The 121,896-nt window shown below is 38.3% G+C and overlaps 2 protein-coding genes, 1 long non-coding RNA gene and 2 pseudogenes across 17 annotated transcripts; all 5 read right to left on the bottom strand.

Annotated features, from left to right (window-relative positions):
* Nucleotides 1-2,058: 2,058 nt before the first annotated feature.
* On the bottom strand, nt 2,059-52,621 carry LOC113053609 (abl interactor 2-like). 15 transcript variants are annotated; one of them, XM_026218759.1, is made up of 12 exons: nt 52,427-52,621; nt 23,784-23,951; nt 20,732-20,908; nt 20,548-20,565; nt 19,927-20,024; nt 13,249-13,398; nt 11,371-11,489; nt 9,635-9,868; nt 8,285-8,443; nt 7,749-7,835; nt 4,058-4,240; nt 2,059-3,188 (listed from the first exon to the last, which is right to left on the bottom strand). In XM_026218759.1, exons 1-12 carry the CDS (start codon nt 52,541-52,543, stop codon nt 3,013-3,015), a joined length of 1,686 nt encoding a protein of 561 aa, XP_026074544.1. In that variant the 5' UTR covers nt 52,544-52,621; the 3' UTR covers nt 2,059-3,012. The 15 variants fall into 15 exon arrangements, with proteins under 15 accessions (XP_026074544.1, XP_026074543.1, XP_026074548.1 ...); XM_026218758.1 differs by having other exon boundaries at nt 11,371-11,492; nt 52,427-52,620; XM_026218763.1 differs by having other exon boundaries at nt 9,635-9,712; nt 11,371-11,492; nt 52,427-52,619.
* Nucleotides 52,622-54,523: 1,902 nt separating this feature from the next.
* Nucleotides 54,524-61,478, bottom strand: LOC113052860 (transmembrane protein 237A-like; annotated as a pseudogene).
* Nucleotides 61,479-62,399: 921 nt separating this feature from the next.
* On the bottom strand, nt 62,400-70,551 carry LOC113052859 (transmembrane protein 237A-like; annotated as a pseudogene).
* Nucleotides 70,552-72,526: 1,975 nt separating this feature from the next.
* LOC113053786 (uncharacterized) lies at nt 72,527-73,274 on the bottom strand. The gene is made up of 3 exons (XR_003277313.1): nt 73,190-73,274; nt 72,840-72,963; nt 72,527-72,626 (listed from the first exon to the last, which is right to left on the bottom strand). It is a non-coding gene; the product is annotated as an uncharacterized LOC113053786 (long non-coding RNA).
* Nucleotides 73,275-89,608: 16,334 nt separating this feature from the next.
* LOC113053608 (alsin-like) lies at nt 89,609-107,260 on the bottom strand. The gene is made up of 33 exons (XM_026218757.1): nt 106,901-107,260; nt 106,587-106,714; nt 103,988-105,349; nt 102,883-103,057; nt 102,679-102,775; nt 102,108-102,185; nt 101,815-102,003; nt 100,802-100,973; nt 100,503-100,692; nt 100,351-100,416; nt 100,096-100,258; nt 99,876-100,007; nt 98,708-98,836; nt 98,568-98,591; nt 96,673-96,743; nt 96,147-96,213; nt 95,865-96,064; nt 95,592-95,657; nt 94,955-95,053; nt 94,653-94,820; nt 94,462-94,573; nt 94,251-94,328; nt 94,003-94,130; nt 93,758-93,922; nt 93,422-93,539; nt 92,353-92,510; nt 92,085-92,201; nt 91,351-91,527; nt 90,820-90,865; nt 90,665-90,726; nt 90,430-90,579; nt 90,213-90,309; nt 89,609-89,888 (listed from the first exon to the last, which is right to left on the bottom strand). Exons 1-33 carry the CDS (start codon nt 106,921-106,923, stop codon nt 89,850-89,852), a joined length of 5,046 nt encoding a protein of 1,681 aa, XP_026074542.1. The 5' UTR covers nt 106,924-107,260; the 3' UTR covers nt 89,609-89,849.
* Nucleotides 107,261-121,896: the final 14,636 nt, after the last annotated feature.

Here is a 121,896-nt window from a genome sequence, read left to right as displayed (position 1 = left end):
AAGCTCACGTGCGTCTCGAGCCATCTGGACCCTGTTCACTGCCAAGTTACGTAAGTCTGGAAAAAAAAGAAAAGAAAGAAAGAAATATGGGCTCTGCACTATAACAACAACATCTGATATGACAATTCACTGTAAACTCCGCTAAACACAGAATGGAAAGAAGTCAAAAACATAAAACTGATCATACCCTTACGAAAAATAACCATGGTTTTATTATAGTAAAACTGTAGTAACCCATGGTTTTTTGGCATGTTGACTACCATTTGTATAACCACAGATTTACTACAAATAGCATGGTTAAACTATGGTTAATTTAGCAAAACCATGGTTAATTTGTGATTACCATGGTTAACTATAGTAACCATGGTTTTTTGGTTTTATTTGTAGTAAAACCATGGTTAATTTTCATAAGGGATATACACAATTGAATCTGTAGCCTACGTTATGTCTAACATAGAAAGGTAAAACATTAAAGTCCCCCTATTATAGGAAATAAAAGGTTCATATTTTGGTATTGGGGGTCCTCAACAACAAGTTAACATGCATGCAGGGTCAAAAACACTTTCATCGAGTTATAATATGAATTTATTTTTTACCTTACTTGCTCAACGACTCCCAAACGAGTCGCTCAACGATTCACTTTTCCAAACAGCTCCTTTGAATGATGCTAATCTGCGGTGATTGGTCCGATTGGTCTCATTTTCATTTCATAATAAAAATTCTGATAAAGCAGCATTTGTGTACACAGTGCTGCTTTATGTACTGCGTTCCACGGAAACCGATATTTTACTGCTACAAAAGCGGCACCTAGTGGCAAAAAAGTAATTCGCATTTTCATTCAGACCAACACGAGAAGACCGAAAAGTGGGCGGGCAATATGCTAATGTTCCATGCCGACATTGGCTTAAGACTCGTTTCAGTGATTCAGAGTCAACACTCTTTTGAGAGACAGTAACTTTATACTCGGTGTACTTTCATATTGAAAACTTTGCAGAATGTTTTAATTCACTTAGAGCTGTTACACATTGCATGAAAGGTCATTTTCAAAAAATCCCTACTGGGGCACTTTAAGAAAGCAGCAAGTGCCGTTTTTAAAGAGCGTTCAGACCATTTACATGAAAAGTAGCCTACAAGTAGTGAGGAGAAAAAAAAAAAACTTACATTTAAGGATTTTGCACATTAGTTTAATTCTCTCACACATGGAAATACTTATTTTATTCCGTTATATATATACATAACATTTGCATTCAAGAATACGGAGTAACTGGACTTATTTTTAATGTTAAAATGTTGTCCATTTTCTGGTGTTTGGATTGATACGCTTTCATACGGGTAAATTAAACCTCTAAACATCACATTTTGCCAAGTAATATTGCAGGACAGGGCGAGAGATACAATAACCTGACTCTACCCTGTTTTTAAGAGCCTCCATCTGTTCTTTAATAAATAAGATTCAAATTACATTTCACAATGGAGATGGAGACACACTTAAGTCTTGCTAATTTTAGGACCTGCAAAATGGAAAACTCTTTTAGTAGCTGGTGTGAAACAGATCAGTGATGGTCAACTAGTATCTTATACACATTTCAATAATACTACAAAATGGCACAATATATCGAGCATAAACACTTAAAGAGCACCCAGATAAATACGGCAATGTTTGGACTTACTGTCCAATGGCTTAAACGGAGTAAAAGAGGTTATCAAAACCGTGATGAGGAACTAATTAAATATAACACTTATAAAAATAACACTTTTTAACCTGTCTATTTAGTTGACTTTTTTTGTGACCTTACACAGTACTTGGATGATTTTTTCTGGTACTAACAAATGAATGAACAGAATTAACTATATTATTGTGTAAATGTCTCAAAATGTCCCACAACCAGAATGATGTTTAATGCAGGCATGTCTGTTTTTTTTTTTCCTGATTAAAATGTAAGAACAACTGTAGGAAATGTTAGTCATTATGATAACTTTTTAACATTTCCATATATTTCAGGTTTTCCGTGATTGTGGGAACCCTATAAATGAAATACAAAACGGGGGAGAAAAAAATGAAAATAAGGATTGTTTTTATTAAGCATGCAGTCTATGAAGCATTACATATACTTATCAAATATTTACCAATTGGTTAGCATCACAACACAATATTTAAATGTAAATCAAAAATGTAAAGTTCATGAGGTCTAGTAATGCATGTGGGTCGAAGATGGTGTTTCTCATTAAAAAAAAAGAAAAAAAAAGAAGTTCATATACATACAAAACATATTTAATGATGTAAAAAGTAAAATCAAGGTGTAAATAAGTCTGACCCTGTGCAAAAACCATCAATTATGCATGTTTGTGCAAATATTTCCAATCCGGCTGAAACAGATTTTAATTAGATGGGACAGAATAACTCCTACAATTACTCAAACAATCAAAACACTTTACAGAGACACAAATGAAAAAACTCTCGCATGTAATAAATAGAAAGCTTCTTCTCTATATTCAATCTTTCTGTTCAGTTCCATACTTTCCTTGTCCTCAAAATACAATATGCTTGTAGTGAATTCCCTTTTTGAATGTGACCTCACTGTAAAACCCACCCTGAACCCACCTCAGGCCGTTCAGAAAATAAATCTATTTCAGAGACATCAGTCAGCCCCCGTGCTGCCTTCCAAAACACTGTGGAATAAGCAAAAATTATGAAATATGGAAAAATGAAAACAAATGTTCCCACTCTAAATCTAGCTTATGCATATCCTGTACTTCAAACTCTCTGTCCTTCAGTTAAGGTAACAGTAAACATATTATTGGCTTTTATTAATATAATTTTATTTCTCTAAGTGTTTTCTCGGTCCTTGGTGCAAAAGTCTGGTCTGCAACATCTGGAAGTTCAGCTTCATATTGCTTCCTCATGACTCACGCCCTGTCATTAGCATGGTTTGTATGCACACATGCACTCTTCTACAGTCTAAGATTAGCACTGGTGGGCGTTGAGCGTTGGGGGAGAGACAGAAGACACTCTCACTCCGTGTAGTGCATGATGGACTCCACATAGTTTCCAGGGAAGAGTCCTGCAGTGGCACTCATCACACCTTCATACCAGCCATCATCATTCTTTTTAATGACATAGATGATGGCCCCCTCCTGGAAAGACAATTCATCTTCCTTGTCTCGCGTGTAGTCATAGATTGCCACCACTGAAAGCAGGAAAAACAAGACGACAGCCAAGTTACTAATGACTAGGCCTGTGTGGAAATTTGAGCACCAATCATTCTCAGTTGCTTACATTCTGGTGCTAATTTGATGATTCTATCAGCTTTGAACGAAGCACTATTTGGACCGTATTTGTTTCACATCTGTAACATCTGTAACAATAAATCTGTATTGCACCTCGGTCATAAAAATGAGCAGGATCAAGTTGATGCAAACTTTAATTTACACAAGGTGAACATTCGAACCAACTACTTGTTGGACTAGTAAAATGATTAAGTTGTGCAATCACTGATTTATATAAATGTACATAATAAATGTATTGGATACCATAAAAATGGTCCATTTAAAAATATTTGTATATTTGTATTTTTATTTCTCCCACTGACTTTAGTGGAGCACAGTCATTCTTTTAAACGGTTTCCAAAATTATATAAATATATTTTTTTAATGTGTGCAGGGAAGTGCAGCAGTTATCACATGGTATTGGCAATGGTCAAATAGGATATACAAGCCAAGTTTTGGATTGACGCCTTCTTGAAAACTCAGAGACGTTCTGGATTGGGACAGCAGAAAAATCACAGACTAGCTCCTGTAACTGTAGAAAACACCTTATGTCCCCAAGAAAAACAATTACTGTCTGAAAAGTGCTTGTAATTCTAGTAGTGTCAGTGTAATTTAACATCCACCTCAAGCTGCAAAAACAGGCCATTCACAAACCATCGTGGTACCAACCTCACAATGAGCGCTGATGTACATCAGTGTGAACTATGTTGGTATGCCATGACTAGCCAACCTCAATAACAATCTGTACAATTTAACAATCTAACAGGCGTCTTCAAAATGTTCAATGTACCTTTCTCCAGGTAAGTTTGCGGAGCCCAGGGTGGGTCTTCTTCAGCGTAAGGGTCACTGTACTCCACCACAGAAGACGACTCTTCCTCATAGTCTTCTGGAGGTGGAACCGGGTTCTGGATCTCCTCAAACACCGGCTCTTCTGAAGGGGGAGGTGGAGGAAGTGCAGGAGGTTCATCTGAAACTGAGAGCAGAGAAATGAACAGGAGGCACATAGACCAGGACTCCTTTAGACGGGAAGGCCATGCAAGCTCATGGATCCATGCAGAAAGCACAGGGTAAATTATGATATGGATGTTTGAATGGTTTACTGTGAGAAAGAAACAGTGATGGATTTTTCACTCCTAATATTTTCAGATAGACAGACTCATACACACATAGGAATGCACCTGTATAAGAAAATGACAATGCAATCAGTCTGCCTTTAACAAAACTTGACTGTTTCGCAAACTGAAGAGTATGTTAGGGGTGTAACAATACACTCACGTCAAGTTCATGTCATGTATACAATACTGATCTCTGTGATTCAATACCAAAATGGTTTAAAAAGTATGTTTTCAGAAATTATTACTTTCAAAACATGGAAAACAAGAAGTACTGTTAAGTAAAATACTAAATTTGGTATTATATCAGCAGTGGATTATTATATTGGGCTTGGTCCTTTTCCCCATGCACTGATTAAATATATTTAAGTTTAATTTTTTTTTTTTTTTTTTAAATAATGTATTTTATTTTTAATTTATTAATAATAATAATACATGGAAGCTCATATATGTTAAATATATTGTTATACCCCTACTGCATATGTAAGATTCTTTTTAAAAAGGAGGGCTGCCAATTTAACATACATTCAGAGTGGACTTTTCAGAAAACCATGTTTAACCATACAACATAATCTTAAAAACGGTGCTATATGCAGAAGATGCTAAAAAAAACAATGAGGTGCATCACATGGCCTGTGGACACAAACATTTAAAAATCTCTCTGACAGAAAAGCAGTGTCTGTGTCAATCATAAAGTATTAATCTTTCAGTGAAATTTGTCTATGCAACCGTCTAAAATCTGCAGACTTGCTTTGACTTCTGACATTAAGCGTCAACTCATTCAGACCACAAATTGACTAAAAATCTATGGAAATGTTGTGTAATTCAATCCTTAAAGTGCCCCTATTATGCGATTTTAAATGTTTATATATATTTTTTTTTTCCCACATGTATGCAAGGTGAAAAAAACACTTTCATTTTCATATAATATGCATTTAATTGTACTTTATTTCTCAACGACTCTCAGATGATTCGTTAAAAAATTCATGTTTCCACACCCATCCTTTGCATAATGTTACTCTGCTTTGATTGGTCCGATGACCCAGTCTGTTGTGATTGGTCTACTGCGTACAGCACGTCAAAAAAGGAACGCTTATCACCAGCGCTGGGATGTGGCTTATCAATCATACATCCTATTAAAATAATACTAGTGCTCCACTCTGTCCTAAAAGTCACAGAGGGAAAAAGATTGCTTCGCATTTGGTAGTGAAGACCCAAACAATAATGGTATGTTCGCTAGCCGAAAACAGAGAAACAGTACTGATAATAGTACTGATTTCGCTGGTCTGGATGTCCACGCAGAGCGTAGGTGGGCATTATGCAAATATAAGAATTTGAAACAAAATTACGACTAATTTCAGCAATTCAGATTCAAATCTTGCTTTTGAGAGACATTAACTTTTTAATGCACTTTCAGCTTTACAACTTCTCAGACTGTTAATATTCACATACAGCAGGCATTACACACTTCATGAAACGTAATTTTCAAAAATCCATAATGGGGCACTTTAAGTCTGCCTTAAAATAGTCACTGATACAACTATCCATTTGCCACAATGTTATCATGTGATTATATTCACTTGGAGGCTTTTTTTTCCACGAAATATTGATATATAATTTTAATATATATATATATATATATATATATATATATATATATATATATATATATATATATATATATATATATTAGTGCTGTCAAAATTAGCGCGTTAACGCATTCGATTAATTTGAAATATTTAACGCGTTAAAAAAAAATAACGCAATTAACGCGGTTGCAGTTTTTTTTTATTTCCAGTTGTGGCCTATGTGTGTTCAACGTGCAAAGAAATATGGATAAGACCAAGGAAGGACTTTTAGACGGAAAGTTTCAGTATAAAACTCTGCCGGATTACTCTTCAGTCTGCCACAAGAAACAGCAACATTAAAATCATGAACTCAAATGTCATTGTTTAAAAAAAAAAAAAAAAAGACAATGACTGTAACAGTGCGTAAATCAGACCTTTCTGTAACGCTAACGTTAATAAGCTTAAACGAAATAACGAAATAATTGTGTAGCGGAGTATTTTTTGTACACAGTGCCGCGAACTGTCAATCACTCCTGTACGCGTGCATCACTGTCCTCCTCAGCTGCAGCAACTTGCGCTCTCTCTCTTCATCAAGCTTTAAAACAAAAAGGGGACAAAAAGATCATATTGTCTTTGTGCATAGGCTATAGATTAATTAGATAAATGAATATCTAAATTTGTGCCTTGCCGTCTATGGTATTTTTTTAGAACTTAGAAAAAAGATGCTGCAGCCAATGAGCAGCCAGCGGGGGCTGCAGGACAACTCAACCTCCGCAGACAGTTTTTAATGTTTATCAGACAATAAATACTCAAGATTTTGCTTTAGTATAACTCACAACGAGTTTCACACACCTTCTCCGGCCACGTTGAGTTGTTGACACTTAACAGTGGGAAAAGCGACACACGCGCTATTCACTTGTGTAACTTAAGGGTGAATGGGTAATGTAGTTTCTGCTCTGGGTGGGATGAATTAGGAAGCTCGCATTGTGAAGGGCGCTCTGAAAATCGGCAGTGCAGGTAAAAGATTAAAACCTCTATTAAAACAGATGTCCAAATGAGCGTACCGGTACGCTACAAGCACGTTCTGGGCGCACGGAGAGGTGGCGGTACGCTCAAGAGCTATATTTGGAAGTGGCGGTACTGAGTAACGGTGCGTACCGGCCCACTTAAAGCACTGGCAATGACTATACTTTGGAATTTTTTTGCAGTCCACTTAGAATTCAACATGGAAATCATTTTTGTTTTTTATTGGCATTGATTGTTTTGAAATTCAAATGGTACTTACATGCCTGTGTTTTTATTTCTGTAATAAATATGGCTTTCAAGCCAACAGTTAATTTGGAGAATATTGATGGTATATTGCAGGTATGTTGTTTACATGAGAAAATCTGTGTTACAAGTTAAACAAAAATTCCAATAAACAATCATATTTTGAATTTAAATAGTTTCTTTGTCTTGAGTTTACATTAATTATTTACATTTTACATTTACATATCCAAAAAGTTTCAGTCTTTTAATTGCGATTAATCGCGATTAATTTTAAAAAATTGTGCGATTAATTAGTTAATTTTTTTTAATCGATTGACAGCACTAATATATATATATATATATATATATATATATATATATATATATATATATATATATAAAATAGTAGATTTTAATCAACTGAAATACCTGAAACCAGTAAATATTTTCATGCTTTCAACAAAATTTTTTGTGATGACAAGCCACATTGAGTGTGTGTGTATGAGTGTGTCTTTAAAGGAGGGTCTCATCAGAGGAGCTCAAAGCCACTTACTGGTTTCCTGTACACGAGCCACAAAACCCGTCAGTGGAAGCTGGGGTGTGATCTGCAGTACGGAGGGGGGAGGGGGGGCCACTGAGGCTAGTCCACAAGACCACAAAAGCACAGTGACAGCGGAAGGGGGGAGTGTGTGAGCAATGAACCAAGATGAACAAAGTGAATGTGAAAGGGAAAAACAGAAGAGAGTAAGCAGTTAGTTTAGTGTGTAAACACTGTCTGACAAACAGAAAGTGGTCACCTCAGAGCAGAAAAGATGAAGGGTGAATCTACACCAGCTAGAGAGTTCAGACCAACTCATTTTTACATCAAAGCACCTATCTATGATAAATCTAGATTATCATTATGAATTTGATGAGAGAAATAAAGATGAATGCGGTAATCAAAGATGTGATCGTGTCATATACAACAAGAAAGTAAAATGCAGGTACTGGGATCCATTATGTACTACATCTCAGAGAAATAATTAAACTTCGACTTTGGTGAATTACTAGAACATTAAAGGTTTCAAGTCTGAATAGTGAGAGCAGTACCTTGGTTCTGATCGTAATAGGGCCCTCCATTCAGCTGGCTGGGGGGCATGGAAGTCTGACCCGTGATTGAGGCCGGCCGGCGATATGGCAGCGAACCTCCCACTGTGGGTGTGATCTGTCTGGGGACGGGCCTGTTCATGCTGTAGAACTGAGGGCCACCTGGATGAACAACACAGCCATGAGAGACTGACTGCAGACTTGTTAAATTTTTTTGACACTAAGGTGGCATGTTTTCAGAAATGAATGTGATACTATTTAAGCACACACATTTTAATGACCAAATGGATCAATGATCCAAAAGCAAGTGTGAATGTCATGAAAATTACATTTAAACGGATCTGGAATAAGTTGGTTTTCACACTAGAACATCTTGGTGTGGACCAAAGTACATTTGGCATCAGACTTGGATTTATTTGTTTGAACTGAAAGCAGTTTTCTGCTTGACTAAGAGTACAGTTTATCAAGGATTGTCTGCAATCTCTATAAACAATCTGGCCTAAATTTGAATGTGGAATCTTATTGATGATTACAACTTGCATATCATTTTTAATAGTGCGCTACAGGAATTATGTATTTTTGTAGGCCAAAACCTGGAAATTAGTTGGCGTATAAGTATTTCAGGTTCCTTTGTCCTTAAGTCAATGTGTTTTTTTTTTTTTCTGTAGTCAACATCAGCTCAAGATATTTTCATGTTTTACTCTTCGACATTAAATGCATCAGTAAAACCCTCTTGTAATTAAATCTTTTTGTCTTGGAAGTCTTGGAAAAAGGTGTTTAACGTCATTACAGTTAACAGGTAAACTATAAATCTACTCAACTGGTTCACAGTATCATTGTATTTACAACTGTGCTCTTGCAAACTCTTCTACCGCAAACTTTCATGGAATACGTTTTTAAATAAAGACTGAAAGAATTGTCAGAAGCATCATGGTGGTGGCGTTAAAGTCATGCATTCGTAGTATACTTCATTTGTACTTCTGCCAATTGTATTTAGGCTTCAAAATGTATAAAATCTGTTATCTTGTGAAGATTATCTTGATAAATAAAATGTGTAAGAATCAGATATTTTTGTTATACACAGAGCTTGTTTTCTGCAATAATCCAAAAGCCAATGAAAAAAATCTGGTGCCATTTTTATTGATGAAACAAAACGAACAAGTTTAAGTAGAAACAAACAACTAATCCATGTGTGAAAACAGCCTGAGAGACTCATGAGAAAGCAAAATGAGTAGAACACAAAGAACAAAACTTCACCACAGAACAGCGAGATGTGTCAGCAGGTGGTGAATGAAACAGGGACAGAAGGTGTGACTGATGCGCTGGAGATGGGCCGGACAGTGGCGGACTCACCTGTCCCAGAGTTGGTGTTGGATGTAGCACTAGCTTCAGCTGAACCGAGGGGTGGCTGAGGGGGAGGAGAGCCTTTATCTGGGGTCAGAAAGCTCACAGTGGAGTCGGGGTGAGATGGAAGAGGTTCAGGGATTGAGGTGGGGTTGGCTAAGGGTTGTGTGGGGGTTAAATTAGAGGAAGTGACAGAAGGCTGAGTGGAGTTAGTTGGAGCCGAGGGTGTGCTGATAGTAGCAGCTTGAGGTTGAAAAAAGGAAAGATGGAGGAAACCAAATGAGAAATGCTTTTTGCATTTCGCTTAAAGGGAGCTAATGTGGGGCATGCGAGGAAAAAGTATTTAGTCTCAGAGAACTCTCTACATGATCAAAATAATAGTATATAGTAGTATATCAGTGATATCCAATTCTGTTCCTGGAGGGCCACCTTTCATTGTTTAGCTCTAGCCCTAATTAAACACACCTGAACCAGTCAATCGAGGTCTTCAGGATCACTAGAATCTTCTAGGCATAAGTGGCCACTTTTCCACTGTCAGGCCAGTGCGAGCCAGGGCTTAAAACGAGCCGCGTGGGGCTAATAACTTCGGGCCAGTAGCACCGAGGCCAAAATAGCGCTGCATTTCCACTGTCGAGCCAGAAGCTCCACTGCGCTTCACTAAAACCCACCCTTAACACGCCTCTCAGGAAAAACGTCATGCAACCCCATTATTTCACCAACAAAGAGACGATATCAGAAAACTAATAATAAATAAATCACTGGAACATGCGTGAACACTATAACAGCAGCCTTTGGCTTGCATGCTTTGTTAAATATTTAAATTCAAAAGCATCGATGTTTTACTATAAGTGGGAGAAACCCTGCCTTTGTTCATAACCACTCCTCTAGACCACTTTGGCCCAAGGTTTATGTCGGGCCAAAAAAACCCAGCCGTTGGCCTTGAGGAAGCCCAGGCGAGGCACAATCAAGCCCCGGAAGGGACAGTGCAAACGCGACTGGCTCTGGCACGCATCTAGTGTTGGAGCTAAGCTCTGAAGGACAGTGGCCTTTAAGAAGGACTGGACACCCCGGATGTATATGCAAATCTCATACAAAAAATTATTTTTTTTAATCATTTGACAGCAAAAACTGTGGCTGCTGAGTTTCACCCATTCTGAGTACATCCAAAATGTAATCATTTCCTTGACTTCTTGTCATCAAAGTACATAGTTCGAATCCCAGGTAATACATGGGAAATGTGTACTTCCAATGTTGTAAGTCCCTTTGTATAAAAGTACCTACCAAATGCACTTTACCAACCAGTGTTGAATAAAAATGTTTCTGAAGTTATACGACAGTTTTGTGATGAATAGACCAATATTTCAAGTAGCTACTCACTGAAAATTTTTCTAGAAACTACTACACTGTGATGCATGTGAAACAGTAGTAGTTGACACCATAGAAGGACAACTGCATACAATTTTCATTAGTTCTAACAGTTTTTCTCTGGAAATATAACAACTCTTTTAGCTTTTCACAAAAACAGAAAAATACATACAAATTTGGAGAAACATGAAATTACCAAATTAGCTCTTTTGAATAAACTTTCCTATTAATGTTAAAGCATTTGAATCCAGATATGAAGCCTGCTATTATTAACAGTTAATACCACACTTCTTAAACAAGCTCTTATTATAAATGATCAAAAAACAGATGATTGCAAGCAGTATATACGTTAAGTGTGCTTTCTGTGATAAAGATGTCACCTGGGAAGGCGCTGGGTGGAGAGGGTGTGGGCACAGCGATGGGAACACCCACACTGCCGCTGCCGCTGTTTTCACGACTGCTGCTGTGACTGCTGGGATGACTGCTGCCACTGCTCCCACTGCTGAAAACACACGCTACAGATTACACACCTCAGGTACATATGCCTCAGGTTATACACACTGACATCCAAAGACTCACACACAGAGATAACAAAACAGATGAATCACACTCTCTCCAATACAAGTGCTCTCAAATACCATCATGTTACTGTCATACAAACTCCGACACATACACAGATACAAAGATGAGCAGCTCACACATGACAAGAAGACACAGCAGCATTGTGGGAAGAAAGTACACTCAGTATGCATTCACACGGAATACGCAAATGTAGAGTACATGCATGGGATTATGTGCTTGAGATGAAGAGAAAAGAGCAAGAAGAAATGCACAAAATCAATCGGTATTGAGATGAAGGTCTTTGAGTAAGATACTTTGAGATGAAAAGACAAACGGAGAGCAATGCCAGGCGAAAATAAAGCTGAAGCAACTGAAGTAAAGCAACTCTTTTTAATGAGAGGTAAAAAAGTTAGAAATATTTTCATAATTAAGACATTTGAGAATTAATGTTCAAAACTGTCATATCAGACAGCATAACCAACCATCTTTTCACGAGTCCATCGTTCTAATTAAATCATAAATTCCTGTAGGCAAAATATATTTTTTTCGATTCATTTTTGGGATGAGTCAAGACCAAGGCTTTTCTTTGCAGTTTTTGTGATTTAGCCCCAATTATGAGGGGAAATGAGACTCAAAACCTCCATCCTTGAAGGGCTACAACTCCAAAGTGCCAAGGTTCAGCAATTTCAACTTTCTGTAGCCTCCAAATGCACGATTAAAGCTGAACTCCATTTATAAAGGCTGTGATGATATTAACGTGTTCTCAAATAAGAATTTGAATATATTCAGATCATCAGCTCTTCTGAACGTCAGGAGGGCACAATCATTGTTATTTTCGTCCAAGATGTTCAATAACATGTCCAACTGGCAGACAGATGGGAGAGGGTTGGGGGAAACAGCACCAAATGCTCTTTTTCAGATTCTGCACTGAGTGACAAGAGGTGGCCGTAAAGAGAATGTGGGAGGACTTCAGCATCCATTCCCAGCTCAGGGTGAAAACATTAGAAATGGTGAGAAGTGTTTTCTAAGAAAAGGTTTTAAGTGCATTGAAGAGTGTTCCTGCTCAACAAGTAAAAACATGGGATGCTAAAACCAACAAGGTCAGGGTTCGATTCCCAGGAAACACGCATTATAAAATCGCTTTAGATAAGTGTCAGCCAATGCGTAAATGAAGATGTTACAAGCATCCCTGCAAATGGCACAGAGATCAAAGGAGAACAACTGAGAGCCGTTACATAATTACAGACACAGCAGGTCTGCGCTTCAAAGGAAAGACTGAGAGAACTATCTGCAAGAGTCTTGTGCTTGTTCTGCATTGGAGCTGAATTGCTTTTTAAAATCCTCAGGACAAATAAAACAAGAAAGGAAAGTTTGAGATGGGAAACATTTCACAGAAAGAGATGCTCTGCAGTCATGTGAGAGCATCTTCAGGCGTCTTTATCCTCCATGACGTTTGTGAGCACGCGAACGTCACTCGGTTGCCAAGGTTTCAGATTATGCAATTGTGCAGATAATCAACGATGCTTGTTTTAGAAGTGCTGGGGAAAAGCGATGTCTGTGTGAAAGAGCTTTACAGCAAAACGTGTTAATCAATGTCAGCTAGTAATAAATCCATGTACATAAACTCACTAAAGTCCCTAACTGTAGCGTGAGAGAGGCATGCTCTGACAGAAAGGAGAGGATGTGGGTAATGGTACCTGTAAGTGCGGTTCCTCTGATTAACAGATGCTGTGCGCACAGGACTTTGCTGCAGAACGGGAGCCATATTGCGTGTGGGGCTTGGGACATAGTCGTTAGGTACCACCGGAGGCCGGACTGGCTCAAGCGTTCTGTAGGGGGAGTGCCTCCTGTTGGGAGGGACAGCAGTTTAACAACCTTGGGGAAACTTGATATTCTACAAATAAACAATCAGGAGTTCAGCATTCCAAAACAAAACAGATATAATTCCTCAACAGAATGATCTCAGTTTTCTTTGAAAGGATGCAATTCCATACATACTTTAAACAACACAAATAACAAAAAAAATAAAAGCACTTTGGATTTGAGGTCAGGAAAGTGCAGGTGATAAAATGTGACACGCAGTTTGAATGCTAAATGGAGGATAACAGACAACCAGACCGGGATAAAGAATTCAGCCCCCACCCCCACCCACAATCCAAGTCTTGAATTATAATGTACTATTTGTTGGAAACACTTCTATCTTATGAAGGACAATATCACCACCTGTAAATATTCTCATCATTAAACATACATCATTCATCATACAGGATTTAAACTGATCTTGAACTGTACACCTGTACACATCCTCTATCATACAGGGTTTACGCCAGACATTTGCAACCATGCTTTCCTGGACTACAGCAACAATATCAAGACATCTCCCTGGATAGTGTAACTCACTGGCATGCATGTACAAGCACATACTGGCTCACCTCTACCAATCCAGATCTATGAATAAGATTTTTAATAATTTAAACACATACACACACCTGTCTCTCAGGTAGGGTACCGAAACCTGGTGCCAATATGGGACCTATGGAACCGGTATGCACCGAACCGAATAAGAACGCAGATTTCGATGCCTCATTTTGGTGCCGCTTAAATGTCTGATTGATCGATTGAGATATTTGTCCTGGTTCTCCGAAATGTACACAAGAAACGCGGGCATCGCTAGACTTTTTTTAGTGGGGCTATAGCATTTAGCTCCATAACTGTACACAGATTTTCGATCGCCTCGGAGTCAGTACCCTTAAATTTCATATGAAAATGGCAGCAGACCTGTCTCTTCCCAGTCTTTCAGCGCGCTCTTCAATCCGCAGACCGTGGCGTAGCAGCACTAGCCGAGCTCAAACACAGACACGAGGTGTGTGTTTATAGATAGATTGTTAGAATATCTGTATCTGTGCAGTTCTTTGTCATAATTACAGTTTACAAAAGGTCACAAGGGAGCAGTCAGTTTCTCATCTACTGTAAAGTTTTCGCTTGTCACCGCTCATCACACCACAGCTGTTTCCTCCAGTGACAATTGAGTCCTTAACACATATGAACAAATACTTTAATTACACTGATTTGAATATACTTAATCTAATTATACGTACTTTATACATACACTACTTTGCAAAAGTCTTAGTCTCAGGCAGTCTGTTGTCAGCAATCATTCAACAAACTCACTAGATTATTATTAAAATGAATGTTTGGAAATGTAAACTGATATTTCTTACTGACTACAGCAAAAGATAAATAACTGGCTTAAAACTTTTTTTGGGGTGAAAATACTAATGTGCCTGAGACTGTACTTTACAAACGACATTGTTGCTACTTTATAAAGAATGAGCATACAGTCATTCACTGTATCAACTGATTAAAGAGTGAGACACACCACTCATTTTAACTAAATATCAGAGTGATTGACAGAGATACAGTAGAAACGTTATTTGTGGTTTTGAAGTAAATAATGACCCAGATCGTGAAATACTTTTATTAGCCTTAGAGTAAGAGAAGCTTGGGAAATGAGAATACCCAAGGAGCGTGTGAAAGCTATGGATTTATTTTTAATGTTCTTTAAATGTTATCCTTTTCAGGCTTTTTTTATTTATGCATTTAGCAGACGCTTTTATCCAAAGCGACTTACAGTGCATTCAGGCTATCAATTTTTACTTATTTATTTATTTTTATAGAAGTATCGGTTCAGGCACAATTTAGGCACCGGTAGTGTTTTAAAAGTATCAGAATGGCACCGGTATCGGATAAAACCCAATCTATACCAAACCCTACTCTTAGGAGCTCTCTGTCTTTCTGTCTCTCTACTCCTTTCCCACTATTTTAAGGTGACTGGATTTCTGAAATGAAACCGGTAACATTTCCCAGTTTAGTGGTCAAAATATAACTGAAATCTCACTTGTGATTATCTAGAGTATGAATTAAAAAAACAGGGACAATATATTTTTGTATGTTTTTGTTGTGAGGTCCATATATTAACAATCTTATTTTCTACCAAATAAAACCCCCATTTATCATCATCATCATCATTATTATTTTTAATGTTTTAAAATGTTATGTAAAATGTTAAAAATAATGTTTAAGGTTTTTTTAGGGGGAAGAAATTGAAAGAACTGCATTGTTTTTACATTTGTTAGAGTTATCTCTATTTGTCACATTTATATTATTTACATCAAGCTTTTGAATGGTATAATATTGTATATTGTTATTGAAACTTCATAATGTTTCACTTGATTATACATTTAGTCGGGAATTATAGTTTGGAAAAAGTATTTGGAAAAAGTCTAACTAATAAAATGTTTACACGTTATGTGAAAACTAGAACAAATAAATAAAAAGAGACTTACTCACGTTTATGATCTCTGCTGAATAAAGTGCTTCATTCTTTTTTTCTGAGGAAAACCATTTCTCAAATTCTCAACCATATCACATCTTTTTGGGGTGAATTATGTCTTATTCCTCTCATCGTGAAGCAAACAGTAAAATAAAATAAAAACTTGAAGAACAGTCTCACTGCTTTTTCTTCTGTGTGGGTGTATTCAAGCCGCGCGCTTCAGTTTGAATCTGAAAAGCGCGTTCAGCACGGTAACATTAGATATAATGAAGGGAGACGTGAAAAACAGACATCACGTTGTTTTCATATGGATTAATTTATCTCAGAATATTTGTTTTTGGCAGCAATCTTGTTTAGTTTAAAAGTAGACATTTCAGGCTTTCTATAGATATCTCTCTCATGTCTCTTTGTTGAGTATCCACAGAGTTACAGTTCATTTTAATGATGTGTTTGTAAATGAAGATCAGCGTACACAAAGGCTGCAGACAGCGCACCTTGTTTGTTATCTTTATTTTATATGTGCACAAAGGTTTTTTGTTATGTCTGTATCCAAAAAAAGTAGACCCTTTACAGATTTGATTGATGTATTGCTCTTATCTGTACGATTAAAACTGAGAGTGTAATTTAAGTTATTTTCGGGGTTATCAGGAGAAAATGACTCAAAACGCATATGCGTTAATCGACTTCAAAGGGTTAATAATTACAATGGTGTCTGAGGATCAATCTTACCCTAGTGTTTTTTGTTTATTTATTTTTAATACAATGGATGTTGTAAACTAGTATTTGTATTCAACAAATTAACAAGTATTTCTTTCTTTAACCGCAGGGCGCGGAGAGGTACAGTATGCTCGCGCAGCTTCTGTGAGCACAGGAAAGGCTCTTAATTGTGTGCCATTACACCAACGGCTGTTCGCTTCCTGCTATCTTTACCTCAGACGTGTAGCTCTGCACTTCCAGTGCTGAACGGCTGCCCGTGTCCTTCGCACAGATTTTGAAATGCTTCCAAACAAATGACATGATAGCGAATGATTACAATGTAGTATTTTAAAAAAGACAGAAAACCAGCCGATTGCCGATCGTGTATTTTAAGCAAAAACCGTCCGGTTCTGATTCATGGCCGGTCAATCGGTGCATCCCTATTTAACCCCTTACTAGTAACCCCCCTTTTTTGGCATGGAGACCGAAATTACATTCCCAAAATAAAAAGGTTTCTGCTCATGATTCTTTCTGACTAGATACATAATCAACCTTTGTTCACAAAGCTGACACTTTAAAGTTTACTGTTCAGGAATCAGAATCACTCAGACTGTTATGATAATAGAGATATATAAGCTCAAACTTAAAAACAAAAATACAAATATTAAAAACATACGTTTTAAATGTATTTTAAAAATTGTTGATGTAGGAAATGAGTTTGAAAACACAGTGTAGCTAAGGCCACAAGTCTTCCAAAACTTCGTAAAAAATGCCATAATCGAATCTGTAAAACTGTGAATTTTATGAAATATTTTCTAAGGCCATGTCATGTGTGTTTTTAGAGAAGGCTAATCAGATTGATTTATGGCCCTTGTCATCCCTGTAAGATCTCACATGTAAACTCTTCTGTGTATTTTGTGTGTGTGTTGGCTTTGCAAAACTCCCCATTCATGATTCTATTGTTCTCACCAAACGAGTCTTTCACACCTCCGCCAGGTATGACACATTATCCGCATTATTCTTTTGTTTTTATTCCACCTTTATTAGCATTGATTGTGGTTTTTCAGGCTTTACAAAGTAACAAAGCAGCGATCTCACTTCAGTCTCTCTTTGCATTTAGCCCTTATTTATCAAAAGTCTTACTATAAAAATACAACAAAACATTTTCTTACGACCTTACGTGAATTATTGAGACAAAAATGCATTATGAAGAAGAAAAGCACCTGCTATTAGTAGCATTGTAGCTAACATTAGCATCAAGCTACAACAGACAATTTATGAAATTATTAGTACACTTTTACTCAAAACTCACTTTAAACCCCGATCGAGTGTTTATAATAACTTCCTTTAGTGATCAGGGGTGGAATTTGGTCGTTTACTGTTGTAAAAATATATTATTTGTAGCCTTTTTCATCGCTGCACAAGTTAGCATTTCCCATGTGCATTTTCGATTTTTTTTATAAAAATGCCCCAGATCTCAAGAAAATCTCATACCAAGCTTTATTATCGTAATCGCGGGTTTATTATTTGGATATTTCGTGTGTACAGAGGTGTTTCAGTGTTGTTTTGGCCAGATAACTACCAGGAAGTGTGCAGGAAGCATGTGACACGATGTGGTGGTGTCCATATATGACACTCTAAGATTGACACTGGGAAGGCCCAATCAGAGTCTGAGTGACACACCGCACGAGCTGTTACTACTGCATGCACACACAGATCGCTGGGAGAGGCTGTTTATCATCAGATCGCGTAAATCCGTGGAAAATGAATAGAAATGACGATTCTGTCTGATGAAATATGAAGTAAACATCAGTAAATATATCCACATATCTCCGCGGATATGCATCTTTGGTCTATAAATCCTTATTGACGCTGTTCAGCGAGTCTATGTGAACACAAATAAACCGCTGCTGACGTGAATGAATATGAGTGAGTGGTGAATTTCTATTCAAAATGTGGCATAATAATGTTTCCTTAATTTTTATCGAAAATAAATGTCTTTCCAATCTGATATGTGATGGACCAGAGACAATACTGATAATGAGTATCAAATCGGTGCATCCCTAAAAGTACTAAACCTTGATTTTTTTTCTTAACTGGTGTCTCTTAAACATAGCCACAAAATAAATCTCTCACCCAAAAAATCCAGCTCACATTAATACATTTTGCTGAAATAAAATCATGCTATTTTGCCAGTGACATTTTTACCGTATTATAGTAAACTAATTACTGTACTTTTTTTTTAAATTCAGCATTAAAGCACAAAAAAATACTACTCTTTTCCATGTATAATAATCAGAATTCACATAGAAAGCTGCTTAATTGTAATGAAAATAAATGTAAAAAACAAAATCTTAATGGTCCAGACAAATAGACAAAAAAAAAATGACCCTTTCTTGACAGGTTTGTCAGATACACCCAACAGTTTTAATAGATATGTATGGACTTACAACTTCCCTTGACTTGCATATGCATTTTATGAGAGAATGAGCTTTAGCTGCATTGCTGACCTGTCCAATAATCAACATGCAATCTGGCGTGCAATGACCAGCCATCATGGGGCAACACGGGAAACCAAAAGAGAGCCAATCTGCACAGCCAACACTGAGAAAACAGGGCTGGACACACCCTCTTCTCAATTTTTTATGCATATTTAATCACCTCTTTTCTGACCCAAATGAAAATCAGGCTCTTCAATGGCATGAAGGGAAACAAGGGATGTAACCGATAATGTCATCTGTGGGGCTGAGGCTGAATTCTCAGAGGACTGAGGACAGTTACATAGTCAACGCGAGAAACGCGTGCAAGCAACGCGAGCAAGCAACGCGAGCGACGGGCTTCCTTTCATAGTCTAAACAGTGGATGCAAGCATCACAGCCGATGTTTGTATGCAATACACCGCTCACGCAACAGGGGGTAGTAGAGTCAGGAGATATTAGTAGAGTCGGGTCGCGTGACATTCAGATCACAATGGCAACTGAAGAGGAGTGTATTCTGTTGCTGATGAACTATCGTATGTGGATGAATACGTATAAGTTCGCATAATTTTTCCTCTTCGCCCGCCATTGTATTCAAACCTTCTTTAGAAACATTATCATAAAAAATGCTTTTTAAAATAAGTTCAAAGCGTCAAAGTACCAGTCAAATGTTTGACACACTTAATGTTCCACATAATGGAATAATGACGAATTAGTAGGCGTGTCACATTTGACTGGTACTGCACTTTAGAATTTGTAATTAATTTCATATATCTTAAAAAAAAAATTGCAGAATGCATTTAAATCAAAACATTTTGTACTGCTTCTCTCATTCGTGACCCCTCGAGCTACAAAGCTCATATACATACCCTATGGTGCCTTTGCCTGGCATTGGGGGGCTGGGTGGTTTCTGTGTAGGAGGTGTGGTGCGAAGAAGGCTGCCCATCTTCATGTTCTGGGTGTTGGCCTATGACAATAACAACAAAATCTAAATAGTCAAGAACAAAAACATCTCAAATGAGGTGTTACTTTATAACAGACAGCTGTCCAAAGAAGAGGAAAAACAGTATCTATTTTGATTTAACTTTGTTTTTTAAAGAAAACCAAGAAAAGACCAAACAAACAGAATAATCTCACACACACACACACCTACTCCTGAGCAACATGCAACAATAAAAACGCAAATGTTATATAGAAACGATGAAAGAAGAAACAGGGATGATTGCCAAATCGTTGTTCAAATTCTAATTTGCAAAATCAAACTAAAATATGATTTTCTCCATCTCAAATCCTCATTAAGTTGTCTATAAGAAATTTCAAATAGTGGAGTCTCCAAATAGTGTTTTTGTATAAACTGACAAGCTTGAATGAATCAAGTACATAATATCAGTACTCTCAGTCCATATTTAGATCATATGAACTAAGGAATCAAACCTTATTCCTTCTCCATTCATATCACCTGATCATACAACAGCTGTAAAGACCCTTACCTTAAACCTAAGTAACCACTTAAACCAAGAGCGAAGCAGAGGACAGAGGTGAGAGGAAGCACAGACAGGTTAGTGACACATCTCAGACACAAAGAAAACCCACGTCAGATTCTGGCATTTGTTAGTTTGAAACAAACATGTTAGTCTGAAAAATCATTCCTCCTGAGGTGAGCCTGTGTCCTACCTTCACACCATGACCGATATCATCCAGCGAGCTGTAATCCATAGGTTTGCGAATGTAACGCACTGGCCTCTCGGGATTGGCTGGAGCAATGATTTTATGAGTGCGGGAGGTGTTCTTATTGGTTGTGAGGATGCCGATCTCCCGCCTCGCCACTTTTTCTTTGTGGATGTCCACCGTCTGGATTGGAGAAGTGGAAGAACAAAAAAAAAATTACATTAAATTAAAATGTATGAAAAGTCAAAAAAAAAAAAAAGTGACGTACCAAAACTAAACTGGGTCATTTAACATTAAAACCATATTTGCAACAATATAGGACATTTACATACAGAGGTCTTAAAGCTACAAATAGCAATAATTTACTAACTGCACTGGAGCAAGGGAACTTGAGAAAAACGATGGCCACTATTATTCGTGAAAGCAGGTTACAAAACACAGTATGTGAGGCGTATTATTAAAGCGTGTAGTTGGGTGAGGTCTGAAATCCCTGTCGGTGGAGTTCTGTTTCATTTCACACGGCAATTTGGGAGAGGATCGTGTCAAAAGCACTTCACGAGAAGAGCTGCATTAGATGTTGTGCTGCTGTGTTTAATCGCTTTAGAGCCCATGCTGTTGACAACTGTTAAATAAAAAATAACAGGAACCACAGAGGGGATAAGCCTCTGCTGCTGGCTTCTCAAACACAGACAGCTAAATGATTTTCAGCATTAAGTGACAGTGATATGGTAAGAAGGGATTGAGTCCAGAGCAACAGCTGGGTCCACAGATGTGGGCAGTAGAGAAAAGACAGATCAGAGATATGGAGACAAAAAAAACTATGAAAGGCGGAAGAGAGAAATCATCCATGATGAAGAAATCGTCAGCTGCTGTCCACCTGGGATGCATCCCAGAATCATTGCGGCAAAACTAGTTGCAAGTTCCGTCATAAGCAACATAGTTCAACGATTCAGTGTTTCCCGAAAACACAGTTCCATCAAACATCTGCAAAACGCACTTCAAAGCTGCGTTGTGGAACTGCAGCTATATGATAGAAACGGTTTATTGTCACTGTGACTTGTGGACTTAGACTGCTCTTGAACAAAATAGAAAAGCTAACATGAAGTACATTATATCCATCTTCCATATCCATATATAAAATACAACAAAAAAAACAAAAAAAACACTTCATTTTATTTTATGCTTGAATATATTTTAAAATGTAATTAATTCCTGTGATGACAGATAAACTGACAGCAGGCATTACTCAAGCCGCGTCACATGATTCTTCAGAAATCATTCTAATATGCTGATTTGCTGCTCAAGATAGATTTATTATTAATGTCAATGCTGCTTTAAATATTAATGTGACACATTTACAGGATTCTTTAATGAATCGAAAATTCTAAATAATTTATTTTAAATAAATCTTGTGTAATATTATATTCTTATGATCAATATAATGCAAAAACTGTAATCGCATCACAAGGGTGAGTTATTGTTGTTTTTTTCATATTTAAGTTGCATGTGTGTGGTCCCTTGTCCAGTTCACTGTGGTACTCTGAATAGTTCAGCTCTAAGCTTTGTGTAATACAACAGTCCAGATGTGACGCCACAGGGAGGAATTTCCCACGAGTTGTAGAGGAGGCAGAGAGAAAGAGAGAGAAGTGGTGACAGAGGAAAAGAGAGAAGGCAGGGACATGAACACACAAATGAGTATGTGTGACTAACATTTGCTCGTATCTTTGGCGGGCACAAAACACTCCAGTTGTCACACCATACCCCTGCAGTTACGCTGCATCTGAGTTACAGCTCATTACATACATTAGGTTTAATTACAGAAACAATTGAAAACTGGCTGGACAAGGATCTTGTCTGATCAGCCACCCAAATTTCTCAATAATTAAAAAATAAGAATCTTGGGTACTGTACTTTTCATGTGCGACCATTCCTGATGGCATACTGTTTGATTAAAGTAATAAAGTTTAAAGTTTAGTCTAAAGATTCTACTCTAATATTAGTGTCAGAACCATTTATAATCAAGCTTCTTATAATCTACCTTTTACCTAACTGTCACAGTCATGTAGGGCTGTCACTTTTGTGAAAAAATCATTTTCGATTTTTAAGACATAAGTGTTCATTAAATCGATTGTAAAATCGATTTTCCATGTCTAAAAAAAAAAAAAGAAAAAAAAAAAAGACATTTTCTTTTTCAACGGCAAATAACGGACGAACGTAAAGAGAGCACCGGAAATGCACAAGTCAGCAATATTTCCTATTTATTGTCATGAAGTTTCATGCAGAATAACAAACAGCAACATGAGTGCAACATTCTCAAAAAATATATATATGCAGAGGGGACGGCAGCCATAACAAAAGAAAAGCCTCACTGCAGGCTTCAACCCGGCTGCATTTATGATTTAGGCATTTCAAAAATCTCCAAGATTATTTTAAATAATGATTCAATCCATTTCAAACAGCTGTTCAAAATGAAAACGCGCTCCGACCACACTGATGTCTCAGGGATAGTATAACTCAGAATCTCCTGTAACTAGATGCTCGAATGAGGCGAATTCGCATCTACCGGGCCACGAGACCTCCAGACGCGCGTAAAGCCGTCTTTACATTGATTTAACATTGAAAACATTCATGCCAGACGCTCTATTCACGTTTGGTGTGAACGCAGCAGAAGAGGTCACTTTCGACGTCACTGGGTCTTATAAGCGCGTGAAATTGCTGGTATTTTCTGTCTAGCTTTCGCAGCGCATACATCACTTTCGGAATTCTTTTTTTTCTTTTTCTGCTTGTTTGTGAGTTACATCTATATTTTTTAATTGTTTAATTATTTTAAAATGAATAGTGCACATATTTGGTTAAAATCGATTCCCTATTTTCATTTTCGAAGCTTTCTTTGGTTGGTCTGATCGATTGTGCAATTGATTTTCGAACTAAAAGTGACAGCCCTACAGTCATGTAACGGTCACCTCCTAGCAGACTCTTCGAGCTGTCAGTCGTTCTTCAGTAAATATAGCCAAGAGTGTGACACTGAATGTGGAGGGGTGGTGTGTTGCTAAGTTACCTGAGAGATGTGGTTGATGGAGGACTCCATTCTGCGCAGCTGGGACGCCTGGATGTCCAGCATTTGGAGCACATTGTTGGCGAGCGTGTTGATGAGGTATGCCACGCTGGCCAGGGACTGAGTGGTGTAGTTCTTGGTTTCCTCTAGAGCGACGTGCTTGTCTGGAGACTAATGGAGAAGTAAAAGAGCAATATTCAGTGCGGCATTAAATCTGTTTAGCCATTTAAGGCAGTCCAATACTACGGGGCTGTTGAATCTGATTGGCTGATGAACGATCTATGGTGTGCAATTATTTCCAGGGAATCTCTTGGCTAAAGTAGATCCAGGCAGCTCTTGACTGCATTATATCTCCATATCACTTCATCAAATTATTTCAGTTATTTTAAAAGTCCTTACAGCCTAAAACAGCACAAAAAACACACACACACACAAAAAAAAAAAAAACTAATAAAGCTAATAAATATAGGGCAGCAAGATACAAATGACATGACAAAAATCATAATTGTCAATTATTTTCTTGATTAATTACAATTATCATAACTTGCATTGAATGATGTTTGCACCACTGCATGAAGCAACTGCATGTCATTTTATATGAACAAATAAGCTAAAAACACTAAAAAAAAAAAACGTAAAGTAGCGTGAAGTGTGTGGACAGACTTCATGCTATGGGCTCAATCTGGCTACAGAAGGCCCTGATCCTTTTTCTACAGTCCTTTAAATACATCAGACCAAGACAAACATCCCCCCAGATGGAGACATGTCCCAAGCCTGGATGATCTTCTGTCGAAGATGCCCGTGTATGTTTTTATTGTCTGTTTCTCAGGAGATCAAAGCATCTCAGGTTCTCACATCCTTACATGTATAATAATATAAGGGAAAATTATTCACATGCTGGTATACAAGAAAATTTCCACCGTCAGACAAAGATGTATTAGTATTTCAATGGGGCTCGTGCCCCAGTTAAAAAGGGTCTAGCGACGCCCCTGGTGTGGAATGTCAGGGTCTAAGCAGTTCTTCAGTGACATCAATCTGCACAGTCACATGACCCAGGCTTTGATCCCTAGGCTGACAGAGAAAAAGTGTGTGTGTGTCTCTGTTTACACAATTCCTGTCTTTGTCGCAGGATGGTACCAGGAGGGAACAGTCACCTCTCACATACTTTTGACTGAGCTATTATAGACAGAAAACCGCTGTAACAAATTCAACAAAACCCACACAACAACAGACCAATGTGGATCCCAAACCACCTTAAACCAGAACAAGATAATTAAATATTCACTAATAAAGTGCCAAACAAAAGATCTACTGGTGACATATGGATAGATGCATTAGATAGATATGCAAAATTAACCAATTATTTCATAATACAAAGCAATTTAATGTCATGAGAGATACTACGGCTAACTTTCATGTTGAAAAATGGATGAAATTTGGAAAAGAAATATGAAAAGAAATAAATTAATGTTTGCTAAAAAATTCTTAATTTCTTCTACAATTATAAGCTGATGCAATATCAAAATGAGAAAATACTGGCCACATAATCAGCCTAGCTAGCTATTAAATCAATTTATCAGAAAGTAAGTCTTCATGAATCTCGTAGTAGTAAACAAGCAGCCAAACACGTGACAAAATAATTATTCAGTCGAATATATGAACTTGTTTTTTTACATGATGATTTAATGCAATTAAATGCTTTAGACCCAGAAGAAGCTTTAAGCTAGCAGTGGGCAGGGATGTAGGCCAGAAAGACCCGTCCTCCCCCAGGACACACAACGACACACTGACACTAATATACAGACGCAGTGCGCTGACCCACGCTGATGACATCACAGCTGCATCTGAGCAGATAGGCAGAGAGAGAGAGAGAGAGAGAGAGAGAGAGAGAGAGAGAGAGAGAGAGAGAGAGAGAGAGAGAGAGAGAGAGAGAGAGAGAGAGAGAGAGAGAGAGAGAGAGAGAGAGAGAGAGAGAGAGAGAGAGAGAGAGAGAGAGAGAGAGAGAGAGACCCTCCGACACAGAACTGAACCTTTAACACGATGAGCAACAGCGTCTGGAGAGAAAGCACGTCCCTCAAACTGCTGTGATGTGCCACTCATGTAGAGATTATTAGAACAGAGACACTGAGGACAACGACTGAATATCATCACTCCTGCACATTTCGAAAGAGAACGGAGAAACTCATTAAAACACACAAAGAGAAATCAAAACCATCTCAGAACATGTTCCTTCCAAAATCATTTTTCACCAAATTGGGGTATTGTCAGGTTGTCAGCCATAAAACCTAGTAGACAGACACAGCAGTTTTCACAATACAAATTGTTATCAAAGCACTTCTTTTTTCACATAGAAACAGCAATAGATGTCAATAACTAGGGCCATTTTTCTTGTGAGTGATTGGCTATTACATGGTATAAGAATCTGGATGACTGGACAGACTGAAGAGATTGTCAGGAGCAGTCAGGGGAGGGAGGAAAACATTCAGTCATGAATCGAGCTGACTGATAGTGCAAATAGATTTTAGGTTTTGAAAAAACTGTTGAGTTTTGTCATTTATCTATGTTTTTTTTTTACGTTCCTTATTTTTTTGGTTCCAGAGTCAAATGTTCAGAGACAATTGCTTATGAATCAGCCGGTACACTGGTATTCTGTATCCTTGTATTTAGGGATGCACGATCATGATTTTTCATGGCCGATTCCGATACCAATTTTTTTTACAAGCTAACTGGCTGATTCCAATACAGATTTCCATTTTTTTACTCTTTAAGAAACAAAGAAAGAAAGGAGGAAAGTATGCATACACAAGATGTTTATTTGGATTTTAATAGGCCACACTGGCTTTTGGCTGTTGAAAACAATAACCGTAATGATCTTAAATTAACTGCAGTAACTGCACAGTAAGTAGCCTACATTCAATACAAACATAGAAGGTACAGACAACAGCATTTAGCTTTTGTTTTTGAATTGGGTTGAAACTACAGAGAACTGGCCTTAAATTAAAAGATTAACTGTAACCAACTGAAATTAACAGAAACAACTGCATAGTTCTACAATACAAACAACAAAATCAACACACATTCAATAAGATGTTTCTCAATCAGTGTTCAGTATTTGTTTTAGTTTTTACAATTGGTTTTAAATAAAAAAAAAGTCTTTACCAGTGAGACTAAATAAAAGTATACTATATTAATGCATTTCAAAATGTTAAAATACAATAATGTTGGTGCGAATAAAACAAAGATGCAAAATGTTTCATTCGTCCAATAAAATAAAATAATAAATAAATAACTATTGTCTCAAGTAAAAAAAATATAGTTGTGAATCTTTACCCTAAAATTCTTTAATTGGATGAATGAAATACTTTTTTTTTCATTGTGCAACAGCAGGTAATTTTTTTCGGTGTAATTGTATGGTAAAAAAAAAGAATCATGCTATACAGAACTGACATTTACTTCTGGCTTTTCAAATGTGTTTGCAAGTTCTACTTTAACATTTCAGTTTTGTCACAGTTTAGTCTGTTTCGTTTCTCATCCAACACGCTGAACATCCCTTCACAGGGTGCGGACAGGTACAGTACGCTCTTATTTGTGCGCCAGTACAACAACGGCTGTTCGCTTCCTGCTATCTGTGCCATAGACATGTAGCTCTGCACTTCCAGTACTGAAGGCCTTCCCGTGTCCTTCGCACAGATTCCAAAATACTTCCACACAAATGGCATGATACCAAATGATTACAATGTAGTCTGTGTACACGGGCGCACTTCCGGAAAAAACGTCCGAAAAAAGACCAAAAACAGCCGGTTAACCGCTGCATCCCTACTTGTATTTTTTTTGTGCGGCTCAAAACTTTTTATTTCGTGTGAAGAGACGGAATTTTTTAGACTTTACTAAAACAGGTAAAGATTAAAAAAAAAAAAAAAACCTGTGTTCATGACCCCTGAACTGATGTGGGTCTGAAAGGCAAGTCTGTCTGGGAGAGGTGAATGTCTGCTCATGGTTTCAACTGCTTTTGTTTGAAATGAACCGCTCTGTCAAAGAGAGCAGGTACAGGAGTCATTTACTGCCCAAACCACTGAACCACACAGTTCTCTCCATTTCAATCGCACACAAATGGAGGCAGGGCTCGTGGGTAATTACACAGCAGTGCGCCCCTTAATGACTGCTCAGCTGTATGCTTACAGCACTGACCACAGCAGATGACTCAAATAATTACTCTCTGAAATGAACAGGTGGGTAGAACAAGAGATGCTGATGAGACTTTTGTTCCTCATGTTCGCTCACAGAGCTCACAGCTGTTTTCATAAGACACCTCTTCAGAGACCTCTTTCAACAAGAGCTTCTCAAAAAGGGTGTCAGACTGCTAGTGATGCTACACTTTCAGAAGCGTGACTGTAGCGCAGCTCAGTTGAAAGAAATGAACCTATCAGATGAGCTGAAGCAATAATCACTGTCAAAGAATGTCTCAAGCAGTGCAGTAATTCAACTAAGCAAATCTGTACATTCAATTTATTTGGATATCAGGTATAGTACATGTTGTTTATGAAACAATCTTTAGACCAGTGGTTCCCAACCTTTTTCAACTCGCGGTCCACACAACCAAACACATGTTTGCGCAGCCCACTGCAACAAAATTAACTGACCCTGCTATTGTTGGGTTAATAACTTAGTACTCAGAAGCTAGATTGTTAAACTGTCATTATTGAATGAACTTGCAATGAACAGAAAATAACTCGGGCTGGCAACGCTCGGCACAACTGCTGTTGTCCTGTAGCATATGCAGCAAAAATATCTAAGATAAATTGGTGGTTTATTCTTAAACCAATCAGCAAGCTTGAATAGTGGAAGCATAGTTACAGTTTAATATTTAATCAATTTAATATTTTTTTCTTTTTTAATTATATATGAAACGATGTTATTAAGTTATGACTTAGACATTTTTACTAATATTATATTATACAAATATAAATTACATATAAATATATTTTACAAATATTATATTATATTATTGTTTGTTTTAATAGTGTATTGACAATAGGGTATTGACTCTATTTTGTGTTGTGCGCTTAGCTGAGCTGCGTCTCAGGGTCTGCTCTCCCTTCTCTGCAGGAAATCTACCTCAAATGCTGCAAAAACAGAGCTGTTAAAATCATCAAGGACTCCATCCACCCCAGTAACCATCTTTTTTTACTCTGCTGCCGATAGACGGGCTGTGCCGATAGACGATACTATCGTGTATCGACGATAGTCAGAGATATCGACATAAGCAGATATCTCTGTTGATAATCAAGACGATATTAGGCTCATTTTCCTATTAATGTATTAGATAACTTTTATTTAGGCAGTTTATTATAACTCTGCTATTAATATGCCCCACTATTTCCACACCGCATTTCACACACACAGCGAGCGCAGGAGGATTAGAGCCTGAAGTCGCAGTTGTTCGCTTTGACTCGGATAACTCGTTAAATCCATGAAATGAAAGCAATAGAAAATGAGGAGTTGGTGTCCCTCACATTTATTGGCTGGTAGACAACAAAGCGCTCTTCTCATACATGAGAGATTAACTCTTTCTTGGCATTACAAATAAAGAAAAGACAGAATAATAACAAGGTGGCAGAGCGAACTTATGATCCATAGTGGTTCTCACGTAGTTATTCTCTTGAAGACTGATCACTTAATTTATAACACTCATTATGTGGTGATGACGTAAAGGAATACGTGAAAACTGCTATGGATTATAAGTTCGCTCTGCCGCCTTGTTATTATTTTCATGCACTCTGCACTACAATGTAATGCATGCAAAATACATAGTTTGGCCATTACAAAGTCTCCTTCCACAAACAGACGTACATCGTCTGCAGATGTAAGGAATTGCATTGCACTCTAACAAGTAATCTGAACAGCCTACATACGTGCAATATTTTAAAGGAGCCCTCATTATCTGAGTTTAATGCCACAGTTATGTTAGAATGCATCTCATTCTTGTTTCTGTGGTGGTGCGTCGGTCACATCATGAAGCACGCCATCCGGAGCACTGTATGACTGATGCATCAGTTCTATTTAACTTTATTCCAAATATATGAACTTACCTGTTTTTAATACTTAAATTTTTGTCATAAACGAACCCGTTTAATATAGTGTTAAATTGCTGGACTTTAAAATAAACTATTGATTTTCACTGTTGACTGATTTTGCAGAACATTTAGACTGATAACTTCTGTGCGCAGTAGTGTTGCATGGTGCACCGATACTTCAAAAGTATCGTGATTCTCGGAAATTAAACACGTCACGATTCCTAAATTTATTACTATCAATACTTCAAAGAATGACTGTGTTCCAGATTTGTAAGAGACGTATCTCATGTTGGTGTGTGCAACGCACGCTTCCAGTGCCTCCCTATGGACGTCTGTGTTTTTTTTCTCCTCATGCAAGCAGCAAAAAAGCACTACAGCGATTTGTTTGGTCAGACAGTTTATATATAATATTCACGTTAATCGGGGATTAAACGTGGAGTTCTTTTCTGTATGCTAAATATGAGCGTATCTGCACTGCACCTATAAGTGCGCTTTGTATCTGCTGATTGCTGATCGGGATTTACATGCTTGGCTCACTGACCCTGTATACCAATTAATTTCATTCATAAACGAGATGTATCAGTTCATTCAACTCATTCACGCATGAGTAGATCTCTTGATCTCGTTCAGTGAAGGGCGGATTCGTTCAATACATTCAACAAATCACATGCCCCATCACATCTTGAGTAACTCTTTGGCAGGATGAAACAGTTCACAGAGCTGTTCACGAGCTGCGCATGCGCTGCTAATAGCGCTGAGCTCGCGCTGCTAATAGCGCTGAGCTCGCGCTTCTCCGTTGAGTCCGCTCGTGCGCTGCTGTGGAGGGAGGAGCTTCAGTGAACAAGAAATATGAGTCTAGTAGCAACGTATCTTCCGTGATGTCCCCGATGCACAGGTCGGGGTGGCTAAAGAAATGTTACTTTATTTGCGGGCTGGTGCGGGCCAAATAATTTCATAAAAGCGCAACCCAAGGGTTGGAAAAAAACCCGACCCGCGCATCACTAGGCTGTATATGTGAGCACGATACTGTGGCCACCGGTCTACGACTGGTAGAAAAGGTGTCGCTCAAAGATGACGCTCATTAAAGCTCACTGGCTGAGTTTTCTCCTCTGAAAGAAAAGGTTGCACAACTGACTGAATAAGTTACAATATCTGAGATATTGCTGTTAAATTTTATTTGTTTTATTTTGTTTTTTACTTGAATGCCATTGCTTAAATTGAAAATCTTTTGAGATTTAATCTTCTGAGTTCAGAAACATTGTTTAATATAATCGCTGTTCATATTTTTATTCAAAGTTCAGAATCAAGATAAATTTATTACTCATGTTTTTTTATGATAACTGAGATAATGCTGCTAAATTTATTCTTTCTTTACCTTGAATGTCATTGCTCCATTTTTTTATATTTTGATATTTCATATTTTGTTCATATGTTTAATATATCTACTGTTCATATGTTCATTTATTATTGTGTTATTTGATTAGAATGTTGTCCTGGTTTTAAAATAAAACAACAATGATATTTGAGTGTATTTTCCCTTTTCAGGAAAAGTATCAAAATCGCAATTCTTGAATAGGTATCAGTATCGAAACAATAATTTTAGTATCGTGAAAACCCTAGTGCGCAGATGCGGCAAATTTGTCACAGGATGCATGATATGACAGCTGCGTCTGACTATATATAAACCAGTTGGTTTTAAATACAGTATTTTTTATTTAACGTTAGTTTATCAGTATGTTTTAAAGTATTATTTTTTTTTGATTATTGGTAATTACATGGGCTCTCTCTCGCGCACCTGCGTGGTTTAAAACTAGTGATCGACCGATATTGGTTTTTTATAACCGATACCGATTATTTGTATGTTTATGTACCCGATAACCGATATGCAGAACCGATATTTATTTACTGTTATACTTCTGTTTCTGACAATTATTACAACACAAATGAGCTGAAAAAAACACTTTATTTATAACAATCACTCCCCCCTTGCATACAAAAAAAAAAAACATTATATTTATACACAAATAAATAGAGGGGTCTGAGTCCAAAAAATTTAAGCGCACTGTTACTAAGTGTCTTTGTTTTAAAATAAAAGCTTTGATGAGGTAAAAAAATAAAAACAGGTAAAAAAATAAAGCACAAAAATGATTCTAACATATTGGTGGGGGCGGGAGGGCTATTTAGGCGTGCATAGCCATTTACTCCCAGCTAAGCAGAACTAGGTTTTAGTGTAGAAAACAGAGTCTTTCAGCATTCTGCCCTGTAAGCCTGCTTCCTTCAAAAATGTCATGCAGTGGCCGTGCTTGAGGCTTCCTGATCATCAACCCAGTCAGGTGCTGAGAAATATGAACAAACTTTTTTTCCCGAGACTATATAAAGTTAAACAGCACTTGTCAGTTGGCATTTTATGATCTAGATTCAATCTAACGTTAGATCATGAAATGCCAACTGACAAAGTGCTGTTTGACTATAATTTAATCAACCGCGATCGCGCATGGAGATAAATAATTAATTTCCACAAAGCGGTATATGTAGCCTATATGTGTATTAGCGAAATAATTGTTATGTAGTAAATGATAATATAATCTAGGGTGTTTAAACAAGATAATCTTGTCAAAAGTTTCATTCAGTGGCATTGCTTGAGGCTTCCTGATCATCAACCCAGTCAGGTGCTGAGCAATATGAACGAACTTTTTTTCCCGAGACTATATAAAGTTAAACAGCACTTGTCAGTTGGCATTTTATGATCTAAATTTAATCTAACGTTAAATCATGAAATGCCAACTGACAAAGTGCTGTTTGACTATAACTTAATCAACCGCGATCGCGCATGGAGATAATAATTAATTTCCACAAAGCGGTAGACTATATTTATATGTGTATTAGCGAAATAATTGTTATGTAGTAAATGATAATATAATCTAGGGTGTTTAAACAAGATAATCTTGTCAAAAGTTTCATTCAGTCGCCGTGCTTAAGCCTCCAGATCATCCGTCAGTTGCTAAGCAATATGAACAAACTTTCTCTTCTAGACTAATGGTGAGCAAATACAACAGATAGAGAATTAAATTCAACGCTTTTATTTTCAACATGCACTCATTCATGTCTGTTTTATTTAATTCATGTAAAGATACGTCTTTATTGGGACAGGACATGATGAATTACACTACGTGACTCGAGTTCGTCTCAATTGTTTAGAAACAAGCTGCATAAATTAACTATATCAGGAATTTATGTCTCAGATCTCATTTGTGCATGTCTGTTATGTTAAATAAAGTTGATTAATTAAAGCAAACCAAGTAGAACATATATTTACCTGTGCACTGAGTTGTTGTTGACTGATCTCCTCAGACACCCGGGCTGCAATGGCGGAAATCTCAAAACGGCCACAAGATGGCGCCGTAAATCGGCGAATCCGATATTACAAAACCGATACCCGATTATGGAAAAATGCTTAAATATCGGGAAAAATATCGGTAAACAGATACATCGGTCGATCACTATTTAAAACACCAAATAGTTATGCTATGACAAGAACAAAGAGTCTCTTTCTTGCTCCACCCATGCATGATAATATCGTGTATCGTCGATCTCACGGGCTGACGATATGACGATTTGAAAAATGACCTTATCGCCCAACACTACTGCCATCTGTTAAACACTTCCGTAGCCTGATGCCAAAAACCGAGAGACTAACAAGGAGTTTCTTCCCCCGGGCCATCAGGCTCCTAAACTCAAAACCAGCCTCTTAACATATTCATGTCTCTTAATAAACTTAATATTCACTTTCTCAGTAAGATATTCATCATTCACTACCTCACATTGACATACTGACAGTGTCAACCTGTTTGCACATTTGCCTCTTGTACATTCCTGTGTATATTAATATTTAAGACTGGAGTTTATACATTTATCATTCAGTTTTATTTCATTCTTTCATAGCTATATTTATGTATATTTTCATCTGTGTTGTATTCTTTAAAAATTTGCAATGTCCATGCAGCGGACATTACTGACATTTCACAATCTTGAATAGTAATTGGCGGCCCACCTGCAATACCATCACAGGCCCACAGGTTGAAAACCACTGAACCCGTGCTCGCTCGTCCTCGTATGCAAGCACGCATGAACTGTCACGATCTAATGCACTGTAAATGCCAGATTTTTTAAAACTAATAGGCCTAGCAGAATGCAAAAATTCAAAATCAAACATTTTGCAAAACAGGATCAAATAAAGTACTGGTCATAATACTTGCATAAAATGTTTGATGTGAAAAAAGCGGTTCACAGTCAACAAAGTAAAATGATCTCAAACGTATAGCGCTCTCTTGAATATTGACATCCCTCAATGCAAATGAGCTGGATGGAAACCTGGCTATTTTCTGCATTAAACCATGCTTCCGAACAAATTCAAGTCATTCATCATTCTGGGCAGCTCCAGCACATCTGTCTCTCTGAGCACGGTGCTGTTTGTAGTACTTAACTTGTAGTAAACATAGAGGTTGTAAATCCAACAGATCTGATTCTCTGAACTGCGTCTGCGGCACAAACGGCGGCGCCCATCGCGCATACAGCTCAACTAACGTGATCGTTATAAAGCTGTTTAAACAACAACAATATACTTCCACTTGCATGTATTTGACAATCGGAATATCAGATATTTCATGCCATAACTAACACATTTGTGAATATTCTGAATAAAAAAGGAAAAATTATATAAAAGCAGATCATCATTCATTCAGCGCTGTTGCTGCTGCAGTGTGTCACGTGACAAGCAATGACGCGTCACCATGGAAAGGCCGCCCCCCCTTTCACAATATAGTTCCCACGTCCCTAGTGTGTGCGCGCTGGCTTTAACGGTGCAGTCAAGGGCTCTCGTAAAACTGATGTTTGTTGTGACTGTCAGAGTTGTATGCAGGGCGAACGCGGAGAGGGGAAATCTATCTCGTATATATTGTTGCTTTTTTCGATATTAATATCTTGAAAGTTCATATCTAGATATAGATATGATAACGATATATCATTCAGCCCTATTAGTAACTATGCTTTTGGGAAATGCACCCCTGATTGGTTGAGTTCACCAACATTGGTTGAGGTCAACCACAATTTATTCGGATCATTTTCAAAATATTACTGTTATTGTGTCATGAAATGTAATTTTAAAAGTATTTCAGGCGAGAATGTAGTTGTTTAAAACTCAAATCTATGGTTTATTTATAAAGACAGTGCCTATTTAAAAATGTGTTTCGCCGATCTCGGAGACGGTGAGCTCCACGCGATCAGCAGGAGCTCAGTGCTTATGTACCCGCCGAGAAGCAGCCTCACCTCGACTAGACCTTCTGATATGTGCCGCTGGCTCTGATGTCGCTTTAGTGGTTAAACATAAAATATAATTTGTTTTGGGTAAATCTAAGAGTTTATCTTTGGTCTATTAAATTTATCTATTTGTAAAAAGGAAAGTAAAAAAGGAAAATTGATATAATATTTCGTTTCATTGTAATGGCTGTATATACACCCTGTACTAAGTACATTTCTGCAGCTGGTATTATGTTTAAATGAAAACGAAAGGAGGCAGTGGTATTTGATATCCTATTTCATTTTATTGTAAATATACAGAGAGGAAAATTGCAGTAGCCAAAGAGAGCTGACTGAAGTTATCAAGTACGCTGCTGTTTGCAGAATTACCAGATTTGCGTCGTCGCAGACATCACACTCCCGAGTCGAATGCACAAAGTCTGAACTACCGAGGATGCACGTCCAAAATCAGTGTACTTTGTATTGAGAAACGCGCACAGACCTACGTCACCAGTCTATTTGCCTAATCTTCCCGGTGCTTTACACCGCGGTGGAAACGCAAAAAGCAACAGGTCTGGGGAGAAAAAAAGTTCCAGGGGAAAAAAAGTTCCTGGTACAAATGTTCCGGGTAATTTCGGTGGAAACTCTGCATACCTTTATCTCCCACTGTTGTTGAATCTTCCAAAAGTTTTGGCTTGGCTTCACATTCGGCAGCAGCATTTTCCACTGCACCAATAACACGGGGCTGCCCGCCGACGTCCCTGCCTTTAAATCAGTGCTACTAAACACGGATATTTGCCGATGCCAATATATTAAATAATTACAAATATTGGCCCGATATACTGGCCGACTTCTATATACTATACAGGAAACTGCGGTTTTATTTTTATTTTCAAACTTAATTAAGTTAAGAATATTTTGTATTACAAAAAAAGCTCTTTTTTTTATTCTAAGGATGAAACTTATTCCTGAAAAGAATGTTCTTAAAAGCCATCAGAAATCACGTTCACTTACACACCACACACACCTATTCCAGAATGTGCAAGAAATATGGAGTGCAAATAAATGTAACAGACTGTTCGATCTTGATGGAGGCTTTTAAAATTAACCATCACACTGCATTAAAAATGTGATATCATGAATCTGACCCCTCAACCAGCTAATTAGGGTATTCAGGATTATTACAAACCTCCAGCAAATTTGGCAGAACTCTCAACTGTGTAGCAACACATGAAAACCACTCAGAATACGTTAGTGACCACAGAGCAATGCCCTAACAACCAGCCAGAGCATCGTGGTGGTGAGTTTTGATTACTGTTTGAGATGACTGTTTTTGTGGCAGATTAATACTAATCATGTTAAATTAATTATAAGTGCATAATTAAAAAGTAATTATGGATAGTTTGACTAACTTAAATGAGGAGTTTGCTAAAGTTTGAAAGCAGTGCACACAAGGCTGATGCGTTGTCATGTGAACATTTAGGCAGTCGAGGATGTATCGCAGATGTGGAAGACTAAATCGAGAATCAAAGCAGCCCACACAGTCTCTCCTCCTAGACACACACAGACTCATCTCTCTTTCATCGTCATATCAATGCAGAACTGGCCAAGACGAGAAATATTAGCATCTGTCTCCCAGAGGTTCTCGCTGTATTGCAGGAGAATTATGGCTCAAGTAACCATAACTGCAGCCTATCAGTACGTCAGCCACATACAAGACTATAGAGTCGGTCTGATAACAAAGATTCGTAGAGAGAAAGAAAAGGTAGTCAAACGTGGAAAGCAAGTGTATGGCTTCAGATGCTAGAGTGATCGGTGTCATTTTTAAATGACTGGAAAACCAAGAAAGAGTTCAGAAAGAGAAAATATATAAATTGCACAGGAATTTAAATGCAAGTACATTGGTATATTGCATTATTGCTACAAATAGTTTCAATAATTATTGAATAATTGTTGCATCTATTGTCGGGGAAACAAGGATTTAATGAAACCATCATTAAAGTGGAGGTGAAATGCTATTTCATGCATACTGAGTTTTTTACACCGTTAATGAGTTGGATTCCCATGCTAAACATGGACAAAGTTTCAAAAATTATGTTGTATGTTTGATGGAGTATTTTTGTTCCAAAAATACTCCTTGCGGTTTGTCACAAGTTTCGGAAAGTTTTTTTCGAGTATGGGTCTGTGTGACGTTAGATAGAGCGGAATTTCCTTATATGGGTCCTAAGGGCACTTTTTTCCCGGAAGAGCGCGCGCTCCCATATAGCAGAGCAGAGACATTCACTGAACAGAGCGAGAGAGTTTTTGGTTGCCAGGGCAAGACAACCCTGCACAGATTACCTTACACTTTTAATCAAAGTTTTTAATTAGAGGAATTCCTCATTTAAAAACATTTAGTGGGCTTAAATGGTACCACAGTGAGAAATGTTGAAAATAGACAATGTTTTCCTTTAAAAATGGAAGATTTGTTTACAAACACATGCATGGAACCTAGCTTTTTAAATATACCATGGACTTTGCATCATAGTCATTTTCATTGTACCCACATTAAGAAATGTAAAACAAATTGAAATCAAGGTTAGCTTGTGTTGGCTATAGATTGAATGCATTTTGTGGCACTGTAACATTTAAGCCCATCTTTAAAAATACTTAATTATAATAATATGCTCTACATAAGAGGTGCATTTATTTGTAAATGAATATTAAAAACGTTTAAAAACACTTAAGCCCCTTTCACACTGCCATTCCAGCAAATACACGGCTAAAGTGTTCTGGCAATCGTTCCCAGGTCACTAGATTTTCCACTTTCACACTGCCAGTGATTACCCGGGATGTGTGCGTGCTTTTTAGGGCTGTCAAAATTGCTCAAAAATGACATTCGAATATTCCCTCTAACAAAAACACGAATATTCGAACTATTCGAACATCTGGTGGTGCATTACGTCAATAACAGGACAAAATATATATTCGAATTTAGAATATTCGTTGACAGCCCTAGTGCTTTCACACACAACCCGTAAAGATCCCGTAACGACACGTGACATCAGAGCCTGACGTGTAATGTATGAGTTGAAAACGTTAGGCACGTTATACTTTCACTGAAGCAAGCGATTGATCTCGGCGTCAGCACGGAAAGTGAGGAACAAACTGATCTCTGCTTCATTAGTTTGCACATATTTTTTCGCCGCGAACTTTGATCTTCCTTCAAAACAGCCGTAAAAGAGCCGCGCGTCACTACTTCGACATGGCATTAGATCTGGCTTTTGTTCACACAGGGCTCATCCCGGGTTGAATCCGGCAAATGTCACTAGGTCCCCGACCCGGGTTCAATGCCGGAATCAATCCTGGGACGTGTTTGTTTTCACACAGAAGGCGACCCGGCAATGTTCAGGCAATTTGCCGGGTCCGACGTGCAGTCTGAAAGGGGCTTTAGTGTTTGTAGTTCACATGCTTATTTCGTTGGCAGTCTATCTTCCAGTAAGGCTAATGGTTTGACTAGATTTTGGTAGATCAGCTTTGTGTGCAACCTAATAAAACTCATCTTTACATTTAAAGGAAAATGATATAAAATATTATAGTAGTACCATCTTTTCATACACAAAATACAATACATTAACCTCTTATTTGACATAATATTAGTGTGCTTACCAAAGAAATGTTTGAACACTGCAGAAATGTGTGGATTTCTGAAGGGTCCTGAAACACCAAAGATTTGGGGTGTCTTTATGTGAAATCCTGAGGCAGCATGCACATTGGTGTGGCTAACTCAGGATGGCCAAATGTGATTGGTATGCAATAAAAACCTCTGGGAATTAACAAATTACTGGATTGGTTAAAATACTGTGCTCAAAGTGGGCTTTAAGGGTATATGGGCTTAATGGGTACACTTACTAATTTGTAATTAAACCGCTCAAAAGCACTGACTGACTATCAGACAGTATTTTTTAATATAGTTTAAATTAGAGATGTCCATCTCCATTCACACTCACAACTCAGAAACTGCATAAAACAGGTCAACCAGCTATACTTTTCCAAAAAGAAACTATGCTCGCAAATTCCATTGATACAAACAGATTTCAATGGAACTTGCGACCACAGCTAGTTAACATAGCTTTTGGGAAATGTGCCAAAAAACTCACATGAAAATCAAAGTGAAATACACAAATTTGGTCTGATCCTCTAAGACAGCACTGTTCCAGACCAGTCTGTAATATATAAGACACAACAGGCTCAAAACAATTCTTATAGACGTAGTATTTTCAACATCACAGGTGTTAATATAGCAGAAGAGCAAATACTATATAATAGGTCACATATCAAACAGCTGTACAAATACTGACAACAGACAGTTTCACTTCAAGGGTTAGTTCATCCTTTCAGAACTCCCTCCATCACACCCTCTTTCTCACCATCTATGTCAGTGTATGTGTGTTTGTGTGCGTGTCTCTCTCTCTAGCCAGTGTTTTGCCTGCCTGTTCCTGACACGCTGTCTATTAATCTGAGCCAGTTGGTCATCTGATTTCTCTGCATGGCCTGAGGAGAGGGCAGCACTGCACCATGAAGCTGGAGGACAAATTTGCAAAAGAAATGCCTGCTTGCCTCTTTTACATCTCACTAAATTGACGAGAGGGGTGAGGGACAGAGTGTGGAGGATGGGGGCAAGACAGAAAGTCCGGACTGCTGAGTCTGGACACAGCTCCTCCATCTTCTGTCCTGTAATCGCTCTCAGATGGAGAATTACTGCACACTAAAATCTGAAAGATGTGCCTTGCTGTCCTGTTCCCATTTGGCAACAAATATCAGATTCACACTCTAAATGTCTCATTGCCATTAATGATACAAAGTGCTCAGAGTGTAAAATTTACTTAACCAAAGTGAAGCAAAAAACAAACAAAGACATAATACATAAAGATTTTTTATTTTGGTACATCCCTATATGTGTGTGTATATATATATATATATATATATATATATTTTAACGTTTCATTCATAGTTTACGTCTGCGTTTAGCTTCAAATGGTGTTCTATAAAAATGATTTGCTTTCTGATTCTGACATCCAAACTTTGTTTTTCTAAAATCGCAAGGATTTTACTAATTTCCCTCCACTTGTTCCCAGTGTTTTTCTTCCAACACAATGCGCGCAGAGCTGCAAGTGACATAACTGATGTCTACTCCAAATTGGTCTATAATAGCAACATGTAAAATTTGCTTGGCTGAAATATCGAAAGGCATCTCTTTGGCAAAGAACTTCACTTTGACTGGTTTATAACCTGAGAACACAATACACAGAAGAGAAGAAAAAAAAAAAAGATTAACAAAGCAAATCTTTCTTCTCCTGTAAGAAGTCACAGAGTTTGCCCTCACAGAAAAGAGTCCTAGTGCCAGGAGATGAAAGAAAACAACTGCCATCGTGTCCATAAAAGGAGAGGCTTTCTTCTCAAAGACTCATTCTGGCATCGACTTGACAAACTATCCTCTGTGATAATGGCCTGGGCATAGTGCTTCCAGTGCAGTTCAACACACACAAACCCATTCTGTGAATAACACCAATTCAATCACGCACTCTGAGAAGATAAATCTGGGGGTTTATTGCAGACAGTTTCTACTTGTCCACCCCCACTAGAGCAAGCATGTGCAGTAAACCACTTTTAGCACGCTTCAATTTTTCATGTCTTTCATTCATGTTCAATTGACAGGCAGCACAAACACCATCATTTCTGCATCCTTCATGTTTACGGTCTAATTATGGCTCCATCTGGAAAGACTGTCCTGCTGCTAGTGAATTCCACATGATAAGTTGTACAAAACATTCTGAGAGGAATAGCACTGACAATTATCAGCTATAGCTTATTACTGATTTATCAATGGCCAGTTTATCATCCACTGAAAAGAGCCGACTATTAAGAGTGAACGGTTAGGAGGACTGTCATTATTACTCAGATCAAGAACAGGCTAGTGAGATACTTGGAATATGAGTAACACAGTCTGCTTCAGAAAATCTCATAGTTTGAGCCAACCGCACTGTTGAGTCACTGTGATCTTTAGCCTAATGAAGGTCTAGAATTTAGGTCTATAACTAATAAGTTTTGCCAACCAGTCACCAACATAACCAGTGATTGTTTCAGCGCCTTCTCAACTTGGAATCAAAGCCAGAAGAAAAGTGTCTCCATGGCTGCCATTAAAACAAACATTTTGGAAGTGCATCCACGCCTTCCAAGATTCCTTTAGGATTCAGAGCGGACCACTCATCTCACATCATCCAAACATGGATCCAATTACAACTGGGACTCTCCTCAGCAAGTGATAATTGAAACAAGCTGGAACAACCTGGAATGGATACAATAGCCAACCACAAACACAATCCTTACATACATGAAAAACTCCCCCCAGGCTTGTCAGCTCCATCTTTCTCTCCAAGCACTGACTAAAGCCAATCACTGGTGTTCAGTGACATGCATGCCTAGAAAGCTTGCTTGAGGGAATAAAAGAAAGATGATTTGCCTGATAAAGATAAGCAACTGATGTGATGAAACCAAACAGTCTGACATCTCTTTAATTAACAGTAGGGCTGTGACGGTGGTTTTTACGGTTGGTCATGGACCAACAACCGCCGGTGGTGCGGTGTTTAAAAAAAAAAAAAAAAAAATGTATTATATATATATATATATATATATATATATATATATATATATATATATATATATATATAAGGGGTGTAACGGTTCACACAATTCACGGTTCGGTTCGATACGATTCACTGGTGTCACGGTTCGGTAAGGTTCGGTACGTTTTAGATACAGCAAAAAGAAAAAAAATTGGCAGATAAATTTCCTTGATTTTTAAAAAATGTTTTATTTATTACAACTAACAAAGGAAGGTTTTTTTTTTTTTTACACTGAACAACGATGGAGCTATTCTTTATCAATCTTCTATGGTGTTTTCTTAGCAGCATACTGTATAAAACAAAAACAGCTCCTTATAAAAAAAAAAATGAAAATGTTATATTGTTGTAGTTATGAACAAATACAAAGATGTAACTTTTTATATGTAACTCTATAACTCTTTATATTGAGTATGTTTTTACTCAATTGGTTCTCTATAGGGCTTATGTTTTTTGGAACAAAGCAGGAATTACGGTCTGGCTGAAATGGGCTCGTGAAGGAATATTGTAACGGGGCTCAATTACATTAAGCATGTTCTTAAAACCTGCGTTTTCCACTATAGGCGCTCGCTCACTCAGTACGCGCTGAAGGCTCGTTGCAAAATGGCTTAATGGTCTTTCACACAGGACGCAGTATGCGCGGCGCGGGACCCTGGGCTAAGCATTGCCCTTCAGATACAACACGAATTGCGCTGCACTATGCCAAGAGCAAAGTAGGTGGAGTTTTCAAAACTGCCCGTGCATACGTTCTATTTATAACAGTTCTTCTATTGAATAACGTGCAGGCCTGTTAATTGTATCGTACTGCTCAGGAAATTCCGACACAGTAGGCTACAGTACTAGTCCATTTTGATTTCCGTGCTTGTTTGGATGCCCCGATCGACTGGTAAAGTGCACCCAAACACCAGACCTGTTGGTTACTGGAGGATCTTCTATTTCTGGTCTGTTAAACGCATTGGCCACCGCGTACCGTGCATGAACTGCTCGCTCACTCAGCGCGTACTGAGTGAACGAGCGCCTGACTGAGTAGCCTAACATAAACATATAAGTTGGTGTTTTTTTTCTTTTTCGGGGGTGTCAGGGGCATTGCCTGTTACGTCGTTTGGGTTATTGGACTCCCTTGTTGAACCCATCTCATTATATTTCACAATTTTTTATTTATTTTCCAAATATAATTAATTAGTCCAACGAATGGTTCAATACGAATACGCGTATCGTTACACCCCTAATATATATATATATATATATATATATATATATATATATATATATATATATATATATATATATATATATATATATATATATTAGTGCTGTCAAAATTAGCGCGTTAACGCATTCGATTAATTTGAAATATTTAACGCGTTAAAAAAAAATAACGCAATTAACGCGGTTGCAGTTTTTTTTATTTCCAGTTGTGGCCTATGTGTGTTCAACGTGCAAAGAAATATGGATAAGACCAAGGAAGGACTTTTAGACGGAAAGTTTCAGTACAAAACTCTGCCGGATTACTCTTCAGTCTGCCACAAGAAACATTACTCTTCATTCAGTCTGCCACAAGAAACATTACTCTTCATTTAGTCTGCCACAAGAAACAGCAACATTAAAATCATGAACTCAAATGTCATTGTTTAAAAAACAAAAAAAAACAATGACTGTAACAGTGCGTAAATCAGACCTTTCTGTAACGCTAACGTTAATAAGCTTAAACGAAAATAAACGAAATAATTGTGTAGCGGAGTATTTTTTGTACACAGTGCCGCGAACTGTCAATCACTCCTGTGCGCGTGCATCACTGTCCTCCTCAGCTGCAGCAACTTGCGCTCTCTCTCTCTTCATCAAGCTTTAAAACAAAAAGGGGACAAAAAGATCATATTGTTTTTGTGCATAGGCTATAGATTAATTAGATAAATGAATATCTAAATTTGTGCCTGGCCGTCTACGGTATTTTTTTAGAACTTAGAAAAAAGATGCTGCAGCCAATGAACAGCCGGCGGGGGCTGCAGGACGACTCAACCTCCGCAGACAGTTTTTAATGTTTATCAGACAATAAATACTCAAGATTTTGCTTTAGTATAACTCACAACGAGTTTCACACACCTTCTCCGGCCACGTTGAGCTGATGATACTTAACAGTGGGAAAAGCGACACACGCGCTATTCACTTGTATAACTTAAGGGTGAATGGGTAATGTAGTTTCTGCTCTGGGTGGGATGAATTAGGAAGCTTGCATTGTGAAGGGCGCTCTGAAAATCGGCAGTGCAGGTGAAAGATTAAAACCTCTATTAAAACAGATGTCCAAATGAGCGTACCGGTACGCTACAAGCACGTTCTGGGCGCACGGAGAGGTGGCGGTACGCTCAAGAGCTATATTTGGAAGTGGCGGTACCGGTGCATACTGGCCCACTTAAAGCACTGGCAATGACTATACTTTGGAATTTTTTTGCAGTCCACTTAGAATTCAACATGGAAATCATTTTTGTCTATTATTGGCATTGATTGTTTTGAAATTCAAATCGTACTTACATGCCTGTGTTTTTATTTCTGTAATAAATATGGCTTTCAAGCCAACAGTTAATTTGGAGGATATTGATGGTTTATTGCAGGTATGTTGTTTACATGAGAAAATCTGTGTTACAAGTTGAACAAAAATTCCAATAAACAATCATATTTTGAATTTAAATAGTTTCTTTGTCTTGAGTTTACATTAATTATTTACATTTTACATTTACATATCCAAAAAGTTTCAGTCTTTTAATTGCGATTAATCGCGATTAATCGCGATTAATTTTAAAAAATTGTGCGATTAATTAGTTAATTTTTTTTAATCGATTGACAGCACTAATATATATATATATACACACACACACACACACACACACACACACGTATGTATGTTAACGTATAAATATATTAGTGTCAAAATTTGCTCTTTAACGAAGGCGATAATTTTTTGTATTCAAAATATTTAACGTAGGGGCGGGGATGGCCACCCACTCACAACTGCTGCTTCTGTGACTTTTTCTCATGACAAGAAGTTAATTTATTCAGTTGCAGAATGACTGAACAGGAGACGTTTCAGACATGCGCTCCACTTGCGAAATAAACTATGTGCAAGCAGTGTCGTGGTCAATTAATTCATGGAATTACCAAAAAAGGTGATTAAAGCTGACTGAAACTGTGCATGCATGCAATATATTGTATATGTACAATGCAGTTAAACAAGAAAGTAGCCTAAATAAGAAAGCTAAATACACCCTGTCTAATGGACGCGAGCGACGCAGTGCGACAAAATACTCTTTATAATCAGTGATGCTACACTGGATGCAGCACAACACGGAGTGATAAATCCCCGTCCGGTCTGTGAGATACTGACACAGAGTTCAAATTGTCCTGTATAGACACTAGACAGACTAAACCTGTCGCCACGCGGTTGTGTTGCGTCCGGTTTACTTTTCCGCCACCAAGCAAGCTCAGTAACTCCTCATCTGCACACGCTCTCTTTGAAATAGGAATCGCAGCCATATTTCTTGTTACCATCTTTTATTTATCGCTGTCTCGTTTGTATTTGGCCAGTTTGGAGAAAGCCTCACCAAACCTGACCAGTGAGCGTTTGCGATCACGAGAACTTGTGCCAAAGCTGATGGGTGACATGAATGCAGATGACTCCAGATCGGTGATGTGGTATTTGCTTTCTCAACAAGATCCATCACCCAACACTAAATTAATTTGCTGAGTACATAAACTGTATTTTCCTGCACTCAAATCTGCCAATCTTAAGGAAATACTGTGTTTGAGGTAATTTGTTAATTACCATAGACATATAATTTAAACTAGTGGTGGGCATAGATTAATTTTTTTAATCTAGATTAATCTCACTGTAATCTTGAAATTAATCTACAGTATTGTTCAAAATAATAGCAGTACAATGTGACTAACCAGAATAATCAAGGTTTTTCGTATATTTTTTTATTGCTACGTGGCAAACAAGTTACCAGTAGGTTCAGTAGATTCTCAGAAAACAAATGAGACCCAGCATTCATGATATGCACGCTCTTAAGGCTGTGCAATTGGGCAATTAGTTGAATTAGTTGAAAGGGGTGTGTTCAAAAAAATAGCAGTGTGGCATTCAAACACTGAGGTCATCAATTTTGTGAAGAAACAGGTGTGAATCAGGTGGCCCCTATTTAAGGATGAAGCCAACACTTGTTGAACATGCATTTGAAAGCTGAGGAAAATGGGTCGTTCAAGACATTGTTCAGAAGAACAGCGTACTTTGATTAAAAAGTTGATTAGAGAGGGGAAAACCTATAAAGAGGTGCAAAAAATGATAGGCTGTTCAGCTAAAATGATCTCCAATGCCTTAAAATGGAGAGCAAAACCAGAGAGACGTGGAAGAAAACGGAAGACAACCATCAAAATGGATAGAAGAATAACCAGAATGGCAAAGGCTCAGCCAATGATCACCTCCAGGATGATCAAAGACAGTCTGGAGTTACCTGTAAGTACTGTGACAGTTAGAAGACGTCTGTGTGAAGCTAATCTATTTTCAAGAATCCCCCACAAAGTCCCTCTGTTAAAAAAAAGGCATGTGCAGAAGAGGTTACAATTTGCCAAAGAACACATCAACTGGCCTAAAGAGAAATGGAGGAACATTTTGTGGACTGATGAGAGTAAAATTGTTCTTTTTGGGTCCAAGGGCCACAGGCAGTTTGTGAGACGACCCCCAAACTCTGAATTCAAGCCACAGTACACAGTGAAGACAGTGAAGCATGGAGGTGCAAGCATCATGATATGGGCATGTTTCTCCTACTATGGTGTTGGGCCTATTTATCGCATACCAGGGATCATGGATCAGTTTGCATATGTTAAAATACTTGAAGAGGTCATGTTGCCCTATGCTGAAGAGGACATGCCCTTGAAATGGTTGTTTCAACAAGACAATGACCCAAAACACACTAGTAAACGGGCAAAGTCTTGGTTCCAAACCAACAAAATTAATGTTATGGAGTGGCCAGCCCAATCTCCAGACCTTAATCCAATTGAGAACTTGTGGGGTGATATCAAAAATGCTGTTTCTGAAGCAAAACCAAGAAATGTGAATGAATTGTGGAATGTTGTTAAAGAATCATGGAGTGGAATAACAGCTGAGAGGTGCCACAAGTTGGTTGACTCCATGCCACACAGATGTCAAGCAGTTTTAAAAAACTGTGGTCATACAACTAAATATTAGTTTAGTGATTCACAGGATTGCTAAATCCCAGAAAAAAAAAATGTTTGTACAAAATAGTTTTGAGTTTGTACAGTCAAAGGTAGACACTGCTATTTTTTTGAACACACCCCTTTCAACTAATTGCCCAATTGCACAGCCTTAAGAGCGTGCATATCATGAATGCTGGGTCTTGTTTGTTTTCTGACAATCTACTGAACCTACTGGTAACTTGTTTGCCACATAGCAATAAAAAATATACTAAAAACCTTGATTATTCTGGTTAGTCACATTGTACTGCTATTATTTTGAACAATACTGTACATTAATCTACATTAATCTATAATAAAATGGCTCATTCGAATTCTGCCGAAGGCATTCAGAATATGTGTGTTACCCAAATAAAATTGACAAACAGTAAGTCTTTGAGAAGGGGTTTATCAAGCTAGGTGGTGTATTAGAAAAGAGGCTCATCTCCTGTATCCAAAATGCATCACAAATTGCTTGAAAAAGCTGTAAACTAATTCCACATTGCACAAGGTGCAAACAACCTGTTTCAAACCAATTTTTAAGTTTTTTTTCAAGTTTGTAGGTTTCAAGGTACAGAAACCATATAATTAAATGTAAAATAGCACTGGATAGTCTTCAATGTAAAAATTAAATATGCAATCAAACCTACATTTATTCAGACACCTTCAACATTTCTAACATTATTGCAGTTTTGATATATATATCAAAAATTATATCTGGTGTCTGAATAACTTTTGGTTTGACTGTTAAAACTACAAAGTAATTCAGTCAAGAGCAGTGAGTGATTTTCATTTTCCTTTTCTTGGATTAACATTACAGCAGCCAGTATCTAAATTAGGCGCGGTCACTTTAAGAGACGATGAACGCATCCAATATAATACACATCCCATTCTTTCCCTCAACTGTTTACTTTCACTTAAGAAAAAACGGACAGTTTTTTCGAGAATAATTTCCAAGGTGGATATTTTGACATTTTGTATGTATTTGTCGGCACAAGAGCAAAAATAAGCAAATTCGATGTTCAAGTGTTTTGAGACGCCTTTCTCTTTGCAGAAGAGAGCTCGGTTCAGTGTCACTGTCCATGATACGCGGCTCTCTCTCTCTGGTGCGCACTGCACCGAGCACAGCACGTGCTGCGAGTAACCAGCTACTCCATTCAGCTTTTCCGTGTCTTGTGTTTGGATGCTTTAATGTTTAAATCGACAAGCGGTAAGGCTTAAAACACGTGAAAAAGATAAGCTTTCGTGACGATGCGCAGCAGTGGCCCGTCAACTGTCCTGAGCATCTTTTTAGGCTGGCCTCAGCCAGTCGGTTATATAAAATATCAAAGTGAAAGTCATCATAGCTTGCTTAGTATAGACCCAGCTCTCAACCCAACTTTGAGAATAGATTAACGGCGATATTTTTTTTATCGCCCGATAAGAGTCTCGCGTTAACGCAGCATGTTAACGCCGATAACGGCCCACCACTAATTTAAACTATTACAGTTATTACCATAGACTGTAAAAAAATATGGACGTTGTGTCCGTGACGTCACCCATAGACTCCTCAATAGCAGTTTTGAAGCTTAAAGTGTGCAGAGTGAGCCGTCGCCATCTTGGCAGCGCATCACCGCGCGACTCTCCCGGATAATCGCAAATGGGCAAAAGGCGGGAGCTGATTGCTGAAGCCAAGCCCACCCAGCGCGACGGCATTGTCAGAAGCGGCAATCCACCTGTCACTCAAGTGGCCACGCCCTTAATTATGGAGAACTTTAAGGCTTAATATAATTTAAACGGATGAGTTATAAAAAAATTCACCCCCTTCACAGTTGTCATGAAGGGCAAAATTAGCAATATAGACCAAAATAATTTTTTGAACCAGGCTGTAAACATGTTTTTTTCTGCTGTAAAGTTGGACATTTTAACATGGGGAGTCTATGGGACTAGCTCTCTTCTGCAGCCAGCCTCAAGCGACCAGTCGATGAATTGCAGTTTTAGTCACTTCCTTATTGGCTACACGAGAGAGCGTGAGGTTGCCGCTCGGTTATTACACTTATATACAAAATTTTGTATTATGCTTGGTATAGAGTTTGTGACGTCACGTGCAATACCGCTGGTGGCAGTAGAAAACCGCGGTAGCAACTGACCACCGCGGTGACGCGGTTGTCACGGCAACTGTCACAGCCCTAATTAACAGAGCTGATAATCTATACAAGAATAACCCTGACTCCTCCCATCTTATTCCTTTTCTAGCTCTGGTCCAAAACCCATGGCATTAGGCCCCTTCCCAATGCAAACTGTTCCAAAACGTAACACTGGTTTCAAAGAAGGTTGTCCCAGAATGGGAAATTTTCAGTTTCTTCACTCGAACCTTTAGAAGGCATTGATATACTTTTCAAATATGACTTGGAAAGGATATTTACCCAAATATGAAAATTCTTCATACAACGGACCAAAAATACACTGTTCACTGGCAAGCTGCGTAAAACATGTACAAAATATGATCGTGGTTTTGTGCAGCTTGTCAGTAAACAACGGCTCTGTGTAGTTAATTCTGCTCCATATGAAAATGCGCAGGTGATGGAGATTTACCGCTGATTACAGAACCAGCTTTACTGACAAGATGTGCATTAAATATTGCATGCAATTTATTGTGCAGCCCTAATTCAAATTCACAATATTACTGTTTTTACTGTAATTCAAATAAATACAGCCTTCGTAAGCACATTTTATGCTTTTTAAGAGAATCACATGATTAAAACTACTGAAGTCAATTGCGAGAACATGTTTTAAATCGCTCAGTATATGCTGAACTATTACTATTATTTGACTAGAAATGACACTTTAACTCTACTATTTCCAAGATTTCCATGATCGTGGAAGCCCTGACACCGAGAACAATTACCTGTTTTACCTCCATTTGAGACAATATGATTACCAGTGCAGATACTAAATACTATGTGAATAAATTGCAGTGTGTTATACATAGGGATGGGTATCGTTAAGGTTTTAACGGTATTACTACTCTTATCGATACTGCTTAACAGTCGGGTACTTTAACAGTATTCTTATCGGTACTTTGTCTTGTGTTACTTTGCATTTCTCTGTCTACACATAATGCACTTTTGAAAGATGCTTTGACAGATTGCTTGTGTTTCCGCCCTTACATGCAAAAATTTTGCTGCACTTATGACAACCAGCATTATCTGCATCAACTCTAGTGAAGTATAAACAAACTTTGGAACGTTTTGCAGTCTCCGCCATCATCACTCTTTGTATAAAAAATTTCAGCAATGGATAAATAGATTTGCAGCACTAAAAACTGCTTGCAGTAGCACTGCTACTAAATTAATTTAAAATCCACATACAGCTATTATCAGCTGTTCCTTCATCTTGGCTGAGCTTTCAACGTTGTTACTGAAAAAGGTGAGGAAGTTACATGACCTGTGGTGCGCCTGCGGCATTGTGAAAAGTTACGATGTTTTTAACTCAATGTGTTGTGGACTCGCCTGGAAAAAAACGAGCTCGTCACACCGCGTGCGCGTCACGACCAGATCGCTTCCATTATGAGCGCGCATACCGCGCCTACATTTGAAATAACGAACTTGAGCGCACGTGATATGTGAACGGCCCCTTATGCGTGTGCCGCGCTCATTCTTGTTGTGTGTGTGTGTGTGACTGACAGATAGCCTCCGCGGCGTGCATGATAGATCTCGCAGATCTCAAGGACAAACGTCTTAATATGATCGCACATTAGAAATGTGTGGTAAGATAAAATGTGCACGATAATGTTATTAAGCAAATCTCTTCGACATCGTCTCTCTTTATTATCAAGCGCGACTTTTCATACTGTGTGCGCGCGCCGCGCTCGTTCTTGTTGTGTGTTTGTGACTGACAGACAGCCTCTACGGCGTGTATGACAGATCTCGCAGATCTCACAGACAAACGTCTTAATATGATCGCACATTAGAAAGTTTGGTGAGATAAAATCTGCACGATAACATTATTAAGCAAAAATACATAGTACACTCATTTTTTCCCCTTCCAGTACCGAAAGCAGAACCGATACCATCAGATCTTACTGATACTACAGTCTTTCATAATTTAGCCCCGGGGCCAGTTTAATACCGGGTTTCGGTACCCATCCCTAGTTATACATACCATCTTTAATTGAAAAAAATGTGTGTGTGTGTGTGTGTATATATATATATATGTATATATATATATATATATATATATAAAAACACAGTGCTGATGGGTAGATTTACTTACGAAATGTAATCTGCTGCTGATTCCAAATTACATGATAAAAACTAGTTAGTAACACAATTATGTTACACATTTTAAGTAATATTATCACTACTACTTTTCAATTATTGTTTTATTACTTTTGACCGAACTCATTTATTACATTGATTTAAATAGGATAATCTCAAAGAGAAAGAAGTTTATAGTTGTCGCTTTTTACTTAATAAATATATTAGGTGAAGGAGAATCAGCTGAGAAAAAAAAGTTTGGGAATCCCTGCATTACCTGTAAATAAGAAATGTGAATTTTTGCATTTGACGTGCAATTAAAATAGGATAAGTCTGTTTATGAGTATTTTAAAATGTAATATAATGTAATTACAATTAGGCTACTTAATTTTTTAAAATCTGATTAGGTTATCCAGATAATATATCTCATATGTAATCAGCTATTACCCAGCACTATATATATATATATATATATATATATATATATATATATGTGTTTGTGTGTGTGTGTGTGTGTGTGTGCATCCATCTAAACCTAGAAAGACTGGAAATGGGTTTTCAAGCACAAGTAAAATCCTTCAAATTGAAAAAAAGAACAAAACTACTTTACTGAAAATCGGAGTTAAAGAACGCTCTAAAGACACATGACAGGAGTATGGAAGAATTCCAGTTAAGCCTCCAGCAGGCTGTCGGACACTTGTTTGCCCTCTCGATCGGATCACGTGTACCAGAAAGTCTCATTTTTCCACAAATGTGATCAAACAAAAGGTGAGCTGATTTGAACTGTATTGTCAGTTCCAATTTACAACATGGAAAAAACAGTTCAAAGTTTCCCATTGCGCGCGATTATCATGTAACGTTAATCACTGTTATTCACGCGCTACAATCACTGCAAATCTGAGCGCATCTCCTGCGAAGTGGCCTTCTCTTAGTTTACAGCTTCACATACGAATACTTTAAACTTTTATGGTATATCTCAACGAGAGTAAGCCGCAGTGGCGTGCATGCATTTAGTAGTTGGTGCTCGGCTTCAACAGATGATCAACAGCCATCGCACAGACACTCACAGCTCCTTCCCCACACATCAACTCCAGAAACAGCGCGCACGGGCACTGCTTCGCCACGCTTCGTCCGCTCACCTGTACATAGTTACTCTCGCAGTATTCGGCGACTCTTTCGAGGTTGGTGAAACTGTCCAGTAACGCTCTGCGACCCGCTGGGATTTCCTCCTCCAGCAGCATCTGCAGCTCCGCCATCTTTACATCCCTCCACTCGACCGCCTCGCGCAACCACAGACAGGAAGTAGAGCGGCTTCACCTCCCGCGGAGTTTGGGGAAAAGCCAGGGAAGCGCGTTCACGATTCTTGCTACGGTGAATGAGTTCGCGTATTAAAGTTAGTGATATAATATAATATAATATAATATAATATAATATAATATAATATAATATAATATAATATAATATAATATAATATAATATAATAATAACCATAGTCAGTAACTATTTTATATACATTTAAATTTGAAAATATATGGACACACTACTGGTTAAAAGTTTAAAATAATGTGAAATACTATTACAGTTAAAAATAACTGTTAAGATATTTTAACATTTGAATTATTCATATGATATCAGTGTCTTCAAGGTTTTTTTTATTTTATTAATTTATTTATTTTATGCAGAGACTGTGATGAAAGTTCAGAAGAACGACATGGAATGGAATTGAAATGGAAATATTTTGCAACAAATGTCTTTATTGTCACTCTTGAACAAATAAAATAAATAAAATCTTACCTCAAACTTTTGAATGGTAGCGTATCTTAGTTTCCACAAACATATTTAGCAGCATTTTATTTCTCAGAATTTATAATAAAAATGTTTCTTGAGTTTATTAATATTTTAAAACGAATATAAATATAAAATAGTTATTTTAAGTTGCAATAATACCTCACAGTATTAAATGATTAATATAGCATTATTGTAAGCAAGAGACGACCTCTTTCAAAAACAAAAACTTCTGTAGCACGTATGAAAGAGTTCCACAATATTTATTTATTTTGGTTGTTGTTGCCGTTAATGATTTAATTGATTTATGCATTACAGTAAAGGCTTTAATATAAAAAGAAATGCTAACTTTATTCACCTAAATTAGCTGAGCATGAAGCAACAGATTTAAAAATATATATATATATATCTTCCTCTCATTCCCCAGTTAGTTTTGAATGTATTACTCTTCATCATGTCTAGATGTACTTTCTGTCTCGCATTCCTTTGGAAATTGCGCCCCCTGTGATCAAATCATCAAATCACACTTTATTCGCCAAGTGTGTGCGAAGCTCTTGGTAACAACATTCAGTATTTACTGTGTATACAGATGTAGAAATACAAATAATATGTCTATGTATTTGTAACATAATACTTGAGAGAGAGAGACAATAATTAGTTATTAAGAAATTAACTTTTAGACAGGTGGTGATTTCTAGCTGTTTAAGCTGGAGATGGCATAGGAGGAAAGATGTTCTAATGCACAGAGATCTGTAATGTCTGGGTTTGTGAGAGGGGTCTGATATGATGTAACCTGTCTGCTTCTTCACTCTGGAGATGTACAAGTCCTGAAGGTTATCGTTTTAGCTGTCCGTTGCAGTCTTCTTCTATCTTGCATCGTCAGGAATTATTTCACTCCTTTAATCTGTAGTTAGAATTGACAGTATTAAAAGTCAAATTTGTGCTGTTATTGTATATGTGCTCTTTAGTGCTGTGTTTAGTTGTAAATGGGTATGTGACATGAAACATCAAGCGATTGACACGAGTGTCCAGCGTTTATTTGCATTTATTAATTTAGCACACGCCTTTATTTGCTATCCAAAGCAACACACAAACTGCATGTTATACCCGTAGTATGCAACACAATACTTCTGATAAAAGTACTTAAAATAACAGTTTTCTAATTGTTGATTAATTCTATTATAAATACAGTTCCTATATGAATCCACAGATATGAAATTCAACACATCACGGGACTATTTAAGTGGACTACACTTATAGAGGATCAGCAAAAAGAGTGAAACAGGAAACTTAACAAAATAGTTTATTCATATGTTTGCACAGTTATTATCTACAGTACACAGTATAACAAGCTCAATAACAAAGGAATATACAAAACGTTTACTTCAAAACATTTAGCACAAAACAGTGTTCATTTCTGATCATTGATAAATGTAAATCATGTATCAGTGTCAGGCTGCCAGCTCATTTTTCTCATCGTGACATGTATACTCCTCCACCTCCATCGCCATTAAAAACTCTGACAGTAAAGACAGTACTTATGTTAGGATGAAGACGAGAGAGGAATAAAATAATTGACAATAGACACATGAATAGGATAAGACACACACACACATACACACATACACTCTCATTCTGTACAGCCCTTCTTACCTTCAGTGTAGTCTATGTCCGGTCGTGTGGCAAAAAACACCCAGGCCAGACCAACCAGAAGAGCTACGAGCAGATTTACCATGATCCAGGGCTGTAGGATCTGATGTTCTGAGCCCGGGGGCCTTAATAACAATCACTGCATGTGATTTAGTGAAGTACACAACCCTGTGCAACAGATCAATTCCACTTACAGAACGATACAGTGATTGTTGCAGCAATGTTTTAAGGATATTATGCTGGATTACATTACGCCTGATTGATCAACTCACCAAAGTGTTTCATTGGCTGTGGGGTAGAGATATATATGATCACTGGTCATCTGCTGGCTCAGGGACAGGATGAGAGCAGAGAAGTATGCCAGCACAAAAAAAAACAAAAAAAAAACAGGTTTCCTTAAAAAAGCATGTCTATCTTTGTTTTGTCAGAGGCAGTGTTATTGTAGTATTGAGATTAAAATGAGAAACACTGCCTTGATAACTAGCTAAAATAAAATAAAAAGGTTTGCATATGTTTCTTTTCTTTCCTTTTTATTGTTTTTAGTTTTAGTAAACTATAATAACTCTGGTAAGAGGTAAGTGTTGTGTTGATGCAGTTTATTGATTTTCACTTACAGAAGGAAGCAATAAAGGGTACAGATACCTCACTCCGAACATGAATCACATTTTCAAACACTCAGATCAAGAAATTATACATCAGTTAGTTTTGAAACATTCTCTTATCAGTTGTCTTATAAGTCAGGGATTCGATTTTAGAGCAGGTTTTCCCAAACTGGGGTTTGCAAACACGTGGTGGTTTATGAGTTGATGAAAAAATGGGATAAATAATGAAATAATGAAAATGTAAATGAACACTTCAAAATAAAAACAAACTAAAACACTTACTAAAAAAAAAAAAAAAAAACTTTGTTTAACCCCATATCATGTGACCATTAATCAACATCAGAGAGCCATAAACATGCAAATGTGTTGTTAAAGTATTAATTAATATAAACACACTATAATAATGTTATATTAAATCTCTATGTTAAAGGGTATCGGCTGACAAAGTGTATGGAATCCCTGGTGGAAGGACTTATTTATTCATTTGGAATTAATACATTTGCTCATTGATATACAATTTGAAATTGCTTGGAGTATTGCTTGGAGTAATTGCTTGGAGTATGATCATGTATTGTTTGTACTGTTGTTGCTTGTGCTGACACTTGTCACTCCTGTCACAGACAGACACGGTGCTGATGGCCAGCAGCAGGTAGAGCAGAGACTGTGCAGGGTAAGCCAGACTGTGATAATGCTGGAGAAAGTTAGATAGAGTGGTCATCTGCTCTCCAACTAACACATACACTACAATGATGTTCCACACCGCATATCCTGACAGAAGCCCATGAGAGTACAGTCCAATGATCCTACACAGAGAACAACAAACATTTTAGCACATAACAAGTCATCAAGCTCCAACAAGAAACCACATGATAAGGACATGGCCATGAAGAGTACTGGACAAACTCATGAAACATTGTCTTGAAACTGAAGCACATTAGAGATTATAAGAGCTATTAGACAATTTGAGACCATCTCACAACCAAACCCACCTGAAGCCGCTGTGGACCCTCATGTGCGACATCTCGTGTATTCCACATGGGTCAGACCCCCTTGTGCTCCCCCATATGGTCACAGGATAAATCCAAACGATCAGTCACCTGAAAGCGGCCTAGGCCAGAAGTCACACTGGATTTTATTAGCTTTATTTTATTTTCCTATTTTATTGGCTATATTTATATATACTTCACATAATACTGTATATAAGTATTTAACACACACACAGTCTTTTTTTAGAGATTAAGTAACTCATTATTTCTTAATTAATGTAATAACTAACATTAATAGCAAACAGTATATAGATGTATAATGAAAGCATCATTACATGTATATATCTCATATATATCTTTTCTTCTTCTTCTTCTGTGGTGGATTGTCCTGAGGCTCAGGAGTCAGTGGCTCTCTGTGGCTCTCCAGACCCTCCGTTTCTAAACCTGGCTCGGATCCTGCTGATATTTATTGGAAAGAATATGTTGCTCAAACACTTAACCTGGGTATCTGAATTATTCCATCTGCTGCCTGCAGAGGAAGCTGTTACACCAATGCACTACACTTACATGCATAAAAATGTATTTGCCCAGCAGCAAGCACATAAAAATGTACAAAAGATAAAATAGTCTAGATAAGAAATGCAAACTTGTTAAGATCAAATAAAGCATTTATAAGTATCATTACCTTGAGTTCCTCAACTTCACTAATCTCCTTCTTGGTTTTTATTTTTCTTGGGTTTGACACTTGGCATTTTGTCTGTGTAGAAATAGGACAGAAATAGGACAGCTCTGTCTACAGTTACACTAGTTGTATATAGTTCTTAGATTAGAAATCCAAGTACAATAGAAATGATTACAGGCTTTGAGGTTACTGGGGCTAGGCCAAATAAAATAATTGATTTTATTTAAACTTCCTGTACACATGTTCAGATGTTCAACAAGGATAACTGACCGCTGGTGTCTTGACGTTGCACTCCCGAAAATCAGGACTGAATGGAAACAAAGAAAATGAGACTTCAGTGAGCATGATGCTTTAAATTAACATCATGCTGGATATAGCATTTTACTGATAGATGATTATGAGACTAGTTAGGTAAACAACACTGACTGAGCTGCTTCTTTCAGCTTGACTTAAGTGTTTACTGTCAATGAGAGAAAGTAAAATCACAAACACATAAACATTATACATAGAAATAAAGAATTAAGAAACTAGTAATATATAAAATTATGGAAAAAATGAATCTGTCAAATATTTATCTATCCATCTATAAACCCGATTCCAAGATGGGACACTGTACTCAATTACTCAATTGTGAGTAAAAAAGGAATGAAATAATTTACAAATCTCATAAACTTATATTTTATTCACAATAGAATATAGTTAACATATCAAATGTTGAAAGTGAGACATTTTGAAATGTCATGCCAAATATTAGCTCATTTTGGATTTCATTAGAACTACACACAGTTGGGGCAGGTACCAATAAGAGGCCGGAAAAGTTAAATGTACATATAAGGAACATCTGGAGGACCAATTTGCAATTTATAAGGTCAATTGGCAACATGATTGGGTATAAAAAGAGCCTCTCAGAGTGGCAGTGTCTCTCAGAAGTCAAGATGGGCAGAGGATCACCAATTCCCCCAATGTTGCGGTGAAAAATAGAGGCGCAATATCAAAGGAATTTCTCAGAGAAAAATTGCAAATAGTTTGATGTTATCTTCATCTACAGTGCATAATATCATCCAAAGATTCTGAGAATCTGGAACAATCTCTGTGCGTAAGGGTCAAGGTCAGAAAACCATACTGGATGCCCGGGATCTTCGGGCACTTAGACGGCACTGCATCACATATAGGAATGCTACTGTAATGAATCACAACATGGGCTCAGGAATACTTCCAGAAAACATTGTCGTAAACACAATCCACCGCCCCATTCGCCGTTGCTGGCTAAAACTCTATAGGTCAAAAAAGAAGCCATATCTAAACATGATTCAGAAGCGCAGGCGTATTCTTGAAGTTCTTTTTGGAAAACTGGGACGCCATGTCATCCGGACTTAAGAGGACAAGGACAACCCAAGTTGTAATCAGCGCTCAGTTCAGTAGCCTGCATCTCTGATGGTATGGGGTTGCATGAGTACGTGTGGCATGGGCAGCTTACACATCTGGAAAGGCAATATCAATGCTGAAAGGTATATCCAAGTTCAAGAACAACATATGCTCCCATCCAGACACCCTCTCTTTCAGGGAAGATCTTGTATTTCCCATTATGACAATGCCAGACCACATACTGCATCAATTACAACATCATGACTGCGTAGAAGAAGGATCAGGGTACTTGAAATGGCGAGCCTGCAATCCAGATCTTTCACCCATAGAAAGCATTTGGCTCATCATACATAGGAAGATGCGACAAAGAAGACATAAGACAGTTGAGCAACTAGATGTCAGCATTTGACCTCCTGTAGTTTGTCTCCGTGCCTCTAGAGGTCCCCTGTGTTCCCTTCTGTCTTTGTTCTTCTTTGTCTATTCTTGTTAGCGTTATCCAGGTCACCTGTGCCTTGTTTCTGTTAGAGTATTTTAGCTGAGTCTTTCCCTTGTTTGACACTTGGTTTTTGAGTTCAGGCTGCATGATACCAGCTCTGTATTTACTAGTTCTTCCAAGTCTTCCCATGCTACCTCAAGTAAGGTGTTCCTGGTTATTTGTTTGTTCACACGCTCTTGATTTGTTTTCTCCCCTTGTGGAGTTTTTATTTTCCCCTGTGGTTTTGTTTTCCCATTATCTCTCTTGTTATTAATTCCTCTGTCTGAGAAGAACTTTTGTTGGATTTTTTGGCTTCCAAAGTCCTTTTTTTAAAATAAACCAATATTGCTTGGAGTACTGCCTTGAGTATTTCAATTGGGTCCAACACCTCAGCCTCTGTGGCCTAGTGGTAGATCTCTCACCCACCACACCAGAGACCTTAGTTCTAGCCCGGCCTGTGATAGAAAAACCAAGTAACTCATGGACCCAGAAACACTCAGTTCCAAGTTGTCTGAGCCCCTTCAAGATGAGTTAGCCACTCGAGAAACGCCTGAAGATCTTGAATCCCTCATAGCAATGGCCATCCGTCTTGACAATCGTCTGAGAGAATGGAAGACTGCCTTCAACACCCCCACAGGCCACTATGAGTATCTCGTAATGCCGTTCGGACGCACCAATGCCCCCGCAGTGTTCCAATCAATATATATATATATATTAAATACTTGCATAGTGCAGAGTCCACATTTTATGAAGCTATTTACAGTGCACTTACAGTTGGCTGTTGGCGGGTTGTGGTGAATTAGGGATCACTTTAAAAAGAATATTTCCCTGAGATTTTACCTATAAAAGTGTGAAAAACCATATCATGAATGGATATGGTCATTAAAAGAGTTGAGAATGGTTTGAAAGTCTTAGATATTAGTTGACTGTAAGAGAATGAGGAGCATTATAAGAAACAAAAAAAGAGGTTTTAATCTTGACTTTACCAGCATCTGAATGACATGCTCGGGCTGCAGTCCCCGCACTTTCTGTCCATTCACTTCCACAAGCTTGTCGCCAGGATGAAGAAGTCCTAAAAGACACGCACACATTGGAGAATACTACTGTTAGTATTATACTTTCAAACAACAAAATATAACTTTTTTTTTTACCATGTGTTTAATGGCTGAGAAACAAACACTTCACCTTTAAAGTCAGCATGAAATTAAAACTTACCCTATCCAATTTCTAAATGTATGTTACTGATCTTATTTTGAACAATTCAACCATGCATATTTTAACCTTATAATTCTTAAAATATCATCTTCCATTGAAAGGTTTGGTGACGTATGTTGGCCTTCTCCAATCATTTAGTCTGCTTAAACCCCACTCCTTACTTAAAACTGACATCCAGTCAACAACCAATGGATAGAACCAAGTTCCTCTATATGTTTTTTTGCTTTTTTTGATAACCTGTTTCACTTGGGTGTTCTGTACATTACAATTCTGAAGAAATGATATGATGCTTCTTCTGTTTAATCACCACTTTAAGTTTTTGTATCAGTTTCATTTCATGTTTAAACCTATCAGAACACTTGACAAGTATGAGCTCAAAAAACAAAAGTATATAAAAGACAAGACAAGAATGGTCAATCAGTTGGTTATCAATGTTAACAGGCATCACATGGTGATTCCCACAGAAGATCTTGCTCCTGCACATGAGTGGAGGAAGGCTGTGGTTGCAGTGGAGATCATGTCATGATGAAATATTAGGGGGGTGGACACTGCGGTAATGAGATTGCGGAATCCAGTCATCTCAAATAGAAACATGCCTGACTTGACCCTACTGTAAACTAAAATTGTGACAGAGGTCAAAGAGGAACTTAGAGTTTGGGAAAGACACATAGGGCTGATGAATGAGCTTCAGATGAAGAATGCAGTGTTTTTATTTGAAGGCACAAGCACCAATCAATGAACCGTTCTATGGATCTTGATTGTGGATGGGATGAAGAGGAGATACAAATAAGAAAAATATCAAGTAATTGCCTGTTTGTAGTGTAGTTCCATTGTAGTGAACAACATCACAGCATTCGGTAAAATCAAAACCAGCAATTTCAGCAAAGAGTAAATTGAGGACAGAGAAGTGGGAACACGGTCACTCTTATTTCCTCATCTTCCAATTTTTTCTTCTTGTTAGAGAGGTAGTAGTGGATGTCATCAAACTGTTAGATAGGGAAGTCTGTCCAATCTTACTTTCTGTTGTGACAGACCTGTTTCTGCTCTGGCATGATGAAGACTTGTATGAGTTCTATTGTGGTGAGAAAAATCCATGTTACACCTTAAAGAAGAGGATGAAAATGGTGATGTGGTTGAAGATGAAGACACTGAGATGGAGGATGAGACATGATGAGTGTCGCTGAAAGATTTATTGGCTGGCGCAATCGGCTGGCTGGGCAGGTTGGGCACACTTGCCATTTTTTAGATGTGTTGGGATCTGGAAGTCATTACTGGAGACTTGCTGGAAATAATAAGACCCTGCAGTTTGTCCACCACTTCTACCAACAGACTCAATGCCTGGGCATTTTCCTTTACACTGTCTGTCATTCTCTCTGTTACAGCTACCATCTTCTGCCTGAGATCTCCGGCATCACTGGTGCTCTGGTCCATTCTGCTGGCAACGGTATGGATGGCTGACCTCAGTTCATCCAGGCTGTTTTGCTTTCTGAACACCAGAGCTGGATGAGAGTGGGTGACCTCTATGGAGTGGTGTTGTTGAAGCTGAGGGCTGGAGGGGGCTGTCTTGGAATGGAGGCCACATCCAGGTGGGCAGCATGAACATGGGTATGCTAGAGATGAGGTGTTGCAAGCTGTGCACGTATGGTGTTGATCTTCGACTTTGGTTTCTACACCATCTGCAAAGTTCTGTTCAATTATAATAGACAAAACAGGATAGATTAATTTGGTTTCAGAATTAAACACTGTAAGACAGTGCTTGGCCTTGTCATGCCAACAGATGTCTTTGGGACATGATGAGCCTGATGCAGTCTTCTTCTATCTTGCATCGTCAGGAATTATTTCACTCCTTTAATCTGTAGTTAGAAATGACAGTATTAAAAGTCAAATTTGTGCTGTTATTTTATATGTGCTCTTTAGTGCTGTGTTTAGTTGTAAATGGGTATTTGACATGAAACATCAAGCAATCGACAGGAGTGTCCGGCGCATTTATTAATTTAGCACACACCTTTATTTGCTATCCAAAGCAACACACAAACTGCATGTTATACCCGCAGTATGCAATACAATACTTCTGATAAAAGTACTTAAAATAACAGTTTTCTAATTGTTGATTAATTCTATTATAAATACAGTTCCTATATGAATCCACAGATATGAAATTCAACACATCACAGGACTATTTAAGTGGACTACACTTATAGAGGATCAGCAAAAAGAGTGAAACAGGAAACTTAACAAAAGAGTTTATTTATATGTTTACACAGTTTTTATCTACAGTACACAGTATAACAAGCTCAACAACAAAGGAATATACAAAATGTTTACTTCAAAACATTTAGCACAAAACAGTGTTCATTTCTGATCATTGATAAATGTAAATCGTGTATCAGTGTTTTTCTCATCGTGACATGTATACTCCTCCACCTCCATCGCCATTAAAAACTCTGACAGTAAAGACAGTACTTATGTTAGGATGTAGACGAGAGGAATAAAATAATTGACAATAGACACATGAATAGGATAAGACACACACACACATACACACTCATTCTGTACAGCCCTTCTTACCTTCAGTGTAGTCCATGTCCGGTCGTGTGGCAAAAAACACCCAGGCCAGACCAACCAGAAGAGCTACGAGCAGATTTACCATGATCCAGGGCTGTAGGATCTGATGTTCTGAGCCCGGGGGCCTTAATAACAATCACTGCATGTGATTTAGTGAAGTACACAACCCTGTGCAACAGATACAGTGATTGTTGCAGTAATGTTTTAAGGATATTATGCTGGATTACATTACACCTGATTGATCAACTCACCAAAGTGTTTCATTGGCTGTGGGGTAGAGATATATATGATCACTGGTCATCTGCTGGCTCAGGGACAGGATGAGATCAGCGAAGTATGCCAGCACAAAAAAAAAAAAAACAGGTTTCCTTAAAAAAGCATGTCTATCTTTGTTTTGTCAGAGGCAGTGTTATTGTAGTATTGAGATTAAAATGAGAAACACTGCCTTGATAACTAGCTAAAATAAAATAAAAAGGTTTGCATATGTTTCTTTTCTTTTTATTGTTTTTAGTTTTAGTAAACTATAATAACTCTGGTAAGAGGTAAGTGTTGTGTTGATGCAGTTTATTGATTTTCACTTACAGAAGGAAGCAATAAAGGGTACAGATACCTCACTCCGAACATGAATCACATTTTCAAACACTCAGATCAAAAAATTATACATCAGTTAGTTTTGAAACATTCTCTTATCAGTTGTCTTATAAGTCAGGGATTCGATTTTAGAGCAGGTTTTCCCAAACTGGGGTTTGCAAACACGTGGTGGTTCATGAGTTGATGAAAAAATGGGATAAATAATGAAATAATGAAAATGTAAATGAACACTTCAAAATAAAAACAAACTAAAACACTTACTAAAAAAAAAAACTTTGTTTAACCCCATATCATGTGACCATTAATCAACATCAGAGAGCCATAACATGCAAATGTGTTGTTAAAGTATTAATTAATATAAACACACTATAATAATGTTATATTAAATCTCTATGTTAAAGGGTATCGGCTGACAAAGTGTATGGAATCCCTGGTGGAAGGACTTATTTATTCATTTGGAATTAATAAATTTGCTCATTGATATACAATTTGAAATTGCTTGGAGTATTGCTTGGAGTAATTGCTTGGAGTATGATCATGTATTGTTTGTACTGTTGTTGCTTGTGCTGACACTTGTCACTCCTGTCACAGACAGACACGGTGCTGATGGCCAGCAGCAGGTAGAGCAGAGACTGTGCAGGGTAAGCCAGACTGTGATAATGCTGGAGAAAGTTAGATAGAGTGGTCATCTGCTCTCCAACTAACACATACACTACAATGATGTTCCACACCGCATATCCTGACAGAAGCCCATGAGAGTACAGTCCAATGATCCTACGCAGAGAACAACAAACATTTTAGCACATAACAAGTCATCAAGCTCCAACAAGAAAAACCACATGATAAGGACATGGCCATGAAGAGTACTGGACAAACTCATGAAACATTGTCTTGAAACTGAAGCACATTAGAGATTATAAGAGCTATTAGACAATTTGAGACCATCTCACAACCAAACCCACCTGAAGCCGCTGTGGACCCTCATGTGCGACATCTTGTGTATTCCACATGGGTCAGACCCCCTTGTGCTCCCCCATATGGTCACAGGATAAATCCAAACGATCAGTCGCCTGAAAGCGGCCTAGGCCAGAAGTCACACTGGATTTTATTAGCTTTATTTTATTTTCCTATTTTATTGGCTACATTTATATATACTTCACATAATACTGTATATAAGTATTTAACACACACACAGTCTTTTTTTAGAGAATAAGTAACTCATTATTTCTTAATTAATGTAATAACTAACATTAATAGCAAACAGTATATAGATGTATAATGAAAGCATCATTACATGTATATATCTCATATATATCTTTTCTTCTTCTTCTTCTGTGGTGGATTCTCCTGAGGCTCAGGAGTCAGCGGCTCTCTGTGGCTCTCCAGACCCTCCGTTTCTAAACCTGGCTCGGATCCTGCTGATATTTATTGGAAAGAATATGTTGCTCAAACACTTAACCTGGGTATCTGAATTATTCCATCTGCTGCCTGCAGAGGAAGCTGTTACACCAATGCACTACACTTACATGCATAAAAATGTATTTGCCCAGCAGCAAGCACATAAAAATGTACAAAAGATAAAATAGTCTAGATAAGAAATGCAAACTTGTTAAGATCAAATAAAGCATTTATAAGTATCATTACCTTGAGTTCCTCAACTTCACTAATCTCCTTCTTGGTTTTTATTTTTCTTGGGTTTGACACTTGGCATTTTGTCTGTGTAGAAATAGGACAGAAATAGGACAGCTCTGTCTACAGTTACACTAGTTGTATATAGTTCTTAGATTAGAAATCCAAGTACAATAGAAATGATTACAGGCTTTGAGGTTACTGGGGCTAGGCCAAATAAAATAATTGATTTTATTTAAACTTCCTGTACACATGTTCAGATGTTCAACAAGGATAACTCACCGCTGGTGTCTTGATGTTGCACTCCCCGAAAATCAGGACTGAATGGAAACAAAGAAAATGAGACTTCAGTGAGCATGATGCTTTAAATTAACATCATGCTGGATATAGCATTTTATTGAGAGATGATTATGAGACTAGTTAGGTAAACAACACTGACTGAGCTGCTTCTTTCTGCTTGACTTAAGTGTTTACTGTCAATGAGAGAAAGTAAAATCACAAACACATAAACATTATAAATAGAACTAAAGAACTAAGAAACTAGTAATATATAAAATTATGGAAAAAATGAATCTGTCAAATATTTATCTATCCATCTATAAACCCGATTCCAAGATGGGACACTGTACTCAATTACTCAATTGTGAGTGAAAAAGGAATGAAATAATTTACAAATCTCATAAACTTATATTTTATTCACAAGAGAATATAGTTAACATATCAAATGTTGAAAGTGAGACATTTTGAAATGTAATGCCAAATATTAGCTCATTTTGGATTTCATTAGAACTACACACAGTTGGGGCAGGTACCAATAAGAGGCCGGAAAAGTTAAATGTACATATAAGGAACATCTGGAGGACCAATTTGCAATTTATAAGGTCAACTGGCAACATGATTGGGTATAAAAAGAGCCTCTCAGAGTGGCAGTGTCTCTCAGAAGTCAGAATGGGCAGAGGATCACCACTTCCCCCAATGTTGCGGTGAAAAATAGAGGCGCAATATCAAAGGAATTTCTCAGAGAAAAATTGCAAATAGTTTGATGTTATCTTCATCTACAGTGCATAATATCATCCAAAGATTCTGAGAATCTGGAACAATCTCTGTGCGTAAGGGTCAAGGTCAGAAAACCATACTGGATGCCCGGGATCTTCGGGCCCTTAGACGGCACTGCATCACATATAGGAATGCTACTGTAATGAATCACAACATGGGTTCAGGAATACTTCCAGAAAACATTGTAGTGAACACAATCCACCGCCCCATTCGCCGTTGCTGGCTAAAACTCTATAGGTCAAAAAAGAAGCCATATCTAAACATGATTCAGAAGCGCAGGCATATTCTCTGGGCCAAGGCTCATTTAAAATGGACTGTGGCAAAATGGAAAACTGTTTTGTGGTCAGACGAATCAAAATTTGAAGTTCTTTTTGGAAAACTGGGACGCCATGTCATCCGGACTTAAGAGGACAAGGACAACCCAAGTTGTTATCAGAGCTCAGTTCTGAAGCCTGCATCTCTGATGGTATGGGGTTGCATGAGTGCGTGTGGCATGGGCAGCTTACACATCTGGAAAGGCACTATCAATGCTGAAAGGTATATCCAAGTTCAAGAACAACATATGCTCCCATCCAGACACCCTCTCTTTCAGGGAAGATCTTGTATTTCCCATTATGACAATGCCAGACCACATACTGCATCAATTACAACATCATGACTGCATAGAAGAAGGATCAGGGTACTGAAATGGCGAGCCTGCAATCCAGATCTTTCACCCATAGAAAGCATTTGGCTCATCATACATAGGAAGATGCGACAAAGAAGACATAAGACAGTTGAGCAACTAGATGTCAGCATTTGACCTCCTGTAGTTTGTCTCCGTGCCTCTAGAGGTCCCCTGTGTTCCCTTCTGTCTTTGTTCTTCTTTGTCTATTCTTGTTAGCGTTATCCAGGTCACCTGTGCCTTGTTTCTGTTAGAGTATTTTAGCTGAGTCTTTCCCTTGTTTGACACTTGGTTTTTGAGTTCAGGCTGCATGATACCAGCTCTGTATTTACTAGTTCTTCCAAGTCTTCCCATGCTACCTCAAGTAAGGTGTTCCTAGTTATTTGTTTGTTCACACGCTCTTGATTTGTTTTCTCCCCTTGTGGAGTTTTTATTTTCCCCTGTGGTTTTGTTTTCCCATTATCTCTCTTGTTATTAATTCCTCTGTCTGAGAAGAACTTTTGTTGGATTTTTTGGCTTGCAAAGTCCTTTTTTTTAAATAAACCAATATTGCTTGGAGTACTGCCTTGAGTATTTCAATTGGGTCCAACACCTCAGCCTCTGTGGCCTAGTGGTAGATCTCTCACCCACCACACCAGAGACCTTAGTTCTAGCCCGGCCTGTGATAGAAAAACCAAGTAACTCATGGACCCAGAAACACTCAGTTCCAAGTTGTCTGAGCCCCTTCAAGATGAGTTAGCCACTCGAGAAACGCCTGAAGATCTTGAATCCCTCATAGCAATGGCCATCCGTCTTGACAATCGTCTGAGAGAATGGAAGACTGCCTTCAACACCCCCACAGGCCACTATGAGTATCTCGTAATGCCGTTCGGACGCACCAATGCCCCCGCAGTGTTCCAATCAATATATATATATATATTAAATACTTGCATAGTGCAGAGTCCACATTTTATGAAGCTATTTACAGTGCACTTACAGTTGGCTGTTGGCGGGTTGTGGTGAATTAGGGATCACTTTAAAAAGAATATTTCCCTGAGATTTTACCTATAAAAGTGTGAAAAACCATATCATGAATGGATATGGTCATTAAAAGAGTTGAGAATGGTTTGAAAGTCTTAGATATTAGTTGACTGTAAGAGAATGAGGAGCATTATAAGAAACAAAAAAAGAGGTTTTAATCTTGACTTTACCAGCATCTGAATGACATGCTCGGGCTGCAGTCCCCGCACTTTCTGTCCATTCACTTCCACAAGCTTGTCGCCAGGATGAAGAAGTCCTAAAAGACACGCACACATTGGAGAATACTACTGTTAGTATTATACTTTCAAACAACAAAATATAACTTTTTTTTTTACCATGTGTTTAATGGCTGAGAAACAAACACTTCACCTTTAAAGTCAGCATGAAATTAAAACTTACCCTATCCAATTTCTAAATGTATGTTACTGATCTTATTTTGAACAATTCAACCATGCATATTTTAACCTTATAATTCTTAAAATATCATCTTCCATTGAAAGGTTTGGTGACGAATGTTGGCCTTCTCCAATCATTTAGTCTGCTTAAACCCCACTCCTTACTTAAAACTGACATCCAGTCAACAACCAATGGATAGAACCAAGTTCCTCTATATGTTTTTTTGCTTTTTTTGATAACTTGTTTCACTTGGGTGTTCTGTACATTACAATTCTGAAGAAATGATATGATGCTTCTTCTGTTTCATCACCACTTTAAGTTTTTGTATCAGTTTCATTTCATGTTTAAACCTATCAGAACACTTGACAAGTATGAGCTCAAAAAACAAAAAGTATATAAAAGACAAGACAAGAATGGTCAATCAGTTGGTTATCAATGTTAACAGGCATCACATGGTGATTCCCACAGAAGATCTTGCTCCTGCACATGAGTGGAGGAAGGCTGTGGTTGCAGTGGAGATCATGTCATGATGAAATATTAGGGGGGTGGACACTGCGGTAATGAGATTGCGGAATCCAGTCATCTCAAATAGAAACATGCCTGACTTGACCCTACTGTAAACTAAAATTGTGACAGAGGTCAAAGAGGAACTTAGAGTTTGGGAAAGACACATAGGGCTGATGAATGAGCTTCAGATGAAGAATGCAGTGTTTTTATTTGAAGGCACAAGCACCAATCAATGAACCGTTCTATGGATCTTGATTGTGGATGGGATGAAGAGGAGATACAAATAAGAAAAATATCAAGTAATTGCCTGTTTGTAGTGTAGTTCCATTGTAGTGAACAACATCACAGCATTCGGTAAAATCAAAACCAGCAATTTCAGCAAAGAGTAAATTGAGGACAGAGAAGTGGGAACACGGTCACTCTTATTTCCTCATCTTCCAATTTTTTCTTCTTGTTAGAGAGGTAGTAGTGGATGTCATCAAACTGTTAGATAGGGAAGTCTGTCCAATCTTACTTTCTGTTGTGACAGACCTGTTTCTGCTCTGGCATGATGAAGACTTGTATGAGATCTATTGTGGTGAGAAAAATCCATGTTACACCTTAAAGAAGAGGATGAAAATGGTGATGTGGTTGAAGATGAAGACACTGAGATGGAGGATGAGACATGATGAGTGTCGCTGAAAGATTTATTGGCTGGCGCAATCGGCTGGCTGGGCAGGTTGGGCACACTTGCCATTTTTTAGATGTGTTGGGATCTGGAAGTCATTCCTGGAGACTTGCTGGAAATAATAAGACCCTGCAGTTTGTCCACCACTTCCACCAACAGACTCAATGCCTGGGCATTTTCCTTTACACTGTCTGTCATTCTCTCTGTTACAGCTACCATCTTCTGCCTGAGATCTCCAGCATCACTGGTGCTCTGGTCCATTCTGCTGGCAACGGTATGGATGGCTGACCTCAGTTCATCCAGGCTGTTTTGCTTTCTGAACACCAGAGCTGGATGAGAGTGGGTGACCTCTATGGAGTGGTGTTGTTGAAGCTGAGGGCTGGAGGGGGCTGTCTTGGATTGGAGGCCACATCCAGGCGGGCAGCATGAACACGGGTATGCTAGAGATGAGGTGTTGCAAGCTGTGCACGTATGGTGTTGATCTTCGACTTTGGTTTCTACACCATCTGCAAAGTTCTTTTCAATTATAATAGACAAAACAGGATAGATTAATTTGGTTTCAGAATTAAACACTGTAAGACAGTGCTTGGCCTTGTCATGCCAACAGATGTCTTTGGGACATGATGAGCCTGATGCAGTCTTCTTCTATCTTGCATCGTCAGGAATTATTTCACTCCTTTAATCTGTAGTTAGAAATGACAGTATTAAAAGTCAAATTTGTGCTGTTATTGTATATGTGCTCTTTAGTGCTGTGTTTAGTTGTAAATGGGTATTTGACATGAAACATCAAGCAATCGACAGGAGTGTCCGGCGCATTTATTAATTTAGCACACACCTTTATTTGCTATCCAAAGCAACACACAAACTGCATGTTATACCCGCAGTATGCAACACAATACTTCTGATAAAAGTACTTAAAATAATCGTTTTCTAATCGTTGATTAATTCTATTATAAATACAGTTCCTATATGAATCCACAGATATGAAATTCAACACATCACAGGACTATTTAAGTGGACTACACTTATAGAGGATCAGCAAAAAGAGTGAAACAGGAAACTTAACAAAAGAGTTTATTCATATGTTTACACAGTTTTTATCTACAGTACACAGTATAACAAGCTCAACAACAAAGGAATAAAATGTTTACTTCAAAACATTTAGCACAAAACAGTGTTAATTTCTGATCATTGATAAATGTAAATCGTGTATCAGTGTTTTTCTCATCGTGACATGTATACTCCTCCACCTCCATCGCCATTAAAAACTCTGACAGTAAAGACAGTACTTATGTTAGGATGTAGACGAGAGAGGAATAAAATTGACAATAGACACATGAATAGGATAAGACACACACACACATACACACTCATTCTGTACAGCCCTTCTTACCTTCAGTGTAGTCCATGTCTGGTCGCAAAAAACACCCAGGCCAGACCAACCAGAAGAGCTACGAGCAGATTTACCATGATCCAGGGCTGTAGGATCTGATGCTCTGAGCCCGGGGATCTAAACAACAATCACTGCATATGATTTAGTGAAGTACACAATCCTGTGCAACAGATCAATTCCACTTACAGAACGATACAGTGATTGTTGCAGCAATGTTTTAAGGATATTATGCTGGATTACATTACGCCTGATTGATCAACTCACCAAAGTGTTTCATTGGCTGTGGGGTAGAGATATATATGATCACTGGTCATCTGCTGGCTCAGGGACAGGATGAGAGCAGCGAAGTATGCCAGCACAAAAAAAAAAAACAAACAAAAAAACAGGTTTCCTTAAAAAAAAACATATCTTTGTTTTGTCAGAGGCAGTGTTATTGTAGTATTGAGATTAAAATGAGAAACACGCACGTCCTGATTTTGCCAAGTTCGATGTGTTCCTAGGTCAACATATTTTGTTGACCCTGGAACAACATTTTACTCCAAAAATATATTCTTAACCATATCCATACACCTAAACCTAACCTTAACCATGAGTAATCCCTTAAATCCGAGGAAATGAAAGATGAATGACACTGATGTACAAGCACCAAACACTGATTTTAAGCATAAACTTCACAAAATCTATAAACTGGTTCTTCAAATCTGATTGGTTAATCACAATGTTGTTCCAGGGTCAACAACGACATTGTCCCAGGAACATGTCTCACTTGGTAAAATCAGGTTAGGCGAGAAACACTGCCTTGATAACTAGCTAAAATAAAATAAAAAGGTTTGCATATGTTTCTTTTCTTTTTATTGTTTTTAGTTTTAGTAAACTATAATAACTCTGGTAAGAGGTAAGTGTTGTGTTGATGCAGTTTATTGATTTTCACTTACAGAAGAAAGCAATAAAGGGTACAGATACCTCACTCCGAACATGAATCACATTTTCAAACACTCAGATCAAAAAATTATACATCAGTTAGTTTTGAAACATTCTCTTATCAGTTGTCTTATAAGTCAGGGATTCGATTTTAGAGCAGGTTTTCCCAAACTGGGGTTTGCAAACACGTGGTGGTTCATGAGTTGATGAAAAAATGGGATAAATAATGAAATAATGAAAATGTAAATGAACACTTCAAAATAAAAACAAACTAAAACACTTACTAAAAAAAAAAAAAAAAAAAACTTTGTTTAACCCCATATCATGTGACCATTAATCAACATCAGAGAGCCATAAACATGCAAATGTGTTGTTAAAGTATTAATTAATATAAACACACTATAATAATGTTATATTAAATCTCTATGTTAAAGGGTATCGGCTGACAAAGTGTATGGAATCCCTGGTGGAAGGACTTATTTATTCATTTGGAATTAATAAATTTGCTCATTGATAAACAATTTGAAATGTCATGGTCCTGCCATCATGTCCTGACTTTTCTCTAGTCTAGAGGCAGGATCATGACAGACCCGTGTTTTGTGTACAAGCACATGGCCTTGTCTTTGGGCCATGTGCTTGTGTTGTCTCGTTCCCTTGCCCAGCCCCCCCCTTGTTATCCTAGTCTTGTCGTGATTGTCCTATCTGTGCCACCTGTCGTGTCTTGATTAGTTCCCCTATTTAGATCTCCTAGTGTGCTCTGTCTTTTGTCGGTTCATTGTTTCCTCAAACTGTTCTACTTATGTGTTCCTACCTGTCAGCTTCCTGAGATATCGTGTCCTTGTAACCCCTCAAACAAGTCGTTGTACTACCGTGACTGTTTGTTAGTAGTTAGTGTTCCGAGTCTTTGTTTTCCTTGTTTATTGTGTTTTGTAGAGTTATTTAGAGTCTACCCTAGTCCTTGTTTTGTCTTGAACATTGTCTTGAAACTGAAGCACATTAGAGATTATAAGAGCTATTAGACAATTTGAGACCATCTCACAACCAAACCCACCTGAAGCCGCTGTGGACCCTCATGTGCGACATCTTGTGTATTCCACATGGGTCAGACCCCCTTGTGCTCCCCCATATGGTCACAGGATAAATCCAAACGATCAGTCACCTGAAAGCGGCCTAGGCCAGAAGTCACACTGGATTTTATTAGCTTTATTTTATTTTCCTATTTTATTGGCTACATTTATATATACTTCACATAATACTGTATATAAGTATTTAACACACACACAGTCTTTTTTTAGAGATTAAGTAACTCATTATTTCTTAATTAATGTAATAACTAACATTGATAGCAAACAGTATATAGATGTATAATGAAAGCATCATTACATGTATATATCTCATATATATCTTTTCTTCTTCTTCTTCTGTGGTGGATTGTCCTGAGGCTCAGGAGTCAGCGGCTCTCTGTGGCTCTCCAGACCCTCCGTTTCTAAACCTGGCTCGGATCCTGCTGATATTTATTGGAAAGAATATGTTGCTCAAACACTTAACCTGGGTATCTGAATTATTCCATCTGCTGCCTGCAGAGGAAGCTGTTACACCAATGCACTACACTTACATGCATAAAAATGTATTTGCCCAGCAGCAAGCACATAAACATGTACAAAAGATAAAATAGTCTAGATAAGAAATGCAAACTTGATAAGATCATATAAAGCATTTATAAGTATCATTACCTTGAGTTCCTCAACTTCACTAATCTCCTTCTTGATTTTCTTTTTCTTGGGTTTGACACTTGGCATTTTGTCTGTGTAGAAATAGGACAGAAATAGGACAGCTCTGTCTACAGTTACACTAGTTGTATATAGTTCTTAGATTAGAAATCCAAGTACAATAGAAATGATTACAGGCTTTGAGGTTACTGGGGCTAGGCCAAATAAAATAACTGATTTTATTTAAACTTCCTGTACACATGTTCAGATGTTCAACAAGGATAACTCACCGCTGGTGTCTTGATGTTGCTCTCCCGAAAATCAGGACTGAATGGAAACAAAGAAAATGAGACTTCAGTGAGCATGAAGCTTTAAATTAACATCATGCTGGATATAGCATTTTATTGAGAGATGATTATGAGACTAGTTAGGTAAACAACACTGACTGAGCTGCTTCTTTCTGCTTAACTTAAGTGTTTACTGTCAATGACAGAAAAGTAAAATCACAAACACATAAACATTATAAATAGAACTAAAGAATTAAGAAACTAGTAATATATAAAATTAATGGAAAAAATTAATCTGTCAAATATTTATCTATCCATCTATAAACCCGATTCCAAGTTGGGACACTGTACTCAATTACTCAATTGTGAGTAAAAAAGGAATGAAATAATTTACAAATCTCATAAACTTATATTTTATTCACAATAGAATATAGTTAACATATCAAGTGTTGAAAGTGAGACATTTTGAAATGTCATGCCAAATATTAGCTCATTTTGGATTTCATTAGAACTACACACAGTTGGGGCAGGTACCAATAAGAGGCCGGAAAAGTTAAATGTACATATAAGGAACATCTGGAGGACCAATTTGCAATTTATAAGGTCAATTGGCAACATGATTGGGTATAAAAAGAGCCTCTCAGAGTGGCAGTGTCTCTCAGAAGTCAGAATGGGCAGAGGATCACAATGTTGCGGTGAAAAATAGAGGCGCAATATCAAAGGAATTTCTCAGAGAAAAATTGCAAATAGTTTGATGTTATCTTCATCTACAGTGCATAATATCATCCAAAGATTCTGAGAATCTGGAACAATCTCTGTGCGTGAGGGTCAAGGTCAGAAAACCATACTGGATGCCCGGGATCTTCGGGCACTTAGACGGCACTGCATCACATACAGGAATGCTACTGTAATGAATCACAACATGGGCTCAGGAATACTTCCAGAAAACATTGTAGTGAACACAATCCACCGCCCCATTCGCCGTTGCTGGCTAAAACTCTATAGGTCAAAAAAGAAGCCATATCTAAACATGATTCAGAAGCGCAGGCGTATTCTCTGGGCCAAGGCTCATTTAAAATGGACTGTGGCAAAGTGGAAAACTCTTCTGTGGTCAGAAGAATCAAAATTTGAAGTTCTTTTTGGATAACTGGGACGCCATGTCATCCGGACTTAAGAGGACAAGGACAACCCAAGTTGTAATCAGCGCTCAGTTCAGTAGCCTGCATCTCTGATGGTATGGGGTTGCATGAGTGCGTGTGGCATGGGCAGCTTACACATCTGGAAAGGCACTATCAATGCTGAAAGGTATATCCAAGTTCAAGAACAACATATGCTCCCATCCAGACACCCTCTCTTTCAGGAAAGATCTTGTATTTCCCATTATGACAATGCCAGACCATATATGCATCAATTATAACATCATGGCTGCATAGAAGAAGGATCCGGGTACTGAAATGGCGAGCCTGCAATCCAGATCTTTCACCATTAGAAAACATTTGGCTCATCATAAAGAGGAAGATGCGACAAAGAAGACCTAAGACAGTTGAGCAACTAGAAGCCTGTAGACAAGAATGGAAAAACATTCCTATTCCTAAACTTGAGCAACTTGTCTCCTCAGACCCCAGATGTTTGCAGACTGTTATAAAAAGAAGAGGGGATGCCACACAGTGGTAAACATGACCTTGTCCCAACTTTTTTGAGATGTGTTGATGCCATGAAAATGTTTTGAGATGTGTTGATGCCATGAAAATGTTTTGAGATGTGTTGATGCCATGAAAATAAGTTGATAATTAATCAACTTATTTTCCCTTAAAATGATACATATTTCTCAGTTTAAACATTTGATATGTCATCTATGTTGTATTCTAAATAAAATATTGAAAAATTGAAATCATTGCATTCTGTTTTTATTCACAATTTGTACAGTATATCAACCTTTTTGGAATCTGGTTTGTATCTATCTATCTGTTGTTTTTAGATGATAGACAGATAGTCTGGTAATACCACATTAACAGGACACACATATATGACACTATAGCCTACACAACACAAGAGCCCAGTTGATAAATTAAGATATATTAAGAAGATGAATACTAAGTGTGAAAAACAGGACTTTAGTGTTTCTAACTCTGACAGCTTTATATTACCATTCAAATCATATATTAATAAAATTACAAATTACAAATTCCTACACAGCTCACTCTTATAATCAACACAAAAAAACATGGATTTCACAGTTTAGGTTTAGTAGGCTAAGGCTCAGTACAGAACGAACAAAATCCATTGCTCTTTGTTTTTAACTTGACATATCAATCAAAGCTCACACTGCTTATCTTTAATGAATGATGCTAAAGATCTGCTACAATCCTGAGTGGCATAATTTAACGTTTGTTTTCTTCCCATTCTTGTCAGGCTGGTGTCGGGGCACAGTTGCATTACACTGAGCAATCTGTCGTAAAGGAAGGATCATGCCAAGAACAGCTCACTATCAAGCTTCTTTAAAGTAATTAGATCAGGATTGAGACAGGGCAGGGTTAAGAGGCTTATGATGCCAACTAACATCTTAAAGAGTGCACAGAAGTCCATACATCTGTGTGTGTGTGTGTGTGTGTGTGTTATAACATACAGGATCTGATGCAGGTGTGACCTTTGCTTACTGCAAAATAAGGAAATAAACATCAGCCTAGCTCAAAAATTTATCAGTGGCATAATTTCGAAAAAAGCATAATTCAAAACTGACCATCTGAATTGGTTAGTGGAGGGTATGAGACCACAACACAATGAGGCACTGTAGAGTTTCCTGGCCTGCCACCATCTGATGACCCTCTGGTCTACAATCTCCAGCAAGTCTCCTTTACTGAAAGCCATGCCTGCATGTGGGCAGGGGATCACAGGGTCCTGCAGAGGACTCTCACATATAGCTAATAGGAGAGAGAGACAATATTAAATTAAATATATGGTATCTATTAAAGGGTTAGTTTGCCCCAAAATTAAAATTATGTCATTAATAACTCACTGTTCCAAACATGTAAGACCTCCTTTTATCTTCGGAACACAGTTTAAGATATTTTAGATTTAGTCCGAGAGCTCTCAGTGCCTCCATTGAAGCTGTGTGGACGGTATACTGTCCATGTCCAGAAAGGTAAGCAAAACATCATCAAAGTAGTCCATGTGACATCAGAGAGTCCGTTGGAATTTTTTGAAGCATCGAAAATACATTTTGGTCCAAAAATAGCAAAAACGACGACTTTGTTCAGCATTGTCTTTTCTTCCGTGTCTGTTGTGAGAGAGAGTTCAAATCAAAGCAGTCTGGATATCCGGTTGCGAACGAATCATTCAGTTCACCAAATCGAACTGAATCGTTTTAAACGGTTCACATCTCTAATACACATTAATCCACAAATGACTTAAGATGTTAACTTTTTTTTTATGTGGCTGACACAGTAATGCATGCACTCAAACAGTACACTGACTGAACTGCTGTGAAGATGAACACCGAGCCGAGCCAGATAACGAACAATAGACTGACTCGTTCACGAGTGAAGAACCGGTTGCATCGGTGTTCGGATCACAAGTAGTTCTTTCAGACAATTCGATTCAATAAACAGGTTGAAGAAAACGGTTCACCGGTTCTTTTGCGCTCGACGAAATGGCGTCCTTTGCGATGATTGCCCTTGTTCGTTATCTGGCTCGGCTTGGTGTTCATCTTCAGTTCTCTCTTCACAGCAGTTCAGTCAGTGTACTGTTTGAGTACATGAATTACCCCGGGATATTGGTTTGTTTGAACTTAGAGGGAGTGTCAGCCACATTAAACAAGTTAACAGCTTAAGTCATTTGTGTATTAATGCGTATTAGAGATGCGAACCGTTTAAAACGATTCAGTTCGATTTGGTGAACTGAATGATTCGTTTGCGAACCGGATATCCAGACTGTTTTGATTTGAACTCTCTCTCACACAGACACAGAAGAGAAGACAAGGCTGAATAAAGTCGCCGTTTTTGCTATTTTTGGACCAAAATGTATTTTCGATGCTTCAAAAAATCCAAACTGACCCTCTGATGTCCATGGACTACTTTGATGATGTTTTTTCTTAACTTTCTGGACATGGATAGTATACCGTACACGTAGCTTCAATGGAGGGACTGAGAGCTCTCGGACTAAATCTAAAATATCTTAAACTGTGTTCTGAAGATAAAAGGAGGTCTTACATGTTTGGAACAGCATAAGGGTGAGTTATTAATGACATAATTTTCATTTTTGGGTGAACTAACCCTTCAAATCCATTAATTTACTAAACATTTGTAGAATATTAATATATATATATATTATTTAATTATATATAATTAAATACTTGCATAGTGCAGAGTGAATATTTTATGAAGCTATTTACAGAGCACTTACAGTTGGCGGGTGGTGAATTAGGAATCACTTTAAAAAGAATATTTCCCTGAGATTGTACCTATAAAAGTGTGGAAAACTGCATGAATGGATATGGTCATTATAAGAGTTCAGAATGGGTTGAAAGTCTTAGATATTAGTTGACTGTAAGAGAATGAGGAGCATTATAAGAAACAAAAAAGAAGTTTTAATCTTGACTTTACCAGCATCTGAATGATGCGCTTGGGCTGCCATCCCTGCACTTTCTGTCCATTCACTTCCACAAGCTTGTCGCCAGGATGAAGAAGTCCTAAAAGACACACACACACACATTGGAGAATACTACTGTTAGTATTATACTTTCAAACAACATCAAAATATAACTTTTTTTACCATGTGGTGTTTAATGGCTCAGAAACAAACACTTCATCTTTAAAGTCAGCATGAAATTAAAACTTACCCTATCCAATTTCTAAATGTATGTTACTGATCTTATTTTGAACAATTCAGCCATGCATATTTTAACCTTATAATTCTTAAAATATCATCTTCCATTGAAAGGTTTGGTGACGTATGTTGGCCTTCTCCAATCATTTAGTCTGCTTAAACCCCACTCCTTACTTAAAACTGACATCCAGTCAACAACCAATGGATAGAACCAAGTTCCTCTATATGTTTTTTTGCTTTTTTTGATAACCTGTTTCACTTGGGTGTTCTGTACATTACAATTCTGAAGAAATGATATGATGCTTCTTCTGTTTCATCACCACTTTAAGTTTTTGTATCAGTTTCATTTCATGTTTAAACCTATCAGAACACTTGACAAGTATGAGCTCAAAAAACAAAAAGTATATAAAAGACAAGACAAGAATGGTCAGTCAGTTGGTTATCAATGTTAACAGGCATCACATGGTGATTCCCACAGAAGATCTTGCTCCTGCACATGAGTGGAGGAAGGCTGTGGTTGCAGTGGAGATCATGTCATGATGAAATATTAGGGGGGTGGACACTGCGGTAATGAGATTGCGGAATCCAGTCATCTCAAATAGAAACATGCCTGACTTGACCCTACTGTAAACTAAAATTGTGACAGAGGTCAAAGAGGAACTTAGAGTTTGGGAAAGACACATAGGGTTGATGAATGAGCTTCAGATGAAGAATGCAGTGTTTTTATTTGAAGGCACAAGCACCAATCAATGAACCGTTCTATGGATCTTGATTGTGGATGGGATGAAGAGGAGATACAAATAAGAAAAATATCAAGTAATTGCCTGTTTGTAGTGTAGTTCCATTGTAGTGAACAACATCACAGCATTCGGTAAAATCAAAACCAGCAATTTCAGCAAAGAGTAAATTGAGGACAGAGAAGTGGGAACACGGTCACTCTTATTTCCTCATCTTCCAATTTTTTCTTCTTGTTAGAGAGGTAGTAGTGGATGTCATCAAACTGTTAGATAGGGAAGTCTGTCCAATCTTACTTTCTGTTGTGACCTGTTTCTGCTCTGGCATGATGAAGACTTGTATGAGTTCTATTGTGGTGAGAAAAATCCATGTTACACCTTAAAGAAGAGGATGAAAATGGTGATGTGGTTGAAGATGAAGGCAATGAGATGGAGGATGAGACATGATGAGTGTCGCTGAAAGATTTATTGGCTGGCGCAATCGGCTGGCTGGGCAGGTTGGGCACACTTGCCATTATTAGATGTGTTGGGATCTGGAAGTCATTCCTGGAGACTTGCTGGAAATAATAAGACCCTGCAGTTTGTCCACCACTACCACCAACAGACTCAATGCCTGGGCATTTTCCTTTACACTGTCTGTCATTCTCTCTGTTACAGCTACCATCTTCTGCCTGAGTCTCCAGTGTCACTGGTGCTCTGGTCCATTCTGCTGGCAACGGTATGGATGGCTGACCTCAGTTCATCCAGGCTGTTTTGCTTTCTGAACACCAGAGCTGGATGAGAGTGGGTGACCTCTATGGAGTGGTGTTGCTGAAGCTGAGGACTGGAGGGGGCTGTCTTGGAATGGAGGCCACATCCAGGTGGGCAGCATGAACACGGGTATGCTAGAGATGAGGTGTTGTAAGCTGTGCACGTATGGTGTTGATCTTCGACTTTGGTTTCTACACCATCTGCAAAGTTCTGTTCAATTATAATAGACAAAACAGGATAGATTAATTTGGTTTCAGAATTAAACACTGTAAGACAGTGCTTGGCCTTGTCATGCCAACAGATGTCTTTGGGACATGATGAGCCTTACCCATAATCACAGAGTCATAAGCTGAGATGTTCAGACCTCCTCCCGAGAGATGGGCAGTTTGGCAGCACAGGTTACAGCTACCGGTGGACTGATACCAAGGGAGTGAGTGTGGCTGTTCTGAGGGTATGGAGGACAGCAGACTGGTGGAGGACGACAGACCACCTGCAGACCCCAGGAGACTCTGTTCCCCTGAGCCAAAACGCCTGGCTAAAGCCAGTTTCTCCACTGTGAGTCGCCTAAGGCTGTTCCAGTAACTGGGCTTTCCCTCTTTGACACACTTGTAAGTGAGAAAACAGGTTTAGCATGCTAACCAACAAACATTAGACCAAGAAAAAGCTTGGGTATCTTGCAATGTGGCAAAATAAACGTCAAGTAAAAGCACATTCTGTTGCAATGACAAAATTATCTGTGTCTTTATTGGGATGGAGCTGGATGTGGGCTGTTCCTAAAGGACCTTCTGGATGTACATTATCCTGTTTTTATGCTTCTACCTGCCATAAAGGTAAATACCTTGACCAAAACAGTTAAAGGTGCTGTAGGGAACTTTTGTAAAAAAGATTTTTTTTTACATATTTATTAAACCTGTCATTATGTCCTGACAGAAGAATATGAGACAGATAATCTGTGAAAAAAATCAAGCTCCTCTGGCTCCTCCCAGTGGTCCTATTACCATTTGCAGAAACTCCATCGCTCCCGGTAAAAAACAACCAATCAGAGCTCCGGTCCGTAACTTTGTTAAATTAAATTTTTCCTTTCTCTCTGGAGTGTTACAAGCTATTGGTGCAAAAAGAAGATCTGTAAAGTTGCAAAGACTACATTCTTAAATCCAAAGAGATATTCTTTATTAAAGTTAAGACTCTGCCACGCCTCCCTAAAACGGCTTGTTTAAACACGCACCCACAAATCTACAACACTGTGTAAAATTTGCGTAATGCTGCCCAAAATTTCACTCAAAGAAAGAAGGCGTGGTTTAGTGTTAGTGTTGAAGCAGCCGTGTCAGGAAGATGCTGCGTGTATCTAGGTGAGAGAGAAAGCACTTTATTTGGCCTTCTGAATGTAGATGCATTTAGGAATCTTTAAGATTACTTACAACAGAACAGCAACTCATTTTAAGGATGACCATTTCGTGAACCCAAAAGAGGTCATTCTGACTTTGCTACGACAATCTGGAAACAGTCTGTACATTTATTTTGAAAGAAGAAGCTCACAATTATGGAAAGAGGAATTATATTTCCAATGAGTGCTTGCGGTTTTCAGCCAATCACAATGCACTGGGTCAGTTGGTCAATCAGAGCAGACTGCGCTTGTTGGAAGGAGGGACTTTGTAGAAAACAACTCATTTGAGAGAGGTGGAGCATAGGGAAAATTCAATCATATACACTATTTGAAAAATAATGTTTTTTTTTGCACATTAAAGCATGTCAACATATTTTATTACACCAAATACACAATATAATGATATTTTAAAAAATCATGACCCAAATGACCCTTTAAATAAGACTCAAACATCTGATTTCAGTAGGTTTTAAAACCTGTTATTATGTAACCTCTTACCATAGATCAGAAAAATATTTAATGCCATATACCCTTTACATGATATTGTACTGTAGTCCTACAAGGGACAATTTAGTGGGATTACAGATAAGCTGTTCACTAACATATCTGAAATTGCAGTGCTATTTATAATGTGATGCTCACCAGAGGCTGTTTATTCTTCACAAGGCAAACTATCCTCATGGCCTCCTCATTGTCAGGGAGTTTGTCAGGAAGCTGCGGCAGCACTGGACCGTAGTCCCTCTGGGCCACAGAATCATGAGCAGAGAGCAAAGCCTAGGGAGAAATACATAATTAATGGTAATAAAACAAATAAAACAAGACTGATTTAACTTTTATTTACATACATGTACCACAATTAAACTAGCAAATTAGACTCTTACCTGCACATGAAGGCATTTCAGTAAAATATAAAGCTCTTGTGCCTCAGAGGAAGGAGCATCCAGTCCTCGCACACTGGCCATAATCTGTAGGAGAGTAGAAGACAGACAATAAAAAAAAGAATAGAAACTGATAGGATTACTTCAACCTTTACTCAACCTCAAGTATGACTTTAGAAGACTTGGACTATACTTAAAATAAATTATACACTGTAAAACCAAATGAGTTAATGTAACATTGAAACATGAAACATTGCATTAAATGAAATAAATTAACGGAACTTATAACTATTGTTTTTTAAATGCTTTAAATGGTTTTGTGTATCCACAAAAATAGAGCTCTCTTAATATTATATAAAAATAAAAATACTTTCTACTTAGCGCAAGCACACATCAATGTGACCATCACTCTTATGTAATGAGTAGTCAATGCTTTTTAAATAAAGCAACATACTTTAGCTAAACCTGTAACTATGTCCATTTGGAAGAACTGGATTTTCAAGTCATAGCTGTTGTTGTTATTACTACTACTATTACTACAAATATGTGTACTTATTGGATTTTTATGTTTTTATATATTATTCTAAGTCCTTAGGTGTGTTGGGTCGGGTGAGGGAAAGGGAGAGTTAGTAGTTGTCAAAAATGTTTTCTTTCCTTTATTACAATGTTTTTTGTATACTTTACCAAAATAATAAAAACAAAGAATTATAATATATATATTTATAATGTATACACAGATTGTTAAAGGAGACTAAATGTTAAAATTAACTGTTATATTAAGCAAGGTATGCTGGGAAAATGAAATTTGTTGAGTCAGTTCCAGCTTAATATAATCAGTGAGTTCATGTAACTTTATTCTATTAAATACAGTTTTATAGTATAGTATTTAAGTAACATGAACATGTTTCAATGATTATATTATATTATATTATATGGCATGAGAGTTTCATTAGATTGATGACTGATCTCTGTGGAAAAGCCCTTCAAAGCAAAGTCAGTAATAAAGTCCACTGACTGACGTCCTGAGACAGTCTTGAGGAATAAGGCAGGTATGGGCTTGGGGCATCTCGACTGTGCTGTACCAGACACTCATATACCTGCAGGAAATAACAAATCCTTTACGTGCAAGACAAAACCAAACTTTTTTCACACTCAGTGTCCAGTGACCTGCCCCTGGGATAATGTCAAAACTAGATAGTCACTGGTGTAAGTATTGAATGAACATGTCTTAGCCTGAGAAGAGAGTAAAGCCAAGGAGCACTGAGGAGACTGTCCAGAAGATCAGCACCATTAGTCTCTCTGTCTATGGAGAGTCTCACTCCCTCAATTACTTCTGCCAAGATCTGAGCCAAACCTACACATGTGAAAGAGAACAAGACTCAAATTACTGTATTTGATTTGCTGCTATACCATTGTGCATGTCAAGGCACAACATCACTGTTCTATGTACAGTATTTGTAAATACACACCATTGTCATCTTGTCCAGGTTGTGTCACTGGCTCCTCCTCCATTGATTGTTGCATGATAAACTTCTCTATTCAGATCACTGCAGTCCTATATATATATATATATATATATATATATATATATATATATATATATATATATATAGATTATAATAGCTTTAACTGGTCATTTTGACTCTGTATTCATAACATCTTCAAGTGCCTGGAAACTGGAAAATTACCCATGTATAAAAATATTAGAAAAGGAATAATAACCTTAAGAGAAGGGAGCAGAATTATAAAATAATGTTGGAATAAATAATTCACCTGCTATAAAACAAATCAATATAAAAAAATAAAAATAAAAAAATAAGACCATAATTTGCATTTCTGCTGCATAATTATAAATCATGAATTATGAGTGCAAAACTACCGGGAATGTTACACATTTAGCTGATTACTTGTCTTAAAGAACAAATTGTAATAGTTTGAACTTGTCATTCTTATTCATTATTCCTAACACTTTAAAAATTACAAATCTTTCACATATTTACAAATATATATTTATTTATTTGTATTTAAGACAAAAAATTTTAGAATGAAAAATAAAAAAGCTCAAAAACAAACCTAGTTACTTTATAACCTTGAACCTTGAGATATAAACAATATGATGGTCAGCCAGTGTCATTTATCACAAAGATCATCTACATCTACAAAATTAATACATGTCAGATTGAAGTATTCTGAAAATTGTGCAATTCATTTTAAGAATGAAATTGCACATCGATTGTGATCTCTGAACTCCGTTATGAAAGCAGGTGATGTGAAGATTAGATCACGATGCCGCACTTACTTCCTTCCGCGTCCTCCTCCAAACCACACTGATGCTTCTTCATCCTACGTTTAGACCAGGTAGCTGTAGAGCATCTTGTTAGCTGAGCTTTATATTAAGGTGATATGCTTCTAGGCTGCCAACATGCATGTGATTTTACTATAAAATGTCTCTGATTGTAATCCTTTTCTATCAATACAAGTCTAACTTTAATATTGCTCTCTTCTGAAAAAGTCGTCTTGTCTGAATCAGGAGAGAAATACGCACAAATCAAGAACTGTTTAGAAGCAAAAACATTCAAGAACAATTCTAACCAAATATGTTGGTGTATTGTGAAGACAACAGGGGATGGACTTTTTCCACTGAATGAAGAGTTATTATGGACTTACAGTATATTTTGGTGAGAAGTGATGACGTCATAGTAATAAATTTGTTTCTTATGAGCAAACAGAATTTCACTTCACAAAATGTTAGTTGATGGACTGAAGTAATGTGGATTACATTCTGGACTATTGTGATGTTTTTATAATTTGTTTCTACACTCATTCTGAGGGCACCCATTCAATGCAGTGGATCCAGTTGTAAGCATGTACTGCTAATTTTCTTCAAATCTCCTAAAAGTCAGATTCTAGAAATTCTCATCTAGATTTTGGATGGCCCGAGGATGAGTAAATATTCAGCAAATTTTCATTTTTGGGTAAACTATCGGTTTAAATGTAATAATATCAGGACACATTGCTGATGGTCACAGGTTACTTGACCAATGAATGTATCCACATTACTTGACCAATACTAATGGTCTTAAATTGAACCTCATTATTTCTATTATCTATATTATTATCAATTCATAACTATATAAGAAAGGTGACAGAGAAGAAAAACACATCATAAATATTATCTGACAGGTATGTAATGTTTATTGAAGTAGTGAAAGCAGTATGCTAGAAAATGGTTTACAAAAACAGTTCAATCACTCCTTTTTTCATGACTTCATCTCTACAAATTGTTGTCAAACTGTGGTGATGATAACATTTACAGAAGATCAACAATGAGAGTACAAGTAGTTTATCAAAACCAGTAACCTTCTGAAAATTAAAAAAATAAATAAAATAAAATTTGCTATTGTATTTACCAGAAAAAGTGCTGTTGTCTTTATGATCTTCATAAGCAATACTTTAGTAATCAGTCAAGCCAATGACAATGATCTGCGGATAATGGCACCAGCTAATAATTGGCTGGTTTTCAACACTTGGCAATTTTATGATTTTCAAAGGTTTTAGTATTTTGCACAAACTACAGTGTAAAGTTATTGTTTGTTTCATTTCTTATCAGTAATTCACATACTCTATATAGCATTGAGCCATCCTGCTCTCTAGATTTTGGCCATCAGTAATTAAAAACCCACATCTGCCATTTAGATCTCATAACAAGCCTGTGTGACATCAGCAAAACTCTTTCAGTGCACGTTCAAATGTATAAAAGATGCATTCAGAGAAACACACACACACACATACAGTACTTTTTCACAAGTTCTTGATCGGTTTGATATAAATGAAATAAGTTCATTCATTAATAAAGGCATTCGTGGAACAAGCAAAATGTAAAGGTTATCACTAGTTTTGCATTGCAATTATTATTCCTTTATTGCACAGTGTTGAATGCCACATTTTCAGTCAAACGGCAAAAATACATAAAAAAATAGTCTTTAGTCTTCAGTCTATTATTTAAAAAAAAATCTTAAATTCACTCTGGTACAGTCTAGTAAGACTAGATGATATAATTACAACTAAATCAAATTTCAAATAGTAAAAAGCTTCATGTCAGCGTTCTGTCATGCTGAAATGGAAACCTCATATTCTCTCAGAATTTCCATGGAGTTATAATCAGATGGATTATACAGTTACTTTATAAAACACATCATGATATATTATCTGACTTCAATTAGGAACTAAATTATTTGTTCACCATTGCAAGTCACATTTACATGAAGGGGGTTCAAAAACACCATTAAGTCACAAATCCCTACTTGCAGTTAAGTCTTCAATGTATTTAAAAACACTGCAACCCCGCGTAATGTGCAAAACGACAACAAATCCAGTAACGCAATTAAAAGCTACTTATACTAGGGATGCAGCTATAGGATTTTTTGAGCACTGATTACAAGTTAATAGTAGCGATACTATAAACTTTCAGTAGGGTGACAGTAACTCTTTTCAAAGCTTTTGCAGTAACAAGCTACATTATCTAAAAACACACCACTGCTTTATAACAGTGCAAATTAACTAAATAATAATACATGCTCTTCTTGAATGCCATCTCTCTCTCTTAAGTTCCTTAAGAAGGATCATTTATATACTTTACAACCGTCCAAGAGTTTGGGATCAGTAAGATGTTTTGAAAGAAATTAAACAATTTTATTCAGCAAGGATGCATTGAAGGGACAGTTGACCTTCAGTTGCTGGTCCATAGATATATACAAATGAAAGTCAATGGGGACCAGCAACTGAAGGTGAACTATCCCTTTAAATTGATTAAGTGACAGTAAAAATGTCAACAATATGTGCAAAAGATTTATATTTTTAAATAAATGCTGTTCTTTTGAACTTTCTATTCACTAAATCTCCAGAAAAAAATTATGATTTCCACAAAAATATTAAGAAGCACATTTGCTTTCAGCAATGATCATAAGAAATGCAAATCAATATATTAGAGTGATTTCTGAAGGATCATGTGACACTGAAGAGTAGAGTAATGCTGCTGAAAATTCAGCATTGCATAACAGAAATAAATAACAGAAAAATATTTTAACCTGTTAAATGTCACCCCGTCCCGTATACGGGACACCTATGTTGACTATACTATATTACAATCAAATTTAATCTAATCTTGACAAACTATATATCGTTGGAAAGGTCTAAGACTCCCAAATATATATTATACCAATATTGTTTGTTAAAAATTATGTAGGAAAAGTAATAGATCAATTTATGACAAGAGTGCACACTCAGAAATCTACATTACAAAAGGAGCTTTGACCTTTGTTTAAAAAAAAGACTTCCTCGTTGCCTTTTTCTCTATCACATTTTAGAAATCATCAGAAGTTATATATCACTTGAAAACATAAAATCTCAAAATTCATCCTTCAAAACCCATTTTAAAATCAGACATTGCATTACCATGTAAATGGCACATCAAAATCATGTTACAAAATGTTTTCAGTCATGAAATATAAAAATTTAGGTTTGTATCATGCACATTCAAGTCTATCTTCAAAAACGTGAGTGACAGTTATCAGGTTAAACTGAAATAAAATTGCATTTAATTTATATTTAAAAAATGTTTTATGTATTTTGATCAAACACGTGCTGCCTTGGTACACATAAGAGACTTCTTTCAAATCTTACTGACCTCAAATGTTTCAACAGAAGTTTATGTATGATAGCAAAATATTTTAAATACTTCTGTTTATCGCTGTTGCTTATAAATAAGCATTGTTTAAGTTTATTAGTTCTATATAGAGTAAATATATTTGTTCAAGTTACTGTAAATCTGAGATCTGATTATTTTTAAATCAGAATATGATAATTACTTTAAGTATAAATATATAAGCCTGAGACAGAATTATACAGAATATAATATATAGCAATATGTCAGTTATTACTGAAACTGAAAGTAATAACCTTGTGTCACCCATTGAGTGCTTATTCTTACATAAAACAGAAAACGTTTATTTTCTGTCCAGCTAATATGGGTGTTGAAATGTACATGTTTCTTCAAGGGGTAACTGTACTGGCAGTCAGATGGTGGTGATGTGAGAGTCTCAATAGTAGTAATCTCTGTAGAAGAGTGCTTAAAGGGTTAGTTCGCCCCAAAATGAAAATTATGTCATTAATAACTCACCCTTATGCTGTTCCAAACATGTAAGACCTCCTTTTATCTTCGGAACACAGTTTAAGATATTTTAGATTTAGTCCGAGAGCTCTCAGTGCCTCCATTGAAGCTGTGTGTACGGTATACTGTCCATGTCCAGAAAGGTAATAAAAACATCTTCAAAGTAGTCCATGTGACATCAGAGGGTCCGTTGGAATTTTTTGAAGCATCGAAAATACATTTTGGTCCAAAAATAGCAAAAACGACGACTTTATTCAGCACTGTCTTCTCTTCCGTGTCTGTGTGAGAGAGAGTTCAAATCAAAGCAGTCTGGATATCTGGTTCACGAACGAATCATTCAGTTCACCAAATCGAACTGAATCGTTTTAAACGGTTCGCATCTCTAATGCGCATTAATCCACAAATGACTTAAGCTGTTAACTTTTTAAAAGAGGCTGACACTCCCTCTAAGTTCAAACAAACCAATATCCCAGAGTAATTCATTTACTCAAACAGTACACTAACCAGATAACGAACAAAACATTGACTCGTTCACGAGTCAAGAACCGTTTCTGTCAGACGCGTCCGATTCGTGAACCGAGGAGCTGATGATATTGCGCATCATGTGTGATTCAGCGTGAAGCATACCGACACACAGAGCATCTGAACTGAACTGATTCTGTGCTAGTGTCATGAGCGCGGGTAAACTGAAGGCTTGAATCAAGGGCAATCATCGCAAATGACGCCATTATGTCGAGCGCAAAAGAACCGGTGAACCGTTTTCTTCAACCGGTTTATTGAATCGAACTGTCCGAAAGAACTACTGGTGATCCGAACTCCGATGCAACCGGTTCTTCACTCGTGAACGAGTCAGTCTATTGTTCGTTATCTGGCTCGGCTCGGTGTTCATCTTCACAGCAGTTCAGTCAGTGTACTGTTTGAGTGCATGCATTACTCCGGGATATTGGTTTGTTTGAACTCAGAGGGAGTGTCAGCCACATTAAAAAAAAAGTTAACAAGTCATTTGTGGATTAATGCGTATTAGAGATTAATAATTTATAAGATTAATAATCGTTTAAAACGATTCAGTTCGATTTGGTCAACTGAATGATTCGTTCGCGAACCGGATATCCTGACTGTTTTGATTTTAACCATCTCTCACAACAGACACTGAAGAGAAGACAATGCTGAATAAAGTCATCGTTTTTGCTATTTTTGGACCAAAATGTATTTTCGACGCTTCAAAAAATTCCAACGGACCCTCTGATGTCACATGGACTACTTTGATGATGTTTTTCTTACCTTTCTGGACATGGACAGTGTACCGTACACACAGCTTCAATGGAGGGACTGAGAGCTCTCAGACTAAATCTAAAATATCTTGGGTGAGGATATTAAAAGGATTTCTGAAGGATCATGTGCCAATGCAGACTGGAGTAATGTCAGCTGAAAGTAAATAATATTATAAAATATATCTTAAATATTTGACAATATTACTGTTTTTAGGTGAGTTATTAATGACATAATTTTCATTTTTGGGCGAACTAACCCTTTAAGGGAGATGAGCGGAAAGTGAGCTTATTTTTGAGACCTGAAATAAATGAGCACATCTTGACTTGACCTGTAATCCATGTCTCTTTAAATGAGCTGTGGCTGCTCCACTCGCAAACAAACCCCTCCTATGTTGTCTTCTCAAGCTGAATCTGGTTGTAGCAGGCCTAAGGGCAGAGAAAGAGATTCAAGTAAAACGTGGAAGAGAATGAAACGGGACTAGTGCCTGCATGTGATGATGAGATTACCCCTAAAATTCATTCAAATCCTTAAAGGCTTTAGCTTTACAAAAAAAACTTTTGGTTCATAAAACAAGCCCACTATATTTAAAGGGGTCATGTCATAAGTATTAAGTTATATGAAGTGATCAAACTAAGAATTTGTCAAGACTTTTAAATGAACAAGGTAAAATTGATATTTTAATGCCAACTTTATGATTTTGAAAGTATAATAATGGTACTTGTCCCTGAAGCTGTGTGAAAACAACTCACTTTGAGAGTTGTTAACATGAATCCAAGGTGTCCCAGCTGTAGACTGCCGTCTGTAAGGTCCTCAATCAGACTCACTTCAGAGCCCAGGTTTCTGATCCTACACATTCACAAGCGACAGGTTCTTTACATGGGCAGAAAAACTGCACATACATTTATGTTTCAACTGAGAACGTCATTGCAATGAGGTCTACATGCAGTGAAAGGTTTAGAAAAGTACCGTGCGCGGAGCACCACATAGAGGAAGATTGGAAAGAGGTCATCCATGCACCACAGAAACTCTTTCCCAAGCAGAGCCTGCACATCCTGAGTGACCTCCTCAAAGGTCAGCTGTATCACTTGCAACTTGTCTGAGGGAGTGAATGCTGTGCTGTAGAAGCAGAGAAAAATAAAAAGGTTGCTACTAAAAACTTGTTGTTGTCTTCTGCCTTTGTTACACACATGACTATCTTCACCTGATCTGTTGCAGGGTTTCAACAGCAGTGGCAAAGCAGGCGTCTTTAGTACTAGGCAAGACCTGTCCATTAAATTCAAATGAACCAATAAAGTTATATATTTTCACAGCAGTGTCATTACTGACTACTTTCTTAGAAATGACAGAAAGCTTCACCTGCTTTTTCTCTCCCAGTACAGAGATAGAAACTGGCCAGAACTTTCTGGAAAACAAAAAGACATTCGACTGAAAACTGTAAAAGCCACCGTCCATGTTATAAAATGTTATAACCACACTTTTTTAATTTAGAAGGCATTATGCATGCATTATAATGAAGGATACTCTTTTAAATCCCCATTTAAAAACACTGCATTATAAATACAGTCTTGTGTAGACTGACTACTGCGAATCGTGAGAGTGAATTGAATACTACTAATGCATTTTTGCAATGCCTTCTAATTAATTAACGATATTTAGCTTTCCAGATATAATTTGCCTTCATTTTTCATAATACATCCATTGTTTATCAACCAAACTTCTTCTCATGATATTTTCATGACATGTTCCATTTGAAAATTGTGTTTGTGCTATACATTTAACATAAATGCCCGTTTATGTTACGCGTCTAAATACTTTTTAAGGTCAGTATAATTGTATCATCAACATCGTTATAGAATAATATTTCATACTGTTACTTGTGTCACTTACTCTTGTACTGCAAGGAAGGCTAGAAGAGCAAGATCAGGCTGTTTGTTGAGTCTTAACACACAGTTCCAGTACACCTCCTCCTCTCTCTCTTTCTCTAGTGTGTAGAGGGTGAAGAGAGGAGGGTAAAGCCTCGGCATCAACACCGGCAGGAGAAGACTTGAGCTGCTCACTAAACAACTGCAGCAGAAACAACACAAGACTCTCATACTTTCAGAAAGTAACTATATCTCTTTGTATATATCCATCAAATGTAATACTTTTATTCTGCAAGGATCCATTAAAATGACCGAAAGACACAGTAGAGACATGCACAATGTTACTAAATATTTCTATTGCAAATAAATGCTGTTCTTTTGGATTTTTTATCCATCAAAAAAAAAAAAAATGTATCATGTTTTCCACAAAAATATTAAGCAGCAAAACAGTTTCAATTTCAATGTTTCTAAAACAGCAAATCTGCATATTAAAAGGATTTCTGAAGGATCATGTGCCAATGCAGACTGGAGTAATGTCAGCTGAAAGTAAATAATATTATAAAATATATCTAAATAGAAAACGACATTTTAAACTAGTAATATTTAACAATATTACTGTTTTTACTATTTTCTGTTAGATCGGTCTATAAGCATACAAATAGATGATAGGTAGATAGATCAATATAAGAAAATGCAACTTAAAAGAGCAAAAGTCAGAAATAACAAAACAGTGTTTCAGTCATAGTGATGCTGTCTCACCCCTGCTGTGGAGTTTCTGAGTGTGTACTGCTGTTAAGAGAGTCTGTGCCCTCGTCTGAAGAACTGGAGGAATCCAGAATAAAACCTCCATCCTCAGGGAGACCAGGAAACAGAAACCTGCCGCAAAAAAAAAAAATTAAAAAAGTACCTTTACAATGAGTGAAATGCTTCCTATCAGCTTTGAAAAATGCTCTGCTGGCTTTTAAAGGACTATGGTTTCTAGTAACTCATACTGAGACAATCACAGAAAGGCCTGAACTAGGACTACCTGACTATTTGAAATATGCGTGTTAGGTATGACTGGATCTCCTCCACTGCCTGCTGTAGGAGGCGTCTGTTGGAGCCCACACCAACATAGGTCATCCTGTACACAGTCACAAGGGTCTCCAGCAGCCAGCCCAGTGGGTGAAGAGAGGTATCACAAGCCTAAAGAGAGTCGATACACCCCCGCCCCCCCCAAAAAAAGTTGCAAGACATTTAAAAAAAAAAAAAATGAATATACACTACTATTCAAAAGCTTTGGGTGTTTTTTTTTTTTAGAAATTAATATTTTTTATTCAGCAAGGATTCATAAATTGATCAAAAGTGACAATAAAGACATTTATAATGCTACAAAAGATTTAAAATATATTAATTTATTATTACAATAAATAAATAAATACTACTACTACTACTACTAATAATAATAATAATAATATTATATATATATATATATATATATATCGGTTTCCACAAAAATATTAAGCAGCACAATTGTTTTGACATTGATAATAATAATAGATGCTTCTTGAGCAGCAAATCAACATATTAGAATGATTTTTAAAAGATCTGAAGACTGGAGTAATGGCTGCTGAAAATACATCTTTCCCATTATAGGAATAAATTACATTAAACAATTTTATAATGATTAAGAATTACTTTAACTTGGAAAATATCCCAGAATTACGTACTATGGTTACATAATGTAAGAAATTACTAAACCAAATTTTACAACATCTAAATCAAGACAAAAAACTATTTTAAAGAGGCACTTTATGGATGTCGCATACTTGTGGATCATGTCCACCTGTGGTCACTGTTCTAAGACACCTGTGATATATATATATGTATGAAGTCAGATATCTTTAATAGTTTGTTCAAAGTCCTTGCAAAAATGGCTCAGAAGAGTAGATCAAGTCTGAAAAAACTCTATAAACGGGTGTTTGCAGATGCCACTTGTTTTGATTTTTTCTTTATTTATTTTTTTATATGATTAAGTTACATTCTTTATTGTGACCCAAGTGTCCAAATGTTTTTTTTGAGGCATCTGTACAGCTGTGCGAACTTGGAAGTCTCACCTTCATGAGATACCGCCGGATGTTGTTGTAGGAGTCTGCAGTAACAGGGCTCACATGTTGAGGAATCACCTCAAGACTCTCCAGCATCTTAGTCTGAGATCGGCTCAGCTCCTCTGCACTATAGACAAACATACGCCACTTATGATTTCTTCACGCACTATTCATATACATTCACGTCTTTTGTGTACCAAAGTTCAAGTTTTGTAAACTATTGAATTAGTATTTGTTTATTTTTCACTTTAACTATATGTTGCAGAGTATAAAGCATTTTGTATGTTACAAGCCTAGTGTGATCACACCTTTATTGTTCATTCTTGTGTGTGTGTGTGTACATACCGATCTCTCTGTTGTCTGCGTCTGGCAGTGAGGGCAATGGCGATGTTCTCCCAGGCTTTCTCATACACTCCTTCACCAGGAGTTTCACAGCCTAATCTGCTCCAGCACTCATCAAACACTGCCTTCCACTTGTCTTCTGCAGGCACTGCGTGTTGACCAGCCAAACTACACACAGACACAGATTAAAAAATACTTAGAAATATACAGCAGGCCAAACCATTATTCATGAATCATGACACACTTACGGAATCTTTCTTTCTCTCCTCAGAGCTTCAAAGGGTTTTGTAAATGTTCCAGCCACTCTCAGACCGTCTCCCCAGTGACCGTCAAAGACCCCCTCCAAAGAGTCCCCATTAGGCATGAACAGAACACCCTTCACATCCATAAAACCACAGGACATTCAAATACACAGAAGCATTAAGGTGCACAAATCACAAATAAGGTTTCTACAAATTTACTGTGACTGGAAACGGTCACAATATTTCAAAGACACCTTTCCACACAGAGTCCAGTCTTCTGAAAACTCGCCCTCAAAGACAGTGTCATCATCACAGAGAAGAGTCCCATTGCCCTATATCAGACAAAAGTCATCGGAAGTTGCTCAAATAATAGTACACACTGTATCTAGTGCCTAAACAGCTAAAGAAGTGTATATACTGTATAACATAAGCAAATTACAGGCACATAATAACATCTCAACTGACCATCATCTTGTTATTAATGAAGTTTCCTTCATAATACAATCCAAACTGAGTAATAACGACTCCGTCTCCATGACGCTGATCATCGAGCCACATTCCCATGTATTTCTCTCCTCTGGGAGATAAGAAATGAATGAGTTGTTCAAGCAGGAGGATGTTTAAAATCTCAAATTTGGTAACTGTGATGTACATACCTGCTGAAGTCATCGCACACCCCATAGCCTGTTCTCTTCCCTTGAACCCACTGGCCCACAAACACACTACTGGAGGAAGGAGAGGCCAACTTTCCACTGCGTAACATGCCGTGACCGTGACGCATGTTGTCCCTGAATGAGCCCTCGTATACCTCACCTGAAGCATACCTGCAAAGACACAACACACAGGCCATGGGTAAGGTACTAGAAGACAATTCTACCAATTAAAGGAGTTCAGGGTACCCCATTAACTGATAATGTTTCAAAGAGCTTTTTTATACACACATTTACATAACTATTACCAAAATGTGCCAACGCCATGTATTTTCCCCTCCTTCCAGTGACCTTGGTAACGCTCAAACTTGTTGAAGGTCGTGTTGAGCATCATAAAATCTCCAAACCTACAAAGAGAAGAGAAATGGCGAGAATAAAAACATAAATAGTATATTTGGGGTGGATAAGATCTGTAATGTTTATGAAAAAAGTCCCTTACAGTATGTTCATCAAGGCTGCATTTATTTGAACAAAATACAGTGAACAGAAATTTGGAGAAATATTATAAAAAAGTTTTTTGTTTAAACTGTTTAAAATTGTTAAAAAGTTATTTATTCCTGTGGTATCAGGCAAAATTTTCAGCTGTCATTACTCTAATCTTCAGTGTCATTCTAATGTGTTAATTCGGTGCTCAGAGACATTTTTTTTTGTATTACCAATGTTGAAAACAGTTGTGCTGCTTAATATTTTTGTGAAAACTACCTTTTTTTCAGGATACTTCAATGAAGAGAAAGATCAAACTAACAGCATTTATTCAAGACAGAAATCTTTATAAATATTATAAATGCCTTTATCTGAGACAATTTAATACATTCTTGCTGAAATAAAAAATGGTAGTGTATATAACAAAGAATCTGCAAGCAGAGGCATGTTCATCTTACTGACCCATCCTCCAACCCGTTCTTGAATGTGCCACAGTAAACTGTCCCATCTGGCCACTTCAGGCTCCCTCTGTTTAAAGAAAGGACAACCGAACAACATTAATTCAACAAGCACCAGTGGATTCAAAGAAAATGATTTTGGCATGTTAGGCAGTACTACTGCTGGTGTTCCCGGAAACATAAAGGCATGACAGCCCTGCTTGTGTGATTGAGAGAAATATTTGAAAGAATGTTTTGTATTGTATAAAGTGTGAAAACAAATGGGCCATGTACTCACTTGCCATGAAGCTTGCCTGACAGCCAACGGCCCTCATACGTAGCATCTTTGAGTCGACCCTCTTTGCTGAAAGTGTAGGTGGAAGTACGTGACACAGAAGTTTGACTTTTCTGGCTGCTTCTAGACAAACATGTCCTCCCATTCAGGCCTACAGTAAGCACGTCCTCAATGGCCTGGTTAATGGCTTTTAGCCACTTCCCCTACCAGAAAGCCAGTGGGCGGCAGAATTAATGCAGAGCAGAAAAACATCTGAATCAAACTCTGACTGCATCAGTGCATTACCTTTTCCAAAGGGGACACTGCCAGAACAACAAAGCTATCTTCAGGTGTGGTCACTTTAAGGCCATGTCTAGTAATGACAGTCATAGATTAAACTGGGGCAGAAGCTTAATTTGTTGGTTTATGGCAGGGTTGGGCCACTTCGGTCCTGGAGGGCCACTTCCCTGCAGAGTTCAGCTCCAACCCTAATCAAACACACCTAAAAATGCTAATCAATGTATTCAAAATCACTAGGAGGCTACAAGCAGGTATGTTTGATTAGGGTTGGAGCTGAACTCTGCTAGACAGTAGCCCTTCATGACCGAAGTTGCCCAACCCTGGTTTATACGGATTTATTTTTTTATTTTTTATTTTTTGGTATAGTCACAACAGTGTCCTTAAAGCTTCCATACAGCAAGTGCAAGACCATTTCAGACCATTTAACAATTAATGAAATGTCATGTGCTAAACTAAACATTACTTAAATGTACTAAAGCGGCAGGAAACTGAATGAACGATAACAAAATGTTGAGATACTGAGATAACTTACTGGCCCACATTTAGATCTGAGATGGGCTCCACCCACAGTGTAGCAAGTGGATAAATGTAATGAGATGAGAACTGCAGAAACAGAGAGAATTTAATAAGTTAACCACTCTCTCATCTACAGTACATTAAGAAGGGAAGTGAATAAAACAGGTTTGCCTGAAAGAAAAAAAAAACACATTAGCCATATTAAACACTGTCAGTACCTCGAGGAGCTTCACGCACACCCATGTACAGTACCTACATAAGAAATATAATATGCTCTCTTGAAAAAGGGAATCCACATCCAACAGCCAAACATATTACTACAACTGAGGCATAAATCAGTTAAAAAGATCCATTTTATTTGATGGAAATAAAAAGTATGTAATGAAATAGTATGATATGATGTGATATGACATGATATGATAGTATAGGTGAAATAGTGCCCCTCTGAGGTGTGTGATCAGTCAGACATTGTGAAAACTGATATTAAAAGCTTGTGTAGACAAGGGAGGAATTTTAAACTTTTAAATGTTATCGTCATTTTCAAACTGGTAAAATAGACCAAGAAGAAACAGACCAACCAAGCATTCAGAGAAAACAGCAGAGCATACCCAGTTCAAGTTTCAAAAACCACAAAGCAATATGAGGCAATATGCCAGCAGTCTTTAAAACAAGCACGCACACACACACACACATTGGGGTTTTGTGTTTTAGGCTGACTCTCCAAAAACAAAATGATTTTCACACGGTACAAATGCTATATTTTCTATCCAATAACTCTACCCCTAAACCTAACACTTACAGAAAACGTGCACTTTTTTTTGTTTTTCAAAAACAAAACATTCTTTAGTATGAATTTATTTTCGTAACCACAACATAAAAAATTGCAGGTTCTACTGTGGAGACATTTGGCATATACCTGGACCACACACTCACAGACTTTATATGGAGTTTATATGGAGCTTCAGTGTTAAAAATGAGAAGCCAGTTGTTTAAAACCGGTTGTCCTAACTATTTTGATTCCATTTCTGGTGTTTTAAAGGTGTAAAGATAGTATCATTAGTAAATGTACCATTATAGTATTTATTAACATTTAAACTAGCTTATATCTTTATGTTTTAATTTTTCATTCTAACTTTTGATATGAGCTTTTGTCTTTTTAATATATATATAGAAATATATATATATATATATATATATATATATATATATATATATATATATATATATATATATATATATATATATTTCTATATACAGGAGCTTTATATTTATATTAGTTTTAGAAAATGTTTTCTAAATATATTTAATAGATTAGAATTATAATATATTATATATATTTAGATTATTTAGATTACATTATTTCAGTTACCTGTCAAAACATTTCAATTTTTTTTCCATCTAACATTTGCATTTTGTTTAAGCTTTACTTCAATTAAACGCATGATAACAATGCTAGCTAATAATGAGAGGGAGAATGTGCTGCAAATGACACAAGCTAGACTTGAACTCATGTTGGCACACTATCTGCCAGGCCCTATCTTCTACACACTAATCGGTTTTAAACAAGTTTAAAGTTGGGCACAAAATATGTAGTACATAAAGATTCCACACTAAAGCAAGGTTTTCATTCATCTTTGTTGCCCACTCTTTCCTTAAACCTGATTACAACATAGCATGAATCTACATACATCATTCCTCAGCTGAATAATGAACTTCAGTTAGCCCGAAAATAAAGAAACCCCCCCCCAAAAAACACTGCAAAAGAAGCCAGCTGATAATTCAGAAGGGAGAAACAAAAGGCCTTAGCTTGGAAAACTTCCATCGGACAACCATTTTTGTTTTTTCAATGTCTCAAGTCTTAAATTACACAATGATTATGTGAAGGAAGGAACTGAAACACACAATACTCACAAGCTTCTTTGAGGGAATAGTGCCCTGAATGAATGAAAACAATAAAAAAAGAACATGAATGAAAAAAAAAAAAAAAAATTAAAAAAATTAGTGTAATGAAAGTAACAGGGTGGTAAAATTTTGTGCTAAAATGAATGAACCTGTGCATGAACCAGCACATCATTGAAGAGGATGAACCAGCTTGCAGAGAATCTCCCAGCGTTCTGTAACACCAGAGCTTTATTACTGCTCTCACAAACCAGACGACGAGACGGCTTACGCAGGGATTCCTGAGAAAGAGAAGATCACATATAGAGAACTCCACACATGCAGACACATATCATGTACACATGCATCTGTTCGGCCACAAACAGATTTCCACATTAACCATACAGAAATGTATCTGAAACTTGTGGTCATATCTGACACTGTTTGGTCTTGCAGCATGCTGACCAATTCAACTTCATTAAAGGAAGTAGTAACTAGGTCGACTTAACCACATTATATTATATAAAATATATTTTATATATATATATATATATATATATATATATATATATATATATATACACACACACACACTGTACAGTAACAATTGCTGCTGTCAGGGTGGGAAATTAATACCAGCCAAACCAAATTATTTTGCAATTATTTTGTATCAACCACTACAGCAGGCAAACATTTCTTATTAATATTATTTGTTAATTAAAACAATTCTCAGATTGACCCAGAAACTGTTGCTTAGTAAAGAGAACATATGTGGTATAAATGAAAAGTCAATCTGATTTACTTCTAGTTTGAATATTGATAGATTGTTGGTGCTCAAATGTACAGTACAATGCAAGTACTCTTCACACTCACTCGCTCACTCGTGAGAGTGTTTTCACACTTGCTATATTTCTCTGAGCATTTAAACTGTGTTTAATTTATGTGAAACATCAGTGGTCAAAACTTCATATGCTTTGTGTGTTTGCTCAATTTCATTCACAGAAGAACTCTTTTAATGTTTCTTGAGCAGCAAATGATCATGTGACACTCAAGACTGGACTAATGGCTGCTGAAAATTTAGCTTTGGAAATACAGGAACAACTTTTACAATACATTCAAATTAAAAATAAAAACATAAAAAATATTGCCAACCCAAATCTTCTGAAGAGTAATGACCATATTCTTTGATTTATATGTTGCTATACAACAAAAGCAATGTAAGCTATGGGAAGCTGTACATTGACCTGTCAGACAGGTACCATCATCAGAAGCCAGGACTGCAACTATGTATCTGCTTTTGAATTAACTGACAGCAACAAAATGTTATATTCTGCACCATACCGAATTCTTTCCTTTGAAGTTCTTCCAGAAACTGAAAGTGGCCTCAGCATCTCTTCTCTGCTTGCTGACAAGGCGAGCTAAATCTTCATATTTGGAGCAGCCATTCTGAATCCATTCATATTCCTCAGTGCTCTGAGACACAATAAAAGAATGTGTCATGTATATTTAAGCCACTTGAACTCCTTTAAAGAGCGTAATGAGAATAACATCGTTTTCTCACCACTTCAAAGCAGTGGGCTAGTTTCAGAAGTAATCTGTTATACCCATGCAGGTGCTGCAAAGGCATATAAAACAAGTTGACTAACAGATCATAGTGTGATGTGCTCTTCTCCTTGGACTCTAGCAGAGTCTGTATCAGCTCCAGTTTCTTCCCAAAGCATTCTCTGAAGAAACAGATCGTGCATGAGCAAATGTATTATTTGCATATATTATTATGATGCCAATAGATACTATATTAATGATTATGACAACGCACTGTGAGGGTTTCAGCAATGACTGGAATCCTCCCATAACAAGAAAGTTTCCTACTGGCTCGCAGTACCTGAGGATAAACATCATCTCTGGTGTCATCACAGAGAATGTAAAATATAAACGATGCTATTCTATTTGAGTTTGCATAGTACTTACTCTTTATATGTGTCCATGAATATGTCTGTGCTCTTGATCAAGACCAGTGTTTTGATCACTTTGCCTCGCTGCAGGAAGTTGGTGAGGGATACTGAGTGCTGTCCCGTCAGATGGCAAAGCTTGCTGAAACTACCAGCCATCTCTTGAAACAGCAACATGGAGGACGGACCCAGAGACAAGGCCAGACCCGCTGCATTATGGCAGAGCAGATGCAGTCAATATTCAATTATATAACCCAATAACAATCTATTATCCAAACAATCCAAAATGTGCAACGAGTAAATCAATCTGTTACATACCACGCGCTAACAGGGGGCTCAGGATTTGGCTCTTCACCTTACTGAGGGTGCAGTAGAATTTCCTCTCCGCCGAAGCGAGTTCATGGATTGTAGCTATGAAACCCATTGCGTTCTGATCAGCCAAGGCCAAACAATTCAGTCCTCCTCCAAACACTTGGCTCACATAGCCAATCTAAACCAAGGACACAGCCAATTAATAGCAAATTGCTGCTTTACATATAAAAACACACAACAATTATGTTTTATATTTTACATTTTCATTTTAATTTGTACCTTAATTTACAGTAATTTTATGCTTTTGTCATTTTTATTTGATTTTTTATTTTTTAAATAACTTTTTATAATACTTTTTATTTCAGTTTAAGCATTAGTTTGATTTCATTTAGCAATTTTTGGTACTTCCACATTTTCTAATTGTCGTTTAGTTTAAGGTTTTCATCTATTATTTCTATTTTCTTTCAGATTTACTGACAAAAATAAATCTAAAAGTTATATAAGTTACAGTTTATAATATTTACAGTTACAGTTTATAATACTCTCAGTTTATATTTTAGATATCTTTTGGAATGTCTATTCTGTCATTATTGTGATTATTACAGTTCCCCCCCCCCCCCTTTTTCTTTGTTACTAATTTTGTGGTATGTACTGAAATGATGTACTCGATGTACAAAACTTTTCAGTAAGGTAGAATGGCATCAGCTAATTTATGAGTTTATTGTGTAAAATTAATAAATGTGGATGTTATTTTACAAAACGGCTTACATGTTAAGAAGGAGTTACACCGCACTCACGATCACCAAGGTGCCAGACAAACAAGCATGAAAATCTCAAAAAATGAACTGTATATGCCCTGAGGATGGTCGTTTGACCGAAAGCTTGGTGATTAAGTTTGCTTAAAGGATTTCAAGTGTGCAGACAGTTTATTTTTTGTTCTTTTTTGAGACAAAACGGCTTACACACAGTAAAAAATAACTGTATCAACAGAATAAGCATTCATAAGCGTCTGTACGAACATTGATGCAGAAAGGCAGAAGGGTGGGCGTCTGGGTGCAGGTCCCGGAGAGGTGATGAGCGCTGACAGTGTTCTCCAGCACCTGCTCTCCGCTGTAGTACAGTATGGGCTGATAACAGTCCCCATCAGCCAGCAGCAAAGTGTGCGTTTGTCCTGCTGCCACGTCCCACACACGGATACCCTCAGAAATCTAACGTCGCACAAGAGCACATTCATTTTTATCCAGGGAACTGCATTTATTAAGGTCTGCAGAAACGGTGATTGCATATCATAAAAATATTAAAGGAGGTATACCATGGTGAGACTGGGAACTGTGCTGGAAGCATTCATACGACCCAACTGTCCAAATTTGTCACTTCCCCAGGAATAAACCTGTGACAGACAAGAAATACACATTTATTGTTAATGAGAAAGAGGGGACAGAGGGGACAGACCATTTAGGGATCCAGATTTATAATAACAATGTAATAATAAAAAAGTATATAAATAAAACTAATATAACACTGGTTTAAACAGTGACCTAACATGAGCTACAAGGTGTTCAATCAACCTCATTGTCCAACCTAAGGTTTTTATAAAGCAAAAAAAAACATTTAAATGCAATAACACAGTTTCTGATGAGAAAACAATATATTAAAATTAAAGAAATGAGACCCAGGCTGCAGTGACATCATTTGCAAGGCTTTACTGGATAATTAGTAATTTCCTCATAGATATACAGTCTTGTACTTTGAGGCTTTTTTTATACTCATGTATATTTTTTGCTATAAATCAGTTTCGGGCCTATAAGTCTAAACTGAAGAATTGTACAGTCACTGTTGCAGCCTATAATCAAATGGAGAAATATTTTGAAGTCCCTCCCTACCTGACATTGAGCCGTCAGTGCCAAGGAGTGATTTGCTCCAGCAGTGATCTTGACAACTTCCTTTTTACTTAAGCTTTTGATGCAGAGAGGCTGTAACCTGTAAGGGTAAAACCAAAATATTTTTTTCCAGTCATGCACAGTGGTCAAGGACATGAATAGTTAAACAGACAACACACTTATTTGTTTATGAGGGCTCTACTGTACCTGGGCAAACAGTCTCCATGACCCAGCTGACCTTCCTGGCCACTCCCCCAACTCCACACCTCAGTGTAGAGAGAAGGAAGGAGATCTCTGGATTCTGAGGTAGAAGTACAGGTAGTAGTCAGGGCACCCACTGCTGCTCTTAAATGGTTGATTCGATGACAGCCAGAAGGTGACACTGAAATTCAACAGCATATTAAAAATGTCCCTCATGCATATGACCAAATAAGTCAAATTTCTACAACTGTGGTTTTTAAAGGGATAGTTCACTCCAAAAGGACAATTCTGTAATTATCTACTCACTCGATGTTGTTTTCAAACCTAAAGATATTTTGAAGAAGTTTTGACGATTCCATCGTAAAGACAAAAAACAATTCTCAAAATATCACGTTCCACAGAAAAAAAGCAAGTAATTCAGGTTTTGAACAACAAGATATGAGTAAATGATGACAGAATTGTAAATTTTGGGTTAACTATCAGTAAACGTGTCTTGCTGTCCAACAAGACATCAATGAAGATCAATAAGACCATTATGGATGCAATATCATACAAAAGAAAAGCTTTCAGTAACCAGTGCCATTGTAGAAATACCCTGTGTGCAGACATCCATGTTTCATTTCTTCTGCGAGCAAAAGTATTTTGCATGAAATGGGGTTACTAAGATAAATTAGTAATACCAAGATAAAGTAAGTAGTTTTGGCAGGTCATGCTTTACTATGCTCTTACCATGACTCAACAACGTGGATGGCAACTAAAGCAAGCTGATGAAAAACAATTGCTGCATTGCTACAGAAACATTTACATTCATCTTTACATTTTTATTGCAAATTAACGTTGTTGTTTTTTTGGCATGTTGTGCATTTTTGCAGGTTCTGCTAATGTCTCACCAATAAATTGATATCCAGCTGGATAACATAGATAAGGTTTTTCCAAAAAACTGCAAAACATGGCTGTAATAATAATGACAAATAATTTCCAGCTCGTTGCAAATATTATTTTTGTAAAAAAATAAAAATACTTCACTAAAGAGACTTATTAATTAATATTAGAGCCCTGAATGTTATAACCCCTGATTTATCATTTTATAAACATTTTAGGTTCACAATACCTGGAGAGAAGCCAGGTGAAGACCCTCTGTGATTATGTGCTTCAGTGTCCTCTAAAATGATGTCTGTCAGACTGGTGCTCTTCTTGCCTTGAAGAGGATCTGCTGGACAGAGGTCCATTCCAGTGGGCTCCCCTCCTTCCTCACAGGGCTCAAATAAACATCCATTGCTAATCACAAGGTCACTGATGCAAATGCCTCCATCCACACTTGAGTGCTGTGAAGAATCGTCAGAGGTGGACTCCAGTGTTGATTTCAAATGGAGCGAGTGTTTCCGGTCTATGATAGTATCTGATGCACAGCGTTGTCTGCCAGAAGCTGTGATACTATCAGTTCTACTCAGTGCTGGTGAAGAGGGACGTAGTGTAAGCTCATCTCTTTGCTCTGATTGGAAAGGACATGTAAGTGATGTCTGACGGCTCAGAGGATGGGAACCTCCCGAAGTGGTGGCCTCGGGTTGCTCAGCGAGGGTCTGGTCTGAAATTCTTTTGAGGTAGTCTGTCAGAGCTTGCTCATCAGGGTAGGGAGTGTTTTTGGTTCGTCGTAGACGTGGATGTCCAGTCTCAGTTAAAGCAGGATCTGGCTGAGCCTCCTGACTTGTTGCATTTTTCTGAGATCCGACTGAAGAACATGGGTCTTCGCAGATGTTCTTCGAGGACAAAGGGGCTACTTCGAAGTGGGGCGAGGAGCTTTTGCTTTGTGGTGTCTGAGCTGGAGAACTCGGTCCTGACCGACGACCTTCTTTATAATCATTCAGTTCCACTCCAAGTGGGCAGTAATGCTCATCAGAGATAATAACATGGTCATCCTTGTCAATCATGGTGTAAAGGCTCTGCTTACACTGCCCACATCTATCCTGAGCTTGCTGACTGTCCTCTGGGGGAGAAAGAATCTGAACCAGAGCCAGGCTGTGGAACCCACCACAAGCGATCTGAACCACATATCTTCCCACAAGATGCTCCACCTTCTGGGGTTTCCATACCGGGAATACACTGGTGACTAGTCCCAGCTGGCAGCCGCTACCCCAGGCCCACACCTCATGCTTCCTTGACAGGGCCAGAGTGTGCTGTGCTCCACAGGCCACATTCAGGACTCTGACCAGTTGCGGAGGATGGGTCTCGCCATCCACCACACTAACGGGAGTCGGACTGGGTACCTGGTCCATTCCAGAGATGCCACACTGGCCATGAGAGTTCTCCCCCCACATGTGGATGAGGCCATCCTCTGTTACAGCAGAACAGTGATAGCTGCCCGCTGACACAGAGATCACACGCTGACCGTTCAGGACACTTTCTATAACAGGGCCAGCAGGCAGAGATTCGACTCGTTTCCACGGCTGCTCGCCAAAACTATACACATGCCCATCTGAGAGAAGAACGTATTAACATGTGACAATTAGACAATTACATCCAAGAGATCATTTTATGAAAGTTTATAGAAAAGCATTAATTGTAACCATACAACATACATTTTTTTAAGGTGGCTGCCAAAAAATGTTAATCACTGTCCACATGTACATGACTATTTGGTGTTCAGTAGACCAAGTTCTGTATTTGCAAACAGTGATGACATTTTTATATTTATATTCCAGAATTCTGACTTTTTTTATTGAAAATCGGAAATTATCTCTCACAACTCTCTCTTGCTTTTTTTTATTTTTATTTTTTATAAATCAACTCGTCATTCTCTCTTTTTTTCCCATCAGCTCAGAATCAACAGTTTCCCACACTTCTGGCATTTTTCCCCCCTCAGAACTGACTAACTCACAATTGTAGAGATATAAAGTCTGAACTAGGAGCTATAAACTTGCATTTGTGAGAGAGAAAAAACAAAGTCTGAACTGTTTGAAAATAGGTAAATGTTATAGGTTTAAATAGCTATTTCATATTGTAACTGTAAGCTAATAGAATATGCCCCCTATGAACTGCATATGTAAATATTATGTAGATCTACTGTTTAAATCTAATTTACGCTTTAAAAGTCGGGTAACCATAGCAGGTGTCATCCATAGTCTGTTGCTTAAATGTCAAATTGAGTCTTTGACAACAGTATTCAGATTCTGACATCCAAAGGCACAACAATAACTGTGACATCTGCTCCAAATTGGTCTATAACTGGTGAGGAAGTAAGGTAGAAGTAGGATTTATACTATTTCTCAACAACAACAAAAAATAAATAAATAATAAATAAATAAGTCCTGAAGAAAAAAACAACAACCATTTAAAGAGTCAGATAGACGGTCTAAATCAGCCATGGTTATGTAAAATATTCCCGATTTGTCACTGAAAAAAAATAAGTATAGACAAATCTAAATGGATTTTATAGGAATAAATTAAATGATAAAAAAATAAAAGATACATTTAATCCTATGATGTATGAATTACACACCTTGCAGAATCTATACGCTTTTAAAAACGTTTAAAGTCCTCACTGTGAAAATATGGATTTCAACATCAAAATAAAAACAGTTTTATGATATCTCTCATTTTTTTTATTCCAGATTTTCCAGATTCTTCAAGATGTCTGAAAACTCATGACTGCAGTTGTAGTCGAGTCGTTTCCTCTTCATTTCCAGCTTACTTCACTTGTCAAGAGATCTTACCTGTCAGCAGAAGTCCATGTGAAGTCCCCAGTGCAGCATGAAGCACTGGCGTGGACAGCAGCAGTCTCTCCGGGGTCACCCTGCAGGAATAGCCCTGCCATCTGTAGAGCACACCTTTCTCTCCAGAGCTGGAACAAACACATTCGTTTTGAACGTGCATGAACAACAGATGCAAAGAGCTGGGTAAACATACTTCAAAAGTAATTTAGCGTTCAACTGGACGGGAAAATAGCATTCCGGGTTGTAACGAGACGAGAGGGAATAAATAATAACACAGTACACAGTAACACGTTATAACAGAAATAAGCACACACCTGCTCTGTTCCTCCATCAGCATAATTTACTCCATTTTAGACGGTGTGACTCCAGCACCTCAATGGTATCCAGGAGTTATCTAAACGCACTTCACAAGCGAAAGTGACTGACATACGCACTCACACTCAAGCACTCACGAGATGTTCTTATCGAAATTCAGCTCGTCACACACTGAAACCGCACAAGAGCGGATTTACTAAACTTGTCAAACGGTTTTTAGTTAAACGTGACATCGTGCAGTAGCTCACGGAAGAACGGTGCTCCTCTTTGATAAATATGATACGCTCGCGACTCAACTTGTCATAAGAATCACTCTGAAGTTTGTTGTGGGAACTACGGGAAGCGCGGAGGGTCAAAATAGCCTCATTGTGCAGATCTACATAAAGCGGTTGTTTTGTAACGCTATTAATAACAGTTCTGTAACTTTGGTAATGCATATAATCAGGAAACTGTGAAAGATAATGTAATGATCAGCAACAAACTAGTAACTTGCTAATCATGCTAGAAACATGCTAGCAACATTCTAGTAACTTGCTAATCATACCAACAATGTTAATCATGTTACAAACATGCTAACAACATACTTACATGCTAATCATGCTAGAAACATGCACACAACATACTAGTAACTTGCTTATCATGCTAGAAACATGCTAGCAACTAGTAACTTGCTAAACATGCCAACAATGGCAATCATGCTATAAACATGTTATCAACATACTAGTAACTTGCTAATCATGCTAGAAAAATACTAACAACATAGTAACTTGCTAATCATGCCAACAACATTAATCATGCTAGAAACATGATAACAACATAATAGTAGCTTGTTAATCATGCTGGAAACATGCTAGCAACATACTCGTAACTTGTTAATCATGCCAACACAGTTAATGATGCTAGAAATATGTTAACAACATACTAGTAACTTGCTAATCATGCTAGAAACATGCTAGCAAAACATACTTACTTGTTAATCATGCTAGAAACATACTAACAACATGTTTATCATGCTATAAACATGTTAGCAACATACTAGTAACTTGTTAATCATGCTAGAAACATGCTAGCAACATACTAGTAACTTGCTAACCATGCTAGAAACATACTAACAGCATACTAGTAACTTGCTAATCATGCCATTAATCATGCTAGAAACATGCTAACAACATAATAGCAACTTGCTAATCATGCTAGAAACATGCTATCAACATACTAGTAGCTTGCTAATCATGATAAAAAACATACTAACAACATACTAGTAACTTGTTAATCATGCTAGAAACATGCTATCAACATGCTAATAACTTGCTAATCATGCTAAAAACATACTATCAACATACTAGTAACTTGCTTATCATGTTAGAAACATGGTAGCAACATACTATTAACTTGTTAATCATGCTAGCAACATGTTAACTAAATGTTAATCATGGTAGCTATATACTATCAACATGTTCTTCATAAAAAATGATAGCAACAGGCTAATCATGCTATAAACATGCTAGCATCATACTAGTAACTTGTTAATCATGCTATAAAAAAGGATAGCAACATACTAAATTTTAATCATGCTAGCAGTATACTATAAACATTTTAATGAATAAAAATGCTAATCACATTAGAAACATGCTAGCAACATGCTAACTACAGGCTTATCATGGCAAAAACATATTAACAACACGCTAATCATGCTAAAATATGCCAGTCATGGTAGCAAAATGTTAAACATGCTAGAAACATAAAGGGCCCTATCTTGCACCCAGCGCAATTGACTTTGTACACCGACGCATGTGTCATTCCTATTTTGCACCCGCGCAAAGCGCGCTTTTCCCTCCACAGAAGCACGTCGCTAAACTAGTGAATGAACTTGCGCTCCCTGGGCGGTTCAGCGCAAAAAAGGAGGCGTGTTCCGGCGCAAACAATCCCTGGTGCTATTTTGCTGTTCCATTAAACAATTGCGCCACTGACCAGAAAAAACCTAGTCTAAAGTCAGTGGCGCGTTGCGCGTTGTTCATTATGCTATTTTAAGGGCGCATGCTTGACCATAATGTATAGCGTGCACAACGCGCATACACTTTGCTCATGTAATCTACACAGATGCAACAGTTATTTTTGCAAATCATAAATTGTTACACTAAAAAAATATTAACACATGAGATGACGGAAATCATTGTGGTGTGACACGAAGATGTGAAAAAAATAGGCATAAATCTAGCTTACAAATTATTCAGGCTAATTATTCTCCCATCCCCATACAACACAACTTCTCTGTCTTTCACTGCTCTTACAAGAACATCAGTCTCCTCGGCTGTGAACCGCTCCTGGCGTGCGCCTGGTAAATACGCCATAATAATAGCAATCCATAATGGAACTTGCGCACCTGCTTTTAAAGGGAATGTTGGACGACGCTCTGATTGGTTTATTTCACGTTACGCCCAAACCACACCTATGAATAATGAAGCTACTTCAGACCAACCCACTTTAGATTTGCGCCGGGCGCAAGAGCCATTTATCCCGCCGGGAAAATAGCAACAGCGCCGAGACCCGCCCACAAACTTACTTGCGCTTTGCGCTTTGACACTTGCGTTTCAGATCGTTAAAATAGGGCCCAAAGGGCCCTATCTTGCACCCAGCGCAATTGACTTTGTACACCGACGCATGTGTCATTCCTATTTTGCACCTGCGCAAAGCGCGCTTTTCCCTCCACAGAAGCACGTCGCTAAACTAGTGAATGAACTTGCGCTCCCTGGGCGGTTCAGCGCAAAAAAGGAGGCGTGTTCCGGCGCAAACAATCCCTGGTGCTATTTTGCTGTACCATTAAACAATTGCGCCACTGACCAGAAAAAAACTAGTCTAAAGTCAGTGGCGCGTTGCGCGTTGTTCATTATGCTATTTTAAGGGCGCATGCTTGACCATAATGTATAGCGTGCACAACGCGCATACACTTTGCTCATGTAATCTACACAGATGCAACAGTTATTTTTGCAAATCATAAATTGTTACACTTAAAAAAAAATATTAACACATGAGATGACGGAAATCATTGTGGTGTGCCACGAAGATGTGAAAAAATAGGCATAAATCTAGCTTACAAATTATTCAGGCTAATTGTAGTAATTAAGGATCAGACCTGTTTGAGGTCATATATGTATTTAAGGACATCTGACAAATTGGTTTGTCCGTCAAGAACCAGGAAAAAAAAAAATCGATGAAACAATTGTGGCTATTTCCTCCCACGCCTGTTTAACCGACGCTATTTTGGGTGGGTTTCTCCCATCCCCATACAACACAATTTCTCTGTCTTTCACTGCTCTTACAAGAACATCAGTCTCCTCGGCTGTGAACCGCTCCTGGCGTGCGCCTGGTAAATACGCCATAATAATAGCAATCCATAATGGAACTTGCGCACCTGCTTTTAAAGGGAATGTTGGATGACGCTCTGATTGGTTTATTTCACGTTACGCCCAAACCACACCTATGAATAATGAAGCTACTTCAGACCAACCCATTTTAGATTTGCGCCGGGCGCAAGAGCCATTTATCCCGCCGGGAAAATAGCAACAGCGCCGAGACCCGCCCACAAACTTACTTGCGCTTCGCGCTTTGACACTTGCGTTTCAGATCGTTAAAATAGGGCCCATAGTGTCAAAATAGTCTCATTGAACAGATGTCATAACGCGGATGTTTCTGCGAATCATCTAAAACGCTATTAGTTCCATTTCTGTAACTTTGGTGATGCATGTTCATGCCAGCAAACATGCTAATCATGCTATAAACATGCTAGCAGTTCACTAGTATCTGGCTAATGGCGCTAGCAACATGATAGACACATGCTAGCAACACACTTGCTAATCGTGTTAACTGACTAATCTATCTAAATGTCCAAAGTTCAAGCTTCCGCAACTACTTTGGGCTAGGCTTTCTCATGCCAACCTAAATTTTATCTTGACAAATAGTTTTATCTAGTTTAATTATATTTTTGTTTTTATTTAAGTTTGTGTGTTACAGTGTACATGTGTTGGAATTTTGGCAATATTACTTACTTCAAACAATTAAACAATAAATTGCTTTCAGACTGATATTTGTATTAAATATATCATATGTCCTTTATGTAGGTTACATTATATAATGTATATGATTTTAATAAAACCTTTAAAAAAAATCATAAACCACCTATTAGTACGTCATCTTCATGTCACCATGAAGCTCGTTACAAGAAATCATTTGTGCTGGTTCGACACATGTTTTATTTTATTTTTTCTGCAAGTACAAATAATATGTTTGTTTCTTAGAAGGTGTGGTTCCTTTAAAATCTATAGAGTTTTACAATAATATTTGAACAAAAAATACTTAAATTCATATTGTTTGCACACACAAGTTTATTTCACATTTTAATCACATTATGTTGAAGGTTTATCCATTTAGCATTTCTCTAACTGTGGGTATCTTGTAAAAGCTACTTGACATATGAAATAATACACCTTATTGTTTGTTGAAGGTTTATTCATAAAACAATGTAATATCATATAATAAAGTAAGCTTATATGTGTTTTTGAGAAGCTAAATCAGCCTTTTATGGCTCATATTAATATAGTGAAAATATATAAAAATATGAATAATCAAGTAAACCTGTTACTTAAGTCCAGTGTTGTTCATCTTGAAATATTACAAAAAATAAGTTATTCTTATGTTACAATAAAAATATCACAGCAAAAACAGATGCACAATGATCTGAAAGGAGGACTATATGAGACAACAAAAGGCACGTACCTGATTGTGTGCAACAGGTTTTTTCAGCAAAGTTTTGATCCTGTTGATAATTTGAGGCCTGAAAAATGTGCATATCATATATGATACAATATACTTTCTCTCCATCCTCCTGCGTCTACATGCATAACATTCTACCCATTCTAACTATTTCTGAGGTCCTCTGTCGTTAAACATCCATGTTATACATTTCACTGTCCATGAAAAAACCCCTGTGCTTTAAAGCCATTGATTACGTCTCAAACTGATATCATGTGTAACTCTGAATGATGAAAGACATGAAATGAGAAAATTAAATGAGAAAGTGTTTTTTTGGAAAAATGTAATGTGCTCGACTAACCAGCAGGGGGCACAACACTACCAGTACATTCATATTAGCTGGACTCGCTTTCTTTTTTTCAAGGTGTAGAGCCACAACTGAAATGGTGAGATGAAGCTCCTCACAAAATGCTAAAACCTACCCTATGTCATAACTGCCAAATGACCTCAGTTTTTGTTCAACAAACCAAAATAACAACGATCTGTCTCACAAAACAAGAAAACCACACTCTAAAAAAACATAATGTCAGATAAAAGTTGGCTTGCAGGAGGAAAAAAAGGTCAACATCAAGTAACATAAAATAGAAAACAGTAAAACAACTTGGCTTTGGGGAGGAGAACCCAGGAGCAGTAAAAAAGCCAGCAAAGGATTGGCAGGTATAAGATATCTCTGCAGGACACCCACAGGAGTCCGGACTCTCACATGCACAACATTCACATCTCCTCCCTGAAGCTCTCGTTCGTGATCTCAGCTTGTTTTCACTTTTAGTGTTTTCTATATAAAACACACAACTTTGCCCTGTGGAACTTGGCCCTGCATTTTAGTATGTGTGGTCATTAAATACTAACACTAAATAGTGGGAGAAGAAAGGGGTGTCTGCGCTATAGACAGAGAGAGAGAGATAGAGAGAGAGAGAGCACATGATGTTGTATTTCTCAACACATCTGTCCTGGTTTTGTAAGTGGACCCATCAGGCTGTGCAGACTAAAGCATGTGTAATGGTCACCTTGTCTATCTGAACCAATGTCTGTCACTCTCAGCACGTGTCAGGCCTGTTTGACCTCTGCATCTGTTCTCTTTCAGGCTGAGGAGATAATGGGGGAATTAGTTAACTCAGGATTGATTTAACTTGACAAGCGCATGGGAATTTTAGGAATCTTTCACACCCAATGCAGAGCGTTATACTATAGAAGTATTTTATAAACTCCTTTACATATAATTAGAACCTTCCCAAGTAAGTTCACTGATTTAATAATTATATATATATATTAGTGCTGTCAATCGATTAAAAAAAATTAACTAATTAATCGCACAATTTTTTAAAATTAATCGCGATTAATCGCGATTAATCGCAATTAAAAGACTGCAACTTTTTGGATATGTAAATGCAAAATTTAAATAATTAATGTAAACTCAAGACAAAGAAACTATTTAAATTCAAAATATGATTGTTTATTGGAATTTTTGTTTAACTTGTAACACAGATTTTCTCATGTAAACAACATACCTGCAATAAACCATCAATATCCTCCAAATTAACTGTTGGCTTGAAAGCCATATTTATTACAGAAATAAAAACACAGGCATGTAAGTACCATTTGAATTTCAAAACAATCAATGCCAATAAAAAACAAAAATGATTTCCATGTTGAATTCTAAGTGGACTGCAAAAAAATTCCAAAGTATAGTCATTGCCAGTGCTTTAAGTGGGCCAGTACGCACCAGTACTCAGTACCAGTACTCAGTACCGCCACTTCCAAATATAGCTCTTGAGCGTACCGCCACCTCTCCGTGCGCCCAGAACGTGCTTGTAGCATACCGGTACGCTCATTTGTGGACATCTGTTTTAATAGAGGTTTTAATCTTTTACCTGCACTTCCGATTTTCAGAGCGCCCTTCACAATGCAAGCTTCCTAATTCATCCCACCCAGAGCAGAAACTACATTACCCATTCACCCTTAAGTTATACAAGTGAATAGCGCATGTGTCGCTTTTCCCACTGTTAAGTGTCAACAACTCAACGTGGCCGGAGAAGGTGTGTGAAACTCGTTGTGAGTTACACTAAAGCAAAATCTTGAGTATTTATTGTCTGATAAACATTAAAAACTGTCTGCGGAGGTTGAGTCGTCCTGCAGCCCCCGCTGGCTGCTCATTGGCTGCAGCATCTTTTTTCTTCTAGTTTCTTCAAGTTCTAAACAAATACAGTAGACGGCAAGGCACAAATTTAGATATTCATTTATCTAATTAATCTATAGCCTATGCACAAAGACAATATGATCTTTTTGTTCCCTTTTTGTTTTAAAGCTTGATGAAGAGAGAGAGCGCAAGTTGCTGCAGCTGCGAGGAGGACAGTGATGCACGCGTACAGGAGTGATTGACAGTTCGCGGCACTGTGTACAAAAAATACTCCGCTACACAATTATTTCGTCATTTTCGTTTAAGCTTATTAACGTTAGCGTTACAGAAAGGTCTGATTTACGCACTGTTACAGTCATTGTTTTTTTTTGTTTTTTTAAACAATGACATTTGAGTTCATGATTTTAATGTTGCTGTTTCTTGTGGCAGACTAAATGAAGAGTAATGTTTCTTGTGGCAGACTGAAGAGTAATCCGGCAGAGTTTTATACTGAAACTTTCCATCTAAAAGTCCTTCCTTGGTCTTATCCATATTTCTTTGCACGTTGAACACACATAGGCCACAACTGGAAATAAAAAAAACTACAACTGCGTTAATTGCGTTATTTTTTTTTTACGCGTTAAATATTTCAAATTAATCGAATGCGTTAACGCGCTAATTTTGACAGCACTAATATATATATAGCCGTGTCCTGGGCACCTATCAGCGTCGCCCTGGCAACGAGGGAGATTCACCTGCACGCAATCACAGTGGGCTGATCGGTCCCAGCTGAAGCGGATGAGGAGAGGACTATAAACGCTGTGGCTGAGGGTGACACAGGAAAGAGAGGATCTTCAGATGACTGAAACTAACGTTGTGTCTCTTGTCCCTCTAGACAGCTGCAGATCGACCAGCCCGCCACCCGAGCACCGGACACCAAGTTCCCTTGCACTCAGCCGGCCGGCAAACAGGATCACGTGGCACCGAGGACGAGCACCAGGCACTACAGTATTCAGCACTACACCGAGCACCATTTAATAAATACACCCTCCGGGGCTTCACTTTTCACTAAACCCTGTCGTGTGATTCTTCAGCCCGTGACACTGGTGGAGAATGCGGGCAACTTACTGAAGAATCACCGACTCACCAAGTTGTTTTTTTTTTCCCCCTCTGCTTCTTCGTCAGGCGGTGACTCCTCTCCCCAGCTATGGAAGAGCTTCTCAAGCACCTGACGGAAGTAAGCCTACGCCAGCAGCAGATCGTCGAGCACATGGCCGCTCGCCAAGGAGAAACGGAGCGTGAAGTCGCCGCTCTCCGCTTCACGGCTGCTCAGCGGGCCCCGCTGCCGGACCCGCGCACTCAAGCCACCCAGCTCCTGCCGAAGAGGACCGTCCACGACGACATAGAGCATTACCTGGGCATGTTCGAATCCATTGCCGCACGAGAGGACTGGCCCCGTGAGGAATGGGCGCGGATACTGGCACCATTGCTGACCGGGGAACCCCAACAGGCCTACTTTTCTATGCCAGCCCACCAAAAGGAATCCTATGATGAACTACGGAAGGAAATTCTGGCGCGCGTGGGTTTGTCCCCCATCGCCGCGGCCCAATTGTTCCGAGCCTGGGAGTATAATAGTCGGTTGCCAGCCCGCGCCCAAGCTGCTGAACTCAACCGCCTCGCCCATCACTGGTTGCTCGCCGGGAGCCCCAGCGCCGCCCAAGGGGCCGAACGTGTCGTCGTGGACCGGTATTTGTGCGCCCTGCCACGGCCCCTTCGACAGGCGGCCGGGATGAGGAATCCACGCACCGTGGGAGAGCTCGTCAAGGCTGTGGAGCTGGCGGAGATGACGATGCGACGAGAAGCTGGGGAGCGAGCACCGCCATTTCCCCGGAGGGTGTACCAGGAGCGACGCACGCCAGAGGGCACCCAGCGCACAGTCAGCAGGTCGGCGGTTCCCTGCATGCAGGATGAGCCGATGCCCACGGAGCCACCACCCTCTCCCAATCACGCCTGGCTGGCAGGCTGTGCAGTCCATCTGGAGCCGCCGTGAGGAGCACCCCAGACCGATGTTACCATTAACGGCCAACCATATACAGCGCTGTTGGACTCTGGAAGTGCGGTGAGCCTGGTCCAGTCCTCCCTCTTTCCCCCATGGACGGGAACCAAAGCACGTCTCTCCATTACCTGCGTCCATGGGGACACCCAGAACGTGCCCACCCGACGAGTCACACTCTCCACGAGAGCTGGCACCTGGCCATTAGAAGTGGGCGTAGTCAGGGACCTGCCCGTGCCCGTGCTGTTGGGGAGAGACTGGCCAGGCTTCGACCAACTGCTCACCCAAGTCACCCGGCCTGCCAGCCCTGCCGGGAACCGCCAGAAGAGGAAGAACCACAGCCGGGGTCCCCGACAGCGCCCTGTCCTCCTCGCTTCGGACAGCGCCCGAGATGGTGAGTCCCCCCCCCCAAAGTGCTAACCTTTTCTATGATGTGTTCCAGCAGGTACGGGGTGGGGGTAGTTTTATGAAGGAGCAGCTTGGGGACGATCGGCTGAAGCACTGCTGGAAGCAGGTGAGAGTGGTTGAGGGAAAAGAGGTCCAACCACCACCACACCCAACCTCACACTTCGTGGTTCAGAACGGCCTGCTGTACTGTGTCGCACAGCAGAGAGGGGAGGAGGTCAAGCTATTGGTGGTCCCACGCACGAAGACACAGACGATCATCGAGCTAGCCCATTCCCATCCTATGGCGGGCCACCTGGGGGCGCAAAACACCACTCACCGAGTCCGGGACCGGTTCCATTGGCCCGGCATGGAGGCAGAGATCAAGCGGTTTTGTCAGGCGTGTCTGGACTGTCAACGGACGTCCCCCCAAGCTCCTCCCCCAGCTCCGCTTATCCTGCTGCCCATCATTGAGGTGCCCTTTGAGCGAATAGGAATGGACCTCGTAGGGCCGCTGCTGAAGTCCGCCCGGGGACACAAACACATCCTCGTCATCGTGGATTATGCGACCCGGTACCCAAGCCATTCCACTGCGCAAAGCCACGTCCAAGGCCATCGCCCAGGAGCTCTTCCTGCTGTGCAGCCGGGTCGGCATACCCCGGGAGATACTGACCGACCAGGGCACCCCCTTCATGTCCCGGACGATGGCTGACCTCTGCCACCTCCTAAAGGTCAAACAGCTTCGGACCACCGTGTACCACCCGCAGACCGATGGGCTGGTCGAGAGGTTCAACAAAACCTTGAAGCAGATGCTCCACCGCGTGGCTGCGGACGACCGACGGGATTGGGATCAAATGCTGCCGTACGTCCTCTTCGGCGTCCGGGAAGTCCCCCAGGCCTCCACTGGATTCACACCATTCGAGCTCCTGTTTGGGCGGCAGCCCCGTGGCCTGCTCGATGTCGCCCGAGAGGCCTGGGAGCAGCAGCCGACCGCCCATTGAACCACGATCGAGCACGTGAGGGAGATGAGGGAGAGGATAGACCGCGTTATGCCCCGCGTCCGGGAGCACCTGGCGGCCGCCCAAGAAGCTCAACGTCGACGATACGACCTGGCGGCCCAACCACGGGAATTCCAGCCAGGGGACTACGTTCTAGTCCTCGTCCCCACAGCGGCATGTAAATTCCTCGCCAAGTGGCAAGGCCCATACATCGTCGCCGAGAAGGTGGGAACCGTGACTTACAGAGTACGCCAGCCGGGGCGCCGGAACGAAAGCCAACTGTACCACATCAATCTCCTGAAATGCTGGGAGGGGACGGGGACTCAGCTTGCGGCCCTAGCCGCCTCCTCACCCGTGGTTGTTGACGTCAGCCCCCACCTGTCGGCCGCCCAGAAGACAGAGCTTCAACATTTGGTCGGTCAGTTCTCCGATGTGTTCTCCCCACGGCCCGGGTGGACCAACCTACTGCAGCATGATGTCCGCACACCACAAGGGACCGTTGTGCGGCAGCGGCCCTATCGAATTCCGGAGGCCCGGCGACACGCGGTGGAAGAAGGGGTGCAAGAGATGCTGAAGCTAGGGGTAATCTAGCCCTCCCGCAGTCCCTGGTCCAGTCCCATAGTCATGGTCCCAAAACCGGACGGCACCCTCCGGTTCTGTAACGACTTCCGCCACCTAAACGAGGTCTCCGAGTTCGACGGATACCCGATGCCCCATGTGGATGAGCTGCTGGAGCGGCTGGGGAGAGCCGGTTCATATCCACGCTCGATCACACCAAGGGCTATTGGCAGGTACCGTTAACAGAGACCGCCAAACCAAAGACCGCCTTCTCCACCCCTACTGGCCACTGGCAGTACCGGGTTCTCCCCTTCGGGCTACACGGGGCTCCGGCTACCTTCCAGAGGATGATGGACATTGTGCTGAGACCCCATCAAGCCTACGCCGCGGCCTACATAGACGATGTGGTCATCCACTCGGAGACCTGGGAGGACCATCTGGAGCGGCTCCGGAGGGTGCTTCTTGAGCTACGGCGGGCAGGGCTCACCGCCAACCCCAAGAAATGCCACCTCGCCCTACCTGAAGCACAGTACCTCGGTTTCCAGGTGGGCCGGGGCCTAATCCGTCCGCAACAGGGAAAAGTGACAGCCATTCTCTCGGCCCCGAGGCCCTCCACCAAGAAACAGGTACGGGCCTTCTTGGGGTTGGCGGGGTATTATCGATGTTTTATACCCAACTTCTCCGCCCTAGCGACGGCCCTGACAGACCTCATTAAGAAGGGACAGCCGGAGAAGGTAAAGTGGGTAACCCCGGAAGAGGAGGCATTCAGAAGGATAAAGGCGGCGCTCACGTCTGAGCCACTGTTTCGCGCTCCCGACTTTAACTGTCCCTTCTTATTGCAGACGGACGCATCCGACACCGGGTTGGGAGCCGTCCTGTCCCAGGTGCAAGACGGTGAGGAGCACCCGGTGGTCTACATCAGCCGAAAGCTGTCCACCACCGAGCAACGATACGCGGCAGTGGAGAAGGAGGCGCTGGCCGTCAAGTGGGCAGTCCTGGAGCTGAAATATTACCTACTGGGACGGAAATTCACCCTCTTCACCGATCATGCCCCATTGCAGTGGATGGCCCGGGCTAAGGACACCAATGCCCGGGTAACGCGGTGGTTCCTAGCGCTCCAGGACTTCCACTTTGACGTGCGACATCGAGCTGGAACCGCCAATGCGGACGGACTCTCCCGCCTGTGGACAGCTTTCGCAGGTCTGTCAGGTACTCTTCCTCCACCAGCCCCTGCCTCCCCCCTCGCCCGAGGAACCAGAGCGACGCTTGGGGGGGGGGGGGGGGGGGGGGAGTGTGAGCCGTGTCCTGGGCACCTATCAGCGTCGCCCTGGCAACGAGGGAGATTCACCTGCACGCAATCACAGCGGGCTGATCGGTCCCAGCTGAAGCGGATGAGGAGAGGACTATAAACGCTGTGGCTGAGGGTGACACAGGAAAGAGAGGATCTTCAGATGACTGAAACTAACGTTGTGTCTCTTGTCCCTCTAGACAGCTGCGGATCGACCAGCCCGCCACCCGAGCACCGGACACCAAGTTCCCTTGCACTCAGCCGGCCGGCAAACAGGATCACGTGGCACCGAGGACGAGCACCAGGCACTACAGGATTCAGCACTACACCGAGCATCATTTAATAAATACACCCTCCGGGGCTTCACTTTTCACTAAACCCTGTCGTGTGATTCTTCAGCCCGTGACAATATATATATATAAATACATATATATAATATATATATATATATAATTTCAGTTAGTATTTGTATGTTTTCCAGTAAAAAGAAAGAAAATAATTAAATAAACAAACATTCTGAGAAATGCAAGGCTGCATTCATTTTTTTATTTATCAATATTTGGTTCAAAAACAATATTATGAAATATTATAACATTTTAAAAGAATTGTTACTGTTAGATGATATTACAATGATTTCTAAATGATTATGTAACACTGAAGACTATCATAATTATATTCTAAAAATATATTTAAATTGTTTTTTAAAAAATATATATATTTTAATGTGTAATGATATTCTACAATATCACTGTTTTATAAATGATATCTTACAAAGCATATGACTTCCTAAAGTGTTTACTGAGACCATACAAACATTTAAATAAAATACTTTTCATAGGTACTCTTGAATAAACCTAAAATAAATAATCATAAAAAAAATCATAAAAAAATATTGAAATTATTTAGACATTTGCTAGAAAAAAAGGGAAATCTAGAAAAAAAAAATGAAAAATGCTGATTACGAAAATAAATTTCTCATTTAAAAGTGACTTGCTTTGTCTTACAAATTGTAGGATAGTAGATCCTCTTGTGATTTCAAACATCTTCTGCTATGCACCATTCATCAGTCATGTCACTTAGTGTCTGTCGTCATGCTCCCCCACATCTCTTTGCTGTTCTTTATTCCATCAGCATGTGCTTCTAATACAGCTATCAGGGCTTATCTGCAGCTGGTCTCCTGTGCTCATCTGTGTGGGAACGGAATTTGTGTTCAATATGTTTCAGCATTAATGACTGAGTGTGAACCACAAAATCATGCACTGACTGTGGTCCAGCCTAAAAATACCTGGGCCAAAGATCTCGTATGAGCCAAATTAAAGCACTTAACCAGTACTGCAGCCCACCTGGACTGTTTACTAGGACTCTTCTGAACTATCGAAAATTAGACTTCAGTTTAGCTGCATTCCCAGTTTCAGACAGATAGATGAAATGGTCCACTGAGGAGTTGAGTGAGAGCAACACTGGAGAAACTTCACATTGTCTCTAAGAGGAAGCAGCTGTGGTTTATTGAAAATTGGTCTTTAACCTGTCCTGCTGAAAAAGTCTCAAAGCATGATTCACCATGATGGCTGTTGCTTGTGGTAAACCTGAAAAACCATGTTGTTCACCAGCAAAAAAAAAAAAAAAAAAAAAAAAAAAACACTAACCGCTGATTCAATTTTTTGCATAAAATTTTTATCCAAATTTGGGTTGAACCAACCCTGCATTTTTTAGAATGCATGGTAAATAAAATGATTAACAGAACTGCTATCATCCAAAACTGCTAATTTTCTTGTTTAATTTGATCTTTAACACTTATCTGAAACATTTTGAACATATGAGTTGCAATAATACTTTCCCCATTTTCTTCATTTATTAAAAAATGGCACAAAATGGGACAATGCTTAAATACACACTGTAAAATTAGTGTCTGCAAAATTAGTAAAGTCCGATTTAACCCATATAAAGTAGTTTTGGATGCATAATTTAATGTATTTAGGATTTTTCAGTGACATTAATACTTTTGACTTGAATACTTTTGACATTAATACTTTTGACATTTTTTCTTCAGTGTATACACTCACACAGTGTTTTATTTAAATTATTTACCTATGTTCAGTAATTTCTCCAACTTGTTTGTTGTTAATGTTTTTTTTTTTTTTTTCATTTAAAATGTGTAAAACCTAACGTGGTAGCTTGTAACAACAGCACCCTATAATGATTTACCCAGTTAAGGTATAAGGAGTAGATTTGAAAACAACTTTGATATGTAGCGGATAACGGTGGGGAAATTTATTTTTTAATACAACTGGGAAATAAATATCACAAAAAAAAGAAGAAAAAACACCCCTTGTCTCTCCTATAAAAACAACCAAAAGGGACCAGGACAAAAGACAATAGTCTCATAAATTACACAGACTATCCCAGTGCATTTATCCTTTAGATGACTAGCCCAAAGTGAAAATTTCACATTACACAATGGACCAGAATCATTTGACAAATGACTAAAACAGCTTATTCACAACAATCAAAGCATATTTATCACTTCGCTTGATTCCAGTACACATTCTCTGGTGTGCAGAGCATTTAGCGGCTGCATGATGCAATAGCCACGGGAGGCATCATTTTAACAAACGCTGCTCTAAGCAAATCGGTGAGTGATGCGCTGAACGCTCTGATCCTGCTCGTTTCCATCATTCTGCAGGCAGAGGAAGTAGCTGGGCTCAGAAGAGCGCTGAGGTCTCTTTGGGGAACCAGGGAGAGAGAGTCTAGGCCTCTACACCCATCACAGTCCCACAGCGGCAGATCAG

The sequence above is a fragment of the Carassius auratus genome, chromosome 34 (genome assembly GCF_003368295.1).
Source record: "Carassius auratus strain Wakin chromosome 34, ASM336829v1, whole genome shotgun sequence".
In the NCBI taxonomy this organism is placed as follows: Eukaryota; Metazoa; Chordata; class Actinopteri; order Cypriniformes; family Cyprinidae; genus Carassius; species Carassius auratus.
The sequence above is the reverse complement of the archived record's forward strand: the minus strand, read 5'-3'. Positions and strand labels throughout refer to the sequence as shown.

Excerpts from the sequence above, each read along its gene's own strand:
- LOC113053609 (XM_026218758.1), bottom strand. The coding sequence starts at position 52,543 with ATGGCGGAGCTGCAGATGCTGCTGGAGGAGGAAATCCCAGCGGGTCGC. Across the intron at positions 23,952-52,426 it reads GCGAGAGTAACTATGTACAG|TCTCCAGACAAGCACGTCGC; the intron begins GTGAGCGGACGA and ends CTTCTCCATTAG. Across the intron at positions 20,909-23,783 it reads CCATCAACCACATCTCTCAG|ACGGTGGACATCCACAAAGA; the intron begins GTAACTTAGCAA and ends TCTCCAATCCAG.
- LOC113053608 (XM_026218757.1), bottom strand. The coding sequence starts at position 106,923 with ATGCTGATGGAGGAACAGAGCAG. Across the intron at positions 106,715-106,900 it reads CTGATGGAGGAACAGAGCAG|CTCTGGAGAGAAAGGTGTGC; the intron begins GTGTGTGCTTAT and ends TGTTTGTTCCAG. Across the intron at positions 105,350-106,586 it reads ACATGGACTTCTGCTGACAG|ATGGGCATGTGTATAGTTTT; the intron begins GTAAGATCTCTT and ends TTCTTCTCTCAG.